Genomic DNA, 144,179 nt, shown 5'->3' with positions numbered 1-144,179 from the left:
AAGTCAATGGCCTTCTTATACACCAATAATGATAGAGAAGAAATGGACATTAAACAAACAATCCCATTCACATTAGTGCCCCATAAATTCAAATATATTGAAATATATTGGGTCAACTTAACTGACGTGAAGGACCTATACAAAGAAAACTACAAAATTCTGCTTCAAGAAATAAGAGAGGACACATAAGGAAATGGGGACACAGACCCTTCTCATGGATTGGCTGGATTAATAATCATTAGAATGGCAATACTCCCGAAAGCATTGTACAGATTTAATGCAATCTCTCTAAAGATACCCATGGCATTTTTTTTAAAAAGTGGATCAAACACTCCTGAAATTCATTTGGAACAATAAACACCCATGAATAGCTAAAGCAATATTTGGGAAAAATAATATGGGAAGCATTACTTTTTCTGATTTTCAACTGTATTACAAAGCAATATTACCAAAACAACATGGTATTGGAATAAAGACAGATCCTCAGATCAGTGGAATAAACTTGAGTATTCAGAGTATGTTCCCCAGACATACAATCAACTAATCTTTGATAAAAGAGCAAGAAATCCATATTGGAGGAAGGAAAGCCTCTTCAACAAGTGGTGTTGGCACAACTGGTTAGCCACTTTCAAAAAAAGTGAACTAAGAACCCCATCTAACACCATGCACAAAGATCAAATCCAAATGGATTAAAGACCTTGTTATCAGACCTGAAACCATAAGCTATATAGAACAACACGTAGGTAAAACATTTCATGACATTGAGACTAAAGGCATCTTCAAGGAGGAAACTGCACTCTTCAAACAAGTGGAAGCAGAGATAAACAGAAGGAGCTATATTAAGCTGAGAAGCTTCTGCACCTCAAAGGAAATAGTGCCTAAGACACAAAAGCCACACACAGAATGGGAGAAACTATTCACCCAGTACTCATCAGACAAGAGGCTAATCTCCAAAATATACAAGATGCTGACAGAACTTAATATAAAAAAAAGCATATAACCCTATCAAAAATGGGGAGAAGAAATGAACAGAAATTACCTCAAAGAAGAAATACAAATGGCCAAAAGTCACATGAAAAAATGCTCCACATCACTAAAACATCAGGGAGATACAAATCAAAACTACAATGAGGTACCATCTCACTCCACAGAGAATAGCACACATCACAAAGAACAAGAACAATCAGTATTGGCGGGGATGTAGAGAAAAAGAAACTCTTATTGACTGTTGGTGGGAATGCCATCTAGTTCAGCCTTTATGGAAAACAATATTGAGATTCCTCAAAAAACTGGAAATTGGGGCCAGAGAGATAGCATGGAGGTAAGGCATTTGCCTTGCATGCAGAAGGCCAGTGGTTTGAATCCCGGCATCTCATATGGTCCCCCAAGCCTGCCAGGAGCTATTTCTGAGTGTAGAGCCAGGAGTAGCCCCTGAGCACTGTAGGGTGTGACCCCCCCAAAAAAACTGGAAATTGAGCTCCCATTTGATCCAGCTATTCCATTCTTAGGGATATACCCTAAGAATACAAAAATACAATACCCAAATCCCTTCCTCACACCTATGTTCATTGCAGCGCTATTTACAATAGCCAGACTCTGGAAACAACCAAGATGCCCTTCAACAGACGAATGGCTAAAGAAACTGTGCTACATATACACAATGGAATACTATGCAGCCATCAGGAGAGATGAAGGCATGAAATTTTCCTATACATGTATGTACATGGAATCTATTATGCTGAGTGAAATAATGCTGCCGGCGGCTTCTGTCCTACAGCCATCAGTGGGATTTCAATGAATCCACTTCAGGGAGAGTGGGTTGCACAAAATATGAAATATGAAAATAATGAAACTCCATACAAGTATGTGGGGCCAACACATCTCTGGCAGGTGTATGGTAAGTTTCATTTTTTCCAAACAGGGGGCTTTATAGGGGTAAGCCAGTCACAGGTGCAGAGAAGGATATTTACAATCACAAAGCAAAGTTTGGGCAAGAGCTGTAATAATTCTGAGTTGCAAAAAAAAAGGTCACACTCAGGGCAGCTTTTAAAACCAATCTCAAATGCAAAACAAGGGAAACTAAGTAGAAAAAAAATCTAAGAACGTGGTCCCAACCAAGGTGAACACTATTGTTTCAGAGGTTAAGGAAGGAGCCAAATCCCCTAAGGTGAGTTCCCATTTTCTGAGACGGGTCAATAGTTCAGGATCTGCACTCTGGTTATGCCCTAGTTTACCATACACTGAGGCTGCAAGGACATAAGAGAAAAAATATTGTCTTTTAATTTTAGTGCTAAATATTATCCAGAAAAGGGGTTCTCAGTAAACTTTGGTGCTGGGATTTCTGAAAAGAATTTGATAGAGGCCATATTTTTGCCTGAGAATTTACAAAGAAGAGATAGCCAAATAATAACAGAAAATGAAATACCAATCATAGATTATTCTCTTCGAGAATTCTCAACTATCCATGCAAGGGGAAAAGGCATCCACGGTGGGCCTTTTGAGGAACCCCGTGGGCTTTATTTCAGCTCTCCACACACAGGAACTCTAGGGATACGTCTGGTGTGCCTCCTGAGTTACCCTTAAGTTTATGCATGCCGTAGCAAAATAAGTCAGAGGAAGAGAGATAGACACAGAATAGTATCACTCATCTATGGGTTTTAATAAAAATTAAAGACATTACTGTAATAAGACCCAGAGACAAGAGTTAAGGTCTGGGAGGGCCAGAAGGACCAGCTCACAATTTGAAGCTCACTACAAAGAGTGGTGAATGCTGTTAGGGAAATAACTACACTAACAACTAGTAATACAATGCTAAAGAATGAGAGAAGTGGGCCCGGAGAGATAGCACAGCGGTGTTTGCCTTGCAAGCAGACGATTCAGGACCAAAGGTGGTTGGTTCGAATCCCGGTGTCCATATGGTCCCGTGCCTGCCAGGAGCTATTTCTGAGCCGACAGCCAGGAGCAACCCCTGAGCACCGCCGGGTGTGGCCCAAAAACCAAAAACCAAAAAAAAAAAAAAAAAAAAAAAGAATGAGAGAAGTATAACGCGATACAGACAGGGGCAGGGGAGGAGGGGGGGCATTGGTGGTGGGAATGCTGCACTGGTGAAGGGAGGTATTCTGTTTATGACTGAAATCCAATTACGAATATGATTGTAATCATGGTGCTGGAAGGAAGGAAGGAAGGAAGGAAGGAAGGAAGGAAGGAAGGAAGGAAGGAAGGAAGGAAGGAAGGAAGGAAGGAAGGAAGGAAGGAAGGAAGGAAGGAAGGAAGGAAGGAAGGAAGGAAGGAAGGAAGGAAGGAAGGACAGAGATGTCGAGGGGGGTTGAATTCACAAGCAAAGAGACATAGAGACAAGCAATCAAAATACCTGTTCAAGGAAAAACAGGGTGGAGAGGACAGGTCTACAAATATTGTAATTAAAAAAAGAGAAAAACATAGGCAGAACTTTCCATAACATTGAAGCCAGAGGCATCTTTTGTTTGTTTGTTTGTTTTTTGTTTTTGTTTTTGGGTCACGCCTGGCAGGGGTTGTTTACTCCTGACTCTGCTCAGAAATCGCTCCTGGCAGGCTCAGGGGACCATATGGGAGGCCGGGATTCGAACCACCTTCCGTCTGCATGCAAGGCAAACACCCTACCACTGTGCTGTTTCTCCGGTCCCCCAGAGGCATCTTTTAAGATGAAATATCTCTGATCAAACAAATGAAAACAAAAAGAAACACATAGGACTACATTAAATTAAATTAAATTAAATTAAGAAGTTTCTGCATATCAAAGGAAATGATTACTAAAATACAAAGACACTCCACAGACTGGGAAAAATTACTTGCCTGATACTCATCTGATAAAGGGTTAATATACAAGATAGAGTACTAATAGAACACTACAAGAAAAATGTCTAACCCCATAAAAATTTGAAAGAAGAGATGAATAAAAACTTCCTCAAAGAATATATTCCAGTGTTCAAGAAGCATATGAAAAAATGCTCTTGGAGCCGAGTGGTGGTGAAAGCAGTAGGGTGTTGGCCTTGCACACACTAACAATCAACCAGCGTTAATGTGGAAGCAGGGGAAAAGGGACCCTCATTCACTGCTGATGGGAGTGTCTACTGGCCCAGCCTTTTTGGAAAACAATATAGACATTCCTCAAAAACCTAAGAACTGAGATTCCATATGACCCAGAAATTACATTTCTGGGAATATACCTTAAGAACCTAAAAACATAATTCAAAAAAAGACATCTGCACTCCTATGTTCTTTGCATCTGTATTCACAATAGCCCAAATCTGGAAATAACCCAAGAGCCCAAGAACAGACAACTGGATTAAGGAAGCTATTATACATGTGCACCATGGATTACTATGCTTCTATTAGAAAAATAAATGGAGCATGAAATTAACTACATAGATGGGTCTGGAGAGTATCATGCTAAGTGAAATAAGTCAGAGGAAGAGGGACAGACATATTGGTCAAGCTCATTTGCAGAATTCAAGGAAACATTGTAGGACAATAATGCCCAAATTCAACAGAAAAAAAAATAAAAAGGGGTAAGAGATCTGGTCCCTTAAAAGAAGTGTGTCACAGTGGGAGAGAGGGGTTAAGTAGACAAGGAAGGGAGCACTATAACAGTGATAGGAACAAGTGGTCGATTTGGATGAAAACTTGCATTAAAAGTGCTGAAAGGGGCGATGGAGGAAAAAAAAGAAAGTGCTGAAAAGTAAAGTGATATGCATGGTACACTTTTAGTAACAGTGTCTTAAAGCAAAGAAGAAAAAGATAAATGTCTGCCACAGAGGCTAGTTGGAGGTGGAAAGATGGCGTGTGTGTTAGTGGTGGGAGTCTGGAGGAAGGATGGTGGAAGGAAGGTGGAGGAAGGAGAAGTTGGTACTGGATCATTGTGTGACTATAACTTCAACTCAGTTATGAATGATTGTACCTTCACAGTGATTCAATAAATTTAAAAAATTTGAGTTTATCAATAAAAAAAATAATCATTCCAATCAAAGGTAATCTAACTATTTTTTAGATCTTACTTTTAATTATGCATTCTAAATTTAGACCTCTGCTCTATTTTGAGTTAATTCTTTTGTTTGCATTGGGGCCACAATCAGAAATATTCAAGGCTTACTCCTGGCTCTGTGTTCAGGGAAAACTCCTGATAGGGCTCCGGAAACCATCTGAGGTGCCACGGTTTGAATCCAGGTTTCCCACATGAAGGCAAGCACCTTATCTGCACTATATCTTGGCTCTGTATCAAGATAAATTTTATACAAAAATATTTTTATGTTTTTATAGATATAAAATAGATTTCTAGGTAGAGTCCTACTTTATAGCATTGTGGTTATAGGAAATAAGGTTTGGAAAATATCAACTTGCTTTTTAGCCATCTATGAGTGACATAGTTAAAAATCATCTTCTCAAGTTTTACCCAAATACCTTTTTTAATGGTTTTCACTAGAACTATCTGGCATATCTTAATAACTTGGTTGTCTTTTAAAAATGAATTTCAGGGCCAGAGAGATGGCACGGAGGTAAGGTGTTTGCCTTTCATGCAGAAGGTCATTGGTTCGAATCCCAGCATCCCATATGGTCCCTTGAGCCCGCCAGGAGCAATTTCTGAGCGTGGAACCAGGAGGAACCCCTGAGCAAAGCCGAGTGTGACCCCAAAACATAAATAAACAAACAAAATAAAAATGAATTTCAGCAATCAACAGTGAAGCTAGCAACTATGTAATAGATGGACATAATAATTACATCTACTAAATCATTAGTAATTTATAGCATATACTATTATTTTATGGCAGTTAAGAATTTAAGTATCCATATATATGTGGGTATATATATAAATATATATATATATATATATATATATATATATATATATATATAAGAACTAAAGAGCTACTCCAAGATATAACAGGGTTTGAAGGAAGTAGAATATATAAATCAGATATAAATTTATCATTACTGGGGGCCGGAGAGATAGCATTTAGGTAAGGCATTTGCCTTTCATGCAGGAGGTCATCGGTTCGAATCCCGGCGTCCCATATGGTCCTCCATGCCTGCCAGGAGCAATTTCTGAGCCTGGAGCCAGAAATAACCCCTGAGCACTGCCGGGTGTGACCCAAAAACCACACACATAAATTGTGTGTGTGGTATACATAAAATGTATACCAATTTGGAAAACTATCATGATACTATTTCTTCAGTGAAACAAAAATATAGAAAGATTCTATTACATAACAGTTTGTTGGCAATACTGAGTATCATGTGACTAAATAGTTTTTCTAAATAAAATAATGTTTCTTGACATGTTAAAATATTTTGTATTTTTCTCAAAACTTCTTATAAATATATTGAAGCTATAAGCAAAATATATTCAATTACAATTTCCCTAATCCCAATGCTTAGAATCCATAGTGATTAAATTAGTTGGAAAAAAAACGATTGGAAATATAGGGTCTAGAGAAGTGGTTCTCAAACTGTGGCCCATGGGCCACATATTGTATTTGTATCTGTTTTGTTTCTTCTTTGCAAAATAAGATATATACAGTGTGCATAAGAATTTGTTCATAAGTTTTGTTTTTACTATAGTCAGACCCTCCAATGGTCTGAGGGACAGTGAACTGACCCCCTGTTTAAAAAGTTTGAGGACCCCTGGTCTAGAGAGTCTAGGAAGGAAGCAAAGATACAGATTACATTACTATTTATTAATAAGCCTTTAGTAAAATCTTGTCACCAAATCCAAAGTGAAAATCCTCAACATGAAAAGATTAAAACTTGAAAGAAAAGCAGGTTTATTCATGTTTTACATTTCAAGAAAATGCTGGATTTGTCACTCCAAACCATTTTCATTTCAGAATGAAGTTCCAGATTATGAAGAACTGCTGGTGAAAGTAACAAAAGCAATATATATATATATATATATATATATATATATATATATATATATATATATATATATAGTGATCTGGTAGGGAGAACGGATCTAGTAAGGCAGTGTTCCATTGATGTTATTGGTTTAGTAAAGTCACTGTGGTACGTTTCCATTCTTGATAATGTCAGCCTTTGATAGTCCATGTGAAATCACTCGGAATAAATCCTGTGGTGGTGTTCGCTTTTTCCCTTTCATTCATGATTGGCTACCAGTCTATCTACATACACAATTTACAAAAATATTCTTTGCATTGCTGGAAAGTCAGAAACAAGAGGTAAAAGAAAGTTTCAAAAATTCTATGGAGAACAAGACTGAGATTCAAATTCTTGTTCACTTACAACCTCATATGTTTGCTCACGTATCAGACTCAGTTTTCAACTTCCTCTTTGCTTTTACCAAGAATTTACAAAATTTGTAAGATAAAACTTTCTCTGATTTGCAATGCTTTACTTCCAATCAGAACAAACACTTAGAAATCTCCTTCTGCTTTTGTCTTAAATTCATATTCAATGCAGCATCTTATGTACTGGTAATAAATTTCCGTTTTTATAAACTTAGAAAAGGCAGAAGGGACATGGCTTGAATTTGCAGACTTCAGATTGAGCTTGTAGCAAAGTTGAGAAAAGAAACTTTGTACTTTGCAGTAAATCTAACATGAAATCACCAAGGAAAAAAACTTGAAAGCTTATTAAACCTTTTCAGAGGAAGCTCAAAGGAAAAGCTGTAAAACTTTAAAGATGAAGATTTGCATTCCGATCACATACATCTGCCTCTCAATATATCCTACTCATCTGTCTAAAGAGCATACCTAAGCCCTTTGATACCATTTCTTATGTGTTTGACACAGCAACTCTTTCAGTATGTGAAAGGTGTCTGCAGCCATCTGGCTACTGCTGCCAGTACCAGTTTTCCAGGACTGTATGTCTTTCCCCATATGCCATTAGTACTATACACACTATGTCAGTGGCTTTGAGCATTTTGATTTTTTCCGAAACTGTGACTCTTAAAATTATTTTATTTTATTTTTCCTATTTTTATTGAAGTGCTGGGATTTGTATAGTGTTAATTATACTGTTTGTTTTATTTGTTTTGTTTTGGGGTCATACACAATTGTGCGCAGGGCTTATTCCTGGCTCTGAGCTCCGTGATCATTCCGGGTGGTACACGGGAGATCCCATGGGTGCAGTGGAACAAACTCAGGTTGGAAACATGCAAATCAAGTGTCCTGCTTGCTGGACTAGCTCTCTGTGAAATATGCTTTTTGTGTATACATAATTCTAACACCATATGTACCACCAAAAAGCCCTCTTTCTTCCAACTCCATCCCAAAGACCAAGGGCCCTTCTCAGCTATTCCTCCGTGTAAGCTCAGTTCTAAAGACAAAATCTCCAGTTCCAACCACTTTGGTCATTTTTTCCAGTCCTTCTAGCCCTCATCTCTGTTGTCTCTGGGCATTATTACATTAATGTCTTTTGTTTTTCTTAAAGCCCAGAAATGAATGAAATTATTCTGTGTCTATCTCTCTCCCTCTGATTTATTTCACTCAGCATGCTAGATTCCATGTACATCTATGTATAGGAAAATGTCATGACTTCATCTTCCTGATGGCTGCATAATATTCCATTGTGTGTATGTGTGTGTGTGTGTGTGTGTGTGTGTATCACAGTTTCTTTAGCCATTCGTCTGTTCAAGGGCATCTTGGTTGTTTTTAGAGTCTGGATATTGTAAATATCGCTGCAGTGAATATTGGTGTGAGGAAGGCATTTTTGTATTGTGTTTTTTGTGTTCCTAAGGTATAGTCCTAGGAGTGGTATAACTATATCATATGGGAGCTCAGTTTCCAATCTTTTGAAGAATCTCCATATTGTTTTCCACAAAGTCTGGATGAGATGGCATTCCCACCAGCAGTGAATGAGAGTTCTTTTCTCTCCACATCCCTGGCAGCACTTATTGTTCTTGTTCTTTGTGATGTGTTTCAATCTCTGTGGTGTGAGATGGTACCTAATTGTTGTTTTTATTTGCATCTCCCTGATGATTAGTGATGTGAAGCATTTTTTCATGTGCCTTTGGCCATTTGTATTTTTCTTTGAGGAAATATATGCCCATTTCTTCTCATTTTTTGATAGGGTTAGATTTTTTTCTTGTTATATATACTTTGTATATATATAATATATACAAAGATATACTTTGTATATCTTCAATATTAGTCTCTTATTTGATGGGTTTTGGGTGAATAGTCTCTCCCATTCTGTGAGTAGTTTTATAACCTGGGCACTATTTCCTTTGAGGTGCAGAAGCTTTGCAGCTTAATAAAGTCCCATCTGTTTATCTCTGCTTCAACTTGTTTGGAGAGTGCTGTTTCCTACTTGAAGAAGCTTTTCTTCTGTGTCCCTTTGTTGTTCACTTCTAATTTCAGTGCACAGAGATCAGAGAAGTTTGTCTTTATGATTTCTATCCTCTTTATTTTATGGATATATGTTTTATAGGCCAGCATGTGGTCTATCTTGCAGAATAACCCATGTACATTGGAGAAGAATGTGTGTCCAGTTTTCTGGGAATGGAGTGCCCTGTATATAACTTCTAGTCCACTTTCTTCAATTTTTCTTTTCAGAGCTAGAATATTCTGGTTGAGTTTTAGTCTGGTTATCCTTTCAAGGGGTGAGAGGACAGTGTTGAGGTCTCCCACTATTATTGTGTTGCCACTGATATTTTCTTTCAGATTTGTCAACAATTATATTAAATATTTTGCTGGTCCTTCATAGGGTGCATATATGTTTAGGAGTATGATTTCCTGTTGTACATATTCCTTGATTAGAAAAATGTCCATCTTTGAGTCTAAGCTTTATGTCATCAGATACCAATATGGCCATTCTGGCTTTTTTAAGGAAGTTGTTTCCTTAGATGATTTTCCTACAACATTTGATTTTGAGTCTATGTTTGTTCTGACTATTCAGATGTATTTCTGGTAGGGCAGAAGAATGTTGGATTCAGCTTTTTGATTCATTTTGCCACTCTGTCTCTCTTAACTGGTGTATTTAGTCCATTGACATTGAGAGAAATAGTTGTCATGGGATTCAGTGTAGAATTTTGGTGTGTCTGTTGGACTTTCTTGTAAGTTTCTGAGCTGTTGTTTATATGCAAAGCTATGTATTCTTTCTTCAAACCTGAAAGTGAGTCTGGCTGGGTGCAGTATTCTAGGCAAAGCATTCATTTCGTTGAGTTTTGTCACTATATCCCACTACTGCCCTCTGGCCTTGAGGGTTTCTTGTGATCGGGGACAGCCTACCTTGCTGGGATTAAGTTCGCTGGGGTCTTCCTCTGTAGCCTCAAGCAGGAAGCCAAGTATGGAGGAATGCAGAAGACCTTTATAAGCCCATGGCAGGAGTCTGGAACCTCCCAAATTCCACAAAATTTTAAATCAATGATAAATCACAAATTGTTTCAAGGCTTTTTATCTCAGAACAATGGCTTTGATACTAATATATTCGATTCACCAGAAAGAGTAATAGCAGTCAATCTAAAAGGAAGATGGTCACAGAAAATGAAGCAAAAGTAATTATGACAAACCTCATTTATACTGAGTGGTCATCAATATCACATTAGAAAAAAACATTAGTCTCAAGTTGAATAAAGAGCTCAGGGGTTAGGAGTTTATGCCTTGAATTCACAGGGAACAAAGGTCAATCCTTTTTACTACATAGCCCTTTTAGTACCACTAGATGTGACCTCATGTCTAATGCCCTAATGCAAATGCAAATGTCCTAATGACCTAATTCCCATGCAAAAAATGTTTAATATATTTTTTAAATATTTTTTATTTAAGTAACATGATCATAGTTGGATTACAGTCACAAACAGAATACCCCCCTTCACCAGTGTAACATTCCCCCCTCCCCCATTCCCATTCCCTGCCTGTATGACAGGCATTCAACTATAGTTATTTTTTTTAATTTTTTTTCTTGGTAACTTTTTTTTAAATTATCTTTATTTAAACACCGTGATTACAAATATAATTGTAGTTGTATGATTACAGTCATGTAAAGAACACCCCCCTTCACCAGTGCAGGATTCCTACCACCAATTTCCCAGATCTACCTACTCCCCCCACACACACACACCTGTACTCAAGACAGGCTTTCTTTTTCCCTCATTCATTCACATTGTTATGATAGTTTTCAGTGTAGTTATTTCTCTAACTACATTTATCACTCTATGTGGTGAGCTTCATGTCATTAGCTATACCTACATGGGAGGATTGGGGGAAGGAAGTAAGGGTTGGGACTGAGGCAGTAAAATATTAGAAATGAGCTTTGTAGGGCAGGATCAAGGTCTCAATACAAGATGGATATTATGGATATATAGAATATATGCACACAATACTATCAATATGAAAACAAAGAGAAAAAATTTCCACTGACTGTCCCAACATAAACCAGTGCTAGAACAGCCTGCCCTCCTCCCAGAGCACATTCCCATTAGTGTAGGGAGAGATAGGGGGAAAGCCTGTTGACCCCTATAGAGTCCACCTAGACCAGTGCCCAGGGAAAGACTGAAGTCCAGGGGAGAAAAACCCTATCCCTGGCAAGAGCTGGTCTCCAGAATCAAGGAGGAAATCAGAAGCCAAATGTCTGCCTGCCCTCCTCCCCATGCACCTCCCCTCTGGAGTACGGAGGGAGGGGGGAACCTGAGGACCACTAAGAGTCCACCTGAACCCACTTCTGGCCATCTGAGCTGGCACCCAGGGAAGGCCTGGAGTCAGGGGAAAAAGACAAGGAAGGCTGGGGGTCTGCCAAGCCTCCCAGCACTCCCTGGGCTAGGGAGAAAAGGAGAAAGGCTCTGGTATGGGGCCTCCCCAAACCCCATACCTGGCAAGAGCTGGTCTCCAGAATCAAAGAGGAAACTGGAAGCCAGATGTCTGCCCGCCCTCCTCCCCATGCACCTCCCCCCTGGAGTACGGAGGGAGGAGGGAATCTGAGGACCACTGAGAGTCCACCTGAACCCACTTCTGGCCATCTGAGCTGGCACCCAGGGAAGGCCTGAAGTCAGGGGAAAAAGACAAGGATGGCGGGGGGCCTGCCAAGCCTCCCAGCACTCCCCAGGCTAGGGAGAAAAGCTCTGGTATGGGGCCTCCCCAAACCCCATACCTGGCAAGAGCTGGTCTCCAGAATCAAAGAGGGAACCAGAAGCCAGATGTCTGCCCACCCTCCTCCCCATGCACTTCCCCCGTGGGGTACGGAGGGAGGGGGGAACCTGAGGACCAGTAAGAGTCCACCTGAACCCACTTCTGGCCATCTGAGCTGGCACCCAGGGAAGGCCTGGAGTCGGGAAAAAGACAAGGATGGCTAGGAATAAGGGCCCTGGTAAGCTCAGTTTTTCTGATCTGTCAGTTCAGTGTGAAAATTTCTAATTTTAGTTGACAAATCTTCTTGATACTTAATTTTGCTCCAGTCAAGTTTATCAATGCTTTTTTTTTTTTTGAGCTCCCTGAACATTTTCCATAATTTTACTCTAAACTTCTTATTTGAGAGGATACCTATTTGTTTCCTACTTTTTACATTATTAGAGGAGCCATCTTGATTTCTGTAAATATGGGGGTGTACTGCAAAATTACTCCATTGGCAAGGCTGTAGATTGCTTCTTAAAATGTGCAGAAATGGAATTCAGGGGTTACAAGATAATCGCAGCCGGGAAGCGGAGCAGCCGTGTTTTGGGTGTGGGTCCTGAAGAGGTTATTGTCCTTGGAGTGTAGGCAGGCTCAGCAGAGAAAAGGCAGAGAGCAAGGCCGCATGGTTTATAAGTCTCTGGGTACCCAATCACGGCAGGAATTGGCCCCACGTGCATTGGGTGGGGACATCTTACCGGGTGTGGGTCCTGAAGAGGTTATAGTCCTTGGAGTGTAGGCAGAGAAAAAGAGTTATTTGTTTTTAAGTTCAGTAAATTGTATTTTTTTCTTAAAGGATAAGAGTAAAAAAAATATAGTAAAGGTTTGATAGTGGCAATCGCCATTGTTTGCATACATCCAGAAAAATATGGGGAAAATGAAAAAACTCCTTGGCCTGATTACAAAAAGGCCTTATCCCAGAAGTTTATTGGCATAAGACCGACTCTGGGTTCCAGGCATACCAGCTGTCCAACCCAAGTCATTCTCCATGTTCCCAGTAAAACTTCTTCACACTTTAGCTATTGTTGGTATCAGGTTCTTTTTTTTTTTTTTTTTTTTTGTATTTTATTAAAACTCCTTGATTACAAACATGAATGTGGTTGGGTTTCAGTCATGTAAAGAACACCCCCCATCACCAGTGCAACATTCCCAATACCAGTGTCCCAAATATTTAAAGATTCTGGATTCTGTGAAAAAATGTTTAATATATTTTATTTGTGATTTTCTACTGAGAAAAAACAATACTGAGAATAAAATGGTCTATTTTTGATAGACAAACCTGGGTCATTAGATAATAACATACCAATTGACATAATTTTCCCTTGGAGATATGGACATATACTATTTTTATTTGATAATAAAAGGTAAGAATCTGGGGCCGGAGAGATAGCATGGAGGTAAGGCGTTTGCCTTTCATGCAGAAGGTCATCGGTTCGAATCCCGGTGTCCCATATGGTCCCCCGTGCCTGCCAGGAGCAATTTCTGAGCATGGAGCCAGGAATAACTCCTGAGCACTGCCGGGTCTGACCCAAAAACCACAAAAAAGGTAAGAATCTAAACAGAGATCCGCTCTACCAAGTTCGAATGAACAAATGGGGCCTCCTCTCCTCTCCAGCCTTCCCTCAGTCTGCTTCTGGGTTCTAGTGCCAGCACTGTTCATCTGCTCTTTGAGGATGAGACTTCCTGGCACATCGGATCTAGTGCTTCTTTCAACAGCTTGAGAAATTCAGCACTCAAAACCACTGAATGGAGAAGCTAAAGAAGACATCTACTGTAAGGGATATGGAGAGAAATCCTGGCAAATCCCCAAATCAATCCAAATGCCTGAACCTTATAGATGAGGACCTCGACACTTAATGGTTTAGCAGTGGAAATCAAGGAGTCACTAGCCTGTGAAATTAAAAAATCTATAGATGAACAAATCAACCAACTCGAAGAACTCATACAGAAGATGAGAAAATCTGTACAAATGGAACTGAAGAAACTAAAAAAGCATGTTAGCCAGCCATAGTAGAATTACACTAATAGACAAATTTGAAGACAAATTACAAGCCAACTGGGATAAAGAACTCAAAAAAAGAAAGGAGATAAAAACCTTTGGAAGAAAATGTAAGGTACTTAAGTAACAAAGACAGGAGAAATCATCTCCAAATTATAGAATTTCCAGAGGCAAAGAAAACAGGAAAGAGGAAGAACAAGTAATGAGAGAGATAACAGCAGAGAACTTTCCTATCCTTGGGAAAGAAGTTTCTCTACAAATCCAAGAGGCAAAAAGAGTGCCAAACAAAATAGACCAAAACAGAACAACACTAAGACATTTGGTAACCCAAATGCCAAAAATCAAAGAGCAAGATTGACTCTTTAAAGCAGAAAGGGAGAAAAAAACCTCAAGTATAAAGGAAACAAAACAAGAATCAAATCAGATCTTCCAATCCAGGCAAGAAAAGAGTGGAATGGCATATTCAAACTACTGAATGAAGGAAACTTTCAACCTATAGTCCACTAGTCCACTACCCAACCAAACTCTCATTTACATGGAAGGGAGGGTTAAAAACATTCTCAGACAAAAAAAAAAAAACTCACAATATTTGAACTAACCAAATTGACTCTAAATAAGCTACTCAAAGAGCAATTACACAAACCAAATCCTCAATTATAACAACAACAACCCTATACAATATAATGGCACAACAGCCCCTCTGTCAATAGTTTCCTTAAATGTCAATGGATGAAACTCTCCCATCAAGAACGAATACAGCTGTTTAGTTTGAGCAGGTGTCCAGTCAACTGATCTTTATAGAGATCTATAATAATATTTTAATATCTATAGTCTATAATAATATTCTAATGCTTTTATCCACAGAAACAGGTGCAGAATGCATTTGGAAGCCATGGACTTCCACTATAGTGCTTGCTATAAATGGTTAAATTTACTATGTTTATAATAACTCCTTGATCTTTTTGTCCACAGTAGTACTTGGAGATATAGGTTGGTAACCCCAGTTCCACATTGCAATGCTATTCTATATTAGACTCAGAAGACAGGGCTCATTATGAAAATGTCACAACAAAAATTCTAATCTAGGGGCCGGCGAGGTGGTGCTAGAGGTAAGGTGTCTGCCTTGCAAGTGCTAGCCAAGGAAGGACCGCAGTTTGATCCCCCGGCGTCCCATATGGTCCCCCCAAGCCAGGGGCAATTTCTGAGCTCTTAGCCAGGAGTAACCCCTGAGCATCAAATGGGTGTGGCCCAAAAATACCAAAAAAAATTCTATTCATTTTCTACTTGATTATGCCTACAACTATAATCTAATGTTTATGCTCACAGATAGCAATGGAATATTCAACTGCATGCCATGAACTCCTGTTACAGAGCTTATTCATTGTATATGCTATTGTAATCTGGTTTCAATTGTAGTTTACCATTATACCATAATGCTCAAAATTTTAGATTGCTTATAAGAAAGGAAACAGGATGCTCAAGACCCACTAGACAATATTTCATAGTATAATTCCTCTTACAGTGCTCATTACCATATAACTTAGTTTTCTAGACTTGAAAATTATGATTGTTTTTAAGAATGATCTATACACAATCTAACTCACGAAGCCTTTCTTCAGTAAAGTTTACCCTCACCAATCATGATTGGCCTAGAAAATGAAAAAACTTTACATCTGACTTTCTGGCTTTATATTTCTTTTAAGCGTTCTGTCCTAATTCACCTGGGTTGGCTTTTCAACTATAACCCATGGATCAATCCTCAGTGTCTGTCTTTGTATGCACATGAATGAATGTGTTGGCCATCTCAATATCTGTCTAATGTCCGTCTGTAATATATATAATGTCATGCTATATATTGTTCTTCCCTCTGTCATATATAACTCTTCTTCCTTCACCCCCTTTGCTTACCACCTTACAAATTCTTTTGTAGCCTTACACTCTCTCATCCCCCATCTTTTATTTCTCCCCATTTAACCCTTTCTACCCTCAGTTCTTAACTCCTCATGAAGCAGAATATTTCCCCCCATCCATCCAGCTGCCAACCAGCTCCCAAAGTGAAAAGTTAGAATCCTCAGACTGAGAAGAAGCTGATACTCTGCTGTTACTGATTTGCTCTCAGTGGTCCCTTTCCCTGACCTCTCTTCACAGAAGCAAGTTGCCTGCTACCAGATTCGGTTTCTGAGAAGCCCTCAGCTGAAGACATTTCCTATATGTGACTGCTGGGAGCCATTTTATAGACGCCACAAGAAAAAAATCACAGGTTGAAGCTGTGCTCCAGATTGTATTTTTGTTTTTTGTTATTGTTGGGGGGCACACCCGGTGATGCTCAGGGATTACTCCTGGCTATGTGCTCAGAAATCTCTCCTGGCTTGGGGATCATATGGGATGCTGGGGAATGGAACCGCAGTCTGTCCTAGGTTAGTGCATGCAAGGCAAACACTCTACTGCTTGCGCCAACGCTCTGGCCCCTGTGCTCCAGATTTTACCACCTACCCGACTATTTCAGAAGACTTAAAGGGGACATGTATATCTCCTTTCAGTACTTTTTAGATGTAATTCCTTAATAGGTATAATTCTTATTGAATATCATATGTAGTTGCAATTTCCTCCATTTGGGGGATCTGTTTGGTAGAGATTTCTAGTAGATAAATTTCTCTAGTGTTTAAAGTTCACGTTAGAACCAGGTTATGGAGATTATTGGGCTTGTTACTTCTGCTCCCATATGCACCAGTAATACCTTGTGGCATTTTTCTTTTTAGCATAGGCACATTAAAATGGGAAATCTTACATGTGCAAACAAGTTATTACCTAATAGATCTAGGAACACATAAATTTTATAGTTCAGTGAGGCCTTATACCCTGAACACTTGAATTAATAACTTGGTTTAGCCTTCAGAAGATCAGACATTGACCATTCACCTCTGAACTTTGGATACTACCTACAGAAATAACCATGGTTTTCTACACCATCACCAGGAATTGAACTTCTACTAGGGAAGGCCCTACTGCTGCCTTTCTTGACATACTTCAAAGAGGGTTCTTATGACACCCTGATGACTTGATAACAGCAACAACCAGAAGATGCTCAATGTCACCCTAACTTCTACATAGAATCTGTACAGAAAGCAGGATCTCTAACTACAGAAATCTGACAGCAACAACCATGATTGTAAAAAGCTTTTACTGAGACCACAGAGAAAGACTTTGGGTTTTAACAAAACCCAAAATTAACTTTATTTTATTTATTATTTTATTTTACTTTTTTAATCTCTTATCTTTAAAAAAGAAAAGAGCTTACTGAACCTTCTGCTATTGTATTAATGACTTTATTGGAGACACAATAATTTTCACAAATATACTTGCTATTGAACTTTTTCTTCTTTCTTTTTTCTCTTCTATTTTATTTATTTTAGTTTTTCTTTCTATTTTTAATAAATTTGCCTTCTTTCATCTTTAAACAAATTATTATGAGTTATGTTAACTATGTAATGCATTTTCTTTAAATAAATAAAACTTTTTAAAATTTATAGAAAATATATCACATAGTTGACACAATTGATCATAATACATTTGTTTCAGAAGAACAAAGGCAAAGTTATTTAAAAATAAAAAAAAACTAACGAGATGTAAGAGAAAGAAAAGTAGCAAGTCTATATATATATATATATATATACATATATATATATATTTAGCAAGTATATTTTTGGAAATCATTGAATCACCAATTAAATCATTAAAGGCCTAGCAGAAGGTTTAATATGCTTTTCTTCTTCTTTTTTTTTTTTTTTTTTTTTTTTTGGTTTTTGGGCCACACCCAGTGTTCTCAGAGGTTACTCCTGGCTGTCTGCTCAGAAATAGCTCCTGGCAGGCACAGGGGACCATCTGGGACACCGGGATTTGAACCAACCACCTTTGGTCCTGGATCGGCTGCTTGCAAGGCAAACGCCGCTATGCTATCTCTTCGGGCCCTTCTTCTTTTTTTTTTAAATATAAGAGTTAAAGAAGTATAGCAAAAACATTGTTAGAGTGGCAATTGTTGTTTGCTAAATAAAAAACTTTTAAATAAAAGAATCTAAACAGAGAAATTAGGAGATATTCTAGGTTCTTTGTTCTCTAAAATTAAACTGGCAAATTATCAAAGTTTTGTGAGTCTCATATTTTCTTTTGTAAAGTAAAAATTTAAATATTTAATATTATTGTTCTAAAAATCAAGTAAAAATAAGCAGAAAAGAGATTTGTAAAATATAAAGTACTACATTTAAATCATCGGTTTCCTGTTTCCCCAAAGAAATTACTTTTGTAACAGTTCTTCTATACTCCCTCAAACAATATTCCTCTCTGTGAAAAGTTTATATTTTATTATAAAAATTATTACCTGAATTAAATGCATAGTTAGAAAAAAGGACTATGCTCCTTCGCAAAGAACTAGATGTACAATCCTGGCCCTGCAAGACCATTCAAGGAAGTTAGTGGGTGACCACTAAAATCAACCGTTTTAAGAGAAACTAACTCACTCACTGTTTTTACGTGCAATTAATTGACTCCCATTTAATGCAATAATGTAAGCTCATTAGTTTTGATTAGATGAATGAACTCATATCAGCCAAGGTAAAAAGGTATTTCACAGGTGGGAGCGTTCAGAGGGCTAAGGTACAAAGTGGGTCACAAATTCCAAAATTACCTCGAGTGATTCAATATTATATTGCAAAACATTACAGAAATTTACTTCCAAGAATATACAGCACACTTGGCAAATAAAGTGTTGAAAATGCTACTGTAGGGGCCGGGCGGTGGCGCTAAAGGTAAGGTGCCTGCCTTGCCTGCGCTAGCATTGGACGGACCGCGGTTCGATCCCCCGGTGTCCCATATGGTCCCCCAAGCCAGGATCAACTTCTGAGCACATAGCCAGGAGTAACCCCTGAGCGTTACCGGGTGTGGCCCAAAAAACCAAAAAAAAAAAAAAAAGAAAAAGGAAAAAAGAAAATGCTACTGTAAATTTCAATACAAAGATTCTGCTCAATTGTAACCATTGAACAATTGCTAAAATAACTCCATTTCTATAACTGAAATTACATTTCTTCACACTCCCAACAGAATCTGTAAAAAAATGTTTACAGAATAACAACAATTACATCTATACACATTATTTATCCCATTCAAGGTGAACAAAAAAGAAATGATGCTGTTTGTTTTTTGTTTGTTTGTTTGTTTTTTGCAGTGCTTGGGGATTGAACTCATGGCCTCAGACATAAACAAGTATCTGAGCTACATCTCTATTCCCTCACTTATTTTTAATATTTCTGCCAGTCAAAACACAGAATAACCATGTTAAGAGAAATGAAGTTTGCCAACTCAGGCACATTATATAAAAAGAAACCAACTATACCTAGCATACATTGCAAGGATTTACTACTTTTCTCAAAGATGGGTAGAGGGTATTCCCCTAATATCAAGTTTATAAGGCCATTTCTGGACTTTCTTGTTTCTTGGACTCTGGAACCCAAATCCAAATAATAAAAAAGACCAGTAGACAACTGAGAAGCTGGAAAAAGTAAAGTTTCTCCTTTAAAATGTTTGGAATTGTCTCCTTTAAAAATCCCTGAGTCTGCAAGTAACTCATAACACCAGAGCTTCAGTATCTGGAATTTCCCAGGTGGCAAATGAAAGCCCTTGCAATATATTTATCACTTTGCTTTTTTTTCCCTATCAGTGTGCAGTTGTGTATATGGCGAACTATAAACCTTATTTCTACTCCAATAGTGAGAAGTCACATAACAGTGCCAAAGGCAACTTTTCTGCACAGGAGATGTTTAATGGGGTGCAATTAACATTTTCAAATGGTTCCATTTGTTCTTACTCAGCAAAATAATTGGTTCTAAAATGAAGAGGGGGGGGTCTGGGGTCTGAAATTCCATCGCTCAGGCATTAGCACTACTTTTTAAATTGATTGGTCTGAATAGTTGAAACCACAGCGTCAAAAGAGAAAGAAAGAGAAAGAGCAAGAGGGAGTGATCTAGCGAGAGAGAAGCACATTGCCTGCCTAAGAGACAAGGAGTGGTTGGGTGGTTGATGGAAGGGAGCACTGTGAAGGATGGTGTCCATTGAGTGACTGAAACCCAGCAATGAACGATTTTGTAACAAGGGTGCATAATAAAGCAATTAACAAAAACAATATAAATAAATTTATTGGTCTTGGAGTTGGACACCAAGAAGTGCTCAGGACTTATTTCTGGGCTCTGCATTCAGGGATTGCTCCTGGCAGTGCTTGGGGGAATCATACAGGGATTCCAGGAATTGAACCTGGGTACCAGTGCAAGGCAAATACTTTTCAACTTGGGTCAAGATATCTGGAGAAGGCAAAAGACTTCCAAATTTTATAGAGCTTTGCTGAAGGCGGCTTCTGTCCGACAGAGCCAGTTGTGGGATTTCAATGAATCCACTTCAGGGAGAGTGGGTTGCATGGGCAGTAAAATATGAAATATGATAAAAGAAATATTAGATATGGGCCCAGAGATATAGCACAGCGGCATTTGCCTTGCAAGCAGCCGATCCAGGACCAAAGGTGGTTGGTTCGAATTCCTGTGTCTCATATGGTCCCCCATGCCTGCCAGGAGCTATTTCTGAGCAGACAGCCAGGAGTAACCCCTGAGCACTGCCGGGTGTGGCCCAAAAACAAAAACGAAAACAAAAAAAAGAAATATTAAATAATAAAACCACACTAAATAAATTGTATGATACCACTTTAATCTCCAGGCTGGAGTATATAAAGGGTAAAAGGACTGTCATATCATGAAGGGAATGCCCACATTTCTTTCTTTTCAAAGTATAGAAACTATCAATGTACATTGTTTGATTTTAAAACAAATACACATGGCTGTAGATGGGTTGTAGTCTTAGAATAGAATAGAGTTCAGTTAGGAGCCAGAAGATAAAAGGAAGGCTAATTTCTTACATATCAAAGTAGTTCCTGGCCCTAGGTGTCATTACTGATTTAAATTAAGGGATTGTAAGAATCCTGGTTTCCTTCCTGAGAGCAAATATCCTTAACCTAAGGGGCTAAGATCAACTTCTATGGTCTGGTTATAGAAAAGAATAAAACTTATGAAAGGGGTACAGAATTGTATCTAGTAAATTCAATAGCCTAATTCTACACTGGCCAAACCTGTTTGTTAGCAGGTATTCAAAGTGACAGGGAAAGTCCCTGAGGCAAAGTCATCTGGCTATGGTGTTCAAAAACAAGGAGAGAAGGCATTGTCTAGAAGATGCTGTATTCTTGACTTGGCCTTTAGATGTAAATAGGCTGACAGAAAGGGAACAAGTCAGTCTTATTATTTGGTGCGAAAATTTCTCTGGGAAAAGGAATTTGATAAGAGGCCCTATTTCGGCCTGTAAGTTTACAAGGAAGAAAAAAATATTAAAGCCAAATAAATGAAGGGACATGTGAAGTCAGTACCAAGACATGAATTTCAGAAATATCTCTTCGGAAATTCCTCAACTATCCAAGTAGGACAAAATCTCTCAGTGGGCCTTTTGAGGAAACCCTTGGGGTGATTCTAGCCATCAGCTCTAGGAAAATTCAAGGATAGCATCTAGTGGGCCTGCAGAATTCCCCTTTAAGGAGGTATCTTTTGTCAAGGAGTGACAGAGCTACAGGCTCTTTTACACTTCCTTTGAGACCTCCTTGTGATAAAGTTCCCTTAACTAAAGTAGGAATAAAAATGCCCTTTTCCGGATAGACATTCTCTTCAGCAAGAACCATTTTGCATGTGAATACTAAGTGTTGCTGAGTCTTTTGCTAAGTTATAACTGACTGCCTGAGGATTTCCTGAGGCCAAGTGGTTGTTTGACAGGCTCTAGGCTCTGCAGCCTCTCATGAGTTCTTCCAAAATTAACTAAACGTTAGTTTTTTTCCATGAGAAAGAAGATAATACCCCTTGGTGGTGTCAAGAAGCCCCTAAACAGAACCAGGCTCCAGCTTCAGCCCAATACATGCCTTTTTTTCTCCCCTTATTTACTCTCTTATTTACTTATTAACTCAAGTTCCCCCTGGGAACTCTTTTTAAAAAAAAATGGAGTTAAATTTAACCCGTATTCGGTGAGTTGTATCTATCAATCAAAGAGATGCATTTGCAAAGCCCTCCTGGCCTCCAAGCATCTTAAGGACCACACTAGATAACAGACCTAGGAGGAAAGCCATCCCCTACAGAGAGGAAGCCCCGCCCCCTCGGCGGGCAGTCCCCGCCCACTTCGGGGTCCGCGTCTCATCCCGCCTCCTCCCCCGACGTGCAGCCAATCCGCGTTCCTAAAAGTCTCGCGAGACTCCTTTCTTCCGGCGTCACCAGCTTTGGTGCGCCTGCGCAAAGAGACTCCGGAAGCCGATGGGGCGGCGCCTAAAGGGGCGGGGCCCGACGTGCGCGTTCACGTGACTCCCACGTAGCGGCGCGCGCCTGGCCTTAGATGCCGAGTGAGGCGTGAGAACGGGCTGTCGCGCTCGGAGGCGTCGCGACCTCGGTCCGCTTAAAGTGCGCGTGCCCCCCGCGGAGGTAGGTGGCTGCTCGGGGAAGGCCGAGAGAGTGCCGAGGAGCCCGAGGACGCGAGCGGCGGGAGAAGAGAAGCCAGGCCTTGGAAGCCGAGAAGCTTCAGAAGCTTCAAGGTAGGCGCTCGAGGGGTGGGGGTCAGAGGTCAGAGGTCGGGGTCGCGGACGCATCACGCGGAGACGAAGCTCCCCCTGCAGAAAAAGAAGTGCGCGTCTGACATCCGGGAATGCCGAGAGGGACCTCCATCCCGGCTGCATCCAAAGCCTCCGCGTGGGCCTTGGGAGCGCCGGGGCCGAGGTGGGGCTGTGGGAAAGAGGGTCCGGGTCTGGGCCTGGGCCGCCTCGCCGATCAGATCCCTCCGCCGCGCTCTTCCGTGTTTTTGTCCGGCCAGGCCGGGACCCACCGGAAGCGCCGCTGCCCCGAGTGCCCCGACCCGAGCGGCCTGGGAGTGACCGAAGCCCACGGGGAGAGGGAGCTCCTGCGGCCAGGGTGAGCCCAGCCAGGCCTCGGGGTGCGTGGCGTCGACTCTCCGCGTGACCTGGTGGGTCCCCAGTCCCCGTCGGGTGTCGACTCGAGGTAGGTAGGGCCTTCTGCACCGACGCCGGCTGCTTTTCATTCATTCTTCCTTGTCTTTGAACCTAAGAGAGCTTTAGTGAATCCAAGGCAAGGATCTGTACATCATTGCCACTTTTGGGGGGGACGAGGATGCTCATTTTTTACTCCTCTTTCTGTGCTCATATAGCACTCCTGATGGGTCTAGGGATCCAGGGATGGATGCATGGATGGACGGAACCGGGATCTGTTGCTCCATGCAGGACCAGTAACTACAATTTCTGCTTTATTTTCCCACCCCGAATTACAACCCTTTGATTTTTAGTTAAATAGGAAAAAGTACGAAACTTGGGTGTTTGTCCCTCATTAGGATGAATCAATCTGGTTTTACCCATAATGATGAGTTGAGTGGTCGCGAGGCTGGAAGCTTTGTGGGGCCTAGTGGGTGAAGACCGTCTAGATTGGGTAAGTGAAGTACCCCAAGGATCAGTCAAGCAGTTGAAAATGAAATTATTTGCTTTAGAAAGTCTCTTTCTGGGGCCGAAGAGATAGCATGGAGGTGGCGCATTTGCCTTGCATGCAGAAAGACAGTGGTTCGAATCCCGGCATCCCATATGGTCCCCTGAGCCTGCCAGGAGCGATTATCTGAGCGTAGAGCCAGGAGGAACCCCTGAGAGCTGCTGGGTATGACCCCCCCAAAAAAAAAGAAAAGAAAGAAAGTCTCTTTCTCTTCCCTCCATTTCTCTCTTAGAAAGAATTGGGGGGCGGGATGGAATCACTGATTAAAAAGTTTCTTAGAAGGGCATATACTCCCAAGTCATTTAGAACTTTCATGGATTGAAAATAATCTCATCTTGCTGGAATTAATCCTTACCAAAAAAGGAAACAATTGTAGTAACTTGGGTCACTGGGAGCCTTTTTCGTCATCTGTTGGGCTACCTTTGGCAAACTCACCTTGGATCACAGTGTCAAGTCCATGCTCCTGTACCTGTACCTGTGATGAACCATATCTAATGAATTGTACTGAGCTCAGAATTGGTACTGGTTTGGTTTGTTGTTTTGGTATTTTTTTGCCTCATTCTGGCCAGAAATATAATAGAATTGCACATTACTACCAGCCTTTAGAGTGTGGCCAAGAGAGAACTGTCCAATAAGAAACAGTAGTCCAGTGCAGTCAGCTTCTCTATAGAAAGGATATTCACAGAGTTTAGAGATCTGTTTCACCTCTATTGTGTCATGTTTCCAGCTTGGCACTGACACTGGAGAGTATAGGGCTGAATGGGTTGTTTTATCAGCTCTCACTAATTTAGGGAAGGTTTGCAGGTAAGACTAGGACATTGGCAGGAAAATGAAGGGGCATTTGAAGCAAGAAGAGCCTTTTCACATTTAAAACCCTAGAATAGTAAAAAGTGTGGTCCTCAAAAATACACTTGAGAGATACAAAGAAAACGAGAGTAAGAAGTTGAATTGGTTCGTGATATATAGGATTTTACTAGTGCTTATTTATTAGCTGCCAGTTAAAGCTTTTGTGATAAGTAGCATCGACCAAGAATCTGGTTCAAAAAGCTACATTGAGTCCTTCAAAAAGCACGGGCCCGGGGGTGGCCCAAAAACAAAAAAAAAGCACAGGAACAACTGAATAGGACAAATAAAGGGGAGTCCTTATTGACAAGAAAACAAAGTTGAAAAATTAATCTGATCTACACAGGAAGTACAGCTACAGCAAACTTCTAAGAGAGGCAGCTGAGTTCTAGCTTTGTGCTAGTAGAGTTAGGGATTTAGTGCGTCACAATATTTTCTAGTTTTTTAGGAAGTCTGGTGCGTGTTTATACAGTAATGATTGGTATATTCAGTCGAGGGGCACGCAGTGCACATACACGTATTTGCATGTGTGTAAGTCTAATAACGAGAAATTTGCAGGTACAGGAGCGTTCTAATTGACTAATAGTGTCCAATAAAGAGCCTGATGTCCTTATCTTTACAAATGTGCCTGTTACTTTCTGTCCCAGCTAAAGCCAGACACATGTAACAAGGTGGCATCTACCATTTTTCCCAATCTGCCAGGCTAGTCTGTTTTTGCTTTCTTTAGCTTACAGTCCATCTAAGTTTGATGATTGCAGAGAGGAGGAAAGAAAGGGAACCAAGTACTGTTTGGATTTTTTATTACAGTCGACAATATAGTGTTACATTTGGCCAAGTGTTACCCCAAATGAGATGTTTGTGCTGTCAGGTTTGAGACAGTGATCTGTGATCTTCCTCTGCAACGTTGAAATTTGACTCACATAATGTAGTTTTAAAGAGTTTACCAGAATGATTGATGATGATAGCAAGTATTACTTCTTATATATTTCTATTATTGTCCTTTAGTTGATTCTCACCAGTTATACTGGCCTCCTGTTTTAGAAAAAACTGGCTGGTAACTTCTAGGGCAATATGCTCAATAAATGCTAAAGCTAGAGCTAGAATCTAGGCCTTCAAAGTCCACATTCTCACTTGTAAATGATGCTGCCTTGCAGGTATTGTAGTCTAATACCAGTTCCTTTGGAGGCTTCCTCTAACCTTTTGTTTTGGAGGCTTTTTAGAGTTAAAGATCCCTAGGGCAAGGGATATGACTCAGCAGTAAAATGAGTTTCTTGACTGCATAGAAAGCAAAATTTCAAAAAGGCTAATTACCAGACTCTTTATCATAAGCTATTGAATTTCCTAAAGTGCATATTTTTCCACCTCATGATTTTGGATCCATCAGTGTGACTTGTTTTGGTCCATGGAACCTTTGGGGTTGCAATAGCAAACCACTCTGGAAAGTGCTTACATAGTTGTATTACTTAGGTACTGTGAAATCTTCATACCAGGAATGAAATATAAGGAATATATATCGCCATAAGATCCCTGGGTTAGGAATCCTCAGTCACTGTTGATGGCATTGCTGACTGGTTCTTCTGTGGAAACAGGAAAGAGATTTCTCCAGACAATACGAATAGACTCCCATCTGACCTATTGCTTGCCATCTTCCCTCAAAAATGCAAATACAGTATTTCAGAAAGATGCCTACATCTGCTCATTGCAGTGTTTAGTACAATAGTGTTGGTACAGTAGCCACAATCTGGTAACAACCCAAATTCCAATGTAAGATGTGTAGGTAAAGAATGAAATACTATGCAGCCATAAAAAGGTCAAATCATATGGTTCCCTGTGACTTGAAATGAACTGGAGGGTATCATTTTAAATGAGGTCTAGGAGAGAATCACAAATTCCAGATGATTATACTCCTGGTTTACAGGAAAGAAAGGTGAATGGATTATAAACTCATAGCAACTGAATTTTAAAGCTGAGGATGGACTAGAACTAAAGTTATATCACTAGTAGGGAAGATTTTTGGCACTTTGTTGGTTTTGCGGTAAAGTAATTATATGTGTCAAAATTGTAAGTGCTATACTGTTGTAAGCTTGTAGCCCAAATCATGATTAAGTGCCTCCCCAGCTTGGTGGAGGGGGAGGGAACTTTATTTTTGTTAAAGGATGCGGACACTGGTGATGGGTGTGGACTTGGAAGATTGTACAAAACTAACATTGTAAATCACTATACCTAAATAAAAATTAGAAAGAAAAATAGAGACTCTTGGGTTACTTTACTGGCTTGAGGGAGAATTGCATTTAGAGCTATATTTCACAGAACTAAACTGTTCACAGAAAATTCGCCAACCAACCTTCTTTTAGTCTTCAGAACAATGAAAATAAATGTCTCAGGCATACAACTTTTGTATACTTGATTATACAACATGTTTGTGGTGGGAGATAACTCGAGGATAGTTTCTCTAAGTCTCAGCAAAGTGACCCAATTTCAGTAATCCAGCCTGTGCTTTGAAGAAAGACTAGACAGATAAATCCTTAGGTTGTTTGAGATTTCCTTTATTATATTTATGAAAACAAAAGTGAGCTAAAGTGTTTGAAAAGTTGTTAACAGTAGTGATAATTGGATTATATAGTTCAACATCTACACAGTCATAAATCACTTATGGCCCAACTGATAGATATTTTCCTCATTGACAGTAGTATTTGCCTTCTTCCAGGAGGCCTGGCAGCTGTGTACATGCCCATAAAAATCGTAGTATCAGTAACATTGCTTTGAATTTCTGGACAACTTCATTTGTTTAATGTTATAATCCCCATAGAAACACCAATTTAACAGAATGGATAGCTAATCTAAAGAGCTTACTAAATCTTCTGCCATTATTGTATTAATGACTTCATTGGAGATAAAATAATTTTCACAAATGTGCTTGCTGCTTTTTCCCTCTCTTCCATTTTATTTGTTTTTATTTCTATTTTTTCAGTAACTTTGTTTTCACTTATCTGGAAACAAATATATTTTATTCAGCTATATCAATTATGTGTTGCTTTTTTGTTTTTTGTTTGTTTGTTTGTCTTTGGGTTATGCCCAATGATGCTCAGGGGTTACTCCTGGCTATGTGCTCAGAAATTGCTCTTGGCTTGGGGGACTATACAGGATGTCGGGGATCGAACCACTGTCCATCCTAGGTTAGCACATGCAAGGCAAACACCCTACTCCTTGAGCCACTTCTCCGACCCCTGTTGCATTCTTTTTTCAATAAAAACTTAAAAGTAAGACAACACTATATGGTAATATTTTTACAATTCTTAATATTTTTACATTTTTAATATTTAAATTTGACTTAAATATTTAATATTTTTAAAAGGTTTTTGGTTTTGTTTTGCTATTGTATCCACACTCTTTTTTTTTTTTTTTTTTGGTTTTTTTTTTTCAGGCCACACCCGTTAGATGCTCAGGGGTTACTCCTGGCTATGTGCTCAGAAATCGCCCCTGGCTTGGGGGGACCATATGGGACGCCGGGGGATCGAACCGCGGTCCTTCCTTGGCTAGCGCTAGCAAGGCAGACACCTTACCTCCAGCGCCACCTACCCGGCCCCCACACTCTTATACAGTAGTCATTACTCATACTGCTACTGAACACTTAAAGTGTGGTCAGTGATGCTGAAATGGCTGAAGATTTATATCCACAGGTAGTTGATTGGGCTGCAACTGACAAGCCATTTGGGGGCAGGGGGTGGCTACTAAGAAAAGCATCTACTTTTAAATCACTAGGCCACTGTGTTCCTAACTAAATAAATGTTCTGCCAGTGGGAAGAGAGGTCACCATCCCTAATAATATTAGGTCATGTTCTTAATATTTTCAGAATTTTTAAGCATAATAATTTAGTGTTTTGATTTTTATGCAACATCAGATTGTGTTAGAAGATTCTCCCAGTTCAGTGCTTGACTGATGATAGCTCTTGGCAGTTCTCAGAAGATGGCTCAATGCTTAAAATGATGCTCCACAGCACAGGGGGTAGTGAGCTTTAATCACTGGACCTGAATTGATTGATCCTCACAGCCCCATTGTCTGAACCCTGATGTGGGGAGAAAATACTGTTTTAGGTATTGGATATTAAAGAGTTGTATACCATTTGTTTATTCACCAAGATGATACACATTTTATCATTTAGGTTTTTATTAACATTCATGTGGAGGTTCCTTTTTCAGCTTGGAAGCGTTCCCTCACACGTAAATACAGATAATTACTCAAATTTAAGGGACTACTTTGTATAGCTCCAGAGGCCTCTTCTCAGTTTACCCTCTCATATTTTGCCCCATGAATTCTAAATTCTGAATTCAAAAGACTTTACTAGATTGTTTGGGTTCTTTCCTTCCTGTGCTAGAAATTCCCTTGGTCATAAACAGAGACACAGATGACCAACCATTTTGGTTTGCTTGGGATTAAAGGCATTTCTTGCAATGTGGACCTTTCATCAAGGAAAAGTTGAAGTGTAAAAGGCCCAAGTAAGGGGCTGGAGAAGAAGTAGAGAAGGGGAGGCACTAGCATTACACACAACCACCCCAGGTTCAGTCCCCAGTATCCCATAAGGCCCCCTGAACTTACCAGGAATGATTTCCTGAGTGCAGAGCCAGAAATGAATCCTCAGCATAGTCTTGTAATCCCTAAATCAAGCAAAAATAATAAAAAGATGAGGTAATAAACTAGAGTTGCTTACCCTGAGACTATAATACAATTTTATTTTATTCTATCATTTCTTTGAAGATGTTTTTTTATTGTATTTTATTAGTGTTTTTTTGGGGGGATGGGGGAGAGAATCTTACTAAGGTATTCCAAAGCCACTTTTGGTGCTTCTGTGACCATGTCTAGCCAAAGACCAAAGTAGTACTTACTTACACCTGCCTAGCAGGTGCTCCACTCTGAGCTATCTCCCTGTACCAAACAACAAACATCTGACAATGGTCTGATGATGTTCTGAGTTACTGCTTTTTTTGTTTTGACAGTGCTAGGAATCAAACCTAGAGCCTCACATGCATAACTGAGCTTTAATCTTAGTCCCCTGTGTGTTATTTTTTAGAAATTTCTTTAAATTTAGTTCAAGATTTCAATCAGTTATTTTTCCTTAGTGCGGTGTGTGTCCTTGTATTCTTTTGAAAAGCATTTTTCATTTTCTAGATTTGAACAGAGTAGTTTAGGGATGGGACAGTAATGGTGGGAGTAGAAGTATATAGATTATTGCATGCTCACATTCCTCTTGAAGTGAAAATCGGGCTTATTTATACTGAATAGAGGCTTACAGCTTGACTTAAAATTTTTTATGTCTATCTGTACCAAACTGCAATGTTGGCTATACGTTGTAGGGCCTAACAAACTCCCTTGCTTGATTTAACTCAAAAATGGAACTTTTTTTGAAATTTTATTTTTACATTTGAAACCAAAGTTTGTTTATATCTTCCTTTGTTTCCATCTCTTTAGATTGAATAGGTAACAGTCATCAATATGACTATACTTTGTATAAATTCTTTATTTAACTGAAGAATTAGTTACTAATTTGGATACAAAATTGTTTAGGGCCTATGTCCCCTCAATGTAGGCTGAGTTTAGGCCAGTTGACTCGAGATGACAGACTTAGTTTTTCCCCTTTTCTTTATTTTTTTGTTATTGTTTGCCTCATATCCCTCAGTGGCGCAACTAATTTGTTCCTCCCCAGTTGTTTCTCTTACCTTTTTTTGATTAATCTTTTTTCTAATCACACATACGAATACATTACATATTTTCTTTCTCTTTTAGAATGAGATATACTCTTAGGTATTTTTACCCTATGAATGATTTGGTGAAATTTTGTTAAGACTTTATGATTGTAAAGCAAGGTTGAAATTCTGGAATGATGTTATGCGTTACTAAAATTTTTCAGTTAAGCTTTTTATAAATGTTTTAGAGGTTTGCCTTATTGTAATGTACCCACTAAGTGTATTTTTTATTTGTTTTGGGGGGAGGCCACGCATGGAGCCACTTCTGGATCGAACCCAGCTTAGCCAAGTGCAAGGCAAGTCCCCTACCTGCTGTACTATATAGTTCTGGCCTCTGAATGTATTTTTTGAATTTTTTTAATTTTATGCAGTTTATATTAAATTTATTCACTAGAGATGAATAAAACCAACAAAGACACCAAAAGTGTAATTAGTATGGGGGAAGCCAGGTTCGATCCCTAGCAAAGTATGGTTCAAGTCTCTCTAGTAACACCTTTGAGGGTAACCTCTGAGCATAGATTTTGGAATAGCCCCAACCACTGCCAGGCATGCATGAAGACCAAGGGGAAAATCAGTTGCCACTGTTTTGTTCTGAATGTAAAAAGTGCATGAGTTTATGACTAATGGATTCCCTAATTAAAGAAAAAACAAGCCTTGCTTTGGAACTAGATCTATAGTATATTGAGAAGAGTGGATTGCCTTGCACTCTGCTGACCCAGGTGTGATCCCCAGTGTCTCATATTTTCTCCCTAGTTCAGCCATGAATGAACCCTGAATGCAGAGTCAGGAGTAAGCTCTGAGCACCACCAACTGTGGACCACCCCAAAACACCCAAAATCAAAAACAAAAAGCTTATTTATTTAATAATTTCTCTGGAGAGTCAGGTGTTCTATATAGAGTATTATTTTTTGGGGGGGTATCACACCCAGCAGCGCTCAGGGGTTACTCCTGGCTCTACCCTCAGAAATCGCTCCTGCCAGGCTTGGGGGACCATATAGAATGCTGGGATTCAAACCACCAACCTTCTCAGTGCAAGGCAAACCCCCTACCTCCTCCATGCTATCTCTCCAGCCCTTGTATAGGTCATTATGTTATGCTTGATTTCTCACCTGCGGTTGTTTTAATACTAAAATCCCCTCCTGGAATGTTTACTATTGCACTTGTTTTCTAGATTTCTTATTTACCAACCCCCCAAAAATTTGAAGATGAGCAGCCGAAGGAAACGTGCTCCTCCTGTGAAGGTCGATGAATCAAAGCAGCAGCAGCTTCGTTGGAGTATGCACGAGCATAGAAGGAATGAATCTCCCACTCAAAGTCCACACTCAGATTTCTCTGACTCGGACTCCTCTGACATCCTCTGGGTTGACAGTTTAAAGGAAGAAGTGGCACACAGAGATAAGAGGAGGCGTTTGGAGGTGGCGAGTGGCTCAAGATCCCTCAGTAAAGAAGCGGCGCGGACCACTTTCCCCACAAAGCTAAATGTTGTGATTTCTCCCTACCCCTTTGATAATTCTTGGAAAGCATCTCTAGGAGAAGTAATTCTTCAGCTTCTTCCAGAACAGAATTTAGCTGAAAATTTTTTTCAAAGAAGTTTCACCTTGATGAGTTCAGGATCGAACGATCAGTTCCTGGTCTATGTTCATTCCGAATGTAAAGATGTAGCGAAGAAACAAAAGGGAGGTGAAGAGACTGTCAGTATTTGTGACCAGGGAATTGGCGTGAATTTGTCGGTTGATGGTGGAATGTTGGAAGATTTGGATTGGCTTCAAAAGAAGAAAAGAATTAAACTTTACCACAAACCAGATGGAAATCACACTATCAAGGTATTCAGTTTCTGTGGTGTCTTTCTGGGTTCTTTCCCAGTGGTGGTTTATTTTTAAGCTATATAAAGAGGCTTTTTGAAAATCAACCAAATAAATTGTTTCAAACACCCTTTATTTTGGAGCTGGAGAGATAGTATAGCAGGTAGGGTACTTGCCTTGTATATGGCCAACCTGGGTTTGATCCCTGGTGTCCCATATAATCCAAATACTGCTAATGGTGATCCCTGAGCACAGAGGAGCCAAGTGTTAAGTCCTTAGCACCACCAGGTATGGCCAAACTAAAAGAGCCTTTTCACTCCATTGCTTTTTTTATGTAATTATGAATGTCAAAATTATGCCTTAATAATAAGAATTCATGCTTTGTGTCTGTATTGTGTCCACATCCCCATAGTTCAAGTCTCAAAATATTTTATTGATTCTGCATTAAATTTAAGTTTTAACGCAATACTACTAGAATAGGATCAGGGAACACTAGGCAAAATAGAAATATGTTTCTCAATGCCCTCGCTTTCTCCCTCCCTCCCTGCTTTTTGCCTCACTCCTTCCCTCCCTTCTTCCCTACCTTCCTTCTTCTTTCCTTCCCTCCCTCCCACCTTTCTTCCTTTTTTCCTTTGCCCCTTTCACCCCTTCTTCTCTCCCTTCTTCCATTCCTCCATTTCTCCCTCCCTCCTTTTCTTCCACTTTCCCTTCTCCCTTCCCTCCCTCTTTTCCTTATCCACAACCAACATTTCTTGGGGCTTATTTGTTGCTCATCCTCAGGGATCCACTCCTAATAGGGCTCAGAGCACCATATGGAGTGTTGGGGATTGAGCCTAGGTTAGCCATGTGTGTTGCAAGAGCCTTTACCCACTGTACTCTCCAACCTCTGTTTTGTTTGTTTGTTTTTGGGTCACGGGATTACTCCTGGCTCTCCGCTGAGGAATCACTCCTGGCAGGCTTGGGGGACCATATGGGATGCCTGGATTCGAACCACCATCTCTGGGCCTTTTTGTTTTGTTTTGTTTTTTGTTTTTGGGTCACACCCAGTGGTGCTCAGGGGTTACTCCTGACTGTCTGCTCAGAAATAGCTCCTGGCAGGCACAGGGGACCATATGGGACACAGGATTCGAACCAACCACCTTTGATCCTGGGTCGGCTGCTTGCAAGGCAAACACCGCTGTGCTATCTCTTCGGGCCCCCATTTTTTTCTTAAGTGAAAAAAGATGTATACGAATCTCAGTGATTAGAGAATCAGATTTACGATACTAAAGGGATTGAATGTGGCTACATTTACTGAGCATCTGACATTAAAACGATTTGAAGTTATATTACATAAACTGTTGGAGATAATCATCTCAATTTTTCAATTGAGAAGATATGAGACAAATTATTTTAAGTTTTTGGCCATTTTTAAAATTAATTGCTTTATTTAAGCACTGTGGTTACAAAATTGTCCATTGTTGGGTTTCATTCATAGAATGTATACCACCCTTCACCAGTGTATTCCTCCTGTGACCAGTGTCCCATTTCTCATACACCCTCCACCCCCACCAGTCTTTAGGGCAGTTCTCATTCTCTCTCTCTCTCTCTCTCTCTCTCTCTCTCTCTCTCTCTCTCTCTCTCTCTCTCTCTCTCCCTCTCTCTCTCTCCTCTCTCTCTCTCTCTCTCTCCTCTCTCTCTCTCTCTCTCCTCTCTCTCACTCTCTCTCTCTCCCCCTCCTCCCCCTCTCTCCCCCCCCCTCCCCCTCTCCCCCCCTCTCTCTTTGACACTGGTTTGAACTATTAATGGAGGATGGATGCCTTGCATGTCACTTAATCCTCTTTCAGCACTGAGTTTTTGTCCAGTGATCAGTTCCAACTATCATTGTCTAGTGGTTCCTTCTGTGCTCTCTTTCTACACTCTACACTCTTTGTGGCGAGTTTCTTACCCTGATCTGGACCTCCTGACTCTGATCTCTATTGTCCATGGATATTATCACCATGCTCTCTCTTGTTTGTCCTTTATTGAACTCCTAAATACCAAGTTCAAATACTTGGATTGTAAAATTATATTGCTTTGCACAACCAGAATTGATTTCTACAATATTAATTAAGACTCCCTGTACTTCTTGGTTTTGGATCTAATAGTAAGGTTCTCAACCCATTAAGAATCCATGCATGTGCATAAGAACATTCTGTGACATTCTATCATTTAACCAGCTTCACTATTAATTCTGAGGCCATTAAACTTATAGATCTTGAGTTGGCAGAGAGAATTGGTATTCTCATCATGTTCAATTCTACTTAGGATACTACTAATAAATATCTTTTATTTCCTCATACAGATGGTATGGCATAATGATTAAATTTATGTTGATTTTTCCTTATAGGTTGGAATTTATCTCTTGGAAAGTGGCCTCACTAAAGTAGATTTTCTAAGTGAGGCAAGTTCAAGAATGAAAAAGTGCAATCAGCTCATGAAGCGAGTGATAGAAAAGTTACACAATTATATTCCAGGTAATTTTATTTATTTATTTATTTATTTATTTTGGTTTTTTGGGTCACACCCGGCAGTGCTCAGGGGTTATTCCTGGCTTCAGGCTCAGAAATTGCTCCTGGCAGGCACGGGGGACCATATGGGGCGCCAGGATTTGAACCGATGACCTCCTGCATGAAAGGCAAACGCCTTACCTCCATGCTATCTCTCCGGCCAGGTAATTTTAATTTAGTTTAATTATTTATTTTGGATTGGAGCCACACCCAGTGGTGCTCAGGGGTTTCTCCTAACTATGCACTCAGAAATCAATCCTAGCCAGGGAGGTAGGACATTTGCCTTGCATTCAGAAGGATGGTGGTTCGAATTCCGGCATCCCATATGGTCCCCTGAGCCTGCCAGGAGCGATTTCTGAGCATAGAAGAAATCACTCCTGGCAGGCTGGAGTCAAACCTGGGTTGGCAGCCTGCAAGGCATATGCCCTACCTGCTATGCTAAAGCTCTGGCCCCTCCAGGTAATTTTTAGAATATGCTTAAAAATTGTTATTCTTAGGAGTTGGAGTTTTCCTCCCAACTTTTATGCATGACCATCAGAAAGACAACTAATAAGCATTATAAAATTATAAAGTAACAACCATTATAAAAATTTATAAAATTCTTGGGGCCTTGCACGCAGACGGATAGTGGTTTGAATCCCGGCATCCTATATGGTCCCTTAAGCCTGCCAGGGGCGATTTCTGAGCACAGAGCCAGGAGTAACCCCTGAGCACTGTTGGGTGTGATACCCCTCAAAAAAATTTATAAGATTTATTATAAAAACTAAATCTTCATTATATTATTATGATTATATTATTCTCTGTTGTATTGCTCTGTGACAAAATTAAACTTCTTTGAAGTCCCTTTACTAATATAATTGGATTTATGCTTATCTTTTTAAAAAAACTTTATTGATTGATTGGTTGGTTTTTGGGCCACATCCAACAGTGCTCAGTGGTTACTCCTGGCTCTGTATTCAAAAATCACCCCTGGCAGGCTGGGGACCCATATGGGATGCCTAGAATCGAACCAGGTCCCTCCTGGATCAGCTGCATGCAAGACCCTATTGCTATGCTATCTCTCCAGCCCCTAATTATGGTTATCTTATAGTAGATACTCAGGAATTATTTGTTGAATCATTAGGCAGATACAGAGGGATCTCAGCTCATTAAAATTTTGACTTTATTCATAAGCTTTTATATTTATATGAGCAAAGATTGTTGAAGGGTTCTTAATCTATTTCTCCTGTGCAGTCTGGAAAATAATCTCTAGAGCATTCTTTCTCTAAAGGTCAGTTAACTTTGCTCTGATTCTTGGCAAGGTATCTATACTTCGTTAGGTCAGTGGTTCCCAAATGATAGTGTGGATAGTTTGGGGCACATCAAACTACTAGAGGGGCCAGAGAGATAGTTCAGCCTCAGGGCATTTGCATGCCTTGCATGCAGCCGATTCAGGACTGACAGAGGTTCGAATCCCATCATCCCATATAGTCCCCACTGCATGCCAGGAGCAATTTCTGAGCACAGCCAGGAGTAACCCCTGATCAGGCACAACCCAGAATGACCCAAAACCAAAAAATAAAAAATGAAAACAAAAAATACTACTAGAACAATTACTCTTTTTTTCCAGGATCCTGTTATGGTGAGTTAACTATATTTTAGATGCAAATTGTAGAACAGTTTAATAGTGGAATAGACGGAAAAGGGTTTGTAATCTTGAGTATTGATTTTACTTTTGTTTTGACTTTGGGGCCACATACATCTGTGCTCAGGACTTGCTTCTGGATTTATATTGAGAGACTATTCCTGGCAGTGCTTGGGGGGATATGTCAGGGATCATAGCTGGTTTGACCACATTTAAGGCAAATGCCTTACATATTAAATTTATTCTACCCTTTTATTCTTGATTATTGAATTGTTTCTGCAGTACAGTACATTCTTTGCAAGGTTTTGTGATTATTTTGCATGTTAAAGTATTAAAGGGAAGAGAATGCTCTCCTAGATTGGAAAGAATGCTTTTTAAATAAATAGATTTTTTAAATGATAAAAATTGTTTATCTGTTTTTTAAAAATAATCTAGCTTGAATTTTTCAAAGAGTTACATTTAGTTATCAGATCTAGATTTTATAACTATAATAACAGCCTGAAATAACCAAACATACTCTTTCGTGGCCTTTTTTTTTTAATATATAAAATCTTTATTTAAATACCATGATTACAAGCTTGATTGTAGTTGGGTTTCAGTCATAAATTCCCTTCACCAGTGCAACATTCCTACCACCAATACTGCCCCTCCTCCCCACTCTACCTGTATTCCAAACTGGCATTCTACTTCTATCATTCTTTAAAATTGTCATGCTAACAGCATTCACCATTCTTTGTGGTGAGCTTCAGATTGTGAGCCAGTCCTTCCTGCCCTTCCAGCCCTTAACTCTGTTGTCTCTTGCCCTTATTACAATAATGTCTTTTATTTTTCTTAAAACCCATAGATGAGTGAGACTATTCTGTGTCTATCTCTCTCCCTCTGACTTATTTCACTCAGCATAATAGATTTCCATGTACATCCACGTATAGGAAAATTTCATGACTTCATCTCTTCTGACGGCTGCATAATATTCCATTGTGTATATATTCCACAGTTTCTTTAGCTATTCATCTCTTGAAAGGCATCTTGGTTCTTAGAGTCTGGCGATTGTAAATAGTGCTGCAATGAATATAGGAGCGAGGAACGGATTTTTGTATTATATTTTTGTGTTCCTAGGGCATATCCCTAGGAATGGTATAACTAGATCGTACGGGAGTTCAATTTCCAGTTTTTTGAGGAATCTTCATATTGTTTTCCATAAAGGCTGGACTAGACGGCATTTCCACCATTAGTAGAGAGTTCCTTTCTCTCCACATCCCCGCGGGCACTGATTGTTCTTGTTCTTTTTGACGTGTGCCAGTCTCTGTGGTGTTGGATGGTACCTCATTGTTGTTTTGATTTGCATCTTTCTGATGATCAGTGATGTGGAGCTTTTTTTTTTTCATTTGTCTTTTGGTTATTTGTATTTCTTCTTTGAGGAAGTGTCTATTCATTCTCCCCATTTTTTTGATGGCCTATATGTTTTTTTCTTTTTAAGTTCTGTCAGTAACTTGTATATTTTTGATATTAGCCCCTAGTCTGATGGGTATTGGTTTCTCCTATTCTGTGGGTGGCTTTTGTATCTTAGGCACTATTTCCTTTGAGGTACAGAAGTTTCTCAGCTTAATATAGTCTCATCTGTTTATCTCTGCTTCCATTTGTTTGGAGAGTGCCGATTTCGCCTTGAAGATGCCTTTAGTCTCAATATCACGAAGTGTTTTACCTACGTGTTGTTCTATATACCTTATGGTTTCAGGCCTGTTTATCAAGGTTTTTAATCATTTGGATTTTACCTTTGTGCATGGTGTTAGGTCTGAGTTCGCTTTTTTGCAAGTAGCTAACCAGTTGTCTCAGCACCACTTGTTGAAGAGGCTTTCCTTGCTTCATTTTGGATTTCTTGCCCCTTTATCAAAGATTAGATGATTGTATGTCTGGGGAACATTCTCTGAATACTTCAGTCTATTCCACTGATCTGAGGATCTTTGTTCCAATACTACTTTGTTTTGATAACTATTGCTTTGAAATACTGTTTAAAATTTGGGAAGTAATGCTTCTCATATTCTTTTTCCAAAGGATTGCTTTAGCTATTCGTGGGTGTTTATTGTTCCAAATGAATTTCAGGATGTTTGATCCACTTTGAAGAATGTCATGTGTATCTTTAGAGGGATTGCATTAAATCTTTACAATGCTATGAGAAGTATTGACATTTTAATTATATTAATCTTGCCAGTCCATGAGCAGGGTATATGTCTCCATTTCCTTGTGTCCTCTTATTTCTTGAAGCAGGGTTTTGTAGTTTTTGTATAGGTCCTTCACTTCTTTAGTTAAGTTCACTCCAAGATATTTGAGTTTGTGGGGCACTAATGTGAATGGGATTGTTTTTTAATGTCTATTTCTTTATCATTATTGGTGTATAAGAAGGCCATTGACTTTTGGGTGTTAATTTTGTAGCCTGCCACTTTGCTAGATGAATCTGTTGTTTCTAGAAGATACTTAGCAAAGTCTTTAGGGTTTTCTCAATATAGTATCATGTCATCTGCAGAGCTTGACTTGTCATCTGCAGAGCTTGACTTCTTCCTTACATATCTGGATGCCCTTGATATCTTTTTCTTGCCTAATCACTATGGGAAGTACTTCAAGTACCATATTGAATAGGAGTGGTGAGAGAGGACATCCTTGTCTTGTACCAGATTTTAGTTGAACTCCTGTGATAATATTTGTAATTGGCTTGTGGTATATTGCGATGGCCTTGACTATATTGAAAAAAGTTCCTTTCATTCCCATATTTCTTTTTTGTTAATATGGTGTATTAATTTTAATAGATTTACTGATGTTAAATCATCCTTGCATTCCTGTGATGAAACCTTCTTGGTCATGGTGAATGACCTTTTTGATGAGGTATTGAATTCTATTTGCCAGAACTTTGTTGAAGATCTTTGCATCTGTGTTCATCAGGGATAATTGGTCTGTAATTTTCTTTTTTGGCAGCATCTGTCTGGTTTTAGTAAAAAGGTGATGTTAGCTTCATAGAAACTATTTGAAAGTATTCCTGTTTCTTCAATTTTATGATTTGTAGAAGTTCTCTTGCAAGGTTGAAAGAATTCATTAGTGAATCCTTCTGGGCCAGGGCTTTTGTTTTTGAGAAGACTTTTGATCACCATTTTAATTTTTTCAGTTGTGTTTAGATATATTACCTCATCTTTATTCAGCCATCAAGGTTATAAGAGTCCCAAGAATTTATCCATTTCCTCCAGGTTCTCATGTCTCAGAACATAGTTTCTCAAAGTAGTCTCTGATTACCCTTTGAATCTCTACAATATCTGTAGTGATCTCCCCCTTTGTTTTGTTTGGTGGGGGCACAACTGGTGGCGCTCCGGTTACTCCTGGTTACTCCTGGCAATGCGCTCAGAAATCACTCCTGGCTTGGGGGAACCATATGGGACGCTGGGGGATTGAACCTCGGTCTGTCCTAGGCTAGCGCAAGCAAGGCAGACACCTTACCTCTTGTGCCACTGTTCCGTTCCCTCCCTTTTCATTTTTAATCTGGTTTATCACATTTCTCTCTCTCCCTTTCTTTGTGAGTTTTGCTAGCGGTTTATCAATCTTGATATATTTTCAAAGAACCAACATTTGCTTTTGTTATTTTGGATTTCCACTTAATTGATTTCTGCTCTAAGCTTTGTTATTTCCTTCTGCCTATCTATTTTTGGTTCCATTTACTGATCATTTTCTAATTTTATATGCTGTGTCATTAAGCTATTCATGTAAGCCCCTTCTTTGCTGATATGTACTTGTAAAGCTATAAGTTTTCCTCTCGGTACCGCTTTTGCTGTGTCCCAAATTCTGATAATTTCTGTTCTTATTTTAATTTGTTTCCAGGAATGTTTTGATTTCCTCTTTGATTTCATCTGGACCCACTGGTTGTTCAGTAGTAAGCTGTTTAATTTCCAGGTGTTAAATTTTTTTTGTAGTTCATGTTTAATTTCATTGCCTTGTGATCAGCAAAGGAAGTTTGTAAGATTTCTATCCTTGATTTTATGGAAATATGTTTTATGGACTAGCAAATGATCTATCCTGGAGAATGACCCATGTGCATTGGAGAAAAATACCTATCTAGGTTTCTGGGGATGGAGTGCCCTATATATATCTTACTAGTCCACTTTCATTTTTTTTTTTTTTTCAGAGATAGGGGTTTTTGTGTGTGTGTGTGTGTGTGTGTGTGTGTGTGTGTTTGTGTGTGTTTGGGTCACACCTGGCAGTGCTCAGGGGTTTACTCCTCGGTGTATGCTCAGAAATCCCTCAGGGGACCATATGGGGTGCCGGGATTCGAACCACTGTCCTTCTGCATGCAAGGCAAATGCTCTATCTCCATGCTATTTCTCAGGCCCCCAGAGCTAGTATATTTTTGTTGGGTTTCAGTCTGGTTGTCTTATCAAGGGCTGACAGGGCATTGTTAAAGTGACCCACAATTATTCCACATCACTAATCATTAGGGAGATGCAAATCAAAACTACAATGAGGTACCATCTCACACCACAGAAGCTGGCACACATCACAAAGAACAAGATGGGGAGATGGGACATTGGTAATGAAAAGGTTGCATGGGTGAAGGGGGTGTTTTTTTAATGACTGAAACTCAAGTACAATTATGTTTGTAATAACGGTATTTAATATAGAAATTTTAAAAAAAGAAGGGTTTGAAAGAATTTGTAAGTGAATCGATCTTGGCCTGGCTTTTGTTTTTGAGAAGACCTTTGATTACCATTTTCGTCAATAGTGATGGATTTGTTAGATATACTAGATCATCCAAATTCAACCGTGGAAGATTATGAGTCCAAGAATTTATCCATTTCTTCCAGATTCTCATGTTTTGTGGCATAGAGTTTTCTAAAGTAGCCTCTGATTATAGCCTTTGAATGTTTGTTATCTTTAGTGATCTCCCTTTTCATTTCTCATCCGATTTATTATCTCTCCATTTCTTGGTGAGTTTTGCCTAGTGGTTTATAAGTTTTGTTTATTTTTCAAAGAACTAACTTTTGCTTTTGTTGATCTTTCAGATATTATTTTTGTATTTCCACTCCATTGATTTCTGTTCTAAGCTTTATTATTTCCTTCTGCCTACCTATTTTTGGCTGTTTGTTAATCATTTTCTAATTTTATAAGCTGTGTCATTAAGATATTTAATGACACTTAAAGCTTTTTAAACACTATAAATTTTCCTCTTGGTACTGCTTTTACTTGTTCATAAATTCTGATAATTTGTGTCTTCAGGGTCAATTGTTTCCAGGAAGTTTTTATTTCATCTCTGACCCACTGATTGTTCAGTAGTGAGCTGTTTAAAAAGTTTTTCTTCTGTGTTCCTTTTTAGTTCACTTCTAATTTCAGTGCATTGTGATCTGAGAAAGTAGTCTGTACAATTTCTATCCTTTTGATTTTATGGAGGTATGTTTTATGGGATAACATGTGGTCTACTAGGCCAATTTCTTCCAGTTCTCCCTTTAGAGCTAGTATTTTTTGTTAGGTTTCACTCTGGATGACCTATCAAGGGTTGATAGGTACTTTGAGGGCTCTCACAACTGATGTGTTGCTATCGATGTCTTTTTTTAGAATTGTCAATAATTGTATTAAATATTTTACTGGTCCCTCATTGGGTGCAATTGTGCGAGAGTGATTTCTTCCTGTTGTATATGTCCTTTGATTAGTACAGAATATCCATCTTTGTCCCAGTACAGAATGTCCATCATTGTCCCTTATAACTTTTCTAAATCTAAAGTTTTTGTCATCTGATATTTATATGTCCACTCCAGCTTTTTGTTTTTTGTTTTTGGTCAGGAGTATTTTGGTATTTTAGCCAGGAGTAAGCAGGAGTAACCCCTGTGTGTCACTGGATGTGGCCAAAAAAGAAAAAAAGATACAGATATAATAAGCTTGAAATATTTATTAAATCTATTCAGTGGTTGGGCTAATGGAGCATTATAGTTCTATGGGTATGGAATGGATACACAATAATGATTGTACTACTAGATTGCAGTGTATTACTAAATTCAACATTCAATATATTCAATTCAATTTATTGCATCAACATTATGACATAAATTCTTAGTAGTAAGAATGAATGAAATATGCTATAAATAGAATAGGAATTTAACTTTCAAAGAATAGATCAGTAAATTTTTCATTGGTGAATAATTGAGTACTCGGTCTTCCAAATGCCAAGCATACTGGGCAAATTTCCAGGGAGGAGAGAGAATATGTTGTAATTCTAAAATAAGAATTTCATATGACTTCAAGAGGAGAATCAGGTAATTTCGAGTACTTTTGTTTTTAATGTGCAGATGTACTGGGAGAGGATGAAGATGATTCAGAGAGTGAGCCAGAGGGACAAGACATCGATGAACTTTATCACTTTGTGAGGCAAACACATCATCAAGAAACACAGTCCATCCAAGTGGATGTCCAGCATCCTGCATTGATTCCTATACTGAGACCCTACCAAAGAGACGCTGTCAACTGGATGCTACAACAAGAGCATTTCAGGAGCACTCCTGCTAGTGGCAAGTAGAAGCAGCTTACAAGAAAGGCAGTGACAATTTTTGCGGGAGGTGGAGAGGATGATCATATTTATTGAAAATTTAGAATGTGTGGGTTTTGTTTGCTTGTTTTGGTTGTTTGGTTTTTGGGCCACCCCTGGTGAATTCGAAATCGCTCCTGGCTTCGGGACTATATGGGACACAGTATCGAACCGAGGTCCGTCCTGGGTCAGCTGCATGCAAGGCAAATTCCCTATCACTGCACTATTGCTCTGGTCCCTCCAGCTTTTTTTTTTTTTAAATATGGAACGCTTCACGAATTTGCATGTCATCCCTGCACAGGGTCCATGCTAATCTTCTATCTTTCCAATTTTAGTATATGTGCTGCCGAAGCGAGCACCCCTCCAGCTTTTTAAGGGAATTATTTGCTTGCATGATTTTCCTTCAGCCATTGATATTTTTTTTTAACCTTTGATTTTTGAGTCTGTTCTGTCTATTCAGATTTGTTTCTTGTAGGCAACAAAACATTTAATTTAGCTGTTTAATCCATTTTGCCACGCTTTGTCTCTTAATAGCTACATTTAGTTCATTGACTAAATTATAATTTAGTCAATCGAGAGATAATACATTGAAAGAGATAATTGTCATGGGATTTAGTGTCATCTTTGTGTAGCAGTTTGGTGTGTCTGTTGGTCTGTCTTGTCTTAAAGTAGACCTTTCAGTTTTTCTTTTAAGGCTGAAAACAAGAAAATGACTTCCCAAATGAATTGCTTTCAAAATCTCCTGTGAGGGTGATCTTGCTGTTTTTCTTAAATATCAAAATTTGATAATAAATATCGGTGACAGAAAACAAATTTACATGAAGAATCAATTTTCCTGGCTTTGTGCTTATTCTGTAAAATAATAAGATAGCATCTGCTGAGTTTTGATTTTTGTTTGTTGGTTTGGGTTTTTGTTTTGGTTTTTTTTGGGGGGGGGCCACATCCGGTGACACTCGGGTTAATCCTGGCGTAGCGCTCATAAATCACTCCTGATTTGGGGGACCATATGGGACACTGTTTGTCCTAGGCTAGTGAAGGCAAGGCAGATGCTTTACCGCTCAGCACCACTGCTCTGGCCCCTCATCTGCTGAGTTTTAATGAGTAGAATATGGGGTTCATTCCTGCCACTTCTTATCACTCTTTATTTTATTTTTTAAAACTTTTACAGTGTCAGCAATCAAGCACACAGCATCACATATTTTAGGCTTGTGCTCCACCGCTGCCACATGACTGACCTTTTATCTTTTTCTGTAAGAGATTGAAGCAAGATGAGATTTTTTTTTTGGGGGGGGGGCACACCCGGCAATGCTCAGGGGTTACTCCTGGCTGTCTGCTCAGAAATAGCTCCTGGCAGGCACGGGAGACCACATGGGACACCGGGATTCGAACCAACCACCTTTGGTCCTGGATCGGCTGCTTGCAAGGCAAACATCGCTGTGCTATCTTTCTGGGCCCAAGATGAGATTTTTTTTATTGCTTTTTTTTTTTTTTGGTCCCAAAAAATGACAATGAGTTTTCTGTATTATTGGAATAGATCTGAGTGATAAAGTTTAGTAAATCTTGACAAATATATTTACCTGTATAATTAGCAGCCTAATTAGGACTTAGAATTCTAATTTCTCTAAAAGTAACCACTGGTAGCACTTTTCTCTTGCGGCTTAAAATGGGGCTGTCCAAGTTGAATTGTGCTATAATTTTAAATATACAAGAGATTTGAAATAGTATCCCCAGAATTAAGGTATCTCAATAGAAATTTATGCATTTGAAATAATATTTTACTTCTATTGAGCTAAAAGAACTTTTAACTCGATTTGTGTCTGTTTCTAATATTTTTATTTGAAAATACACGTGAAATATTTTAAAAGTCCCAGGCATTTCCTTCAAAACCTAGTTCATTTTCTTCTTTTGAACTCAGTGACCATCACTATAAATTAGTGTTTCCTCTTTTTAAAACAAATTTGAACAAAATATGTACACTTGTCAGGATTGGGGAGCATAATTGGCTTCTTTTTTTTTTGGTTTTTGGGCCACACCCGTTTGAAGCTCAGGGGTTACTCCTGGCTATGCGCTCAGAAATCGCCCCTGGCTTGGTCCGTCCTACGCTAGTGCTTGCAAAGCAGACACCTTATTTCTAACGCCACCTTCCCGGACCCAGTTGGCTTCTTTTAAGATTTATCTACCCTGTTTATCTGTTATTCACCCCTTATATTTTACACAATAATGTTTTTGGTTTGTTTTAGGGCCATACCTGATGGCAATCAGGGTTTAGTCCTGACAGGCTCAGGGGACCATATGGGATGCTGGGGATCAAACCTTGGTTGGCTGCATGCAAAGCAAACGCCCTACCTGCTCTGATATCTATATCTGATATCTATTGCTCCAGTTCTGCTTAAATCTGCTTAAATCCCCTGCTATCACTTTGGCTTACTTACATACTTGAAACTTTTTAGTTTATTTTCTTTCATTGCCACTTCCTCCAGTGCTCATAACTTTCTCCTGGCTCTGTGCCTAGGACTCACTCCTGGTGGGGTCACTGTGGTCCTACTAGGGATTCAGCCTGTGGATTGATTGGATGTAATCCAAGTACCTGTACAGTCTGGCACTAAAACATTTTATCTCTTAATGTTTTTTTTTAATCTCTTAATGTTTTTAACTTTATAAACTCTACATGTCTAAATTCTTACTTCACCAATCAGTGATGAAGGAAACTATTACTATAGACAAACTCCCTATATGGCAGTTGGTTTAAACAATATTACAAAAAGGATCATAGAAAATGCTAGTTGAAGCAAGCTCACACCTTCACTGATATGGTTTTAAGAGATTTTTTTTCCTTAGTTAAGACTTAGAGCCACCTGAAAGTGTAGGTCTGCTGAGAGTAAATGTTATTAGGCTCACTGTCTTTTGTCTGTTGAGATATTTATAAGATAAAAATTAATGCAGTGAGTATGACTCTGCCCTCCATATAAGTTTTTCTTCTAATCCTTTGTGATTTGCTATACTGGGTTTTTCTATCTTAACACTTGTCTGTGTGAGAAATAATTATTCCAAAGAAAAGGAAGCTAAGGAATATTATCAAGAAAAAATGAGAGAAGCATATTCCTCATGTGTATTCAGTTGTCAGAATATCCTGCTGATTTCTTTTTAATTTGATTATTCAACAAAAAGGAAACAACAAATCTTTCATTGGTTTTATTTCTCTTTAGAAAATGCGCTGCACTGCTTATGGCGAGAAATTGTTACATCTGAGAATTTGAAACTCTACTATAATCCATACACAGGCTGGTAAGGCAAAACTTTTATGTGTCTGAAATATGAAAACCTGTATGAGATTGCTAACATACCTTTGTCCTTGTTACTACCTCAAAAAGAAATTCTAAAGTTAGTCATATTGGACATTTTTATGGTTGCATAGACATAAAATATTAAAGAAAGTGTATGGATTGTAAGAGAAATGTAAGATTCTAGACCAGAAACATAGTATATTAGGTAACTTGTTATCTTTTCATGCAGCTAATCCTAGTTTGATCTCTAGCACTACATAGTACAGAGGTAGGAATAAGCCCTAGGTACCACCCCACCAGTTATTACTCCACAACCCCACCTATCTCCCTCTCCCCCCCAAAAAAAGATGCTTAATTATTGCTACTTAAAGAGAGAAATTTTAAATCGCATTTTAGTATGCATATTTATATTTTTTATTAACATTGGCCAATTTCTATTATAAGAGTCTTAGGAGTCTTCAATTTGATAGTGAGTCAGTAGTCATTACCCTTTTAACTTTTCTTCACAAATTAATTAAGGTCACAAAAGTAAGGCAAGCATGCTTTTTTTGATTCTTAGAAGACTAAAGATACTTTTCAGTACCCATCCCATTTTTGTACACATTGTTGTCGTTCAGCCAGTTTTTTTATTAGCATAAATATTATTATTATTTAGAAGACTTACATGCATTTCTTTCAGTTCTATATAGAAACTGTCTAATTCTTATTTTTTGGTTCTTCCTTTAGCATTATCCGTGAGTACCCAAATGCTGGTCCACAGTTGTTTGGTGGAATCTTAGCAGATGAAATGGGTCTTGGAAAGACAGTGGAGGTTTTAGCTCTGATTCTTACACACACTCGACAAGATGTCAAACAAGATGCTCTCACTCTTCCTGAGGTAGGGCTTGGAACAAGAGGGGGTCACATATCCTCAAAAATGTTGAAGTTACTTACTGCTTAAGTTATTTAACACTTGCAGTCCACTGTGCAGATAATGATTTATATTAGTTGTTAGTCAACTTCATTGGTTACAAGAAAATGGGATGTTTAGAACTGGTAGGATTCTTTTTAAATGATGTTATACTTGGAAGTGGATCCGTTGTCTCTTAACTTCGCTTCCTTCTAGGACGGTTAAACTCTCTTCAGAGGGAAGTATATTGTCTTTTAAACATCTTGTCACTTTTAAAAGACTCTGTTTTGCCTCTGCTATCAACTATGTCCCCAGCAAGAGGTCACAAGAGTTTTTTCTACATATCTCTTGTCAGTTTGTTGCTTTTTGATGCATAGTCATTCTAAAGCTATCAGGATCTCTCATTGTGGTTTGATTCATTTTCTCCCTGAAGATTAATGGTGTTGATCATTTTTTTATGTACCTTTTGGCCTTTTATGTATCTTTCATAATTTGTTTATATCTCTGAAAGAGATGGAGAATGTATTTTAATAAGCAACTCAAGAATTAGGGAGATAATGTTGGGTCAGGGTTGCATGAGTTGCGTATATAAGGATCTGCATTTGATTATCACTTGGGCAGCAGTTGTCACTCCTGCCCTTGGCACTGCCAGGTGTAGCCCTGGGGAACCCTGAACACTGTCACCAGGTGTGACCCTGGTGACTGCTGAGCACCATAGTGCTGTTGGTGTTCAGTATCTCACAGCTGAAGTAGGAGCACGTCACCTGGCCCTCGCATTAAGTGTTCACCTTTATTAGCCAACCATCTTTAGAAAGGCTCCCAAGCACTGCTCAGAACCCATCAAACCCCATAAAATAAATGTGCAACTCGAATACTGAAAGCAAAACACTTTGTGACTACTGAATGTTGTTTATATCAGGGCAAAGTGGTGAATTACTTCATTCCATCACTTTCTGGAGGAAAAGTAAAAAACAAAGAAACTCAGAATATGGAATATGAACCAAAAGAAAAAGTTCAGTTCCCCCGTAAGTAAAAAATCTTTTTAAGAGAAAGTTTTTTTATATTGATGTTTATTTTTCTTCTTTAAACCAATACCTTGTTACTCTCATTTTTATAACTTTTTTCATAAATGGGTTCCATCTCAAGTCAGTAAAGATTTATTCTTTCACTTTTTTCAGTTCTCAAACTGCCTATTGTGTATAAATTTCTTTAAATTATAGTTTAAATCAGGCCTGTTGATTCACAGACTTAGTTACTTGAGATTCTCCAAGCAAATAGTTGTGGAAGTTTTTTTAACAAAGAATGGTAGATGAAGTTGCTTTGTGAGATTAATATTTTAATGAGTAATTCTTCCTTTAATTTCCATTTCATTTATTGATTAATGAGTTGAGGTAAAATAAAATACATCATTCAAAAAAATAAGTATGCTGCAATTAAGATGAGCTGAGTTGGGGCTGGAGAGATAGCATGGAGGTGAGGCGTTTGCTTTTCATTCAGAAGGACGGTGGTTCAAATCCCGGCATCCATATGGTTCCCTGTGCCTGCCAGGAGCGATTTCTGAGCATGGAGCCAAGAGTAACCCCTGAGTGATGCCGTGTGTGACCCAAAATAAGCCATAAAAAGAAAAAAAAAGATGAGCTGAGTTGTATTTTTTTTGACTGAGTTGACATATCCTTTTACATTTAGCTACACGTGTAATGATCTTGACAGCTTTGAAGGAAATGAATGGGAAGAAAGGAGTTTCCATCCTCTCTATCTATAAGTATGTCAGTTCTATATATAAATACGACGTTGAGCGAAATAGGAATCTTCTGAAACGGATGCTGAAAAGTTTAATTTTTGAAGGTCTGGTGAAACAGATCAAAGGCAATGGTTTTTCTGGGACCTTTACATTGGGGAAGAACTACAAGAAAGAGGAAATATATGGCAAAACGCAAAAGCAGGTAACAGCATTTTTTAAATAACTGTAAGTGATGCCTTACAGAATGATTTGGCAATCATATTGAAGTTCTTATTCTGAAGATTTTTTTAAAAAGGAAAACTAATTAGCTATGGTTGTGACTTAGTTTTCTGTTTCCTGAGTCTTAAGTTCCATCACAGAAAATCTTTTTTTGGTTAACATTAAGCTCAGAAATGTGCTTGGTACATAAATTATAAAATTTGACTTTAAAAAAACCTCTATCTTATATTTGCAGATATTTTAAATACATTTTGAATCCTTTATATAAAATTGACTGTTTTCTCAGGTATCATCACTATAAAATGTTCATTTTCTTGTTATAAACATGTTTTTTGTACTTGTAATTTCAGTTTGCTTTAAAGAAAACTCACAAATTTGCACAGTGAGCTTCATTTTAGCTACTGTGAAACAGCAAAGTAAAATGTCGTTGATCTTTTCCTAAAGTGCCCTTGATCGTTTTACCCCAGTCATAGAAGACTAATTTTTGTGCCTTTAGTAATTAATCCCCACCAAATTAGAAGATTTCCTTCAACTAGTGCTATTTAATTTGTGTTAAGTGCTTCAAGCCTCCTTCTGTTCAACCTTAGTTCTTTGCTCTCTATTGTGTCCACTTCTTATGCATTCCTAGTATTGTATCCCCTTTTTTTTCTCTTTTCCAATAGGTCCTCTTGAGATACCATTTGTTGGGCTTTATCCCCAGCATTCAGCCTGATGCCTGACATAGAACTAATATTCAATAAAAAAGGAAGTAGAAAGTAAAAGAAAGAAGTCATTTATTTGCCTATTTTAGTAATTAGTAGATTGTGTACTTTAAATGCAGTTTTAATACTTGGCATGTGTGTAATTGCTCTAGATTGTATGTTCTATACTATATAACTTACAGCTTTTATTGCTTTAGGCAGAGTATAAATTGATGATGTGGAAAGTTAATATCAGATTATAAGTATCTTTTATTTTCTACGTAATTGAGGTCATGTACTGCTGTAGAGCCTTTGTCTTTGAAACTGTAGACTATAGGGTGTATTATTATAGAAGGCAGTTTGAGAAATTGATTAGGAGTGATTGTTCTTAGGGAAAGGTGTTGCTAAGTAAGACAAGATAAAAAAATGGAAATTTAATTGCAAAATATAGAACTTTGTTGGAACTTTTTTCCCCTTTAGGCAATAGGAAGTCAACGAAAAATTCAGAAAGAATCTAGAAAACCAGAGATGAAAGATACAGACTCTGAATCTGAATACTTGCCATCAAATACCTCTGATGATGATGATCATCCTTACTGTTATTTTTATAAGCCCAGAAGAAATCGAAGTAAATTTAGAAAAAAGCCTGTTCCATCCACCAAAAAGGAGGGAGAAAGTCAGCCTAACATCAGTCACAGTTTACAAGATCATTGTCCCACAACTAGTGATTCTGGAATTACTGATGTTACATTATCTGAAAATGTATACATTGTTGATGTCAGCCAAGAAAATGCAGAAGAGGACCAAACTGAATCCAAAAAGCCTACAGATGGTGCTGTTCCAAATGCTGATGAGATCAGTCCCTTCTCTTCCTCTGATTATCGCTTTGAATGCATATGTGGTGAACTCGGCCAAATGGACCAAAAAGCTCGTGTCCAATGCCTAAACTGCCACCTCTGGCAGCATGCCAAGTGTGTAAATTATGAAGAGAAGAATGTGAAGATCAAACCTTTTTACTGTCCCCACTGCCTTGTTGCAATGGAGCCTGTGTCAACTAGAGCTACTCTGATCATCTCACCCAGCTCTATTTGTCATCAGTGGGTGGATGAAATTAATAGGCATGTGAGCTCCTCATCTCTTCGTGTCTTGGTAATGCATTTTGATCTCCTAAAGATGTAAATGGTAAATTTTTGTATCTTCGTGACAGTATTTTATAATTTCTGCCTCTTCAAAAAGTTAATAGATAATATAATATGAAATTGAGAATGAGAAATAGAACTTTAGACTCTCTTTATCCCAACACCAGGAATTATGAAGCTGCAACATTTTGGAGAAATAAGAATTTTGAAAAAATTCTTGATCATAGAAATTAAAATTTGTATAAACATTTATATACTGAGAAATATAATCTCAAGACAGCATATGTAATAGTAGCTACTTTTCTAATCTGCCATCTCTTAGATCCATAAATGTTATCTGAAGCATCAATTCCCTCACCTATTAAAGTTTAAAAATTTACTCATTTATGGGGTCATGACTAGCACAGAGAGTAGGGCATTTGTCTTGAACATGACTAGCCCATTTGGTCTTCTAAGCACTGTAGATAGAATGTGTTCAAAAAATTTGCTCATTCCACATGTTTATTGAATACCAATTAGTGCCAGAAATTGTGCTATTCTGAAAATAATGCCATTCAAAGACATGGTGACTAAACTAATAAAATTCTGCCGCATAATTAATAGTTGTTTAGTATTATTTACAAATATTGGATTTTTTCACTTTATTATTTGTATATAAATATTGAAGATTTTATATAGCTTAACACTATCATAGCATGAAGTACAGAGTAATAAGTGAAATACATCTTTGCCATTGAGGAGTAGATTCTGTGAGATTAATAAATCTTGGTTTGAATTTTGATTCCATTACTTTAGAATAAGTCGTTTTATGTTTATGGGATAGGAATAACAACTTTTAAAAGGATAGTTGAAAATAGGAATTAAAGGAGATGGTGTCTGAAACTTAAAGGTAGTTAATAACTAGTCATTCTTAATTGTCCTTTTTCATACCTTTATGCTTTCTATGCATGCTGTTGATTCTATCTGCTTAAAATCCTTTTCCTCTAGTGACACTTAGAAATGTTCTTTAAAGAGCCACCTAAAACTTTATCTCTAAATTTACCTTCTCAGTCTTAGAATTGATATTTCCACTGTGGTGCTGTCGAATTTATTTTCATGATAATTTCTCATTGCTTAAGTTGTTACTCTTCCCATACTAAATTTTAACTGTCCTAGAGAAGTAAGGAATGTATCTCATTGCCTACATTGTCCTAAACATGTAGATAGAGCTCACTTAATATGGGGATATAAATCATTGTAGTTATCTCTGATAAACCTTTCTGCAGTAATGGTCTTTGCTGATCATTTCCTAGGTATATCAGGGTGTAAAGAAAGATGGATTCTTACAGCCCCATTTTTTGGCGGAACAGGATATAGTTATCATTACCTATGATGTTCTTCGTTCAGAACTCAACTATGTAGATATCCCACACAGCAATAGTGAAGACGGGCGGCACATTGTCCTAAACATGTAGATAGAGCTCACTTAATATGGGGATATAAATCATTGTAGTTATCTCTGATAAACCTTTCTGCAGTAATGGTCTTTGCTGATTATTTCCTAGGTATATCAGGGTGTAAAGAAAGATGGATTCTTACAGCCCCATTTTTTGGCGGAACAGGATATAGTTATCATTACCTATGATGTTCTTCGTTCAGAACTCAACTATGTAGATATCCCACACAGCAATAGTGAAGACGGGCGTCGCTTACGGAATCAAAAGCGCTATATGGCCATTCCCAGCCCCCTAGTGGCTGTAGAGTGGTGGAGAATCTGCCTTGATGAAGCTCAGATGGTTGAATGTCCTACTGTAAAAGTAAGAAATTCTTCATAGTCTTTTGAGGACTGGAGAAAAAATGTGGGGGGAGACTTTCCATTTAAATGGAATAGTTTTGGGGAGCCGTAGTCTAGTACAGAGGTAGGACTTTTGCCTTGCACATGGCCAACCTGGGGTCAAGCCACAGCACTCTAGAATGCCAAGAGCCCACCAAGAGTATAATTCCTAAATGCAGAGCCTGGGTATCACCAGGTGTGCCCATAAAACAAAAATTAGCAATAACTTATAAATAAATGCAATAGCTCTTGTTAAAGAATTGATATGGCTAAAAGATTCCACTTTAACTCTAGATTTGCTTTGCTCTTGGGCTACCATCTGTCTTATTTTGTCTTCATATTATTATATATAGTCAACATACATATGTGTGTATCTACATATCACCAAAGTGGTCGCATGTCTGATATAAATAAGACACTGTTTTTGCAGAACTTTAGCATATCTGTTTAGTGAAAATCTCATAAGCTCTTACAGTACTGAACTAATGTTAATTGTGGCTTTTTTTTAAACCTATTGGTAATAGAAAATGCTTTTTCAGAGAATGGAATTTTTTTACTTTTTTATTTAAATACTGATTACAAGGTTGTTCATGACACAGTTTATTTCCTTTTATTTTTCATGATTATAGTTGGGTTTCAGTCATAAAAAGAGCACCCCCTTCACCAGCACAACATTCCCATCACCAATGTCCCCAATCTCCCCCCACCCCCACGTGTTTATATTTTGAGATAGGCATTTAACTTCTCTCACTCATTAATATTGTCACCAAAGTTGTCAGTGTAGTTAATTCTCTAACTGCACTCACCACTCTTTGTAGTGAGCTTCATGTTGTGAGCTGATTCTTCTAGCCCTCATCTTTATTGTCTCTAGGCATTACAATAATGTCTTTTATTTTTCTTAAAATTCATAGATGAGTGAGACTATTCTGTGTCTCTCTCCTTCTGACTTATGTCACTCAGCATAATAGTTTCCATGTCCATCCATGTATAGGAAAATTTAATGACTTCATCTTCTGATAGCTGCATATTACTCCATTGTGTATATGTACCACGATTTCTTTAGCCCTCTTCTGCTTTCATTCCAAAGTCTGACTATTGTAAATAGTGCTACAGTGCATATAGGTGTGCTAAAAGCATTTTTATATTGTGTTTTTGTGTCCTAGGGTATATCCCTAGGAGTGGTATAGTTGGTTCATATGGGAGTTCAATTTCCAGTTTTTTGAGGAATCTCTATTTTTTTTCCATAAAGGCTTGACCAGGTGGCATTACCACCAGCAGGGAATGAGAGGTCCTTTGTCTCCACAACCCCACCAGCACGGATTGTTCTTGTTCTTTATGATGTATGCTAGTCTCTTTGTTATGTTATTATGGTATCTCATTTTTTGTTTTGCATCTCCCTGATGATTAATGATGTTGAACATTTTTTCACGTGCCTTTTGGCCATTTTTATTTCTTTGCGAATGTGTCTGTTCCTTTCTTCTCATTTTTTGATGGGGTTAGATGTTTTTTTCTTGTAAGGTTCTGTCAGTACCTTGTATATTTTCAATATTAACCCCTTATCTGATGGGTATTGGGTGAATAGTTCCTCCCATTTTGTGGGTAGCTTTTGTATAGTCCCATCTGTTTATCTCTGCTTAGAGTGCTGTTTTCTCCTTGAAGATGCCTTTAGTCTGCCTCAATGTCATAGAGTGTTTTCACAGATACAGTTTATTTCACAGATAAAATTTTTCATGACTTAAACTCATACAGTACACAACCATCTTCACCAGTGTGCATTTCCCTCTTACCCTCCTTGTTAAGTTCTGCCAGTACCTTAGATATTAACTCATTAACAGATGAGTATATAGTGAATAGTTTCGGCCATTCTGTGGTTGCTTTTGTATCTTAGTTGCTTTTTCCTTTGAAGTACAGAAGCTTCTCAGTTTATTATCTACATTTGTTTATCTTTCTTCCACTTGCTTGAAAAATAGTGTTTGATCTTTGAAGATGCCCTTAGTCACAATGTCATGGAGTGTTTTGCCTATGTTTTTTTCTATGTACCTCATGGTTTCAGATCTAATACCAAGGTCATATTCATTTTGACTTGACCTTTGTGTGTGGTATTAAAGAGAGGTCTGTGTTCAATTTTTTTCCATGTAGTTGACCAATTTTCCAAATACCACTTATTGTAGAGACTTTCCTTACTCCACTTATTATTTCTTGCCCCTTTATCAAAGATTAATTGGTTGTACACCTGTGGGTCAGTCTCAGAATACTCAAGTCTGTTCTGATTTTGTAAGAATTTGTATTTGTCTTTGTTTTCTATCATTATTTGTACAAGAAGGCCATGTATTTTTGCATGTTAATTTTGTAGACCACCACTTTGATTTCTCTTATTTATAGAAGCCTTTATCTGATAGTCTTTAGGATTTTTTAAATATAGTATCATGTCATTTACAGATAGTGCTTGACTTCTTCCTTTCCTATCTGAATATCTGATATCTTTTTCTTGCCTGATTGTTAATGCCAGAACTTCAGTACTATGTTTAAGTGGTGTGAAGGGGCAGCTTTGTCTTGTGCCACACTTTAGAGGAAAGGCTTATATATTTCCCCCATTGAGTATAATATTTGGCATGGACTTGTGGTAAATGGCCATGACTTTATTGAGAAAAGTTGCTTCCATTCCCATCTTGTTGAGAATTTCTATCATGAATGGATGTTAGACTTTGTCAAATCTTATCTCTCCATTGACTGATATCTTACTATTTTTATTTTTTATTTTGGTAATATATTGTGTTATGTTGATTGACTTGCATATGTTAAACTGTCCTTGCATTCCTGGAGTGAAACCTACTTGGTTATGGTGTATGCCCTTCTTGCAGAGCCATTGGATGCTATTTGCTAGAATTTTGTTGAGGATCTTTGCATCTGTTCTTTAAGAATATTGGCCTGTAGTTAGTTCTCTTTTTTGTGACGACTTTATCTGATTTTGGCATCAGGGTGATATTAGCTTCATAGAAACTATTTGGTGGTGTGTCTGTTTATATAATTTCCTGGAAGAGCCTAAAAAGGCTAGGCAGTAGGTCCTCTTTAAAGGTTTGAAAGAATTCACCAGTGAATCCTTCTTGGCCTGGGTTCTTTGGGGGTGAGGGGAATGATACTTTTGAGTATCCATTTCTTCCAGGTTCTCTTGTTTTGTGGCATAGTTTCTCAGAGTAAATTCTGATTACCCTCTGAATTTCTGTAGTGTCTGTTGTAATCTTTTCATTTATAATTTGGTTTATTAAGTTTCTCTGTCTTTGTGAGTCTTGTTGATGGTTTACCGATGTTGTTTACTTGTTCCAGAAACCAGCTCTTTCTTTGATTTTTGAATTCTTATTTTAGGTTTCTAATTCATAGTTTCTTTTCTTTTCTTTTTTTTTTTTTTTTTTGGTTTTTGGTTTTTGGTCTCTTCCTTTTCTTCCTTCAGAGCTAATATATCCTTGTTCAGTTTTATTTATTTTTTGTTTTGTTTTGAGGCCATACCCATTGACTTTTAGGGGTTACTCCTGGCTGTGCACTCAGAAATCATTCCTGGTTTAGGGGACCATATGGGATGCTGGGGGGTCGAACCGCTGTCTGTCCTAGCTAGCTAGCACTTGCAAGGCTATTGTAAGGATGCAATGCCTTACAGCTTGCGCCACCGCTCCCGCCCCCTTGTTCAGTTTTAGTCTGGTTGACCTATCAATGGGTGACATGGAAATGTCAAAGTTTCCACTATTATTGTGTTATTGTTGATGTCTTCAAGTCTATTAGCAAAGGTTTTGAAATATTTTGCTGGCCCCTCATTGGGTACAGATATGTTTAGGAGTGTGATTTCTTTCTGTTGTACATATCCCTTGATTATTAAGTAATATCCAGGGGCCAGAGCTATAGCATACTGAAGTATGTTTGCCTTGCACAATACTGACCCATGTTTGATAACAACCATTCCATATGGTCCCCTGTGCATGCCAGGGGTGATTTCTGAGCACAGAGTTATCAGGAGTTCTGCTGGTTATGACCAAAAGTAAGAAAAAACAATAAAATGTCCATTTTTATCTCTTACAACCTTTTTAAGCCTAAAGTATGTGTTGTCTAATATTAGAATGACCACCCCAGCCTTTTTAAGGGAGTTGTTTGCTTGATAGATTGTCCTCCAGCCTTTGACTCTTTGAGTCTATGTTGCTCTGACTGTTCAGATGTGTTTCTTGTAGACAGCAAAATGTTGGATTCAACATTTTGATCCATTTTGCTATTCTGTGTCTCTTAACTGGTGCATTTTACCCATTGGCATTGACAGATGATTGTCATGGGATTAATTGTCATCTTTTTTGTAGAAGTTTGGTGTGTTTATGGACCTTGTTTAAACCTTGCCTTAAAGTAGACTCCTTCATTTCTTTAAAAAAGTGGTTGGTTTTAAACTTGGAGGGATATACAAACCTGTCTTGGTAAACTTATCTTTGGTGAAGTTTTTATTTCATTGAGTTTTGTCACTATTTCCCATCATTGCCTTTGGGCCTTGAGTTGCTTGTGATAAATCTGTTGTAAATGTTAAAGGATGCTTCTTGTATGTTATTTCCCTTTTTGATTTTTCTGCCTTCCATATTCTATCTATGGTTTTCATTATTATGACTTGTATTGTGTTTTGGGGTACTTTTCTTTGGAATTCCTTTAGCTGGTACTCTTTGGGCATCCAGTTTGCATGCACTCTTCAGTTCTGGTAATTTTTCAGCAATGTTGTCCTTGATTGTTGATGGGGCTTTCTTCCTAGGTGTCTGGGACCCCAATGACTCCTTTGTTGTTTCTGTTGGTTTATGGCAGAGTTCTTTTGTTGTTTAAGTGTTTGCTTTGTTTGAGGGTTTTTTTTTCTCCCAGTCTCTTACGTTGTATGGAGATGTTATGCAGCTCATTTTCTATATCACTGATTCTGACCTCAGCAGCTCTTACTCTGCTGGTGAAAGCTAGCTTTCCAGTAATGTTTTCATATCACTTACCAAATTTTTTAGCTCTAATATTTGTTTCAGGTTTTCTCATTTCTACTCAATATCTTCTTGAGTTTTATGGGATATCTGTTCTATGCTTTCTTTAAGTTCTTTGAGCATCCTTAACATTTCCTCTCTAAAGTCCTGATCAGAGAGATTATGTAGGTGGTTAGTGTTAGTTGTGTCTCCAGAATTAGCATCTTCAGTTACAAGTTCGGTGGTGGTCTGTGTATCTGTAGTTTTCCCATTGTGACCTTTGTTCTGTGGTATTGTTTTATGTGTTCTATAGCTTCTTTACTAGAAGAAATGTATAGTCACAGAGTGACGTGGAACGGCTGTACTATTGCTGGTCTCACACACCTCAGCTTGATTCAAACTAGGGCTTTTTTCCCCCAAGCTTCACCCACAACTGACAGGCATCTGTGGTTAGGTTCATGTACCTAAACAGGTTCAGTTTGATTCAGACTGGCGCTTTTTAAGTCCAAACTCTGGCCACCTCAGCTTGCATCAAACTGGGGCTAACCACCACCACCACCACCCCCGTAATAGAATTTTGTTTAGCTTGTATGTACCCAAAGCATAGGGTAGAATTTTTTTTTTAAATACTTACCCTTCTACACCTGCTTGAACATTTCTACTTCAGAAATATGCAGGGCAACTTTCTGCTAATGAGAACCTTGTTTTAAACGATGGCCTATTGAGTGCAGTAATTGTTAAGCTTATATGTTAAAACAGGTGGCATATGGTTTTTTGAAATATGTTTTCTTGCACAAATATATTCCTACCTAATTAGTTTTTCTTGTCTTTTTTTCTTCTTCTCATTTTTATTCATGTTTTTCTTTCATTAGGCTGCAGAAATGGCTCAACGCTTGAGTGGGATAAATCGCTGGTGTATTAGTGGCACTCCAGTGCAGAGAGGACTGGAGGGTAATGTATGGTTTTAAAAGCTTAATTTTTTAATAGGGCCCATCCACACCAGCCAATTCTTTCTTTTTCTTCTTTTTTTTCTGATGGTACTGGAATTATGAAACTAGGATCTCATAAAGGCAAGTGCTTTACTATTGGGTTATATACCCAGCCCTGAACCATGTTTTTTTTTTCTTAAATGACTCAGGATTATTTGCACCCATGTGAATATGCTAAATGCAGATAGGTATAAAGAACGAGTCTTAGTAATACTTTTATTTTAAAATTATTCATAGATATATGGCTAACTCCTTAGAGTACTATTGCTAAGTGGGCCAGAAAGCAACTGAAGGACTTGAAAATAGTGTCAGGTTTAGGGCACATGCCTGACCCAATTACCTAGTATCACGTGACCTCCCAAGCATTTTAGCATATAGATCTAGATACCTTTGATGCTACGGTGGTGGCACTGGCGGTTCCCAGAACGCAAGGACGAGGAGCACTGCATCCCTGGTGGTTTCTATCACTGAACCGTGGCCCACTTGGAGATTAGACTGGTATCAGCTCACTTGAACACTTGGGATGCCCCCCCCAAAAAAGAGAAAAGATACAAAGTTCAGTGTACTGAGAAAGAACACATAAGAATTATAATACTCTACATTTCACTGGGGCTACTGAGTCATGAAACCTGAAGGACGATAACATTTTATTGTTTCTGTAAGCATCACTGAGAGTAATATTGTTTTTCACTATAGTACTTTATTGTCTAACATTTGTATTCTAGAATAATAATTACAATAAAGGTGAGAAATATTAGGTCATTGATTTCCTGCATGTCGCCTATATGATTAAAACTTTTTCACCCCAACCTAGCATGTCTGGCATTCTTTGTTTTCATTGCATCATATCTAATACATACCTTGATAAAGCAGAATTACAGTTTTTATTAATTTCTAATGGAAGTTTCAGATTTTTAATTAGAAGCTTTGTGATAGATTCATTAACTTCTAGCACAAAAACTAGTACAAAGTAAATACTAAAAAATAACATCTGTGAAAGAGTTATTCAGAGTAATAATTTAAAATCTGTGAGTTATTCTCACTAGCTTTCTTTTCTTCTATCATTTCAGATCTCTTTGGCTTAGTGGTCTTTCTTGGTATTGAACCTTACTGTGTCAGACACTGGTGGGTTCGACTTCTCTATCGCCCTTACTGCAAGAAGAAACCTCAATACCTATACAGCTTTATAGCCAAGATACTTTGGAGGTCTGCAAAAAAGGATGTGATTGACCAGGTCAGTATAAGTTTTATTCTTTTTAATGAAAGATAAAGTGAAAAAAGAAAAAGCAGTATGGGAGTGAAAATTTCCATTTCCAGGTAAAATCCTTTTTCCCCTTCATTCTCCAGATTCAGATCCCCCCTCAGACAGAAGAAATCCACTGGCTCCACTTTTCTCCCGTGGAAAGACATTTCTATCACCGTCAGCACGAGGTGTGCTGCCAGGATGCAGTAGTAAAGCTCAGAAAGATTTCTGACTGGGCCCTGAAGCTCAGCAGCCTGGACAGAAGAACTGTTACCTCCATCTTATACCCACTGTTGCGACTCAGGCAGGCTTGTTGTCATCCACAGGCTGTTCGTGGGGAGTTCTTGCCACTACAAAAAAGGTTTATTTCCTAATTTTTTATAGTGCACTTTTTACTTTTTATTTTAGTTATGGACAGTACTTGAGTGATATGTTTTTTAGCCCACAGTGTACTCAGGGTCTTGTTAACTACAGCAGTGCAGTATTTCTTTTTTAGTATAGCATCATATTTATTAAAGTCAGTTAAAATTCTTTTTAAACAGAAGACAGTTAGTTATAAGGTGCTGTGAGCCAAATTTTGTTTGCAGTCTTCAGCACCTGCAAACAAGTCCTTCGTGGAGTTCGGGAAAAATTCCACGGGGAAAAGGTGGGCACGCGGAATGGCGAATGACGGAAATATATTGTAAAAATGAATGAAACCACACAGATTGCATGGGGACTCGCATTTTCAAGGAACGAAACGGAGACGAATTTATTTTTTGAGCTGGCTGACTTTTAAAGGTTAGAGGCTTGGAAGGCAGATGCAAATTCTAGGCATCAAAGAGACTGGGGAAAGAAAGAAGGACTTTGGCTTAAATTAGCATTTAAAAGAGCTGATACTGAAGGTGAAAAGGCAGCTTGTTTTTGGGTTCACTTTGTTTTGGGTAAAACAGAAGGAAAAGATAATTATCAGGGGAAGTTGGAATGTGAGGAATGTTTCAGAGTTTGGGGGGGGGACTGAAAATTACTTTGTTTTGAGCTAAGTAATATGGAAACCCTGAACTTGGCGCCAAGGTAGCAAAAATTACAGGGAGCAGTTAAGTGGGAGACTTTTGGCTGGATTGATTGCTGTCCTTTGTTGTAGGAAGAAATTACTAAGGCCTGATTTCTAATATTGGTTAAAAATAAAGAGAGAGATAGTTACAGCCACATATTAGAATTATTGCCAAACCATCCACGCAAAGGGTCAAGTGATTTTGACTGCTCTAAGCGGGCCTTTTTGGTAAATAATTCCTTTTCAGGAGAACACTACACTTATTGGTGTGTGTCCTTCCTGAGTGAGATGTGGCAATAAGGGCTTCGATTTGTGTGTGTTGGTTATTCTCCAGATGTGAAAAGTTTTTATTTTTCAGACAGCAGGATATTAGATTCATTAGAAGCTTTTTGTTTGTTTTTGTTGTTTTTGTTTTTGGGGGTGCCACATTTGATGGCACTTTGGTATTACAACTGGCTCTGTGCTCATAAATCGCTCGTGGCAGGCTCGGGGACTATATGGGATGCTGGATATTGAACTCAGGTCAGCCATGCACAATGTAAATGACCTACCTGTTGTGCTGTCACTCCAGCCCTATTGTGTTTTTTTGTTTTTGTTTTTCATAATTCTGCTAAGTGTATCTGTGTTATTCTTTTCTAAGCACTACAGTATATTCACAATACTACCCTATCCTACATAGGCTTTTGATGAAAGTAGCATTTGCTTTCATCCTGGATGAATTCTTTTTTTTTTTTTTATTAAGTTATAATGCTGGGATTTAGACCATTTTATATATTCTAACACCCAAATGTTTTAATTTTATCATGTTAACAGTTTGTACTTGAATTCATTCTCCATTTACTAAAATGAAAGACATTAATGAATGGGGAGATGAAATAAAACTATTTTCTAGAATACTAAATTAAATTGTTTAAATGATAATGGTAAAAATGGAGGTGAAGAGAAAGGTTCTAAAGATTATAGATTAACAATATTGATACTATTGAGCATATAAAATTATAAAATTACATCTAGTATTTTTTTCTCTGTTTCAAACTATCTGCTTTTTGTTCATTAGCACCATGACAATGGAAGAGTTGTTGATATCTCTGCAGAAGAAATGTAGAACTGAATGTGAAGAAGCACATCGGCAACTAGTTTGTGCTCTCAATGGCTTAGCAGGCATCCACATAATTAAAGGTAGAAGGTGATTGCTTCATTAACTCTGGTTCTGTTCAATACTTCATCTTATTTATAATAGGAATCAAGACATTTCCTAAGAAACAATATTCTCATATCTGAGAATAGGCTCAACCTAAGACCATTTGTGGAATACTCCTAAACATTCAGAGTTTATGTGTTGGAGCAATAAGACAGAAGGCAGGACTGTATGCAGTTGACTCAGGTTCAGTCCCCAACACTTCATATGGTCCCCTGAGTCAGCCAGAAGTGAGTCCTGAGCGCCACTGGGTGCGACCAATAAATACATACATAAATAAAGCACAGTTTACATTTGCTTTTATCAAACTTCTGCTTTTATTAGTTTCTTAAGAAGAAATGATTGTGTGAGAAAAAATTTATGTTTTCAGCCACTATGGAATTAAATTTATTACCAAACAAGATAATTATCCTCTTTAAGGATTGATTCCCTGTATATTTGGAAATTAACAGTTCCAAATAATCTTAGGATAGGGTGTTTGCCTTGCATTTTGCCAGTTCAGGTTTGATCCCAGCAAAGCAGTAAGTACAAAGTAGATAAGCACCACATATAAAGTGTGACCCAAAAACGTCTAAGAGGAAACTTGATAATATTTTGAAGTAAATTAAAATTATATTACAGTATATCCAATTTTTGGAATTAGGAATTAAAGGGAGAATTTTAAGACTATAAATACCCTAGATTAGAAAACTAAAAGAACCTGTAACTAGCTTATATAAGAAAATAAAAGCACCTTAAAAAAATAAAGCAATAGATAGCAAATTAAGATCAATTCATTAGTCTGTTGAAAGGAAAACAATGAATTGGGGAAAGCTATAGTAAAGTCTAAAGCTTGTTCTTTGGACTGATAATAAAATCTATAAAATTAAATGTCTAGTCTAAAAATCTAGTGAAAGATATTACAAACTAAAGAGTACAAGGGGTGCTGGAGCAATAGCACAGCAGTAAGTCATTTGCCTTGCACGTGGCCAACGGCAGGACACCCTGGTTCGAATCCCGGCATCCCATGAGCCTGCCAGGAGCCATCTCTGAGTGCCAAGCCAGGAGTAACTGAGCACAGCCGGGTATGACCCAAGAAATAAAAATAAAGACTACAAGGCACAGATACAGTTACAAGGATATTCATGATTGCATTTCAGTCATACAGTGCATACAACCAGTGCACGTTTCCCACCACTGGTGTCTCCAGTTTTCCTCCAGCCCCCCCCCCCCCCCCCGCGCCTCTGACATTTTTCTTGTACCTCTCTCCCTTGAGTTTCTACATATGAAAATCTATTACACAGTAAGATAACTGAATGTGCAGTTATTGATTAGGGCAGGAAAGACAAATGTGCTGGGGACAAATTGTTATGGATGCTGTCGTTAACCATAAGACATGGTGCACACAGTATTATCTGCGGTCCGCAAATTCACGTTCTTTTGGCTGTCTCTCTACACAAGACCTAGACAGGAAGTTTGCCCAGAGACCACCAGATTCCCAGATGAGAAAGAAAAATAGCAGGGTGCACTATTACGGCCACAGAAAATAAACTTATTTTCACTAGAACTTCTGGCACTAATTTAGGCGATTATGGGGCCAAGTCAAATAATAGTGCCCTTTCTTTCCCCCATCCCTTGAAGCCCCATCTCATCTACTTATAGACTTGAGTTGAATTGGAGGAGAGAAGACTGAGAATTACTGGAGGACTGGCAACCCAAACTCCAGAACTGAAGCATTAGGTTCAGGATGAGACCGTGGGAACTTTATATACAAGGAACCAGTAGAGATTCACGCTGCAAAAAAGACACCTCAGCTGGGCACAACAAAAACAACAATAAGTTCTTGGTGGAGTTGGTAAAATCATACTTTAGATTGCTATCCATAAAATGAAGACATGTAGGAGCCCACCAAAATTAATGAAGATAATAGTCTAGGATCTCTCCTCTCAGATGATTTCTTCAGAGCAGCTTAGATAAGGCCGTTTAATAACCTGAAAAAATTATAGCTGGAACAATAGTAGAGAAGGAGGGCTGGAGATATATCACAGCAGGTAGAAAGCTTGCCTTGCATGCAGTCATACGCAGATTTGATCCCCAGCATCCTATGTCCCCCACAGTGCCAGGAGTACTTTCTGAGCACAGAGCCACAAGTAACCTAGTGCTCGTCAGTGTGGCCCAAACCCACTGCCCCCCCCCCAAAAAAAAAAACAGTATAGAGGGTAGAGTATTTGCTGTCATGTGGCCAACCCCAGCAACACTATTTACAGATGATGATGTATTATACTTAGAAAATCTGGGCCGGAGCAATAGCTCAGCGGTAGGGTGTTTGCCTTGCACATAGCTGACACAGGCCAGACCCAGATTTCATCCCTGGAATTCCATATGGTCCCCTGAGCCTGCCAGGAGCTGCCCTGAGCATCCTCAGCACCACTGGATATAGCTCAAAAAACGAACAAGTAAGTAAAAAAAAAAAAAAAAAAAAAAAAAAGCAAAACCTTAAAATTGCTTATCAAGAAAAAAAATAAACCTCGACATCAAATAAACTACAGAATTGGTATAGAGACTTAGAAAATTTAGACTTCAATCTCAGTGGGTCCGCTGAGTGGCATCGATTCCCCCCAACTGTATTTATTAAAAATAGCTGCATTCCTATGTTCATTGCCATGCTATTTAGCCAAGATTTGAAAACCACTGTGTGCCCAAGGGAAAAAATACGTGGATGAGAGATAAAAATAAAAATTTTAAATTAAAATTCCACAATGGAGTACTGTGCTGTAAGAAAAGAGTAAATTATGCAATTCTCTATTATGCTGATGGAGCTGGCAAGTAGGAGGATGGGTGAGGGAATAAGAGGACTTGAAACATTTGTGTTGGATCATTGATGCCTGAAACTTAGAATCATAGTGTCTGAATAACAGTTGGAGAAAATATAAAAAGTTAAATCAGCAATATATAAAAGGAGTAACATTGACTAACTGTAGTTGGAAAACAAGAAAACAAGATTATAAAGGTAGGAGAATTTGAAATCAGCTTTCTGTATCAAAGTCAAATTGTGAAATCATATCATGATTCTCAAAGTAGTGTAGTAACTGATTAAAATCTCTATAGACTACTTGACTTTCAGATTTAAAAAAGTGTTTGACACCATTTAGTTTGTTAGCATGATATCTTTTGTATTAGGCATAACATTCATATGTTTTAATCTTTTAATTGTGTAGTTATTGAAGAATTAGCATTTCCGTTTATTTTAAGAAAATTAGCATTCAGAAAACTTGCCCTTTTTCAGTATTTAATTATTAAGTGACAGAATTTGCCTTAGGTGTTTATTTCAAATTGGATATATATATATATATATATATATATATATATATATATATATTGGTTTTTCGAGCTACACCTGTTTGATGCTCAGGGTACTCCTGGCTAAGCTCTCAGAAATTGCCCCTGGCTTGGGGGATCATATGGGACGCCAGGGGATCAAACTGTGGTCCTTCCTTGGCTAGCGCTTGCAAGGCAGACACCTTACCTCTAGTGCCACCTTGTCGGCTCCTCAAATTGGATATTTTTATTTTGTACTACATCTCTTCATCAAATAGCTAGTTGGGGGCTTTTTTGTGTTGTTTTTTTTTTTGTTTGTTTTGTTTTGGTTTGGTTTGGTTTTTGGGTCACACCTGGCAGTGCTCAGGGCTTACTCTTGGCTCAGAAATAGCTCCTAACAGGCTCGGGGGACTATATGGGATGCCTGTATTGGAACCACCACCCTGCATGCAAGGCAGACACCCTACCTGTACCATACTATCTCTCCAGCCCTCAAATAGATAGTTTTAACTATTTTTGTATTGTCTGTTGTAGGATGAGACTTAATCATTGGAATTTCTAAAATGAAATAAATTATAGATTTCCACAATAATAAAAATGAATTTTAGATTTCAAAACTGCATTCATCTTTCTCTGCTTGTCATGATTCAGAAGCTTTAACTGTGCATGAATTTCCTCACTTGATTTTTTTCTTTGTAATCTTTTTATCCATGTAAATAGTTACTCAGAGATGGGAAGGAAGGAGAGGTTATTGATTAGATCACTTTCAGTCTTGTTAGTGAATCACATTAGTGAAGGAGTTGGCTCCTTCACTAAAAAATGTCAGGTGATTTTTACTAAATATCCTTCATAGTTTTTTGAGAATAAAAATGACTGACTTTAATTACATACATAAATATATAATTTAAACGATCAAAAATGAGTGATAATCTGACTTCTAAAAGAGAAGTAAAATAAATTTCAAAACAAGAACTGCTTCGTTATATGTACTTATGATGTATGTTGCTTATGCTAAGGTTTTTTGATTATGATATTTAAGATACATTATTTCAATTTGAACATTGTCTTTTCTCATATTTTTAGAATTTAGCTTGGCAATATCAAATCCAATGCTTTTTATTTACTTTTTAGTGCCATCAAGTGGCAAAGAAAGGGTATTTCTAAATCTAATTTAGATTTTAAAACTTGTTAAATATGTGTATTTCGTATCTTCAATAGAAGTAGTGTTCATACCCTAAAAATAGGTATTGTGAATAAACTCAACTACTTGTGTTACTTTTTGTTTTTATTTTTTGGTGATTGTGTTCAAGGGTTATTCCTGGCTGTACCCTCAGGAATCACTCTTAGCATATACAGGGAATCTTTTTTTTTTTTTTGGTTTTTTGGGCCACACCTATGTGATGCTCAGGGGTTACTCCTGGCTAAGCGCTCAGAAATTGCCCCTGGCTTGGGGGGACCGCGGTTCTTCCTTGGATAGCGCTTGCAAGGAAGACACCTTACCTGTAGTGCCACCTCGCTAGCCCCATGTTCAGGGAATCTTATGAGATGCCAGGGATTGAGCCTGGGTCAGCAACATGCAAGGCAAGTGCCATACCTACTATTCTATCTCTGGTCCCTGTATTACATTTTAATCATTGTACTTCCTTTAAAAATTAGTATAGTTATGAAATGAGAATTATTAATAAATCAGTTATCATCTGGTATAAATAATAATTTGTGTCTTTTAAAAACTTTTAATAATCTCTATCCTAGGGGCCAGGGAGATAGTATGGAGGTAAGGCGTTTAACTTTCATGCAGAAGGTCGGTGGTTCGAATCCCAGCATCCTATATGGTCCCCTGAGCCTACCAGGAGCGATTTCTGAACATAGAGCCAGGAGTAACCCCTGAGCATCACCAGGTGTGATCCCCCCCAAAAAAAGTCTCTACCCTAAAAACACTTAGTTCATTGTGATGACTTTATTATGAAAATATTCTCCATTATAAAAATGAATAAAATGACTAGAATGTAAAGTACTCATAAAAGTTTAGTTTTTGAGATCCAGAGAGAATTGGTAAGGCTCTTGCCTTGCATGCGGCCAATCTGGGTTCAGTCCAGCATCGCATATTGTCCTCCCAAGAACCACAGGAGTGATTCCTACATGCAGAGCCAGATGAATAACCCCTGAGCACTGCTGGGTGTTCCTTCCCCCAGAAATGGATAGATGGTGGATGTAAGTGTAAACATACTTAATGCTGCTGAATTTAAAGATAGTTGAATAGCAGATTTTATTATACACATTTTAACACATGGATGTAATGTCAGTTCTAAAGCCAGAGATAGATACAGGGGTTAGGACACTGGCTTTCCATTTAGCCAGAACCTGCTTGAACAGTCCCCTCAAGCACTGCCGAGAGTGGTCCCTGAGTAGAGCTAGTAATAAACTCTGACTCTCTTTTGCCCCCCAAAATAGTGCTGACAAATTGCCCTACTGAACAAAAAAATTTGCAAAGTTAAAAAGGAAAATTCAGGGACCAGAGAGATAGCACAGTGGTAGGGCATTTGCCTTGCAAGCAGCCAACTCAAGACCAATGGTGTTTTGAATCCGGGCATCTTATATATGCCTGCCAGGAGTGATTTCTGAGCGTAGAGCCAGGAGTAACCCCTGAGCACCGCTGGGTGTGACTCAAAAACCTAAAATAAGCTATGAATAAAGCCCAAAATGTAGTATAACGACTAATTAGAAGCTTTAAAATGCAAATATAGATAATAAAATTAGTTGTCTGAAACGCAAAAAAATTTGGCAAGTGGGAAGGGGAGGATAGCACAGTTAGGGCCTCACTCTGCCATGTTCAAAAATTATTCCTCGCTCTTTGCTTAGGGTCATATGTACTGGGGATCATATGTGATGTGAGGAATTTGAACTAGGTCTTGCCAGCCAAGTGCAAGATGCTTGTTCTAGCTCTGGCTCAGACGTTTTCATATTGGTTTAGTACTTAATGATTTTCCCACCAAGCGATTTTACTTTTAATTGAATTTATAAGTTTACCTATTATAGGTATTTCTCAGGCAGCAAGTAAGTCGTCTTATTTAGACTGTAAAAAAAAAAAAATTGTTTCTCAGGCTCAGTTGATAGCTCAGTGGGCAGAGCTTTGCATTCAGGAAGCCCAGATAAAATTCCTAGCACCGGGCCAGAGAGATAGCATCCAGGACCAAAGATGGTTGGTTCGAATCCCGGTGTCCCATATGGCCCCCCCGTGCCTGCCAGGAGCTATTTCTGAGCAGACAGCCAGGAGTAACCCCTGAGCACTGCTGGGTGTGGCCCAAAAAAAAACCAAAAAAAAATTCCTAGCACCTCATGCTTCCCTGAGCACTGTTGTGTGAACATCTCTTTTCAATTAAGTCGTCATACTTTTTTCTAAGAAATCAAATCATAAATATGCTAAACTTTGTGAGCTAAAGATCTGTTATAACTGCTCAGCTCTGATTTCAATGCATAAATGAGTATAGATGAGCTCTAGTAAAGCTTTTATTTAAGATCTTGAAGTTCATTTTCACAACACAAACTATTGTCTAGAATTTTTAAAATTATTTCCAATAGTAAAACAAGTTCTTTATGTAAAAAACAGAGAATCAGATATTATCTGTAGTCATAGTTTGCCCATCTATGTCATAATTTTTATTTCTTAAATTCTTTGAGCAACTAGGATAGCATAAATCCCAGCTGGTTTATAAAATGAATCCAAAAGATTTTGAAAAGATTGTTATTACACATTTTTTGCTTAATACCAAAAACAATACCTTATAAGAAAAGTATATTTTAAGTCCACATTTTTTTTTCAGTGTAATCTTAGCTTGTTATAAATGTATTCATTGTATTCTATTTTGTGGAATTAATAAAAAGGAACACTTAGTTTTATTTTAACTGGGACTATCATTTCAAATCCAACTTCTATATAGAGTAGTTTTACTATTGGGGCCAGAGAGATAATAGAGTGGCTAGAAAGCTTGCCTTGCATTAACAAAGTCAATGTTGGGTGATATCCAGCACCACATATGGGGTCCTCAGCCCTTCAGGAAAAGATGTCTGTGTACAGAACCTATGGTAAGCTCTAAGCACAGCTAGATGTGACCCAAAAGCCAAAACAAGAAACAAAAATAGTTTCCTTGTTTTCTATTTTTGAGTAGAAATTCTTAGATTATAGATATTGATAGTTTATTGGTATCTATAGTTATAAACATAGGTTATAGATATAATATTATACATATTAGATTATAGATATAATTGTAAGATTATAGAATTGAGAATTTATTCAAATTTGTTCTAATTTTTAGATGAGTTTGTCTTGGCTGCAGAACTGTACCGAGAAGTACTGCGTTCATCTGAGGAACACAAAGAAAAACTCAAAACTGATTCACTTCAAGTAAGAACTCTAAAGAGTTTAAGTACATGTTCTGTTTGCTATTTTATTCTATCCTTCTTGGTTTTGTTGGTTGTGTGTAGGCGGTCTGGAAATGTTCAATACTTAAGTCTTGGCTCAGTGCTCACAGATTATTCCTTGTGTCCGGCAGTGTTTCTTGCCTTTTTCTGCCAGATTAGCCACTCTGTTCTCTTGGGATAAAATGGTAAATTGAGGGATTATTATTCTTGAGTCTCTTGGAGAGTGGTGTTTCCTCCTTAAAGATGCCTTTATTTTTAGTGTCATGAAGTGTTTTGCCTATGTTGGCCATGTTCAAGGTAAATGCCTTGACAGCTGTGCTCTCTTTCTCTGGCCCTGAGTAAAGTATTCTTGATGAGGCGTTCATTTCACTGAGTTTTTTCACTATATCCCACCATATTTATGTATGCAGATAGTTTCCTTTGGTGGATTTATTTTAAGTCTTTTTTTTTAATTGTTAAGTTATCTTTATTTAAACACCGTGGTTACAAATATGATTCTAGTTGTATGATTACAGTCATGTAAAGAACACCCCCCTTCAGCAATGCAAGATTCTCACCACCAATTTTCCAGATCTCCCTCCTCCCCACCCCACCCACACCTGTACTCGAGATAGGCTTTCTACTTCCCTCATTCATTCACATTGTTAATGATAGTTTTCAGTGTAGTTATTTCTCTAACTGCACTCATCACTATGGTGAGCTTCATGTCATCAGCTGCACCTACGAGCCCTCATCTCTCTTGTCTCTGAGATACTGCTAAAAATGTCTTTCATTTTTCTTAAAACCCATAGATGAGTGAAACTATTCTGTGTCTTTCTCCCTCTGACTTATTTCACTCAGCATAATAGATACCATGTACATCCATGTATAGGAAAATTTCATGACTTCATCTCTCCTGAAGGCTGCATAGTATTCCATTTTGTATATGTACCACAGTTTCTTTAGCCACTCATCTGTTGAAGGGCATCTTGGTTGTTTCCAGCGTCTGGCTAGTGTAAATAGCGCTGCAGTGAATATAGGTATGAGGAAGGGATTTTTGTATTGTATTTTTGTGTTCCTCAGGTATATTCCTGGAATGGTATAGCTGGATCGTATGGGAGCTCAATTTCCAGTTTGTGGAGAGGAATCTCCAGATCGCTTTTCATAAAGGTTGGACTAGACAGCATTCCTACCAGCAGTGAAAAAGAGTTCCTTTCTCTCCACATCCCCACCAGCACTGCTTGTTTTCCTTCTTTGTGATGTGTACTAATCTCAATGGTTTGATTTGCATCTCCCTGATGATTAGTGATGTGGAGCTTTTTTTCATGTGCCTTTTGGCCATTTGCATTTCTTCTTTTACAAAGTGTCTGTTCATTTCTTCTCCCCATTTTTTGATGAGTTTAGATGTTTTTTCTTGTATAGTTCTGTCAATACCTTGTGGTATTTTGGATATTAGTCCTTAATCTGATGGGTATTGGGTGAATAATTCCTCCCACTCAGTGGGTGGCTTTTGTATTCTGGGCACTATCTCCTTTGAGGTGCAGAAGCTTCTCAGCTTAATAAGTCTCATCTGTTTATCTCTGCTTCCACTTGTTTGGAGAGTGCTGTTTCCTCCTTAAAGATGCCTTTAGTCTTAATGTCATGGAGTGTTTTACCTACATGTTGTTTTATATACCTTATAGTTTCAGATCTGATATCAAGGTCTTTAATCCATTTGGATTTTACCTTCGTACATGGTGTTAACTGGGGGTCTGAGTTCGCTTTTTTGCAAGTGGCTAACCAGTTGTGCCGACACCACTTGTTGAAGAGGCTTTCCTTGCTCCATTTTGGATTTCTTGCTCCTTTACCAAAAACTAGGTGGTTATATGTCTTGGGAACCCTCTCTGAGTACTCAAGCCTATTCCACTGATCTGAGGGTCTGTCTTTATTCCAATACCATGCTGTTTTCATAACTATTGCTTTGTAATACAGCTTAAAATTGGGGAAAGTAATGCCTCCCATATTCTTTTTCCCAAGGAGTGCTTTAGCTATTCGAGGGTGTTTATTGTTCCAAATGAATTTTAGATGTGTTTGATCCACTTCTTTGAAGATTGGGTATCTTTAGAGGAAATGCGTTAAATCTGTACAATGCTTTTGGAAGTATTGCCATTTTTATGTTGATCCTGCCAATCCATGAGCAGGGTATGTGTTTCCATTTCCGCGTATCCTCTCTTATTTCTTGGAGCAGCAGAAGGTTGGATTCAGTTTTTTGATCTATTTCGCCACTCTGTGCCTCTTAACGTGTGCATTTAGTCCATTGACTTTGAGAGAGATAATTGTCATGGGATTTATTGCCATCTTTGTGTAGAAGTTTGGTGTGTTTGTTGGTCTGTCTTGTCTTTAAAGTAGATCTTTCAGTTTTTCTTTTTAAGGCTGGTTTTGAGTCTGAAAAGTTTTTGAGCTGTTTATCTGTGAAGCCATCTATACTTCATTCAATCCTGAAAGTGAGTTTTGCTGGTTGCAGTGTTCTAGTCGAAGCATTTATTTCATTGAGTTTTGTCATTATATCCCACCACTGCCTTTTGGCCTTGAATGTTTCTGGTGATAGGTCTGCTGTAAATCTCAAGGATGCTCCCTTGAATGTAATTTTTCTTTTTGATCTTGCTGCTTTCAGTATTCTATCTGTGAGATTCATCATTGTGACTAGGATGTGTCTTGGGGTGTTTTTCCTGGGGTCTCTTTTAGCTGGTACTCTTCGGGCATGCAGGATTTGGTCACATGTATTCTTTAGCTCTGGTAGTTTCTCTGTGATGATGTTCTTGACCATTGATTCTTCCTGGAGATTTTCTTGGGTCTCTGGGACTCCAATGTTTCTTAAGTTGTTTCTGTTGAGCTTATCAAAGACTTCTATTTTTATCTGTTCATATTCTTTGAGTATTTTTTCCATTGCCTGATCATTTGCTTTAAGGCTTCTTTCCAATCTCTTCTGCTGTATGGAGTTGTTATGCATCTCATCTTCCAGTGCACTAATTCTATCCTCAGCTGCTGTTAACCTGTGGGAAAGCTCATCCATTTTGTTCTTCAATTCGTCTACTGAGTTTTTCAGACCTGTTATTTGACCTGATATTTCAGTTTGGAATTTTCTGATTTCTATCTTCATATTCTCTTGATTCTTATTATTGTTCTGTTCTCTACTTTCTTTGAGTTCTGTTAACATCCTCTATATTTCTTCTCTAAACTCCATATCTGAAAGATATGGTGGTTGGCCATTGTTAGGTCATCAGTTGCCATCTTCATTCTCTATGCCTGATGTTAGTCTGTTTAGTTTCCCTATTGTCACACTTGTGTTGTGGGTTTTTCTATGTGTTGTGGTGGTATTCATTGGCATGGGGGAGTGCTAGGCTGCAAAGGGAAGCTGAGAGCTCTTCTGCTTTGACCCCTTAAGAGGTGGGCTTAAAGGGCCAGTAGAGTCAGCTTTATCTGCAACTCTGGCAGGAAAGACACACCTCAGCTGAGGCAAGCCTCAGGGAATTGAATGCCAGAGAAGATCAAAGTTCCCAAGTTGAAGCAAGCCAGGGAAAGCCTCAAAATGTCTGTGATGCTTAAGGGGCCCAGCAGAGTCAGCTTTATCCACAACTCCGGCCTGGAAAGACCTATTTTAAGTCTTAAGGATGCTCCTTTGTATGTCCTTTCCTTCTTACTGTATGATCTTACTGCTTTCAGTATTCGATCTTTGTGATTTTCAACATTCTGACTAGGATGTCTTAGGTTCTTGAGTACTTTTATTTGGGTCTCTTTTTTCTGCTACTCTTTGGACTCCAATATATGGGTGCATGTGCTATTCAACTCTGAGAACTGGGAAACTCAAGCCATTATATCTTTGACTGTTGCTTCTTCATAGAGGTTGTCTTCCTGGGTCTCTGAGACCCCAATGATTCTTCTGTTATTTCTCTTGAATTTGTCTCAAAGTTCTCTTGTCATCTGTTTGTTTATTTTGAGACATTTTAAAATTTACTTTTTGTTGTCAGGAGTTTACCTGCACTTCATCTTTGTGGTCACTGATTCTTTCCCCATAGCTGTTACTCTGCTGTAGTGATCTTCCAGTGAGTTTTTCATTTCACCTACTACCAATATTTTTTACTTCTGCTATTTCTGTTTTTATTGTTCTTTTTTCTCTCATATCATCTTGTATTTTATTGGCAGTCTGTTCCATTGTTTATTTGAGCTCCTTGAACAACCGAGGCATTTTCACTGAAGTTCGCTTCAGAGATCATATAGGGACTTAGTACTGATTGGCCTTCAGGTTTGTCCTTGGTGGGGGTTCTACACTGCTTTACCATGGCCCCTTTTGTAGTCTGGAGATGTGCCTTTGCTATGTCACTGACAGCATGTTCTCTAAGGAAGCTCTGTGGAGGTAGGAAAATAGTATCTTTTGATATCTGGTTGGGGAAGCCACACCCATCTCCACCCAGTTCAACATAGCACTGAACCCAAGCCCAAATACTCAACTTTCAGGCTATTTGTCACCACAAGGAGTTGTTCCCAATCCCCTTTAACATTGCGTTGGAGCTCAAAATGAAAAATTTTTGAAAATTTCTTTTGAGTCTGAGATACAGATACAGTACTTGGTTTGCATATATCTGATCTGGGTGTATTCTCCTGCACTACATATATTCCCCTGAGCACTGCCAGAAGTGATTTTTGAGCACAAAACCAGATAAATCCTAAGCATAGCATGTAGTGCTTGCTCAAAGACAAAAGAATTACTTCTAAAATATTTCTTACTATAGTTTTTAAGAGTTCCAAAGAAAGAGCCTTCCTTCTTTAGGCACATTACAGTGAGAAGTTTTTACTTTTTTTGTTTGCTGTCTTTTCCACCTCCTCCACTTTTTAGGCTTTCAGTTAAAATAAATTCAGGTTTTAGGTTTTTTTAAATGTATTTATCCTTAGGGTCTACATTGAGCAATATTCAGGGACCCAGGACTATTCCCGGTAGCTCCACCTGAGAAACAGAACTTGCCTTGCAGACACTAGGCATGCACTCTGCCACTTTATATATCTCCCAGCTTCTCATTCTTTTTCAGATCAGAATATACTTACTAGATGCATTCATATTCAGTTTCTAGGGAAAAATTTTAGTCAGCCTTTTTATTTTTCTAGATTTAATTGGCATAAAGCATTTTAGACTCCCTACATAGGAGTATTCATGTTAATGTAAAGATGTATTACAGATTATTTCAGTAGATGAAATTCTATGATATTTTAACAAACTTTATAAACTGTTCTTTATACATGCTTCATAATACTCTAGTTTTAGTTGAAGAAAATTCATAGCATTTGAGTTAAGATGTAGGAAACTAACTTTGCTTTTCTCCAGAAATTGTTGACAATCAAATTGTTATAAAGGAATATGATCTTAATGTGTTGTTAGTAGCTATAGGTTATATTAGAGGCCCACCTTTTGAGTCTTGATTAAGATAATTGTTCTTTTTTCTTTAAATTTAAACAACTTTATTACATACATGATTGTGTTTGGGTTTCAGTCATGTAAAGAACACCATCCATCACCAGTGCAACTCCCATCACCAATTTCCCAAATCTCCCTCCTCCCCACCCAACCCCCGCCTGTACTCTAGACAGGCTTTCTATTTCCCTCGTACATTCTCATTATTAGGATAGTTCAAAATGTAGTTATTTCTCTAACTAAACTCCTCCCTGTTTGTGGTAAGCTTCATGTAGTGAGCTATAACTTCCAGCTCTTTTCTCTTTTGTGTCTGAAAGTTATTATTGCAAGAATGTCTTTCATTTTTCTTAAAACACATAGATGGGTGAGACCATTCTGCATCTTTCTCTCTCTAGATAATTATTCTTAATTATTTTTTGTTTTGTAGAAACTTCACGCTACCCATAATTTGATGGAATTGTTGGCAGCCAAGCACCCAGGGATACCTCCTACATTGAGAGATAGCAAACTTGAAGAAGAGGTAATTACCTTTTTTTAATATATACTGTAAAATTTCTTTCATACTTTATGCTTCAGTGAATTGCTATTATATACTAAGGCATATAAGCTTTAAATAAATCTAACCATATTTTCCTCCCCTGTTTGACATTTTAAACTCTGCTGTAGGGATATTTGGTAGTAGAATAATGATAATACTTCACTTATCAGTCTGCTTTTCTAGTGAACTGTTTGTGTGTGCTTAATTTATTATAGACAAAGCATGTGTAAGCCAATAGCATACAGTGTAATAAACAAATTTTAAAAAAAGACCTTGATCTCATGCAGCTATGAGAAAGTTGCATTTTAATCAGTAAAGGGTATAATAAATTACTGGATTTTATGGGGCCTGAGGGAGCTCAGCCGTAGGGCATTCAACTGGAGGGTCCCAGTTTGATTCCTGGCATCCCATATTATCCCATCCCTGCCCCTGCCAGAGGCAATTTCTGAGTGCAAAGCCAGATAGGAGTAGCCCCTTTGGGCCTCAAAGTGTGGCCCCAAAATGAATCAATCAATAAAATAATAAATAAGTTTAAAAATAAATAAATAAATTACTGGATTTTAGAAGTTATTTTTTATTTCATTCTTATTGAAAGCATCTAATCTTATGGCTAAAGATTACTTCTTGTTTAAATTTGTCTTGTGACAAAGTCATCTCTGAGATACAATGGATAGTTGTAATTACCAAATAATCATATCTAAGAAATTTTAATAGAAATAATTAAGATATTGGGCCTGGAGGGATAGCACAGCGGTGCTTGCCTTGCAAGCAGCCGAATCAGGGCCTAAGGTGGTTGGTTCGAATCCCGGTGTCCCATATGGTCCCCCGTGCCTGCCAGGAGCTATTTCTTTCTTTCTTTCTTTTTTTTTTTTTTTTTGGATTTTGGGCCACACCCGGCAGTGCTCAGGGGTTATTCCTGGCTGTCTGCTCAGAAATAGCTCCTGGCAGGCACGGGGGACCATATGGGACACCGGGATTCAAACCAACCACCTTTGTTCCTGGATCGGCTGCTTGCAAGGCAAACACCGCTGTGCTATCTCTCCGGGCCCGCCAGGAGTAACCCCTGAGCACTGCCGGGTGTGGCCCAAAAACCAAAAAAAAATAAAAAAGAGGGAGAGAGAAATAATTAAAATACTGCAACAGGAAAAGGAGAAATACATCATGACTAGAAGAATTCATAAATCATCTACTTTAGTACCTCTTTACATATCAAATAATGAAATCCCAGGGAAGACATATGGGTAGTCCAAAAAGATGTATTTGTTCACCTGAATTTTATGACATTGTTATTTGTTCCATTACTTAAAAGGAAGCATTTGAATTATTAATCAGTAGTTGTTCCAGTTTTCCTTCCACTGTCCCATATAGCTGATACTCCCTTTATTAAAATACTCTCTAGAATCAGTTATGTATTGCAGTGAGAGATGGTACTTCATTTCAACAGCAAAGAATTACGTAATGAGTTTCTACAGAATCCAGTTCATATTTCTTTGCTTTTTCTTACATGTTTGAGACTCCCTTCACTGTGTTCAGACCTGACTTATGGCTCTGCACTCAGGGTTCACTCCTGGCAGGACTTTGGGACCTCTATGGGATGCTGTGGATCAAACCCTTGTTGGCCAAGTGCAAGGCAAACACCTAACTGACCCATCATTTCAGCCTCATGTATTTCATTTTGAATGAGAAAAATAAAATGAAGTTTTTATAGTGGGTATTTATAATAATAAAATTTCCTAATATTTTGTTGCTCATAAGTAATTTGCTGCTACTTGTTTTAAAAGCTAGGAGGATATATGAATATCCCAATCAGCCAGCAACAAGCTCTGTAAGCATGAAATCCAAACTACAACAGCCAAACTTAGAAACATGCCTGTCAAGGAGGCTGACTCGGGTGGGAGGGAGGGAGGTCACCACTGGTGGTAGGGTTAGTGCTGGAACATTATCAGCCTAAACCTCAACTAAGTAAGTTTGTAAATCATGGTCACTTTTAAAATTTCAGGATTTTCTTATAAGCTGGGGCAAGGGTTATAGTGACAAAATTCCACACATTTAAATGCCTTAAAGCAGGGAGGTTGGGGCAGCCTGAAATCAGGTCTTCAGGATTGGCTATTCCTAAAGGCTCTTTTAGTTTATAAGTAGGGGCTGCTGCTTCTGTGTCCTCACGTAGCATTCTCTGTGTGTTTGCATCTGGTGTCCCTTCATCTTACAAGTCTGTTAGCACTGCCAGGCATTTGCTCATTTAAAGACCTATACAAATATAAAGATTGGGGCTTTACCCTATGGGTTTTCAAGGGACAGTCCTTAACACATACATTACTGAATATTCTCAGTTATGTTGTTGGGGTGGAAAATAGTTCTGAGTCATATCCAGCAGTGTTCAAAAGCTCTTACTCTCAAGTAAATCTCCAGATTTGTTTCCAATGATGAGATTTTATGATACCAGGGCTCCAACCATTGGAGCCATTTCATGTGTTGTTGTTTAAGTTGAAGAATTCCAAGAAACCTAATAACTGAATCATATTTGAAATATTGAAAGGTACTCTTGTTTTCTCCTCTTAATGTTAAATGTGACTATCACTTTTTATTTTCTGTATTGTTTTTCTTTTTTTTTTAATTAAAAAGATAAAATTTGGAGTGCAAACACATGGGGTTTCTTTAATGTGACAAATTACAGGTAAATTTTATTTTCTTTAAAATGCCTTACAAGGGGCCAGAGAGATAGTGTGGAGGTAGGGCGATGCCTTGCATGCAGAAGGACAGTGGTTCAAATCCCGGCACCCCATATGGTTACCCTAGCCTGCCAGGAGCAATATCTGAGCATAGAGCCAGGAGTAACCCCTGAGTGCTGCCAGGTGTAAAAACCAAAAAGTAATACAAAATACCTTAAAAGGGGCCCGAGAGATAGCACAGTGATAGGGTGTTTGCCTTGTAAGCGGCCAACCTGGGACCATCCCTGGTTCGATTCCCGGCATCCCAGATGTTCCCCTGAGCCTGCCAGGAATGATTTCTGAGCACTGTCGGGTATGACCCGAACACCAAAATAAAATATCTTACAAACTCATTGCATGCTAGTGATGTTTACAAGTAGCATTGCTCAACTTTTTTCCAGCCATGGCCTTCCTATTCCCACCCACCTTCTTTATTTTCTTTTCTCTCTTTTTTGTTTGTTTGTTTGTTTGTTTGTTTGTTTGTTTGTGGGTCATACCAGGCAGCATTCAGGTGTTCCTCCTGGCTTTGCACTCAGAAATCACTCTTGGCAAGCTCAGGGAACCATCTCGGATACTGGGGAATTGAACCTGGGTCCATCTGAGTTGGCCGCTGTGCTATCTCTGCAGCCCCTCCCACCCACCTTACCAGTTGATCCCCCAAAGTTTTATGGCCCTCCCATTTACTGGACCCCTATGGAATATTTAGAGGTCACTTTATGGGCTATATAGCTCCTGAAAAAAAAGCTGCTCCACATATAGTATGTGCTTAAATTAAGTTGTATTATTGTCTAAGCAAAGAAATTAACCATCTTGTTTTTGAATTGCTTTCTAGACTAAGAATGAAGGTTTTTTTTTATATTTGTTTCTTATCTTACACAGGCCAAAAACCTACGAGAGCATTATATGAGCAAGTGTAATACTGAAGTTTCTGAAGCTCAGCACGCTTTGCAACCGGTACAACAGACCCTACGTGAGCTCCAAAGAAAGGTTTGTCTCCACATAGAGTTTTGGATTTAGATTTGCGAAAAAGCTTTCTAATTCATCATGAAATTCTTAATATAGTACCTGGCTTACGCTTTTCACATTATTGACTTCATGAACAAGTGCGTAGATAATCAACTATCTGCTTTTTATTAAGCTATAATGTGATTTCTCTTACTTGAAAATATAAGTTTTTTGGGTTTGTTTTTTTGTTTGTTTGTTTGTTTGTTTGGGGGCCACACCCCACACCCGGTGGCACTCGAGTTACTCCTGCCTCTGTGCTCAGAAATCACCTGTGGCAAGCACTGGGGACCATATAGGATGCCAGGATTCAAACCATTGTCAGTCTTGGGCTGGCCGATTTTGAGGCAAGCGCTCTACTGCTGTGCTATCTCTCCAGCCCCTGGAATATAACTAAGTTTTTGTTAACTGTTTAGTAATTAAAATTTTGTAGCCTCAGTTTTGAATTAGGTATTTTAATTTTAGATGCTTATTTTCCAAATCATTGTCTTTGTTTTATGGGTATATCCAGTATGCATGGCTTACTTCTGGCTCAATCTTCAGGAATTACTTCTGGTTAGTTTGGGGACCACATGGGATGCCTGGGATCAAACTCCAGTTAGACACATACAAGACAAACAAACCTATTTGCTGTATTATCTCTCCGGTCCTCAAAATAGTCTCTTCTAAGGTGTCAAAGCATTAAAGGTGCTGGATACATAGTGCAGCAGATAGGACACTTGCCCAACATATGGCTAACCCAGATTCAATTCCTGGCTTCCCATGTGTACCGCCAGAAGTAATTTTTGAGTGCAGAGCCAGGGGTACCCAGGCATTGTCGGGTGTGATCCAAAAGCAAAACCAAACCCAAAGGAAAGCTGTCAAAACATTAGAATCAGAGGTATTTGTTTTAAGAAGTACATAACATTTGTCATTTCTAAAATTCTCTTATGATGCCATTCAGTATCGAAGTTTAAGGAGGAATCCTGATTTGTCTTTTATGTTTCTCTCTTAACCATTTCCACATTGTATTTAGTTTTCAGTATTCAAGCATATGATTTAGTTTGTTTAGGTCGGTTATTCAATAGTCTCTAGTTTAGTTAGTAAATTATTAAAATGTTTTCATACAAAGGATAAAGACTTTGTCTTTTAAATATATAGAGCGAGTACTGAATTTTCATTTTGGTTGGGTTCTTTTTTTTTTTTTACAATGTTACTACAATATCATCAATGTTCATAATAAATTCTCATTCATCCAGAGTAGTCAGGCACAGGTGTTCACTTCAGTTATATATACAAAAATATTACCTACCTATTGTATGTAGTTTTTGTCTCCCTTTTTTTAATTTTTATTTTACCATTGTTATTTACAAAGTTAATATATATAATATATATATTGTAGTCATTTATATATACATAATATAGTCGTTTCAGGCATTAAATGTTCAAATGCCTGTCCTATTACCAGTGTAACCTTCCCTTCACCGTTGAGTTTCCTACTCACCACCGTACCTGCCTCCTTGCAGTCAAGCAAATTTACTTCATCTTGTTTATTACAACACAAAGGCAAATGAAATTATCTAAACTTAAGTCAACATTGGTCAATTTGAAATACTTGTTATATCTGTCCATGGTTTTCCTAAAGTCAGTGTCTAAGGATTTACTGGGCTGTTGTCGGTGCTTGTTGAGCCTTCTAGGATACTGTTTAGGCTCATTGAATACATTACTATGTAACCTTCCCATCAGATTTCCTATGGACTGCTGGATTGACATTATTATAAAATATTGCCATGTCTTGGCTGCATGGTTCAGGTCTTATATATCTGAAACAAATGTGATGGCTTGGCAGTTTGATAAAGTTAAGTCATGGGATTGGCTGTTTCGGGTGGAGGGTGGAGGTTGTAGTGCTGGGCTGCTATGGTTCATGCAGAAAGGGAATCTGCCCCAGTCATACTGAGAACTCCACAGAGGTATCAGCCCTGACCAGACTACCTGGGACGAATCATCAACCAATATTCTTTTCTTAGAGCATGGAGGACGAGCCGGGCCTTTTTCTGCAAGGAAGATGGTTGCTGTGGGTGAATGCTGATGCCCCTTCCCCACTATTTTAAAAGGCACTTATTTCATCCTTTGAATTTTTCACAGTACCCTTCCCAAGGAAGAAGCAAAGTGAATGCAAGAAAATGGGAGTTGATTAGCTGTTGTTTTGTTTTGTTTCGTTTTCAGTTTCATTCGAGTTCACCTTGGTGGCTCAATGTGCTCCAGAGAGCTATAGAATTTTCTCTTGAAGAAGAACTTCTTCAGCGAGTGAGAAATGAAATAAATAGCAACTACAAGCAACAAAGTGACAAGCTTTCTATGTCAGAAAAGTAAGAAAATAGTACAAAATAGTTTAACTGTAGATGTATTTATCCCAAATAGCTAAATCATTTATAGTCAAGAACAAATGGTGGGGCCAGGAGTGATAGCACAGTGGTAAGGTGTTTGCCTTGCACGCGGACCAACACAGGACCGAACCTGGTTCGAATCCTGGCATCCCATATTGGTCCCCTGAGCCTGGCAGGTCTGACTTCTGAGCACTGAGCCAGGAGTAAACCCTAAGCATTGCAGAGTGTGACCCAAAAACCAAAAAAAAAAAAAAAAAAAAAAGAAAGAAAGAAAGAAAGAAGAAACAAATGGTGGTTATAAATCATATGCTTTAGTGTATTTGTAAAGAAAATGTATACATCAAACAAAATTTTAAACACAACTAAGAATTTTTTTAAATATATTTAGTCCCTTTTATTGTCTTTCAAAAATAATTGTCTTTGTCTTTCTGTGGCTGCACAGCTGCAGAGATCCTGGTTGGCTTTCAGTCTACCCCTGAAAGGCCCAATAAAATGCTTTGATCTTAAATAAATTATTTTTATAGTGCCACCTTCACACTCAGACTTTTATTTTGTAATATTCTAATATACTTTCTTTGTGTCTTTGTTGGACATACTCAGAACCAATTTTAAGCAGAATAAAATCTGTTCTCGACTACTTTGTCCTGGGAGTAAAGCATTCATCTTTCCTCTGAATTCCCTACATCATATTACCAGAAAGGCTCAAGTTATATATTGGAAAAGTACTCCTTTTCTGTGTGTCCTTTTTGTGTGGGTGGTTGGTTTTTGGGTCACACCCGACAGGGCTCGGGTTATTCCTGGCTCCAGGCTCAGAAATTGCTCCTTGCAGGCACGGGGGACCATGTGGAATGCCGGGATTCGAACTGATGACCTCCTGCATGAAAAGCAAACACCTTACCTCCATGTTATCTCTCCAGCCCCTGTGTGTCCTTTTTTATCAGTACTCACCTTTCCTCAGAATCTTCCAAGTCTGGGTAGATTAGATTATGATATGCATAAAATACTGAATTAATTGTCCTACTAACAAAGTTGTTTTTTATAAAAAGTTTCCTCTGGGGCTGGAGCAATAGGGAAGGCATTGTTTTGCAGTGGGCTGACCCAGGTTCTATCCCTGGCATCTTATATTGTTCCCCAAGCACCACCAAGAGAGATTTCTGAGCACAGAGCCAGGAGTAAATCCTAAATGCTACTGTGTGGCCTAAAAATAACAATCAAAATGTGGGAATTATGGATATAATGTGGGAAATTTGCTATTCTAAATAGAGGACAAGGAATATCTTCTACTGTTCCCAACATCACATCAGCATTGGGAGAAGTTAGATCAGCCTCAGAATAAATATTAGTTTCTATTGAAAAAATTTGGCATAACAATATTTATAAACATTTTTATTAAGTGTTTGTATTTATTTTTTCAAAATTTTTCCCAAGGTTTTCTAAAGCATAGCAATATGATACATTTTGTTGTATCACTGATTGCCTTGTATATACGTCAGAAATATGACAGGCTTGTTTCTTGTGAGTTTGCAGTACTTTGTTTATTTGAATTTGCTCTTTTTTAACCTGATAAGCCTAAGGATCACTATCCCACAATTTCACATTTAAGTAATGACTTATTTTGTGTGTCATCCTTGCGCAGGGGCCGTGCTAATCTTCTCTGTATCGGTCCAATTTTAGTATGTGCTGCCGAAGCGAGCACTAAGTAATGACTTACTTTATCCAGTTTTTATTTTGTTGGGGTGTTTTTGGTTCTGGGGCCAGCATTTATAGTATATAGTATAAAGTATATAGTTTGTTATGCAAGCAAATCTTTAAAAACAACATTACATATACGTAAAGTAACCCGACATTTAAAAACATATATAACAAACCTATAGCTAAGTGTTACTTTATACGAGATATGTAATCAGAAATCATTTTAATGCTATTACTATAATCTTTAACAAGATGTCTAAAAACCAAATTAGTCATGTATTCTTGAGTGACTCTTGGTAAAGGAAAGGTTATGTGTCTTGGTTTATTAAAGTGCACGTAGGTTCACAAATCAGGCTGCTTGGGTTTGTATGCCTGTGTTTATGTAGCACTGCTTAGTTCTGTGGCCTTCAGAACAGTGTTTGCATCTGTCAAAATGATGTTTTTGTGAGAACTGGGAGGAAAGGACCTGTGCACCTAGATTAATAATTAACATTTGAGTTGTGTTTTGAAATTAACTTCTGTTAACTAGGGACTGAAGAGATAGCATGGAGTTAGGAAGTTTGCCTTGCATGCAGAAGGGCATGGTTCGAATCCTGGCATCTCATATGGTCCCCCTAGCCTGTCAGGCGCGATTTCTGAGCATAGATCCAGGAGTAACCCCTGAGCGATGCTGGGTGTGACACCACCACCCCCCCCCCCAAATATACTATTACTAGATTTTCTTCTATTTTTAAAGGCCCTGCAAGAGAGAATGTTGAGTATTATTTATTAAATACTATTTGTGGTCTTTTTCTGCCAATATCACATTGCTCAGATAAAAGTTACCAGAATCTTTCTAAAGCCAGTCTCTTTGATTTAGGAGCTGAAGCAATAGTGCAGTGGAGAGCACTTGCCTTATGCATGGCCTACCCAAGTTCTAATTCTAGACACTACTCCCAGCACCCCCAAACCTGTGACTGTGATCACTGCGAGTACTTAAAACCTAAGTACAACTAAGTGTGGCCCCATAAAAACAGCAAAAATACAAAGTTGGTTGTTTTTGTTGCTGTTGCTGTTTATTTTTGGGTGGTTTTTTTGTTTGTTTGTTTGGTTTTTGGTTTTTGATCTTTGAGTCACACCCGGCATCACTCCTGACTCTGCACTCAGAAATCGCTCCTGGCAGGGACCATATGAGATGCCGGGGATCGAACCCAAACTTGTCCTGAGTAGGCAGCGTGCAAGGCAAGTGCCCTCCCGCTCTATCACTTCGGCCAGCCCCCAAAAGTTTAAATTTTAAAGAAAAATTTAGATTCTAAATTAGAAATAAAAACTTATAGATAGGACTAACTCCTGAGCATCGCCAGGTGTGGCCCAAAGGCAAAAAACAAGCACAAAAAATGAAATAAAAGCTTCTCTTTGTGTAAATAATACTGATAATGAACTTCTGCATATTAGAAATTATGGAGTAGGTATTTTGTGTGAATTATATGTGGCTTGTCAAAAGAATTATAGCTTGAACTGTTCCTCTCAGAGTTAGGCAAATGAGAAAACAAGTCTCCTAAACTATTGAGATACAATTATGCTTAAAAAATGAATATAATATGGGGCCAGAGCAGTGGTGCAAGCAGTAGGGCATTGCCTTGCAAGCGCTAACCTAGGAAAGACCACAGTTCGATCCCCCAGTGTCCCATATCGTCCTCCAAGTTCGGAGCAATTTCTGAGCACCTAGCCAGGAGTAACCCCTTGGTGTCACCAGGTGTGTTCCCCCCCCCCCAAAAAAAAGACTATAATAAAGCACCAAAATGAATGATATTGCCAGAAACACAGGTTAGTTAAAGCAGTGATATATGCTGGGTAGCCCTTCAGGAAACAAGTTTTTTTTTAAACAATTTGAAGAGTGAGTTACATTAGGACAGAAAAAGAACATATTGTAAGTTAAAATAAAAACAACTTCTACTTGTCTAATTTTTGTTTTCTAATTTCTTACATTTTTTTTCTTTGCCCGTTTCATTGAGATTATCAAAATAGTTAAGAACATTGTGTTTATGCCTTAACTTTTATTGAATTACCTATATACTTGAGTATAAGCCAATGCTCCCCCCCCCAATTTTACCCTAAAAACTGGGAAAAATTAGTGACTCGAGTATAAGCCGAGGTGGAAAATTCAGCAACCACTGGTAAATTTCAAAAATAAAAATATATACCCAAAACAATTAAAATAATTGTGGAATCAGTAGGTTAAATGGTTTTCAATATTAATTGCTAAAGAAAAACTGTACCATAGCTTAATGGGTAATCAAGCTAAATCACAAAGGTTAAAATCCTTCAAAACTGGATTTCTCCTTATTTGTATGGCCAAACAAATATTCAGCTGTATCTGGTGTGAGGGGATCAACATAGACATTGTCACTGCTCTCGGTCTCATACAAAGCGCAGAATATTGTGGCATTCAGTTCAGTTCAGCAGTCTTTCTCTTTGGCTCAGTAGTGACTTGTGGACTGATCTAAAGCACCACCACTTCCAGCAAAAGGCAGAAGATGACTGTAGACTGTATGACCTGAGTATAAGCCATCTTCGGAATTTTTGGCACAAATTTTTTTTGCCAGAAAAACTCAGCTTATACTCCGAGAATATATGGTACTTTGTGTATATATGTGTAGAGAGATAGATAAATTCTTCAAGGAATATAATTTAGCTATTTTTGATTTGCCAGTTTTGCCTTTATTTTTCATTCAGCAGTCACCTCTTCACATAAAACAAAGATATATTCAGGGCTGACACCTATAGTTAACATTAAAAAAAAGAATATGGCAATTCTGATCTTTTAGAGTCATATGATGTAGTGGGATAGATTTGGGGGTATTTTTTTTTTCAGTTCTTTTTTTGCTTTGTTTTGTTTTTTGGGTCACACCCAGTGGCGCTCAGGGGTTACTCCTGGCTCTATGCTCAGAAATCACTCTTGGCAGGCTCGATGCAGCTATAGACCATATGGGATGCCAGGATTCGAACCACCGTCCTTCTGCATGCAAGGCAAATGCCGTATCTCCATGCTATCTCTCCAGCCCCTTTTTCAGTTCTTAAAGTCTTGAACCATGAGATTTCAGTATTTTTATAGTAGATAACCAAATGTTTTATACCTGTCAAATATTACCAGTTAAATGTATCCTAAGGTAAACTTCCTCAAGTGTGGTAGATAAAGTGTTGGGCAGTTTGATCTCTAATGACAACTTTTCTCTTGAGTTTGAAGAAATTGACTCACTGTTCTTTATATTGTGTTCTGGTGATGGGAATCAGGTTCCATGACTGCAGAGGTCTTCAGTTCCTACTTACAACACAAATGGAAGAGCTAAATAAATGCCAGAAGCTAGTTAGAGAAGCTGTGAAAAATCTAGAGGGACCTCCATCTCCTACTGTTATTGAGTCTGCAACCATCTGCCACCTTCGACCAGCCAGACTGCCTCTCAACTGGTAGGTAATAGGAAACATCATATAATGAAACGGCATCATTACATTAAGCTAAATTTTTTTGAGAGAAGAAACAAAGACTCATGATAAAAATATTTAACTGAAAAACATTCATTGAAATCAACAATAGAAAAGTATTCATCTAACTTTTAACTCACAAGAATTCCGTTTTTCTTTTTTTCTAAAATGACATATTATTAAGAAAAAGTGAAATATGAAACAGTAAACCTGTTACTGATTGTGTTGTGAGTATCTCTCTGATGATCTCTTCTTTTCCAGCTGTGTCTTTTGTAAGGCTGATGAATTGTTCACAGAATATGAATCAAAGCTGTTTTCTCACACGTAAGTTTCCTGATCGATTATTTCTCATCAGGAAAACATTTTCTGACTTAATGTCTTATGTAGTAGACTATTTTCCTCACAATATCCTTTTCCTTTTTTCCTTATAAATCAATTACACTTTGGTATTTTATCATTTAATTGCTCAGTTTTCTTTATACAGAAGTTAATTCTTATATTCTCATCTTATAGTGTAATATGTAATTAAACAATTTAGGGTAGTGAGACATTCTTGAAACTACTGATTACCCACAGTATTGTAGGCTAATTACTTCAGTATCCTCATTCATGAATGAAGATAAGATCACATTTGTAAATGAAAATATTTTTACATTGATGAACATGGTAAGTGTTCGAAATATTAGCTTTCATTATTAAAATTCTGATCACCTAAAACTGAGCCATTAATTGGCATGGTATTTTAAGGTCAACTTGTGGTTATAATCTGTGGCTAGTTTTACTTTAATTCTCAAAGCAAGATTTTAATATGGAATTTATATAAAATTTTTATTATTATGTCAGGTTGTTTTCAAGGCACACAGGACAAATTTCTGATGCCTCAGGCATCAGAGTACTTAATGTTTGAGTGTCTGGAAAGATAGTACTTGAAAAGCAAGATAGCCCTTGCTTGGATATGGCCCAGTCCCAGTTAGATCCCTGAATTTAGCAGAAGTTTTGGCTTCTGACCATAGAACCAGGAGTAAGTCCTGAGCACTGCTGGATGTTGCATGGCCACAGTACATGATCTTGGACACAGCATCAAAAGTTATTGGCGAGATTTGTTACATTGCTGTCCTTTATTGGTTATGCCAGTATGATTTTGCAGTTCTTATTGCCCACTTACTGTAGTTAACTATTTTCTCCCCCTCTTGGTTTTCAGAGTTAAAGGCCAGACTGCAATATTTGAGGAGATGATAGAAGATGAAGAAGGCCTGGTGGATGACCGAATACCTACGACCAGTCGAGGTCTGTGGGCAATAAGTGAGACAGAGCGATCTATGAAAGCTGTGCTGTCATTTGCAAAGTCACATCGATTTGATGTTGAATTCATTGATCAAGGAAGTATTTCAATGGATCTCTTCGAAGCTTGGAAAAAAGAATATAAGGTATTGTATTCGTACACTCCTATACAGGAGTACTAGGGTGATTAGATCAAGTCATTAGTGATTTCTAAACCATAATAGTTTTATTAAAGACAAATAAAGTTTTACCTAGTACTAAAAAAGTGGGAAGTTTTTCTATGAATTTTTTTATGGAGTGCATAATTTGCCTGCATTCAATCCCCAACACCACAGGGTCCTCTGAGAAAAGCCAAGTATGACCCAATTTTTTAAATTCCTAATTTTAAGTGTTCTTTACTTTTTCCTCTTAGTTTGTGTTTTTTTTTTTGTTTGTTTTGTTTTGTTTTGTTTTTTAAATAGGAAGCACACCTGGTGGCAGTTTGAGGCACAAAGGGGGCTCTTGAGCAACAATAGACTCTAAAGGCCTGGCATTGCAATGCTCAGGCCCCACCAGGACTAGAACCAAAGGTGCTCAGAAAGTCAGATGGTGCCAGAAAACCAGGCTTAAGTTTAACAACAGTAGATTTGCTTGTGGTGGTGGGGATCAAACCCTTGTTCACAAATGTAAAGCACACTTTTACTGAGCAACAACCCCTATGCCTAATCTTCAGTGTTTAAAAATCTTCCGTGGACATTTAAGATGTCATGATTTATGACTTTACTTAAAAAAATAAATACGGGCTTTCAGTTAAATATTTTTATCACAAGTCTTCATTTCTTCTCTCAAAGAAATTTAGCTTAATGTAATGATGCCGCTTTATTATATGATGGAGTGTTTCATGAAATATTTGTTGTTTTTGAATCATACCCAGAGGTAATTGGACTTCTTGCTAGGCTTCTTGCAAGGCTGGGGGAACTGTACAGGGTACCAGGGATCAAACCAGGGCAGCTGCATGTAAGGCAAGTGCTCTATCTACCATATCACTGTACTTCTTCCCTTTTCAGAAAATTTTTATTAACTCTTAAATTGGGGGGAGGTAGTTAACTTTCTTTAGCTTTTTCTCTGAATAGTAAACATTACCTACCTCCAAAACTAGAGAATACATTAAGTCTTCCACGATGCTAGAATTATGTTCTAATTAATAATGCACAAAGTGGGGCCATAGGATGGCTCAGCAGCAGAAGTGCCCCTCTTTTAAGCATGAGACCGTTGAGGTTGCAAGTTCATTCTCTGGCTCTGTGCTGAGTGTGATACCAACAGCTCAACTGCTTGGGATCCCTGCACACTGCAATCAAGTATACACAGGCCCTGGTCACTCAAGAAACAGTAATGAGAAAGAAAAAGAATAAATAAAAAGAAAAGCTATCCTTCATAATTAGACTTTAATCATTTCATCACATTATTACTGTCTTAGCGATGAAATTTTAGAACTCATTTTGAATTACTATATTTGGGTTTGTTCTGTTTTGGTTTTTAAAAGGTGTAAAATGGGTAAGATTGAAAGAAGTTGTATTATGTTATAATTCATTTGATATGTATGCTTTTTTGTTTTTTGTTTTCTTGTGTTACTTTTGGGTAACACTCGGAAGTGCTCAGGGATTACTCCTAGCCCTGTGCTCAGAAATCACTCCTGGGTGGCTTGAAGGACCATATGGGATGCTGCGGACCAGACCTGGGTTGGCCACATTCCCTCCCCACTGTAAAATCATTCTAGCCCCTCTATAATTTTGTTTGTTTGCTTGGTTTTGGGTCACACCCAGCAGTGCTCAGGGGTTACTCCTGACTCTGGGCTCAGAAATCTCTCCTGGCACATCGGGGGAACCACATAGGATGATTCCCTTACAGGAACACCTTCTGTTGTGGATCGGCTGTGTGCAAGTCAAATGCCCTCCCACTATGCTATCTCTCCGGACCCCCATATAATTTTTAAATCTAATATTTCTTTTTTTTAATCAGGATTAAATAACCACTTTCATGTATTTGATAAACTAGGGAATTATAGTTTATCAAGTTAACATCATTGTTTTATTAAAAATGTTTCTCTTCACATTATTTAAATATAAAAAGTTTCAGCAAACTGTGGGAGACGATAGTACTATATACACTGTCCACTTGCCCCAAAATTCTTCCTTTCGACTCAGGATGGCTATATGTGCTGTGTCAAAGGAATATTAATTGTGCAGTTCTTCCAAAGCTTCGTTAATTCTTTTTTTGATTAGAACTCAGACTCTTTGTGGTAGTGCCATTGGATGAGTTAGTATTACTTACACCAATCTGGATCTGTTTCCATGCTTAATGTTTATTGAAGAAATCATACCAGAATGTGATAAGAAATATAAAAGCTTCTGTAAATTTTAGAAACATAACCAAATTATTAAGGATACTAAGATTAATATGACTGTTGCAAATCAGCCCCTGATGAGGTTGATTGATGGAGGGATGAAGGATAAGGCCTTTCTCCTCCAGCTCGGACCACGCGTCTGTTACCCTGTTTACCCGGCGGTTCTGAGATGAATGCAACGGGAAGAAAGCCAACAGGGAGTCAGGCTTCCGAAGAAAACAGCTCTTTATTCCGTGAAGAGGCCGAAGCCAAAAGGCCTAAGAATAGGCCCCAGGAAAAAAGCCCCTCACCTTCCACAGACCCTTGGTTTTAAGCCCCAGAATCAGGTACCACCCAGTGGTGGGAGCAGAATGCCAGGTCTCACCCTAGGGTAGTGCACAATCACCGATCAGGGTAGGGTCAGTAACATAATAATCCCATAAAAATGTTTACATACACAACATGACTCCAGTGAAAAATATAGAATAAGATATCCAACTTAGAATAGTTTTCCCATTGTTGGGAATTGAAGGAAGACATAGTAAGTGAACCAGTAAAGAAGAAACTCAGGGGTTTTCCAAAGAATTGGTATTTTCTTAAATTGGATGACAGTTATTTTTTTATATATTAAGATAGTCAATATACATATTAATTATATAGTGATTTAAAAATTCTCTAAAAAATAAAGCAAAGATTCCACCAGTCTGTCATTATCTATGAAGATCTTTGTCCTGCCAAGAAATATCTGGGTATTCTGTTCTTACTCTGGGGACATTAATTAGTTACCCTTCCTCATTTGAAAAATGGCTCAAGAATTGTTTGTACCTTAGACCCCTGGTTCTTAAACTAAGGGTCAGATAAATAAAAGTGAGTCACGAAAATTTGGTAATGATAGAATGCTTTTCAATTCACAGTGACCAAGATGTGTAGTGAATATGAACAAATAAATAATTCAAGAATAAAGAGCATTTCTGGCAACACCAGTAGTGTATTTCTGGGGCAGGAAGGGATCACCAGTGGAGAAAGTTTAAGGAGCCCTATCTTTTAAAAATTGATGGAGAAGAATGTTACCAGTCCTAAGATTTCACAAAACAATCTAAAATTATTTTCACCAATTTTGATTAAGAAAAATTTGACCAAGGTACATCTTGATTGAAAAAACTCTTTGTATTACCTGTTTTTCCAGTTGCTTCACGAATATTGGATGGCTCTGAGGAATCGTGTATCTGCTGTTGATGAGCTTGCAATGGCTACAGAGCGACTAAGAGTCCGTCATCCTAACGAGCCAAAACCTAATCCTCCTGTTCTTCACATCATTGAACCACATGAGGTAGTTTACAAGTAAATTAAAGAAAAGAATGCAGCAAATCAATATTGTAAAAGCCCAAGTTCCAAAGAAGAGAGACAGGGCAGATAAGAATTTAATCTCAGACAAGCAATTTCATACTCTTAACATGCATGTTTAGTATACACTATTTTAGTGGGGTTTTTTACTTTGTTCTTTCCAGACTACATATGCCCTTTTTGGGGGGTTGGGGTGGGGTTTGGGCCACACTCAGTGATGCTCAGGGATTACTTCTAGCTATGCGCTCAGAAATCAATCCTTAGGGGACCATATGGGACATGGGGAATCGAACTCAGTCCATCCAGGGTCAGTCGTGTGCAAGGCAAATGCCCTACCATTGTGCTATTGCTCCAGTTTAAATATGCCATCTAGTGCTGGAGCAGTGGTGCAAGCAGTAAGGTGTCCATTGCACACGCTAGCCTAGGAAAGACCGTGGTTCAAAATTAGTAACTCCTGAGCCTCTCCAGGTGTGGTTGGAGAAAAAAATGCCATCTATTTTTTGGTACCTTCTCTATCAAATTTTTGGTCTTTTTTTTTTTTTTCTTTCGGTTTTTCAGGCCATACCTGTTTGATGCTCAGGGGTTACTCCTGGCTAAGCGCAGAAATTGCCCCTGGCTTGGGGGGACCATATGGGACGCCGGGGGATCAAACTGCGATCGCGATCTTTCCTTGGCTAGCGCTTGCAAGGCAGACACCTTACCTGTAGCGCCACCTCACCGGCCCCATGTCATTTTTTAAATGTATATTCTATTACCTTGGCGTTTTCAAGAAAGAAAAATCTTCCTTCAGACCAAAATATTTTCTTTTGCATTTTTTTCTGATGAACAGATACTGACTATACATCTTTTTGATGTTATAAAGCTCTTAACATTTGTGTGTGTGTGTGTGTGTGTGTGTGTCTGTGTGCGTGCGTGCGTGCGTACATGTGTGTGTGGTTTTTGAGTCACACCCAGCAGTGCTCAGGGGTTATTCCTGGCTCCAGGCTCAGAAATTGCTCCTGGCAGGCACATGGTACCATATGGGGCGCCGGGATTCGAACTGATTACCTCCTGCATGAAAGGCAAACGCCTTACCTCCATGCTATCTCTCCAACTCCAAAGCTCTACCATTCTAACTTAGAAATATTCTTTGTAATCTCAACTTGTTAAAATTTGAATCCTTGGCCTGGGTGTGTGGTACAGGGATTAATATACATGTCTTATAGTAGATTGACCCTGTGTGCCCCTGGGCACCAAAGGATGATGCAGGAACTTCCCACCCACCCCCCCCAACTCCCCTCCACCACCACCACCACCCCCCCCAGCAGTGGCACTACATAACCTGAGCAATGTCACAACCTTGGGTCCTCAACATCAGTTTGCCGTCCAGTTAAGAAGCTAGTGAGTGACCCTAAGCATGCTTGGGGTCCGATCAGTGTCTAATATTACTGAAAATGATTCAGAAATAGCATTTGAGTTGATATTTCTCTAACTTCTAGTATATAAGCTTCTGGTTTAAAAAAAATTCTGCAGGATCTAGAGTGATAGTTCAGTGTATTCAGCACTTCCCGTGAATGCTGCTGACCCAGGTTTAGTTCCCCACATCCTGTCTGGTCCCCTGAGTACTACCAAGAGTATTCCCTGAACGCTGTTGGGTATGGGGACCCTCCTGACCAAAAAAAAAAAAAAAAAAAGTCTGCACTAGCATTATTTTTATAAACCAAAAATCTTCTTTAATATGTTATTTACTACTCATTTTACATATTTGAGTTTCATGTGTGAATCAATTTTCTTAAAATAGGACACATTGAATAATTATGTAGTTTAAAGTAATTGTATTGTCTTTCTAGAACACTAAATCAGTTGTGTTTTGTTGTTTCTTTATTAAGGTGGAACAAAATCGGATCAAACTTCTGAATGATAAAGCTTTTGCTACATCACAGCTTCAGAAAAAACTCGGACAGCTGTTTTACCTAACTAATTTGGAGAAGGTGTTTGTTTATCACTACTTTTTCTATATTATTAAAAAATCACTTTCTACTCCTGTTGAATCTGTTATCCAACATAAGTAATGTAAAAGATTTTTTTAAGCCTCTCATTTGTTGTTAGTAATATTAGAGCACTAGTTATATCAGTAATAGCCTCACAGAACACAAACGAAAATGCTATTACCAAGAAAATGGCTCAAGATTGGAGCTCATGCTTTGTGTGAGGAAGCCTTGGATTCAGTCTTGAGCACCACCATGGGAGACCCCCAGAGCACTGCCAGATATGGCACCAAAGTAAAAAAAGACCATCTGTAAAATACAAAAAGTACAGTGTACTATATAGTTTGCTGTTAATATTACCATATTACTACCATCCAACCTCAACCAAATGAGCCCATCTCCAGATTACTCAAGTGACATTTAAAATTATGAGAAAAAAATACCTTTGGTACTAAATTAAGTGATTATAGTATGTTATCTAAAATAAATCATGGGGATAGGGAATTTCCATTTGTTTTTGTTTGAGGGCCATGGAAGGGTTTACTCCTGGCTCTGCACTCAGAAATCACTCCTGTCACAGTCGGGGGAATTCTATGGTGTGTTGGGGATTAAAACTGCATTAGATGCACGCAAGGTAAATACCCTACTCACTGTATATTGCTCCAGCCAAGGAATTTTCTTTTTTTTAAATGTTTTTATGAAGTCAAAGGTTGTAAAGCTGGTAAGCGCTTGCCTGTACACACTGACCCAAGTTTGAGATGTGTGTGTGTGTGTGTGTGTGTGTATCATATAAATATTCCCCTGAGAGAAAGAGAGAGAGTGTATCATGTAAATATTCCTCTGAGAGAGAGTGTTTGTGTGCGTGCATGCGTGCGTGCGTGCGTGTGTGTGTGTGTGTGTGTGTGTGTGTGTGTGTGATAAATATTCCCCTGAGCATCACCAGGAGTGATTCCTGAGTGCAGAGCCAGTAGGAATCACTGAACTTCGCTGTGTATGGGCCCATAAACAAAAAATTACTTTTGTACTTAAAATTTTTTTAGCAAACAAAAGTTTTGCTAATAGAATTGTTTTGAACCCATAGAATTGCTTGATCGTGTTTATTAGTCTTTCATTCTATTTTTTTGTTTGGGGACTAGACCCGCTGCTCTCAGGACTTCTCTGACTGTACTCAGAGATCACACTGGCAGGTTTAGAGAACTTAATGGGATGTCAGGGATTGAGTTTAATCCACTATACTATCTGAACCCCCCTTTTTATTTAATAATTTTTGAAACTTTTTCAAATAATAGTTTTAATCAAAAAGATTTTGTGAAGTCCTATTACCATGATAGGTTTTTAGGCTTATATAAACCTCAAATCAATAACATTTCTGCTTTTCATTTATTTGCTCTTATGTTAAAGGGTTATAGGGGAAACCAGTAATGAAAAGTTGTGTGAATATTATCTGATACCATACCTTACCAAGTGACCATGCAGTATTCTTACTTTATTACAACTAAACCTAGCATGAAAATAAAATTTTGACAGTTGCATATTCTGCTTTAATTTTACTTTAAATATTTCATATTCACTAACATGCTAAATTTAGAAGCCGTTAAAAATTCTTTTCATTGGTCATTTCTTGAATTACTGTTAGTTGTAAATCCTAAGATTGTGTTGTTTGATAACTTATAAATTGTTAAATTATCTGTTATTAGATTTTTATATTACATTTGTTAACATTTACTTCTATAAATGAATTGTACATTATGTGTCAGGTTTGTTAATATAATAGTTAATTTTACATTTTAATAATAAAGTTTTTATTCTATTTTGGGTAGTCTCAAGACAAAACATCAGGAGGCATTAACCCAGAACCTTGTCCAATCTGTGCTCGGCAACTGGGGAAACAGGTGAAATTATTTTAAACATAAGTGTCATGATACATATTTGTGAAATACTTTATAGTTTTGACTGGCCTCTACACAGTCTATTTCTCATCACAACTCTTGGCTTTTCCCATAATTCCTAAACTATTAACGGTGTTCACACTTGGTCATACCACTAGAGGTGTCAGCATTTGTCAGTGCCCTTTCTTCATTCTGGGTCACCTTCCTGTCCTCATGCTGTAATGCCAGATGTCTCTGGTTTCTCCGTTGCAGATATAGGTGGATTTGTCTTTTATTCACCTTGTACATCCTATGCTTTCTTAGTTCCTAAGAGTTCTTTCAGGTAGAATGCTTCTCAACCTCGGCACTCAAGATATACATGGAACAAAACTAGTGCTGCTTCGTGTCTAGAAAAACACAAGTAGAGTAGCTTTTTACATTTTTTACATTTAGCACATCCTCCACATTTTTAGGAATCTGGCACAAGTCCTTGAGAATAAAAGCTACCATTCAAAATTCATCAACTATCAAATCACAGGGAATAAAAATCCTTCCCAACACTTATTCAAAAACTACACTTATATATCCCATTTCCCCCTTCTCTCGATGTGATTTCTTTAGCAAAGGACTTCTTAGTCCATTCTGCAAAGGAGCACCCAGCTAACACTTTGTTTCCATACAAGTCCAAGTCCTAGAAAAAAAATATGTAGGCTTAGAGTTTAGAAACTGTGGCACTCATGGCACCACTTAGATTTGCTAGTTGAACAAGATTAAATTAAATTTGAATGGCATAAATACAGTAGCTTTTAGAATTACCTAGACTAAATCTAATGCTTTTTTTTTTTTTTTTGGTTTTTGGGTCACACCCGGCGTTGCTCAGGGGTTACTCCTGGCTGTCTGCTCAGAAATAGCTCCTGGCAGGCACGGGGGGGGGGGGGGAGACCATATGGGACACTGGGATTCGAACCAACCACCTTTGGTCCTGGATCGGCTGCTTGCAAGCCAAACGCCACTGTGCTATCTCTCTGGGCCCGATCTAATGCTTTTCTATATCCTCCATTGGCAAAGAGGAGAGTAATCTTCATGACCACATCAGAGATTCAGATTATATTCCTTTTCCTGAAGGACAAGGCAGCTGTCATTTATATCTTCTCATTGTGAGAGGGAGAATGGTTTTTGCCTGTATATCTAGATTTCTAAAGTATGTCTGAGACTCTGATCTCTTCGTTTATAAAATATATACATTAATGTGAATGACTAAATAGGTTTAGTATGTTGTCTAGAAAATATTGAGTAGAATTATCTTTGTCAATGATGCTAAGTACCTCTATAATTTAGTGCTGTGTTAAAATACTGTGTTTTTTTTTCTTTTATTTCTTTTTTTAAACACTGTAATTACAAACATGATTGTAGTTTGGTTTCAGTCACACAAAGAACACCTCCCCCTTCACCAGTGCAATAGTCCCACCACCAATGCTCCCTATTGCCCTTCTCCCCAACCCCCTGCTTGTATTCGAGACAGGCATTTTACTTCTCCTACTCATTAACATATTCATGGTAGTTGTTAGTGTAGTTATTTTTCTAACTGCACTCACCACTCTTTGTGGTAAGCTTCATAGCATGATCTGGTCCTTCCAGCCCTCATCTCTGGCGATTATAACAGTAATGTCCTTTATTTTTCTTAAAATCCATAGATCAGTGAGATTATTCTGTTTCTCCTTCTGACTTATTTCACTCATAAGGGTTTCCGTGTACATCCATGTATAGGAAAATTTCATGATTTCATCTCTTGACAGCTGCATAATATTCCATTGTGTGTATGTACCACAGTTTCTTTAGCCATTCATCTGTTGAAGGGCATCTCGGTTGTTTCCAGTCTGGCTATTGTAAATAGCGCTTCAATGAGTATAGGTGTGAGGAAGGAATTATTGTGTTGTGCTTTTGTGTTCCTAGGGTATATCCCTAGGAGTCATAGCTGGATCGTATAGGAGCTCAATTTCCAGTTTTTTGAGGTATCTCCGTATTTTTTTCCATAAAGGCTGGTCTAGAGGGCATTCCCACCAGCAATGAATTAGAGTTCATTTCTCCGAGAGCAACAAATTCTTGAAAAATAAATGTTATATTCAGTGTTGGGTGAATGTAATGAAAGATGAAAGTTTACTCTGATATAACAAAGAGTAACTCATTTAAAAGTAAAACATATGCTTTCTAAATTATGGAGTGTTAATGATGAGGCAGTTAGGAAATGAAATTAACTTTAATATTCTTGGGAACACATTGTTGATAGTATCCAATATAACTAACATATATTCTGTTTTTTGTTTTTAGTGGGCAGTGCTGACCTGTGGGCACTGTTTTTGTAACGAATGCACTTCAATTATAATTGAACAATACAGCGTGGGTTCTCATAGAAGTTCCATTAAATGCGCCATCTGCCGCCAGACCACATCTCACAAAGAAATCTCTTATGTATTCACTTCAGAAAAAGCCTGCCAGGAAGAGGACATTCCTGTGAAGGTAAAGTTGACTAAGAACATATAGAAACATAATCAAAGCAATGTAATTGAATTGAATATCTGGCACTGAGCACATTCAAGTCAGAACAAGGCTGGCACCATTATGTATTAGAAACCCTCTTATCTTTGTAGATTAGCCTCAGGAAAGTCTCAACTTTACTGTCTACCTTCTTGTGGGCAATGAAAACTTGAAACCAAAAGACTGTATTGAAGTGCCTTCCTTTGGGTGTTGGGAAGGAAGTTTGACCATACCCAGTGGTGCTTGGGCCTCTGCACTCACAGATCTCTCCTGGCTGTGCTCAAGGGACCATATCGGATGCCATGGATCAAGTCTAGGTCAGCTGCATGCCAATTGCATATTATAGAAAAGAAGTTCCATGATCAGATTTGGATTTCATAATCCAAATGTCACTTCTTGGGCAATGAAGAAATTAAATTAGCAGAAATGGAAAAGAATAGGAAAATTTTGTAGAGACAAAATTTGGAGACGGTAGTGGGTGTAGTTAAGAGATTTATGAATAAAACTGAGTGGGAAGATAGAACATTGGAGAGATTTATGAAGAAAGCTTATCAATGAACTTGGTTGACTTTTTGTTTCTGGGATGGTTACAACTGAAGGTATTTGGGAGAGGGTTAAGTATGTTTAAAGTATTTAAACATCCATTTTAAACTATCTAGAAAATAATGATCCATAGAGCTAGAAAATTTAAAGTTACTGCTTTAAATGATTTTTATGCTGTGACAGTAAGGAAAGAAATAGAAGTTAGCTTTATTCAGATCAGGTTCTTTAGAGACCAACAGGGAGCAACTAAACACACAAGCAGTCCAGGAGAGTTTCTATCAGTAGGGACCAAGTCCACTTCTCTGAGTGAAGTCAGTGTACCGGAGGTAGCTCAATTATGGAAAGAAACATTTGGCTAAGAAAAGTCAGCAGTGACTTCAGAAAGGGCCTTCCCATTGGAATAAAGAGTCAAAGAGTAGATATGGAAAAAATAAGAAGTGAACAAAAAAATAAAGAAAATGTTCCATCAGGGGGCCGTAGAGATAGTAAAGTGGTAGGGCGTTTTCCTTGCACACAGCCAACACAGGATGGACTCCAGTTCGATTTCCGGCATCCCATATGGTCCCCTGACCCAGCCAGGAGCAATTTCTGAGTGCAGAGCCAGGAGTAACCCCTGAGCGCCGCCGGGTGTGACTCAAAAACCAAAAATAAAAAGAGAATGCTCCATCATTTCATAAATTTGGAGTAGAAAAGAAAGTTTTAGGTAATCGTAAGTTGATATAATGTGTAAGACTTAGTGTTGTTTGTTTTTCGTTATTTTACTGAATAGAACTTTGAGCCTATCTAATCACTAGCAAAGAGGAGTAGGTAAAGGAAAGAGAAGTAATCTGTACTGTGCATTTCTTAGTGACCATATGGATGTACAGGCAGTAGCTCATAGGAACCAAGTGGCAGGTAGAAGCACTAGTTGATGAGAAACCACTGGAGTTCAGGAGTGAAAGAGAAGAATGGGGGCTGGAGAAACAGCATAGTGGTAGGGCATTTGCCTTGCATACAGCTGATCCAGGACAGTTGCTGGTTCAGATCCCAGCATCCCATATGGTCCCTGAGCCTGCCAGGGGTGATTTCTGAACACTGCCAGATGTAACTCAAAAAAAAAACCAAACAAAAATAAAAAACTGGGAAAGAGAAGAATGGTAGGGCAGGTGAATGAGGAGGAATTGCTGAGCAGTGTCAGGACTATAGATATGCAAGGTTAGTGAAAAGAGGATCTTGATTTAGGAGCCATTTGGCCCTCTCTGAATCCCTGGATAAATGTTTATCTTTAAATCAAATGCCAAAAGTTGCTGATTGAAGAAGATGTGTGTGATATTGTGTATGTTCCCGCTGTTGAGCCCTGAGACATTTCTCCATTGCCATAAGTCTTACTCCATTCTGTTGACTCCTCTATCTCTTCTGACTTATGGTCTTCCAAGAACCATATCTTGGAAAGGCTGCTCACCTTGAAAAAAGACAGGGGAAAACCATAAGGAAGAATTGCTGTGTCAGGCTCCTTGCAGTGAGTTTAGGACATTAACTACCAGTAAACAAACAGCCTAGCCTCTCTGAGAGTGAGTCACTGAGCCCATCGAATACAAACACCTGTTCATTTCATGGCAGTTTTCCTGGATACCTGGGGGGGGAGCTGGGACAGTCACTATCATTTGGTGCTAGTTGGGACAGAGATCTGAGTGTTTAGTAACCTTTTAATTTTTTTTTGTCTTTCATGGGTACTGATATATTAAGTAAAGCATTTGGTTAAAAAATGGTAAAATGTCAAATATCAGTTAATTTATCTTTTGTCAAAGATTCTTATATGCTTGTTTTCCCTTTAAAGCTTATGAATGAATAGTATATCTGTTGTTATGTAAGCAAGTTTCGCTTCTCTATATTCTTACCTTTCTTTTTGCCACATTTACTTTTGCATCTTGCAACCTTTTCTGTCACCATTTATATCTGTCACTTCTGTCATCTGCTGCCTCCTTCCCCTTTCCTGACTTCTGTCACTTTTTGTGCCCTGCTGTCTGCCACCTTCTTCTTAAGCATCTGCTTATTTTCTCAGACATTCATGACACACTTCTTTCTGAAACTGTCCACTAAATGACTGTTTTGGAGGAAGAAGGTTATAGTCAATATTTTAAAGATTTTTTTTCTTTTTTTCTTTGGGGTGTTTTTGTTCTATAGTGTTTTAATAGTGCAGATTCTCTCAAGCGAGAGCCTCTCCCTTAGTTTAGGTGAGTATTTTTATTTTATTTTGTGAAGGGAAAAAATTTTTAATTTAGAGGAAACTTAGGAAGCATGAAGAAAGAAAAGAGGAAGTATGTGTTCAGAAGAGAACATGAGCACCTCTTGAACACAGCAGAGACTCAAAGACAAACAAGCAAGATAAATGTTCAAGGACGAACTTGGGCTTAAAGAGCAAACCTGGGCAGGAATTTTTTAAGGAGTGAGTTCCTAAGGGGAAGGAATGTGCACAGGTTTGTGTGAGCAGTATGATCTAGGTATTGCTAAAGTTGTTACGGCATTATTAAAATTGTGTAAATACCAGTACAGTCTCTTTCTTAAGCCGAGAGGTTTGGTTTGGTTTGGTTTTTAATTGTTGCATATTAAAACACCAAGCCTTATTAAATTATTCTGGAAATAATTTCTTTGTTTGGAATCACACCCATGGCTCCTGAGCATTGCTACAGTGATGCTCAGGAAGCATAATGGTGTACTTTGGCCCCTTGAGCTTATCTTCAATTTGAGCAATATTTTTTTTTAAGTTCACCAATTTTTGCGTTATCTGGGATGTTTATTTTACTCTGTTGAACAATATTTTTTTAAGTTCAGCAAATTTTGCAAAAAAGGGTCTGGGTCATTGCAGGCAGTATTATATGCATGTAGCACTTATGTTCATCTTGGATAAATTTGGAAATATAAAAGTAGTATTAAATAGTAAAAATGGATTTTTACCATTAGGTTTGGAAATAAGAGGTAACACAATATAAGGAATTTTACTTGATTGACTAAAAAATAAAGTGAATATTGAAGTCAGGAGTATTCTTTTAATTGGATACAATTAACTATTGTATATGCTTTAAAAACAGTGTGGACTGTATTCCTAAATGACCCTTGGATCTTAGTGGGCATTTCACAGAGTACACAGAATTCCCCTTGCAAGTTCTGACAACTGCCAGGCATTTTGGATGGTGAAGTAGGCCTCCTGGCAGAACATATGCCCCACGTGGCAAGTTCCCTTTGCTCTGAGTTTGACTAGCTTTTGTATAAAGCATCTTCACCAGTGAAAACGTTGTCTTAAGTTTCTAGCCCCGAGATAATAGATTGACCTCATGGATATAACCATAACAAAGTAGTGTTCTCACCCCATGTCCACATATCTTCTAAAACTTGTGTTTCTAATATTGCCTTCCTCTTTTTCTGTGAATAGAAGCAAATGGTTGGAATAGGGTCTCATAATTGAAAAGCATTTGTTATACCCCTAAATCTCATCCCCCATTACAACTGACTTTGGCAGTGGAGAAATTTCATAGCCTCATTATAAGGAAAATAACAACATAGTATGTTTCTACATTCAGATTACCCGAGAAACCGAGCAATATGTGTCCAATTCTACTTGTAGAATGTGTAGAATCCTGGTTCTTTGCTTTTTTTCTCTCAGAGTTTTTGTTCAGTTAATATGTTGGCTTGTGGAATTTGCCTGTTACTTAAATGTAAATAACCATTTTGGTAGGTGTAGAAACTGCAAAGTTTTGTCCATTTTAATGTATGCATAAAAATTGATAATTATAATTCTAAATATTTAAACAAATAACGCTTATAGACATTAACCAGTAATTGAGAAAACAACTATATTTTTGTTTAAAGACTACCAATTACAGTGCAGAGAGATAGCATGGAGGTAGGGCATTTGCCTTGCATGCAGAAGGACGGTGGCTCGAATCCCACCATCCCATACAGTTCCCCGAGCCTACCTGGAGTGATTTCTGAGCATAGAGCCAGGAGTAACCCCCCTGAGCAAAGCCTGGTGTGACCCAAAACCAAAAAACAAACTACCAATTACTATTTAATGACCAAGTTAAGTAACTTTTTTTTGGGGGGGGGGGGGGGTTTCGGTTTTTGGGTCACACCCGGCAGTGCTCAGGGGTTACTCCTGGTTCCATGCTCAGAAATCGCTCCTGGCAGGCTCGGGGGACCATATGGGATGCTGGGATTCAAACCATCGTCCAACATACAACAGACATTTCTAAGACATAACTAAAAATAAATTTATGAAATTGCCTTTATGAAAAACAGACACAGAGAAATGAAACTCCACTACATTGTGGAGAAAACATTGTATCCCTGACACATCAGATAGTGCCTGGCATATAAGAACTTAGTAGGAAGTGGATGGGTAGATGGTTAAATGTATTGGTGGGTGGGAGGATAGTTAGATAAAGAGATGAAAGTTGAATAGTATTAACAAGTAATCTACCTATAGGCTCTAGTTCTAAATAAACTGGATTTTATTTGTTTTTGGGTTTTTTTGCATGCAAGGCCTTACCTCCATGCTATCTCTCCGGCCCCAAATTGGATTTTTTGGTTTGCTTGTTCGTTTGTTTGTTTTTGCAGTTAATCTATTTCAGATCAATATGTTTGAAAGAATAGGTAATTTTGTTTCCATTAATCTTTATTCAAGTAATACGAATACTTGAAGAACCCAGATCTTGTCCTGGACATGTGCTTGAAAATGTTTCTGCTTTTGAAGACCAATTATACATGCTGCATAACTGCATTAAATTTTATCTCTCACCACTAAGTATGGGTTTTAGCATGTTGAACAGGTGCAGACAGAAATAAATAATGTTAACTGATCTTACTCAGCTGAAACTTGGGACAGCAAAAACACATTTCTTTTTCAAAAAAGGAAACTCCACAATGAAAGTAATGCAAGTAAGAAAACAGAAGACAACAAATTAGTTTCTTTGTAATGAACAATAAGAAATACTCACATTATTTTTATGTTACAGAAGCCAAAGAAAAAGCTATCAACTATCACCAACCCCAATTGGTCATGTTATATAATTAGTATTAGAGAATATAGTTCTCTAAATTGGGAGTACAAAGAGCTGCATTGTGTAAATTGTCTAATTTTATCTTTTTCAAAGTGCGTCTTTATTTCTTTATGATTTTGAAAGATTGCTAAAGTCAATTTAAACAATAACAGGAATAATCCAGTGTCCACATCACACTTGATCATCATAGTTTATGTTAAACTGATAATATTAAAAGAACCCTAAGGGGGACCCGGGCAGTGGTGCTAGAGGTAAGGTGCACACTTGTATTGTGGGGTTTTCTACGTGTTGTGGTGGTATTCATTAGCTAAATGATGTGTGTGGCCACATTCCTATGGCTCCACCCTTTATGGGTAGGTCTACTCGCCTCCAAGGAAGGGGAGTCATCCGCCACACACAGGATCAAATCTTAGGCCTGAGCACACAGCAAAGACAGTCCGGAGTGATATGCTGGGCTTCAGAGATCCAGCACAGTTCCTAGTGTGATTTTTTTCTGCGTGTTGCAATGGGGTTCTTTCATTATAAAGAGCGCACGGCCGCGAAGCGGAGTGGCCATGCTCTTACGGAGTCTCTAGGAGAGCGATTTGCTGGGACCTTTTCAGCTCACTCACGAGAGGTTCAGGAGACAGGACAGTAGAAAAACACACAGGCAACACACAGTTTCTCGCAATTGGGAATCACTGGCAGGTGCAGATTTTCCCAGCCTGATGTCACAGACAGGTGACCTGCCTTTCTGCAATTTGCTGCTGATAGTTGGTTTTCACTTTTGGACGCAGTCTTCCTTGGCATTCCGGCCCACCCTGAATGCCTCTAGGAGAGCAATTTTGCTGGGCCTTTTTCAGCCCACTCACGAGAGATTCAGGAGACAGGACAGTAGAAAGACATGCACAGGCATGTCCTAGAGTACAGGTGGGGCCGGGGTGGGGAGGAGGGATATTTATTTGGGACATTGTTGGTGGGAATGTTGCACTGGTAATTGGGGATGTCCTCTTATGTGACTGAAACACACCACAATCATGTTTGTAACCAAGGTGTTTAAATAAAAAATATTATTTGGGAAAAAAAAGAAAAATAATTCACACAAAGGAAAAATTTAATCCAGAGTAAAGTAGAAGAGCGCGCAATAAAAAATAATGTGTTCCGGTTGAAGGAAGAGGATGTAGCATATCTAAACACCCCCATCACCATTGATGAAATTAAAATGGTAATCAAATGTCTGCCCAAAAACAAAAGCCCAGGCCCAGATGGATTTACTAATGAATTCTTTCAAACTTTCCAAGAGGAACTACTACCAATCCTGGCAAGACTCTTTCATGAAATTGAACAAACGGAAACACTTCGAAATAGCTTTTATGAAGCCAACATCACCTTGATACCTAAACCAGACAGAGATGCTACGAAAAAAGAAAATTAGACCAATATCGCTGATGAATGCAGATGCAAAGATCCTCAACAAAATCCTGGCAAATAGGATTCAATGCCTCAGTAAGAAGATCATCCACTATGATCAAGTAGGTTTCATCCCAGGAATGCAAGGCTGGTTTAACATCCGTAAATCTATCAACATCATACACAACATCAACAACAAGAAAAATAAAAACCACATGATCATATCAATAGATGCAGAGAAAGCATTTGATAAGGTCCAACACCCATTCTTGATCAAAACTCTCAGCAAGATGGGAATGGATGGAACCTTTCGCAATATAGTTAAGGCCATCTACCACAAGCCAGTGGCAAATATTATCCTCAATGGAGAAAACTAAAAGCCTTCCCTCTAAATTCTGGCACAAGACAAGGCTGTCCTCTCTCCCCACTCCTATTCAACATAGCACTGGAAGTACTCACTATAGCGATTAGGCAAGAAAAAGATATCAAGGAAATCCAGATAGGAAAGGAAGAAGTCAAGCTCTCACTGTTTGCAGATGACATGATATTCTACTTAGAAAACCCTAAAGACTCTACCAAAAAGCTTCTAGAAACAATAGACTCATATAGCAAGGTGTAAGACTACAAAATTAACACACAAAAATCAATGGCCTTTCTGTACACCAATAGTAATAAGGAAGAAATGGACATTAAGAAAACAACCCCATTCACAATAGTGCCACACAAACTCAAATATCTTGGAATCAACTTGACTAAAAATGTGAAGGACCTATACAAAGAAAACTATAAAACTCTGCTCCAAGAAATAAGAGAGGACACACAGAAATGGAAACACATACCCTGCTCATGGATTGGCAGGATTAACATCATCAAAACGGCAATACTCCCCAAGGCATTATACAGATTTAATGCTATCCCTCTAAAGATACCCATGACATTCTTCAAAGAAGTGGATCAGACACTTTTGAAATTCATTTGGAACAATAAACACCCTTGAATAGCTAAAGCAATCATTGGGAAAAAGAATATGGGAGGAATTTTACTTTTCCCAACTTTCAACTGTACTACAAAGCAATAGTTATCAAAACAGCATGTTATTGGAATAAAGACAGGCCCTCAGATCAGTGGAATAGGCTTGAATACTCAGAAAATGTTCCCCAGACATACAATCACCTAATTTTTGATAAAGGAGCAGGAAATCCTAAATGGAGCAGGGAAAGCCTCTTTAACAAGTGGTGTTGGCACAACTGGCTAGCCACTTGCAAAAAATTGAGCTTAGACCCCCAGCTAACATCATGTACAAAGGTAAAATCCAAATGGATTAAAGACCTCGATATCAGACCCGAAATCATAAGATATATAGAACAACACATAGGCAAAACACTCCAGGACATTGAGACTATAGGCATCTTCAAGGAGGAAACTGCACTCTCCAAGCAAGTGAAAGCAGAGATTAACAGATGGAAATATATTAAGCTGAAAAGCTTCTGCACCTCAAAGGAAATAGTGCCCAGGATACAAGAGCCACCCACTGAGTGGGAGAAACTATTCAATACCCATCAGATAAGAGGCTAATCTCCAAAATATACAAGGCACTGACAGAACTTTACAAGAAAAAAAAAAAAAAAACATCTAATCCCATCAAAAAATGTGGAGAAGAACACTTTGTGACAAAGAAGAAATACAAATGGCCAAAAGACTCATGAAAAAATGCTCCCATACGATCCAGCTATACCACTCCTAGGAATATACCTTAGGAACACAAAAATACAATACAAAAACCCTTCCTTACACCTATATTCATTGCAGCATTATTTACCATAGCAAGACTGGAAACAACCAAGATGCCCTTCAACAGACGAATGGTTAAAGAATCTGTGGTACATATACACAATGGAATATTATGCAGCTGTCAGGAGAGATTAAGTCATGACATTTTTCTATACATGGATGTACACGGAATCTTTTATGCTGAGTGAAATAAATCAGAGAGAGAGAGAAAAAATGCAGAATGGTCTCACTCATCTATGGGTTTTAAGAAAAATGAAAGACATTCTTGGAATAATAATTTTCAGACACAAAAGAGAAAAGAGCTGGAGTTTCAGCTCACCTCAGGAAGCTCACCACAAAGAGTGATGAGTTTAGTTAGAGAAATAAGTACATTTTGAACTGTCCTAATAATGAGAATGTATGAGGGAAATGGAAAGCCTGCCTAGAGTACAGGCGGGGGTCGGGTGAGCAAGAGGGAGATTTGGGACATTGGTGATGGGAATGTTGCACTGGGGATGGGTGGTGTTCTTTACATGACTGAAACCCAAACACAATCATGTAATGTAATCAAGGTGTTTAAATAATATATAAAAAAAAGTAAAAATCAATAAAAAAAAATAACATGTTCCTCCATTCTTTTTCTGCCTTCCCACTATGAACTATTTAGGGGGTTAGTTATAGTTATCACCTATTTGACTTTCAATAATATACACATAAATTTTGTTTCTTGAAATCATAGTTTTGACAGTATAAAACTGTTTACTTTAAAACCAAATTAGATCATGAAGTTGTGCAGAAAGGAATCTAACCTTAATTTATATCTTTTTATTTGTTTTTGCTTTTGGGCCATACCCAGAGGTTCTCAGGGGTTACTCTTGGCTCTTTGTTCAAAAGTTACACCTGGAGACCAGAGAGATAGCACAGCAGTAGGCATTTGCCTTGCATGCAGCAGATCCAGGACAAATGGTGGTTCAAATTCCAACATCCATGTGGTCCCTGAGAGCTGCCAGGAGTCGATTTCTGAGCACAGAGCCAGAAGTAATCCCCGAGCACCACCGGATATGACCCAAAATCAAAAAAAAAAAAGTTACACCTGGCAGATATGGGGATCATATGAGATGCTGGGGATTGAACCTGTGTCATTCACATAAAAAGGAAAAACACAGGGCCGGGCGGTGGCGCTGAGGTAAGGTGCCTGCCTTGCCTGCGCTAGCCTAGGATGGACCGTGGTTCGATCCCCCGGTGTCCCATATGGTCCCCCAAGAAGCCAGGAGCAACTTCTGAGCGCATAGCCAGAAGTAACCCCTGAGCGTCACAGGGTGTGGCCCAAAAACCAAAAAAAAAAAAGGAAAAACACCCCAACCACTGTGTTATCACTCTGGCCTATTGAATATTCTTATTGAAAAAATTGTTTTCATTTTTTTTTTATTGTTGTTTTTAGGGCCTCACTCGGTGAGGCTCGGGTTACTCCTGGCTATGTGCTCAAAAATCATTCCTGGCTGGGGTACCATATGGGACACCAGGGAATCAAACCATTGTTCGTTCTAGGTCAGCGCGTGCAAGGCGAACATCTTACCGATTGCACCACTGCTCTGGCCCCTGAAAGAAACGTGGAATTGGGGGGGATTCGGGTCACACCCTGTGGTGCTGAAGGTCACTCCTGGCTCTGCATTCAGAAACCACTCCTGGTAGGCAGGGACCATATGGGATGCCAGGATTTGAACAACTGTCCATCCTGGATGGGCTGCTTGCAAGGCAAACACCCTACCGCTGTGCTATTTTCTACGCATCTCCATTTTATAGAAATTCTTTTAAAATTCTATAGAAGTTTTTTCTTTTAGCTTCCTTTATGTGTCAGCTTCTTGTGGCACCATTCTCCATGTAGTCTTTACTACAGGATTCTTTCTACACAATGCTACTATATACAATATGACTTTAGAATTATGATTATGGAGTGGCATTTTTTAGAGTATTTTATATTTCTGAAATGAATATTCTACTTTCACTTCAATGTGCTGAGGGACTGATAAAACCCTTAATGTATGATATTAGTTGAGATGTTCCAGATATATTTGTGATATGTGTGGAATATATAGCATATCTATATGTATAAACATCTAAATATGGCCTCATTTACAAACATGAATAGTATCTTAATGTTTGGTTTTAAGAAAGTGTGTGCATTCATCATCTCATTACTCTTTCTAATGTTCTTCAGGACCCAGAGCCACTCTACCTTTAATTCTACCTATGAAGCTAGTCATGACCATGAAAATCCATAGATATTTCAAAGGAAAAAAAGGAGTGGAAGACAAATGTGGACAGATTAGGTAAATGGATGGGATTAGAGGCAGGAGGAATAGGCTGCTAAAAGGGAGCAATTGGACAAAAGCTTTTGAGTCGTGTCATAGATTTCCAAGCCCTGCTACAAACTCCCCATTTTCAATTTTATTGTAGAATTCATTATAGAAAACATAAATTCAACAATGACTTCATAGTCAGAGAGCTCTGTACTTTTCTTAAATTTGTAAATAGAACTACAGGTAACCTGGGGAGATAGCTCAAGTGATGGAGACTCCATGTCTAGCATCTGCAAGGCCTTGAGTTCAGTCCTTAGCACATCATTACACACATTTTCTCTCTCTTTTTCTCTCTCTCTCTCTCTCTCTCTCTCTCTCTCTCTCTCTCTCTCTCTCTCTCTCTCTCGTCTCTGTCTCTCTCTCACTCTCACTTTCACTCTCATTCTCACTCTCTCCTTCCCTCAGTCTCTCCCTCCCCCCCTCCTCTCCTCTCAGTCTCTCCCCTCTGTATAATTTCTGGGTACTGCTAAGTATGACCCTGGGTGACCTAAAGCATGCCCAGACCATTGGTTAGGTATGGACTAGTGCCCTCCACACACCATTGACCCACACTGAGCTAAACTCTGTCAAGAGTAGACCCAGTTGGGGCCGGGCGGTGGCGCTAGAGGTAAGGTGCCTGCCTTGCCAGCGCTAGCCTTGGACGGACCGCGGTTCGATTCCCCCGGTGTCCCATATGGTCCCCCAAGCCAGGAGCGACTTCTGAGCGCATAGCCAGGAGTAACCCCTGAGCATCACTGGGTGTGGCCCAAAAACCAAAAAAAAAAAAAAAAAGAGTAGACCCAGTTAAAAATCAAGTGTTCTTATTGATTGATTGATTGATTGATTGATTGCTGTTCTTGGGGGTTCTAGCTTTCTTTTCCTTCCTCCCTGAATAAGGAATCTTAGCAGATAAGAAATGAATCAACAGGGAATAAAGATAACTTGATACTCAAGGATTTCCTCTAAAAATTAATCCCTTTTCCCAGAAACAAGATTCAGGGAATAAAAAGCTGCATCTCACTAAGATTGTATTGGTAAAAATTATTTAGTCCCGGGGCTGAGCAATGGCGCAGGACATAAGGCTGCCTTGCCTGCGCTAGCCTAGGATGGACCACAGTTCGATCCCATGGCATCACATATGGTCCCCCAAGCCAAGGGCAATTTCTTAGCCAGGAGTAACCCCTGAGTGTCACCAGATGTGGCCCAAAAACAAACAAAAAAATGTAGTCCCACTTATTTTAGAGAGAAGGGCATGATCAAAATCTAATTGAGATTGATTTCTTTTACAATTCTATCTTTATTTTGCATATTTAGTGTCCAGTTAGTTTACCATCTTTTGAACCCATTAAACAGCCAATTTATTCAAAGTTTAGGATCTCAAAATTTTACAGCAGGAGTCTGAGACCTTATGACGTTCCAGAATATGATAGGAGAAAACTTCTTTACTTTTGGTAGTAAAGGAGCCCTACTTTCTCCCCATTGCCTTGTCTTCCCACACAAACATCTGTAGCTTTATTTTCCAAAAAGTGAGGACCCGTGTGTGTGTGTGTGTGTGTCTTTGTTGGTTAAATTACATGAAGGCGAGCAGAGCAAAGGTATTCATAAAGAACATTTCTAAAATGATTTTGGTTTGTGGGTTTTTTTTCTTTTTTTAAGAAATTTTTATCTTTGTTCTCCATATGCTCTTAGCTGTTTGCTTCATAAGTAGAAAGCCAGAGAGGTACTGAATTGATCTCAGTGATATCACCTCAGATGTCTTTCATCCTTCTGTGTTTTGCTGACCTTAGAGAACTCATGCATGGAAGACACTAATCACAAAGGAACTGCTAGGGAAGACAAGAGCTGATCATGTTTCTTCCATGCTTGGCCTTGAGTTATTAGGCTTTAGAACTGTGAGTAAAAACTAAGCATCGGGGCCGGAGAGATAGCATGGAGGTAAGGTGTTTGCCTTGCCTGCAGAAGGTCAGTGGTTCGAATCCTAGCATCCCATATGGTCCCCCGAGCCTGCCAGAAGCGATTTCTGAGCATATAGCGGGGAGTAACCCCTGAGCGCCGCCGGGTGTGACCCAAAAACCAAAAAAATGTATTTCATTGGGTGGGATTTTTATTTTTATTTTAGTTTTTTTATTTTTTCGGCCACACCCGTTTGATGCTCAGGGGTTACTCCTGGCTAAGCGCTCAGAAATTGCCCCTGGCTTGGGGGGACCATATGGGATGCCGGGGGATCGAACCACGGTCCTTTGGTCCTTCCTTGGATAGCGCTTGCAAGGCAGACACCTTACCTCTAGCGCCACCTCGCCGGCCCCTTATTTTAGTTTTTTCAGTGTATTTTAAACCTTTCTTATTGTTTTATTTAAATAGACTATTTGGAGTTGAGAAGCCTAAATTTTTAATTTAAATTTTAAAATATGTTAATTTTAATTTAATTTTTAATTTTAAAAATTAAAATATGTTAACTTGATTAAACTGACTAATATTTATAAATGATCATGTTAGGTTTGAAGTTGTATGAAAGTAAAATAATTTGGTTCCATTTTTCAGAAAACATCAACTGATGAGTGACCAAGTATATTGTATGAGATGTGATATTAATGATATATGAAATTATACCGCATAGCACCTATATTGGGGTAAAGAAAAAAAGCCATTTCCCCAAATAAAACCCTTCATGCTTTCCTTATGTAACACTACTTTAATGTTAAATACAGAAATATCTAGTAATATTTTTATCCAAATGACATTTCATCAAATGTTTGAGTTACTGTTGTTTATATATCATTATTTTGCATAAATTATTATATTTAACACAATTAAAAACAGTATAAAAAGTTTTGTAGGAAGGAGAGGCTAACGAGATAGCTGAAGTGTGGAGAGTATAAGCCTTGCCTGTTGTGAGACCCTGATGAGTTTGAGCCTCCAGTATCCTCATTACCATTCACCATGAGCTCACTGGCATCCTGAGAATCACCTCTGTAAAAATAATGATCCCTTCCCAAGAAGTAGAAAAAATGATTAAAGCATAAAGTAACAAGTATATTGTAGATTGTACAAATCAGTAAGGGAAAGTTGGACTTTTTTTTTGGCTTTTTTGTGGTTCACAAAGGATGTTTCATAGAAAGGAATTCCATTAGGCAGCAAATGATAATCAGACTCATTCCCAGAAAAAAAAGATGTTAGTCAGAGCAATCGCACAGCAGCAGGGCATTTGCTCGCACACAGCCAACCCGGTTTGGACCCATGTTCAATCCTGGGCATAGCACAGTGGGTAAGGCATTGTCCTTTAATGCGGCTAGCCCAGGTTCAATCCTGAGCACCACCAGGAGTGATTACTAAGCTCATAGCCAAGGGTAACCGAAGCACCACTAGGGATGACCCAAAAAAACAAAATGAAACAAAGTAAACAAGAAAGAAGTCTACCAATCTTAAGTGAGTCTAAAAAGCAACAAAGCAACACAGAAGGCTCAACTAGCATTAACCACAGTCTAGTAAATCCTTAGATACTGATTTTAGTAACATCATGGAGAGGTAGAACAGTCATTTCAAATTGACCCTTGTTTTTGTTTGTTTGTTTTTGGTTTTTGGGTCACACCCAGCAGCACTCGGGCTACTCCTGCCAGGCTCTGGGAACCATATGGGATGCCGGGATTCGCACCCCGTCCTTCTGCATGCAAGGCAAACGCCTTACCGCTGTGATATCCCTCTGACCCCAGATTGACACTTGTTGATCCATGTTTTTTTATAATTCCATTTGCCTTTGTGTTGTAACAGACAGTATGAGGTAGATTTGTGCCTGTAAGGAGGCAGGCTATAGTAGTGGGTGGAAAATGAGAGACACTTAGGAAGAGAAGGTCACACTGTTGGTGTGATTGATGTTTGAACAATCAATGCCTGAAACAACTGTATTATGAACAACTTGATAAATTGTGGTGTTATAATAAAAATTGGGGAGGAATTTATGCTTTAATTCCTTATTGGAATGTACTCCAGAAGAAAAATTTTCTATGACAACTACATTTGCTGGTTTTGTTTCTTTTTTGTACTTTGGGTGGGGGGTGGTTTGGGGGCCATACCTGGCAACGCTCCAGGGTTGATATTAGCTCTGTGTTGAGAAGTTAGTTCCTGACAGGCTCAAGGAACTGTATAGGATGCCAGGAACTGAACCTTCATTGGCCACATTCAAGGCAAACCCCCAACCTGCTATACTGTCTCTGCTGCCCCAGTTATTTTGTACTCTTATATTGGGACTTAAGGAAAAATAAAATGAAAATTGCAAGTATTTTTCAGGACAAGGCTGTAGAACAGTAGTTATGGTGCTCATGTCTTGCATACTGAAAATCCTTCTGTCCTCGGCATCACATGGACCCTGAACAATGCCAAGTGTCCTGGCATGGCAAGGCCCAAGCAGTACCAAAATATATACTAGTGTAATTCTAACAACAGGCCAGAAGTGATACTAGAAATGTCATATGTTCTGTATCCTGTCCATTTGTCCCCTGCCACCCTCTTGTACCTCCATGTGCTCCTTCCTAGTAACATCAATCTCCCCAGGTGCTGGCATTGAAATAGTTGGATGGCCTATGTGGCTGAATACTGCCAAGAGTAGCCCCTAGACCCCTTGAAACTGTTCAGGGGAAGAAAGAAAGCTATCTTAACTAAAAAAAGAAAAAAGAAAACCTTTAGCATCATATAACTATCACTATGCTGTTAATCAATTTTATCTAGGTTTAAATTCCCTGATTTGTACAATTTATGGTGAATGAAAATTTCTAGTAAACACAAATATGATAATCACATGGATACCTGATAGCTTTTCATGTGCACATAGTTTGATATTAAGATATTTTATATTCTGGGCCTGGAGAGATAGCACAGCGGCATTTGCCTTGCAAGCAGCCGATCCAGAACCAATGGTGGCTGGTTCGAATTCCCGTGTCCCATACAGTTCCCCGTGCCTGCCAGGAGCTATTTCTGAGCAGACAGCCAGGAGTAACCCCTGAGCAATGGCGGGTGTGGCCCAAAAACAAAAAAACAACAACAAAAAGAGATATTTTATATTCTTTCCTTTTCTTTGTTAAAGATTGACTTTAGTAGTAATATGTTTTCTACTTTGTATTAAAAGGGCAGTCACTCTACGAAAGTGGAAGCTGTGATCAGAACTCTGATGAGAATCCAGCGTCGAGACCCAGGGGCTAAAGCTCTTGTCTTTTCAACGGTATAGTGTACATTTTCATTCTCTTCTCTCATTGGCTCATTGGCTCTTACCAGCTTATGACTAGAAACATTTTAATGTATAGCTTAATATAATTAAAATGTAGAATTCCATGTTGAATTATTTTTTTCTATGTCTATAATAGAATGTTTGGGGGTCACATTCAGGACCTACACAGATGTCTGGCTCTGTGCTCAGAGATCATTCTGGATGGTGCTCAGGAGACTATGAGAGTAGTGCCAAAGTTTGAATTGGGTCAACTGCGTAGCCCAACACCTGCCCACTGTACTGTCTATTCAGCCCCAGTGAAATTATTTTTAAAAGACATTCATACTGTTTAAAAAAAAACAGTACTTTTAGATATAGCTCACATTTCTAAACAAATTTTATCTAGAGTTTTTCTTATATTAACATTATTAAAATAGGACATTCTAATTTTATCATTTTATTTCAGAAAGTTTTAAAAGATGGAAAATCCATCTGATAGAGTAATGAGTAAAATAAGACTCATTTTAAACCATCACTGTATAATGATATGAATTCTATTTGTTATTTGTGTTTATTTTAATTTACTATGAAAGACTGTTTTTCAGCCTGTGTTTATTCAGCATTTGATTGGGGAAAAAAAATACAACTACCAGGACTGGAGTGCTAATAAAACAGGTTAAGGTGCTTGTCTGTTAGTAGCTGACCCAGGTTCAATCGCTGACACCATGAACAGTCCCCCAAGCTCTTCTAAGAATGATCTATGAGCACACAGCTAGAAGAAAGCCTTGAGCACAGCTGTGTGTGACCCAAAAACCAAGATATATAAATAAAGCTAACATTTCAAGATAAAAATAACATTGAAGATTACTTCTATAAGTTTTATATACAAAAGTTTATGTTGATTTAGTTCTTCTACAAATTTTATGTAAGGCTATAAATAAAATTTTTATTTTATGTGTTTTCAGTGGCAAGATGTATTAGATATTATTTCAAAAGCTCTCAATGACAACAACATGGAATTTGCACAAATCACTCATGTTAGGACATTTCAGGTATGTTGCAAATATTATACTTGGTGTTTTAGGGGAGTAGATTTAGTTGTATAATAAAACTGTTGTTAACCAGTGTTTTATACTTATCATCTATTGTTTTATAAATCATCGGGTTTGAGTTCTTGATTAATTGTAAATTCACATAAAGTATAAAAACTTTTTTTTTTTGGTATTTTCTATCTAGTCACATATACCCATAGCATGATCATTTTATTCATATGATTAATGTAGGAAAAGATGCTTTGTGCCTTAAATTCTCAGGTTATTGCATCAAGCAAAACTGCATATGAATAGTGCATCCTTACATAAGAGACAACATATATACACACACAACATAAGCACAGCACATATACACAAACACAACTAAAAGCTTGGTTTTTGGTTTTGTTTGGGAGCCAAACCCTAAAGTGCTCAGGGGTTACACTCAGCAGTGCTTAGCTGCTATATGGGATGTAGGGAATCTAGCCCAGGTTGGCCATGTGCAAGGCAAGTGCCCTACCTGCTGTACTATTGCTCCACCCGAGAATCATATTTCTAATCTCATATTCTAATGCATTCTTTATCCTGTAAGTTTAAGTTTTGATTTTTATATTATCACTTATATGTGTCTTATGTGTCTTCTATAGAAAAATAAGATAGCATATACAACATTTCATCAATCAAAAAGCAACAAGTTTGCTTTTTCTAAAAAATTGGTACTTTTCCATTGTGATTTTTGGTTTTCACCTTTACATTAACCCTATAGCAGTAGGCATCTTTAAGTGAGCTTAGAAAAGTGAGCTTTTATATTTAGCTGATCCAACTAAAACTTAAGTGTACCTTTATTTTTCAGGAGAACCTTTCAGCATTTAAATATGATCCCGAGATCAATATTTTGCTGCTGCCCCTGCACACAGGATCAAATGGATTAACCATCATTGAAGCAACCCATGTTCTCCTGGTGGAGCCTATATTGAACCCTGCCCATGAGCTGCAAGCTATAGGGAGGGTGCACCGAATTGGACAAACAAAGTAAGGGCAAAAATTAACATCAGTCATATTTGCTTCAGATTCTAATGTACAAATTGCTGTGTTGATATATTGTGTTCATCATGTCCTGTATTTTATTGCTTTAATATTAAATTTTTGAGTAATATATGTCTAAAATACATAGTGAGATTTCCAACCCTCTCTTCTCCAACCCAAATTTTCCAGATTCTGTCTTTACTCCTTTAAAAGTGATCCTGAATAACTCATCAAAGTAATTTCTTAAAAGGTCTAAGATAATTTAGAGTTGAAGATATCCATAGCGACTTTAATTGACTTTGATTGTATAAAGTAGGCTGTGTTTTGAAAATCTGTCTCATGTAAACAGGTAGCTCCTTTGAAAGTTTTTCATAGGAAAAGATAAGTCTCTCGGGTCCACTCAGAGTATGCAAACAAACCTACCTAATGAGGAATATTATTTGGTATGTTCTAATTTTGTTCAGATGTCAGGGATGATAATTATCTTTTATAAGTACTCTCAGATTTATTGCCTACTAGATGTTAGGTGCTATAAATGCTTTTTTTTAAGATGCATGCACCCAAAATAAGCACTCAGTAAAATTTGAATGCCTACATTGGTCAAGTACTATGCTAGATTCTGAGGATTCAAATTAAGTAAGATATAATTTGTCACTGAGTCATACAGGAAATAATGAACTTATTGCAATAAATTGTAGAAAAATAGAACATTGCAACAAAAGATGGAGTGCCCTAGAAAATCAGGAAAAAGGGGGGCGGGCGGAAAAAAAAAAGAAAATCAGGAAAAAGCTTCTTTACGAAGAACCTTGGAGAAATAATTATTTTCAAGTTGTGCTAGAATATGCATAAGAGATAAATAATATAATTATTATTAATCAAGGAACAGTATTCATCAAATACTTAGCAAAATGGGTCAAATCGGTAGTAAAATAATAAATATAATTTCTAAAGTACTATCAAGTCATTCTAAGCAGAGCTTCCTAAACTTTATCTGCTTAGGTCTTCATTGTGATCAAGAAATACAGCACATGCAAGCACTGCCAAAACATCTCAGATTCATTACATGATTGATTTTTAGTCATTGTACATTCAGAAATCATTTTTCATAACCCCACCCATATTCAGCTATAGTTCACAGCCCTCGTTTAATAGGTATGAGATGTCAGGATTTTAAATGCAGTTGGGAATTATCTTAACATTTCTGAATATTCACTTTTTGTGTTGCCAACATTTCTAAAGCATTTCAAGTATAAGCCTATGGTCTAAAAGACCATTCAACCGTCCCTCAGAAATCCTAGACTCCCCTAATAAATAGATTTATTTACTTTCTGTGGAGACTCTCCTGAGACTTCTACATCTTCGCATTGATACAGATCTCTCCTCATACAAGAAAGCAGATAGAGACAAGTTATAAATCTCGCATCTTGCCATCACTATCTTGAGCAGTCTATTTGCATCAGTACCTGCATCCTTCATTCAGTTTTTTTTTTTTTCTGTTTTTCTTTTGCAGAGGTGGGTGGGTTTTGGGTCACACTGGCGGCACTCGGGTTACTTCTGGCTCTTTGCTAAAAAATCGCTCCTGACAGGCCCTGGGAACTATATGAAATTCCAGGAATCAAACCCAGGTCCATCCATCTGCAAGGCAGAGGCCCTGCCCACGGTGCTATCACTCTAGCCCATTCTCTTGAATTCTATGTGCTAAAAAAACACACAAACTTAAAGTTATTTAAGATGGAGTTTAGTTTCTAGTATTACTATAATTTGGAGATTTATTTATTTATTTTGGTGTTTGGGTCACACCCGGAAGCGCTCAGGGGTTACTCCTGGCTCTACGCTCAGAAATCGCTTCTGACAGGCTCAGGAGACCATATGGGATGCCCGGATTCGAACCACCGTCTTTCTGCATGCAAGGCAAACACCCTACCTCCATGCTATCTCTACAGCCCCTGGAGATTATTATTTTAATCTTTGTTCATTAAGTACCTTATATTTTCATCTGTTTTGTCTCTCCTTTTTTGACTTCTTTATCATGCTGGCTAGTAATTGGTATTGAAGTTTGTCTATGTGATTCTCCACCTGTGTAATTCTGCTATTCTGACTTGCCAACATGTGTTTTTTAGTTCCTTCAGTTACATTCTTATGGATGGAATGGATGACTTACTCTGTCATCTTTTGAAAGAGTTCTTTCTTTGAGTTGGTTGAATAGTTCATCTATAGATTGCTTAATTTTGCAGGCTAGTGACTCCTTAATTTTTGTTGCTAAAATATTAAGTGTTGATTAAAAGAAAAAGATGGAGTTTAGATTCCAGTAGTAAGAAGTTTCAACGGTAAGCAATGAACATAAAATGAAATCTATATACTGCTGGGGCTAGGAAAAAAAGAACTGTGTAAGGGGAGAAGTAAGAGTGTATGTGACAGGGCCCGGAGAGATAGCACAGCGGCGTTTGCCTTGCAAGCAGCCGATCCAGGACCAAAGGTGGTTGGTTCGAATCCCGGTGTCCCATATGGTCCCCCGTGCCTGCCAGGAGCTATTCCTGAGCAGACAGCCAGGAGTAACACCTGAGCATCGCTGGGTGTGGCCCCCAGAAAAACAACAACAAAAAAGAGTATATGTGACAGTGCAAAACGGCATAAAAGTTTTTGTGGAGATGATAAATCTAAACAGATTTCAAAGAAATTGGAAAGTCATGCACGAACTATGTTCCAATAGACAGTACAGTCAGGTGTCCTAAATCAGAAACATGCCTGCTGTGTCTCTGGAAAAGCACGAAGTCAAGATTTACAGAAGTGGATTATTCACTGAGGAAAGAGATGCAGGCTATGAAGTCGGTGAGCTGGGTGGAGACAGTAATCTAGTGTCTCCAAGGCCTTCAGATCTCGTGAGGTGATGCTTTGAGCATAGCAGTGAAAGGATTTAACTTGTGTTTAGAAATAGTTTGAATGTATAATGTTTGGTCATAGGGCGAAGGTGAGCAAAGAGAGTTAAAAGCAAAGAAAAAATCAATTAAAGCTCTGGGCCTCCGCCCAGATAGCATGGAGGTAAACGTTTGCCTTGCATGCAGAAGAATGGTGGTTCGAGTCCCTGCATCCCATATGGTCCCCAAGCCTGCTAGGAGTGGTTTCTGAGCGTAGAGCCAGGAGAAGCCCCTGAGCGCTGCCGGGTATGACCCAAAAACAAAACAAAAAAAGGCAAAGAAACTATTAGAAGAGTTTGTAGTAGTCCAGTGTTGATGCAGTGGGTGTTGATGCAGTGGTACAAGTGATGACCTCTAAAGTACTGAGGGCAATTCGAGTGACTTTGTCAAGATGACATGACTAGTAAAAGTGGAGGCAAGTTTTAGACACAACCACAATGGCTCTGCATTTGCTTTTTTTTTTTTTTTTTTTTTTTTTTTTTCCATTTGCTTTTTCAATCACACTGCTCTGGCAGGATTGAGGTTTCTAGGAGCTTTGCTTCAAAGAGGAACATAAAGGAAGAAAATAGGATCGAAAGGTTTATTTCCCTTTTTCAAATCGGAGAAATAATAAACAAAAAACTTAAAGAGAAAATTTAATGGAGCCAGGGAGTGGGGAGAATCTGGAACACTGGTTAGGAATAGGCAAGAGTCTAAGACTCAAGTGTGGGTATGTAGGACCCGCACTGCGTCGGGGTCCGAGAGACAGCACAGCAGTAGGGCATTTGCCTTCCATGCAGCCAATCCAGGACAGACAAGCAATGAACATAAAATGAAATCTATATACTGCTGGGGCTAAGAAAAGGGAACTGTATAAGGGAAGGAGTAAAAGTGTATGTGACAGTGCATCCCATTTGGTCCTCCATGCCTGCCAGGAACAGTTTTTCAGTGCAGAGCCAGGAGTAACCCCTGAGCACCTCCAGGTGTGAGCAAAAAACCAAAAACCAAAAGCACTGTCTAGCTTTGCTCATTATTTCAGTGGATGAACATTTCTTTTCAGATTCATCATCTGGTCCTATGCTCTGTGTTGTTGTATTTTTAAGCACTTTACTCTTGTAATATATTACTGCATAAATGTCTAAATTTAAAATACCCCTTATCTTTCAATTTTTTTGATTGGGTTTTTGCCCTCTGTACCACTGAAATGAGACTTATCAATGACCTAATCCCCACCTTATATCCAAAGGGTATTTTTTTTTCTTTCCCTCTCTCTAGATAAATGATTCCAGTGCTGGAAGTCTGCATACTGTTTATTATATTTTGCTGACTTACAGATATACACCCTTAAGCTCCTTTCTCAGATTTACTAATTTTTGTACATCTCACACTGCCTTTCTAATAGATGAGTTTCACATAGACCAGGGGTTTCAAACTCAATTTACCTGGGGGCCGCAGGAGGCAAAGTCGGGGTGAGGCAGGGCCGCATAAGGGATTTCGCTTACCGAATATTCGCAATAAAAAATCGCATTACTGGGGGGCCGGGAGGTGGCGCAAGAGGTAAGGTGCCTGCCTTGCCTGCGCTAGCCTTGGACGGACCGCGGTTCGATCCCCCGGTGTCCCATATGATCCCCCAAGCCAGGAGCGACTTCTGAGCGCATAGCCAGGAGTAACCCCTGAGCGTTACCGGGTGTGGCCCAAAAACCAAAAAAAAAAAAAAAAAATCGCATTAGTAAGAAAAAAATCGCATTAAACATTTGCATACCCCGAATGGAACGGCTCAGGGTATGTGAATGTTTATTGCGATTATTCGGTAAGCGGATAATCGCGAATACTGCAATATTTGAAGGCCAGCCACAGGCCACAAAATGTTGTATGGAGGGCCGCTAACGGCCCACGGGCCGCGAGTTTGAGACCCCTGACATAGACATAATTTTTCTCTTCTACCTCATTCCCACAAATCTCTATCCCTGGGCCCAGAACAGTAGTATAGTGGGTAAGGCACTTGCCTGGTACACTACCAACCCAGATTCAATCCCCAGCATCCCACATTCCCCCACCACTGCTAGGAGTAATTCCTGAGTGCAGAGTGATTTCATTCACTGTGGACACCCATCCATCCATCCCAATACTTATTGATTGCTTTCATCGTAGATACCTGCTAAATGATGAATGTAACATTTGACAGGTCAAATCTGCTAAGAATGTTTAAATTTACCATTGTTCCATGCCTTCTAGACCAACTATTGTGCACAGATTTTTAATTAAAGCAACAATTGAAGAGAGAATGCAGACAATGCTGAAAACTGCTGAGAGAAGGTAGGTAACAATTTTAAAGACAGTACTGTATATGTAGTTTGGAATTTACTTGGTTAAATGCAAGATAAAATTAAAATTAAAAGAAGAGGAGGAGGGAGAGAGAGAAAGAAAGAAAAAGATAGATAGATAGATAGATAGATAGATAGATAGATAGATAGATAGATAGATAGATAGATAGATAGATAGATGATTGATTGATTGATTACTGGGCTGACACTACTCTAAAATATTGAGCCTTGCTCAGCCACTTATGCAATTTAGGATATCTAGAGCTGGAACAAATTTGGTGGCTTGGAAATTTGATAAGATTAAGTTGCTGAGCTAGCTGGGCTGTCTCTACCAGATGGTATAGGGGGTGTTGTCTAGCACCAATTGTCAAGCAGAAAGGGGAATCTGCTTGAGAATATTCACCGAAGTATCAGCTCGGACCAGGCTAACTGGGAAGTATCAGTGGCCTTTATTTCATTTTGGAGCTTGTTGAAGAGGCAGGCCATTTTTTCTGCCAAGAAGATGTGGCTGTCCCTTTTTAATTTTTTAAGATAATATTTAATGAAACAACATAGCTTATTTTATAACACTAAGTAAAGTTCAGGTAAGCCATATTATAAGCGGGGCCAGAGAGATAGCACAGCAGGAAAGCGTTTGCCTTAGATACAGAAGGACGGTGGTTCAAATCCCAGCATCCCAGATGGTCCCCCAAGCCTGCCAGGAGTAACCTCTGAGTGCTGCCAGGTATGACCCAAATACCAAAAAAAAAAAAACCAATTTATAAGCAGTCTTGGTTTTTAAAACTTAGCTTTGGAACCATGAAACTTTCACATACATGCATAATTTATTTATTTTAAATCATTTTATAAATGTAAACCAGTTTTTAATCAATCCTTATAAGATGGATATGATTAGATAATACACACAAAAGAGATGCATAGATTATTTCTACAATAATATTGGCAGATAGAAACCATTTGAAGCAGAAATTTCCTTTCATTAAGTGGTTTGTGGCAAAGAGGCTACAATAAGAGGTTTTTTGGGGGGTTTGTTTGTTTGTTTGTTTTGGTCTTTTCAGGCCGAACCCTTTTGATGCTTAGGGGTTACTCCTGGCTAAGCGCTCAGAAATTGCCCCTGGCTTGGATGGACCATATAGGATCAACCACCATCCTTCCTTGGCTAGTGCTTGCAAGGCAGAGACACCTTACCTCTAGCGCCACCTCTCCGGACCCGTGCTAAGACATTTTATGACAAGGCCTGAAAGCAGTTTTGACAAGATAAAAATCATGATCCTATTTCCTGCTTAAAAGTTTTTTTTTTTTTTTTTTTTTTTTGTGGTTTTTGGGTCACACCCGGCAGTGCTCAGGGTTATTCCTGGCTCCAGGCTCAGAAATTGCTCCTGGCAGTCACGGGGGACCATATGGGACGCCGGGATTCGAACTGATGACCTCCTGCATGAAAGGCAAACGCCTTGCCTCCATGCTATCTCTCCGGCCCAAATTTTTGTTTGTTTGTTTGTTTGTTTTTGGGCCACACCCGGCATTGCTCAGGGGTTACTCCTGGCTGTCTGCTCAGAAATAGCTCCTGGCAGGCACAGGGGACCATATGGGACACCGGGATTCGAACCAACCACCTTTGGTCCTGGATCGGCTGCTTGCATGGCAAACACCGCTGTGCTATCTCTCCGGGCCCTGCTTAAAAGTTTTTTAATGACTTAATTATAATAATACGGAAGAAGTAGATTATTATAAGAACATAATGACCTTAGTTTAATTTATGGCAAACTAAGACAGATACAATCATTTCTTGCATAAGACAAATACAGTCATTTATTCCTTGGAATTTATTTCTGACTACTCTCTTGCTCTACAGTCACCCCAACTCCACAGTGAAGAATTCAGAAGCATCTGTGTTGACTGTGGCTGATCTGGCGGACCTGTTTACCAAAGAGACTGAAGATTTGGACTGAAGTATCTTGATTCAATCCACAGACTTCAGATTATTTTTCCAAATTTTATAGCTTGTAAAACAGAACTTTAATTCTAAAAATCTACTAGATGTCAGTAAGCTCTGATCTTCATTAAATTAATTTCTTTTGCATTTTAAAGTATCCTAATAGCTATTAAATCCTTTCCAGTGTCCTGTTTCTAAAAAATCTCTAAAGATATTTAGTTTCACACTTTCAAGAAAACATTTATTTTTGTCCCAAAGAAAATACCTGCTGAGATAAGGCAATTAAGAGGGATAATGTTGGAACCGGAGAGTTAGCATGGAGGTAAGGCATTTGCCTTGCATGCCAAAGGACGGTGGTTCGAATCCCAGCATCCCGTATGGTCCCCTGAGCACTGCCGGGTGTGATACAAACTAACCAACAACAACAACAACAACAAAAAAAGAGGGATAACGCTTACTTTAAAAAGATCACTCTAGAAAAGAATTGAAAAGAGAACTCAGTCCATTGTTTTATGTGACCTGATAGATTCAACTAACATAGGCCTTTATTTTTGGAAAGACCTTCAGTCTCTTTAACATATGGTTGCCAGTATCTTGTCTTAATATTGTAAGTAAATGGTGAATTATATTAACTCTAACTATTTGGGTAATTTAGGCTAGAACTACATACTTGTTCATTTTGCAGTAATATTATTATTAAGAATTTACTATTAGGTAATTATTTTCTGTCCTGCTTCTAAAAAAGCAAAATAATATTAAACATTTTATATTTCTGTCATTTGTTAAGTATCAGATAAGCAGTTACTCTTTTTTTTTTTTTTTTTTTTTTTTTTTTTTTTTTTTTTTTGGTTTTTGGGTCACACCTGGCAGTGCTCAGGGGTTATTCCTGGCTCCAGGCTCAGAAATTGCTCCTGGCAGGCACAGGGGACCATATGGGGCGCCGGGATTCGAACCGATGACCTCCTGCATGAAAGGCAAACGCCTTACCTCCATGCTATCTCTCCGGCCCCAGCAGTTACTCTTAATGGCATTTTAAGTGTATTTGTAATTACCTTAAAGTCAAACTTTTCTCTTTTGGGGGGGGTTGGGCCACACCCGGTGACGCTCAGGGGTTACTTCTGGCTATGTGCTAGAATCACTCCTTGAATAGGGGACCAGATGGGGTGCCAGGGGACCGAACCACAGTCCATCCTAGATTAGCCGCTTGCAAGGCGAATGCCCTACTTCTGTGCCACCGCTCTACCCCACTCTAATTGTAACTTTTGTTTGTTTGTTTGTTTGTTTTGGTGTTTGGTTTTTGGGTCACACCTGATGGCACTCAGGGGTTACTCCTGGCTCTGCGCTCAGAAGTCACTCCTGGCAGGCTCGGGGGATCATCTGGGATGTCAGGATTCAAACCAGGTCCTGTGTTGGTCACGTGCAAGACAAACACCGTACATGTGCTACCGCTCCAACCCCTAATTTTAACTTTTATTATTGCTTTGATATATCTGTAAATAATCTGATTTTTATCATTTAAACTTACCATAACATGGAAATATGGCAGTTTTCTTCAACCATTGTTTTACTCATGTCTTCTGATCCCATGTCTGTGTAATTAAACATTTCTTGACTATTTTTTTTTTTTTTTTTTTGTGGTTTTTGGGTCACACCCGGCAGTGCTCAGGGATTATTCCTGGATCCAGGCTCAGAAATTGTTCCTGGCAGGCACGGGGGACCATATGGGACGCCGGGATTCGAACCGATGACCTCCTGCACGAAAGGCAAATGCCTTACCTCCATGCTATCTCTCCGGCCCCCATTTCTTGACTATTATCTAAATATTTCATATAGTTTATTATTTTATCCATTTCTGCTTCTCTCAAGAACTAGTTTTTGATCTTTGGAACCAAAGAAAGTCCTATTACGGTAAGCAAGGAGTTACAAGTGTGAATTCTTCTGTGAAGAATGAGTTGACTTTGAAGTTGCTAGTTAAGGAGTAGCTGAGCTGATTGTGTCCTTAGTTTCTTGTTTGTTTCTTTTGAGCCTTTGGTTTGAAGTGACCCTCAGGACTCATTAGCTCCTATTTGGCGGCCCAGAAAACTGTAATAGGAATGCATCCCCTGGATCACAACTGTCCATGACGCTTTGGTGCTTAGTTAGGGTGCATTTTCTTACCTAGGTTATAGGGTGATATCATTCAATTGAAGAAAACACATGTAGTTTTTGGTGCTTATTCTTCAGTTGAAAGGTGATATGTATTTATTCTTTTGTATAAAATTCAAGACGATTATTTTTGTAGCTCTTTGCATATTATAAAGAGCTTTCCTCTGCATTTTTGTGGCTCGTAAAGTTCACATAATGAATATCATTCATTCCTGGTTTTGAAGTTCAGAAATGCTGGCTCATGTCTTTGACACAACATATTCTCTCTATTCCAATCTTAGGTTTTCATTCACTAAATCACATCTTATTCTGAGCTTCAGAAGGCCAGTAGTTAATCGTTTTCTTCTTAAGCCAATTTTCAGAATAAAATTTGATATTTTTAATTTTTTAAGTGAGTAAAACGTATCTGTATGTATTGGAGAAAATTGGTCTTATTATGCCATCAATTATATATTTTAGGGGAAATTGAATTTGGAAATTGCATTTCTGAACCATAGAATTTACGGTATACTTTGGGGTTGGTGTTGGGTTTTGTTTGTTTGTTTTGGTTTTTACTTAGTCTTCAACAGTTAATGTCAAGTGTTTAAACCATTGTGATCGCAAAATCACTGGGTTACATAGTTTTCCTTTGTATACATCAGTAAGAAATTTTTACAGACTAGTACTGTTACGCTAGTACTGTTGTAGCTAAAAACCACTAGTTTAAACTCTAGACTCCGATATTTATTATTCCTTCAAAACAGTGCTGCAGTACATCCTAATAATTGTTCAGATAAATTCTGGTCCCATACCCATAGCTTCATGGTTGCAAAGGATCTTCATTTACTTTCTTCATTTATATTCCCTGAAATATTAATATGTTGTGCTAATGGAACAGTCAGGAAAAATGAAACAATCCCAATACTGAAAGAACTTTGGATCTGGAGAAGCTTTCTCTGTTAAATTAATCTAGATCTTCATAAGACTGAAAGATGTATTTATATGAACATAAAACACAGAAACCTAATTCCATAGTCTTTAGCTTCAAACCCAGTTAGATTTTTATGTTCAGTGCAATTTTCACCCAATCGTTTCTGTGTCAGAATGATCTGTGCATTTGATTTTAGGGATTGGTCCTATTTTCGTATCACGTTAAAAATGACAAAAGTTCTTTACATGATCATTCCACTTAAAAATTCTTTCTAGGGGCCGGGAAGGTGGCGCTACAGGTAAGGTGTCTGCCTTGCAAGCGCTGGCATAGGATGGACCGTGGTTCGATACCCCGGCGTCCCATATGTTCCCCCCAAGCCAGGAGCGACTTCTGAGCGCATAGCCAGGAGTAACCCCTGAGCATCAAACGGGTGTGGCCCAAAAAAACAAAAAAAAAAAAAAACAAAAAAGAAATTCTTTCTAATTATCAACCCAGTACTTACCACAGTGCTTAGAGATTGAGTTTAGCAATACAAGATTCATCTCAACTCAAGCTGTCAAACTATCCTTCCAAGGAGAAAGAGGAAAGGATTATATTTTTAATTTCCTATTTTCATTTGCTTGTTCGCCCAGGATTTAGTGTGCTTTGTATTTGTTTTTTTTTTTTTTTACTAAAGTAACCAATGAGAAATTCAGAAATCACCTGTGATAATGCCCTTGTGCGTGGATAAATTGAGTAAAACTACCCTCCAGGTTTTTTTTTTTTTTTTAGCATGAACAAAATACAATAATATGCTGTCATAATTTTTAAACATCTACTAATAAAAACTGAAATATTAAAGCAGCAGTGTAAGGAATGCATTTTAACCTGGTCTGTTCCAAGAGGGATTTTCATTTTCAGTATCATTTTTTGGGGGGTGGGGGGCCACACCCGGTGGTGTTCAGGAGTTACTCTTGGCTGTCTGCTCAGAAATAGCTCCTGGCAGGCACGGGGGACCATATGGGACACCGGGATTCGAACCAACCACCTTTGGTCCTGGATCGGCTGCTTGAAAGGCAAACGCCGCTGTGCTATCTCTCCGGGCCCAGTATCATATTTTTTAATGGCATTGTTTAATTATATTTTGTAAAAATTTTGTTTGGTTTGGTTTTTTTGGTTTGTTTGGGGGCCAAACCTGCGACTCTCGGGGGTTAGTTACTCCTGCTCTGCACTCAGAAATTCCTCCTGGCAGGCTCGGGGACCATACGGATTTCTGGAGATCAAACCCAGGTCAGTCCCAGGTGGGCCGTGTGCAAGGTGAACACCCTAGCTCTGTGTTCTATCACTCTGGCCGCTTTTACAAGAACATTTTTGTAAATGACATTTTGGTTTTTCTTTTTTTTGTGTTATTAAACCCTTATATTTTGAAACCCACAGAGAATGCTATCCCATACATTTCAAGCCTGAATAAGTCTTGCAAACTTTTTTTTAAAGGAAGGCTGGTTTCTAACTTTTCGTTACATAATTGTAGAAAGTTTCTTCATTATTTTTTTTTTTAAATATGGAACGCTTCACGAATTTGCGTGTCATCCTTGTACAGGGGCCATGCTAATCTTCTCTATCGTTCCAATTTTAGTATATGTGCTGCCGAAGCGAGCACTTCATTATTTTTAAGTAATGCTGGCATAGTTATTCTCTAAAAGCTTCACATAATAGTCACTTTCCACTGGGGGTAGAGAGTGGACATTGGCTTAAAATCTGCAATAGTGATGTGAGAATTTGGCAAGAATCAAAGTTGCTTTCTCTGGTTTCTCCTTGCCTTTAAATGGCCTTTTAGGGACATCTATACCTTCTCTTTGGAAGACCCCACACTATCTCAAGTTCTGCTCTAATATTTATTATCAGTGACTCACAGGCTGATTTTGCTTGTTGAATCTAATTCTGTTATATTGGACCAAATCCTTCATTCGGTAGTTTGGCTTTATTTTTTTCCTTGCATTAAGGAATTAAAATGTAGCTTCTGTAATCTGTATTTGATACTTGGTACAGGTGACAATTGTTATAAATTTGTTCAGTAGCATTTTTTTCTTACAGCCTATCAGACAAACCAACTTCTTTTTTAAAGGTCTTCCTCTCCAAAACACTGTTCTCTTTGTCTTCCAGTAAATCTGAATTTATGCTCTGCCCCTTCAAATTTATTTATTTATTTATTTATTTTTTTGGTTTTTGGGTCACACCCGGCAGTGCTCAGGGGTTACTCCTGGCTGTCTGCTCAGAAATAGCTCCTGGCAGGCACGGGAGACCATATGGGACACCGGGATTCGAACCAACCACCTTTGGTCCTGGATCGGCTGCTTGCAAGGCAAACACCGCTGTGCTATCTCTCCGGGCCCCCCTTCAAATTTATTAAGAGTAGCAGTTTTGCTCAAAGGGACATGTTTTCCTGTGGGATCTTTTTTTTTTCCCCCTTTTGTCCTGTATCCTAGCACAGTTCTGATCACTGACCCCTTCAGTGCCTTAAGGAACAAATATTTGTACCCAGATTTTATTAAAAATCTAGTTTCTATTCCCCCTATTAATAATTTATTTGGGTATATCTCCTGAGATTACCTGCATTTCTTTCCTTTCAAGATCATTTCATTTATTTTTACATCATTCCTTAATCTAAAACTAAAAAACTCAGAACTAAAAAAAGCAACTTACACCACTTCCATTTCCTCTAATTGAGTACCACATCAATTTTTTTTCTTCAAACTCCTCATAAAAATTTTCATTGAGCACTATTGCCTGTTGATCTTGTTGTGTATATTTTCCTTTGGCTGTTGCTGACTAACGTCTTCCTTGGTAAATGCAAACTTGTTATAAAAAGGAATGTATTTTAGCATATTAGTGCCTGATCTTGCTTTGTTGTTATCAGAATGTTTATAAATAATTAGCTATTAAACTGTTAAAGCATTATATAGAGTACTGTGTTTATTTTAAACTTCCTCAGTGCTTTTTACTCTTCAAAATTTATCAATGATAATGAAGTTATTAGTTATATCCTGTACCTAACCATTTCCACCCTTCAAAGTCAACATTTTACATCCCAGCATATGATATGCTTCACGTATAAATACTTGAGATAGGGCCAGAGAGATAGCACAGCGGTAGGACATTTGCCTTGCATGTAGCCAATTCAGGACAGATGGTGGTTCAAATCTTGGCATCCCATATGGTCAACCATATCTGCCAGGAGCAGTTTCTGAGCACAGAGCCGGGAGTAGCCCCTGAGCACCATCGGGTGTGGCCTAAAAACAAAAATAAAATACTTAAGATAGCACTGCCTTCCTATTAAGTTGATAATAATGACTCAGTTCTATCTAATTTATGCAATGATTTATATTTAGGGTTTTTTTTATTTTAGGCATATAGCAAAAGATAAACAAGTTTGCTTCTTAAATGGCTTGGTCTTTCGAGATTAAGGGAAAGATCCTCATTAAGTAAACCATATTTTATTAACTGTTTTCTTTTTTCATATCTGGGCTTTTCCTTCTTGGTTTGAAACTTCCTAGATATTTGTAAAGCAGCTTATCCAACATATAAAGGGATACTTACAATACTTTAACCCTTATACTTCTAAACTGAGTTCAGTGGGCTCCTGAATGGGGGGAAAAGGCTTAGCAGATGAGTGCCATGGGGTAAGTCCCCCAGATAGTAAACACTTTCCAGTTTTTTGAAGTCTTCACTCTGTAACAGCCAAGGCTATGGTTATGTCCACAGAGAAAACATGAGGCCTATCTATGATCCCAGCTTGCTCTTTGGCTGCATGGAATTTTGTGGGCACCAAGATCTGAATGTGAAGCATAGACACAGTTGTTAGACACAGAGTCTGAGAACCATGCAGAGATGTGTAGCCATTTTCTGGTATGTCTTTTATTGTCTAATGTGTCTACCCCAGAACTTGACAGAAGATAAAAATTTTCTATGGTTGCTTTTGTAGTAAGTCACTTTATACATATTTTTATTAGTCAAAGGTCTGTTACAAAAACTATCCCCACAGCAACAATATGATAGGGAAAACTGGTGGACTTCAATAGAATGAGTTGCATTTAACTTTCGATTTTAACACTTTGTTTAAACCTTTTTTGGGGGGAGTCATACTGGTGGTACTCAAATGTTAATCCTGGCTCTGCACTCAGAATTAATTCCTGGCAGTGCTCAGGACAATACAGGATTTGGGGGACCAAGCCCAAAAGTACAAGGCAAATGCCTTACCCACTGTACATCACTCTGTCCCTCTTAAAACCTTTTTAATGGCTGAGTTTGTATCTAGCAACTGACTTTTTAACATATTAATTGAGATTCCAAGATTATTTTTTTCATATATACATTGCTCCAACATCACGCCGCATCACCAGGGTTCCTGCTTCTTTCCACCAGGATCCTAAATGTCCTTCCCTCCAATGTAATCTCACTTCTGTAGATAAAACCTCCGGTTCCAGTGACTTGGGTCATATGGTGCTCCTTTCTATTTCTGTATGTCTCACATATGTTTGTGTGTGTATGTGAAGGTAATACAGGTAAAGCTAAAAAAGAATACCATGAAACAAATTATTAAGGTGATAGAAAGGAGACATACAAACTGCTGAACTGAGTCAGAGTGCATGCAGGCAGTGAGGTGCTTGCTTAGACATGGCTGACTGCTCCCTTCTCCGGTACTGCATATGATACCCTGAGCACTCAGCCAGGAGTAGCCCTGAGCAACACAGGGTGTAGTCAAGGGGTCAGGGAAACAAGAATTGCATGACCTAATTTGTCTGGAGGGGAAAGATTAGTCGCTGTTATATTGAAAGTGAAGGAGAGAATGCTAGCATCTAGCAAAGTTTGACTGTCCACATGAAAGTTCTGCAGTGCAAGGTGAATTCTCAAGGGAGATGGTGAAGTTGCATCTGAATGATTTTAAGAAAAGACAAAGATATTCTTAGGTGCGGGTATGAACCTCAAGGTTCTTTTTCAGTCTGTACTCAAATAACAGGAATAACTGGTTAAATAACAGATATCCTGGCTTTAATTATTTTTTTCTTTCCCTCTCCCCAAATGCATACTGTTAACTTCAGAATTTCTCTAGCAAACTAGATTACGAGTTAAAATAATTGAAGCTGCTACTTCATAGGAAGCACAGGGTAAAAAAATAGTTTAAGGTTAAACAGGCATATCTTGGGCCCCAAGCACCCTGAGCATAGATAGAGCCCAGAGAAACCCTCTGGTTATCAGAGGTTGCAGCCCAGCCCACCCACCTCCCAGAAAATACTAGCACTTACAAATAAGGGCTTAAAGAATAAGGGAAAACATCGTAATGCAATTTCTTCTGAGAAGCATTTCAGATTTATCAAGAATTTCAACGATGAGGCCGGAGCGATAGCACAGAGGTAAGGCACACAGCCAACACAGGACAGAACCTGATTAGAACCCCAGCATCCCATATGGTCCCCCAAGCCTGCCAGGAGTAACTTCTGAGCGCAGAGTCAGGAGTAAACTCTGAGTAATGCTGGGTATGGCCCAAAAACCAAAAAGAAAAAAAAAATAATTTCAACTAATTCAAGAGGCACATTTCATCACACACTTAGTAAATATTTGGTTGATTTATAAATATATACAGTTTACCTCATAATACTTAATATGGACTACTAAGATATATGCACAATTTCTGGCCACCGAGCCAGAGATAGTACAGGGTTTGGGCACCTGCCTTTTATGTAGCTAACCTAGTTCAGTCTCCAACGCAACCTCAACTCCAGCATCACCAGGTATAGCCCTGGAGATCCCCTAAATACCACTGGGTGGTGACCTGGGTAATCCCAGGCTCCACAGGGCTTAAAAGCATCTCCACAAGCCCTCATACTGGACCTAAGGCCAAGTTGATATCCTCACCCCCAAGTACCAGCTACTTGGGAGCCTGTGCACACGCGCACACATACACACTGAAAATCCTGTTTGCCAGAGGCCTAGCTAAAGCCATCAAACACCTCTGCTTGAACTGCCCTACCATTATAACTTCCATATTAAATGAGTACGGTGCTCTGTGATTCTTCTGATGTGGTATCAACATTATGCAAGACTGATTAATTAGATCTTGAAAAATTATTTACTGTTTCCTAAAGCGGTTGGAGTCCACAGTTCGAACTGCTGTGGATCAGCTAGCCAAGGAACTGGGAACCCACAAGGCCATTGGCTTTTGGAGGTCAGAGCAGAGATGATGAAAAAGAATGAGCCGCAAGAGGGTGCCAACAGACAGAATAATGCTGTGGACAAAATCATCGGCTGTTTTCCTTTTATGGTTTGAGGCAAGTTCAACTTTAAAATATCAGTATTAAAATAGGCCCCAAGAATAACTAACACCAGAAAGCAATTGAAAGCAGAAGTCCTTGGTAGGGAGTGAGCCACTTGAAGCTAGAGGGAGGAGGTGGTATGATAGGTCAGGAAAGGAGCCACTATGATGACAATGATAGAGGGAAGTGGGCACTCTGGACCAGGACTAGGTGCTGAAGGGGGAAAGGTCCTAATACACTATTAGTAGCAGTATGGCAGACCTTCAAGTGAAAAAATAAATAGTGACTGCTATGGAGGGAAGGAGGGGAGAGGGGCTGAGGACATTGGTAGGATTGGTGTGAGAACATATGTCTTAAACTCAAATCATGAATATCTTTTTAATTCATGGCAATTCAATAAAAAATTCTAAAGTAGACTACCCAGTGTTTTGCTTTTGTAGTTTTTGGTTTTTGTTTTTTTTTTTTTGGGGGGGGGGGTGGTTTTGTTTTCAAAAACTGACAGGAAATCTGAACTTTTCATAAAGTTACTTTTGGTTATTTCTCATTACCATAACAGTATAGCTCTAAATGTTTCTTCCCTCAGACATGTTGTAGTAGTAAATACAAAGAGTAAAAGTAGGAGCTATTTTAACCTTGAGGATTTCCCCAGCTTTGATGCTGTTTGAATATAATTATATAAATTTAAATTATACATGTAATGACTTCATGTGCATATGCTTTCTGAAATGACTATCAAAATTAATTTGCACGTATATCCCCTTTCAGTTCACCTTGTGTGTAATAAAACCATAAAGTCAAAAATACATTTGTAGTCAAATAATCTAGCATCTTGCAAGTTTGTTCATTTCTCACATCCTCAAAGTTGAGAATGACTCTCAGGTTAAGAAAGCAAAAGAAACTGGACAAGTACAAGTAGACTGGAGAGAATGAGTAGCAAAGGTTAAGGTGCATGCCTACTGTAATTTGATCCCTAGCACAATGTGGCTCATGATCTGTTCTAGAGATCCCTGAGCATACCAGAGTGGCCAGGTAATCCCCAGCACTGCAGGGCCAGAGCACCATCGATTTGCATTGACCCAGCAGCCCATTGGCCACATCAGTAAAGAGGTAATGAATCCTCAGGAGGCGACTTTCTTTTGGCTTTGATTGGACCTAAGCAACCTTACTACCTTACCTTTGTGCTAATGAGGCAGGCAGGTTGCTGCGTGAGGACCAGTCAGTGAGGTCTCAGAAAGTCATGAAACCAAGATGTGATTTTAAGAAGTTACTTTGTGTGGCTGATGCCAAATGGATACCTGAAACCATATATATATGGTCACCTGAGCACAGAACAAGGGATTCACCCTGAGCATTGTTGGGGTGGTCCCAATACCGGAGGGTGGGGGAATGCAGTTACTCTGTACCCTAACTTGGCCATAAAAGTATGAGGGCCAAACCCCTCTGGGCAAGAACTGAGGCTATCAAGATCATTAACTGGCCTCTGAAAAGGCTGGATTTCCCCAAAGAGAAGCTTCAGTGAGTACAAAAGATGGTTGAGAATGAAAAGGTGGGGCCTCAAGAGACAATAGAGCAGGTAGGACACTTGGACAAGGAGATCCAGATTCAATCCCTGTGTGTCCCTCAGGCACAACCAGGCGTGACCCCTGAGCACAGTCAGGAGTAAGCCCTGATCATAGCTGAGTGCCCCTCCCCAAAATTAAAATACGTGAAGGAAAACTGCCAAAAGTTCATTGCTCTTCCCTTGTAACGTTCTGCCAATACTGTAGATTGGCACAGTAATGGAGAGTTTGGTAGAAAACTGGCTTTCCAAGGCAAGTGGAGTTTTTTCAGTTTGGTTCATCTTAACTTTTATGGGCTAGCCTCTCCCATCTAAAAAAGGCCCTGATTCTTGAGCATGCTACTCGACCTCTCTCCCCAGAATCTTTAAATAAAATAGTTTTTGCTTCACACTGAATTCTTTTTTGTTGTGTTTTGTTTTATTCTGGGGTCACACTTGGCAGTGCTCAGGGCAGTCAAGAATCACTCCTGGTGGTGATTGGGGGACCATATGGGATGCCGGGCATCAAACCTATGTCCATGCGTTCAAGGCAAGCACCGTACATACCCACTGTACTATCTGTTTCTCTGAGCAACGTCCTTTGAATTTTTTTCTGCAAGGGTCCTCACCTTGGGAAGACTTGGGAAGCTGGGCAGAGGTCAGGATGGACTCATTGTCCTATAAAGAAAGTTCATTTGAGAGGAGTTCCTCACTGTGATGATCAAATGGATTTTAGGTACATCTCAATGATGTTCAGCTAGATGATCATCTACAAAGTGTATAGAAACTATTATCATGTCCTAACCCTCCCAAGTATTTCCACAGGTGACTGAGGGACATCCTGACTGAGATGGGATAGGAAGACGGTAGCATTCTTCCCCCTCTAGAAGCCACTACATACCCCATCCCCACTTCTCCCTCCTACACCACTAATAAGGATCACTCTGGCTGGGCAAAGTGATCAACAGACCACAGCAGGCCTCTGCAATCTACAGTCACCTTTTTCTTGGTAACCATATTGGAAAATCTACTGCTGGCTATGTTTCTCTGCCACTTATTATCCATGAGATGCAGAATTCTGTACATGCCTCCACTGTGCATGCAAAACTTTCCTATATATAAATGATTTTATAGATGGTTAGAAGATCCTCACTCCTTACTCCAAAGAGTGCTCCCAACACCCAGACGACTCAGCAACAGTCTGCATGCAGGGCAGATTGCTCCGCATTTAATGATATGCTGAAACTAGAGGATGCTCCACATCCGCCTGACATCAATGAAAGTAATGTACAGAATCCAGAGTCTTTAAATATAAGAACCTGATACCAACAACAGCTAAAAAAAGTGTGTGTGAAAAAGTTTCACCGGGACCTTGAGAATGACTCGAGTTGGACGGAATGGTTTGCCTGGAACCCAGAGTCTGTCTTATGCCAATAAACTGAGGTGAGGCCTTTTTAGTAATCAGGTGAAGGATTTTTTTCCATTTTCCCCATTTTTCTGGACCTATGCAAACAATGGTGATTGCTACTATCACACCTTTACTTTTTTTTTTTTAACATTTTTCCTTTAAGGAAAAAAAATACAACTTACTAAACTTAAAAACAATTGTAGTAGAATGTCTGTCTCGAATATAGGCAGGGGATGGGAATGGGGAAGGGGGTAATGTTACACTGGTGAAGGGGGTGTTCTAGTTATGACTGTAACCCAAATATGATCATGTTACTTAAAAAATATATTCAAAAAAAATGAATGAGGGGACTGGAAAACCTGTCTAGAGTACAGGTGGGGGGGTGGAATGGAGGGAGATTTGGGACATTGGTGGTGGGAATGTTGCACTGGAGATGGGAGGTGTTATTTATATGACTGAAACCTAATCATAATCATATTTGTAATCAAGATGTTTAAATAAATAAATAAAGATATAATAAAAAAAAAAAAAGAAGATCCTCACTCCACTCAACATAAAGCCAAACCCCTGATTGCTCTAATAGCCTGTGCTGCTAGACTGGATTCCCCATTTGTTATTTTCTTCCCAGAAAAGCACCTCTTTGCTGTCCAGCTATTCCAGTGATCTTTGGATGCCATGTTTAGCCACCTTGTAAAATTAAAATATAAAGTTTAATGAGTTGGTTGAAGCTGCCCCAGGCACCATGTTTCTACCCCCCTCAGGCAGACAGGATCTGATGAAACTGTTGGGACCTTAATTCTGAATAAGGAGGGATGCCATTTTGTAAAAGTTACATGGCAGGCTTCTTCTTGGGTTCTGAGCAGGGAGAAACACCATTTTGTAAGGACCACATGGTGTGGGCTACATGCTGGGGCTTCAGAAGCCTATTTCCATAGACCACGCCTCAGTCTACCTGGCTATACCAGGTAGCCTATCAGGGAAGGACAAAGGAGTAGTAGGAAGATACCCCTAGACAAGAGCCAATTATTTTAAGGATCATCAGAAAGTTGGAACCTCCCTATATCTCTTCCCTATATAATCCTCATCATGACCTTGGGCGGGGCTCATCTCCTACAGGGGATGGCCCCTGGCTGGCCAGGCTGGGGAATCTTGTTGGCAGACGGATTAAAATGTTAACTTTATTCCAGTTGTGTGGTCTGTCCTTCTACTCTGGAACCCTATAGAAACAGGTAGTAGTAACTGCAGAGAAATAATACACAGCTGTCAGAAAAGATATTCATGGGAAACAGCTTGCTTTATTCATTATGGCTTTTCTCTGCCATGAATCTCTCTGCCATTTGCTTTCTTTCCCATGTCTTTATCCCATGTCTTCTCTTCCTCACCCAAAGCCAGCACTTTTCTTTATTATCCAGAACCCCACCCTCCAAGGTGGGACAAGGCTCTGTAATCCAGGTGTGGTTTTACACACCAAAAGAAGAGTTTAGGGAAACAGGAAGTTGGGGCAAGGCCTCTGTTAGGCTTTTACCTATGTTCACATTATACCACCTAACCTACAGAGTACCAAAGCTTCACCTATCCTGTGCTAAGTAGAATACTGACATTAACCTAGAGTTGGGCAAGATCATCCATCACAAACCTTGTTTTATATGTTGACCATCAGAGCTGGATATTTCAGAACAACCAGGAGATGCAAAAATAAATGTTACTAGCAGTAGCATATACTGGAGACTTGTCTATCCTCTATCATGAAAGACTGCAAGTTGAACAATTGTGAACCAAAATCCAACAGTACATTAGCCAACATGATCAGATCCTAGGCACTTCCTCATCTTAAAACTGAAATTTTGTACCCTTGACCCACATCTCTCTGAAATGAACACACATTTTAGAAAAGTTGACCAATAAACACAAGAAAAGATCATCAATATCATTAGTCAATAGGAAAATAAACAAAACCAAAATAAGAGGGCTTAGGGGAAGACGAATAAATAGCACAGAGGGAGCTTGGGCCATGTGTGACTGGAGCAATACCACAGTGGGTAGTGTAAGTTATCTTGCATGTGTCCTCTGCAGGCTTAATGTCAGCACACCAAATGGCCCTTCCCTGAATCTGGTCAGGAGTGATCCCTGAGTGCAAGAGTTAAGTACAAGAGTAAACCCTAAGCATAACAGAGTGTATCCTCCAAACAAAACAAAACAGAAAAATAAGATTGGACTGTGAAACTACTATATATGCTATTACAGTGGATATTAATGATATTATAAAACCCTTCTTGTATGTTATCAAGTGTGAGCCCTAAAGTAACCTATGTTCTCTAGGCAATCACTATGCACATATAGGCTCACTTATTGTAATAAATAACATGATCACTCTAGTGGGGATATGATGGAGGTTGGTGGGGGTATGCACAGGAGGTATATTTCAATCTATAAATCTTTTGCCCAGTTTTACTGTCTCCTTAAAACTGCTAAAATCTTTCCCAATTTCACAGCCTCTAATGTGACTCTAATCAAAAGACAATGGCAAGTTTATGTACAGCAAAAATTAGTACTCTTTTACATAACTGATAGGAATGTTAAATAATACAGTCACTTTACTAGGAAGCCAGTCTGCCCACTTTTTAGAGCACACCTATTTTTAGTAAACACACATTCCTGTGTATTTACTTAAAAGGCAGCATCCAGACAAAGACCCTATATGTGATGAGTAGGGCAGTTTTTCAAACGTTAAGCATAATTTCTTAACGATTCATAATGACTCAATGATGTCACTTTTAAGCAAATAACTGTTACCTGCTAAGACTGCTATAAGAAAATATCGAAGACTTAAACGTATTTTTTAGATACTGGAAGACCATTTTCTTGGCAAATGTAGTTTCTCCCAAGGTCTTTCTCTACTGCTAGTACAGACAACAAACTTCATCCTGTCTAGAAACAGTTTCTCCTTAGAGCATGCATCCCACTTCTCAGAGTCAGAGACATAGTCATGTTGGATTCAGGTATAAACTAAAACTTGTTCTTAGAATTATTTCAATGAACAAGAGAAAAACCACCCAGATGTCCATTGAAAACCAATGAGTGATCGAAATGTGATATATTATTAGAAAAAATAGTATTTGAACACAAAAAGGACTGACATAGGATAAAGTATGGATAAGTCTTAAGAGAAACCACTAGCAAGTTATATACATGGGGAAGTGTAACACAGCAGGTAAGACACTCTTGTTGCATGCTGCCAACCCAGGTTGGATCTCCCAGCATTGATGGTCCTTGGAGCACCACTAGGAGTGATCACTGAGTGCAGAATTGGGCGTAAGCTCTGAACACCAAAAGGGTATAGCCCAAAAATAAGCAAGCAAATAAAGTTCTTTATATATGAACAGTCTAGAAGAGTCAAAAATACATTATTAGTTCCCTAAGTCTTGGGAGGAACTTGGGTTTGAGAATGACTGCTAAAGGGCATGAATTTTCTATCTATGGACTGACGAAAATATTCCAGTTTTAAGAATTTAGTTCTGCTTGCATAACCATCAGAGTAGTATAAAAATTGTTGAATCAGACATCTAAAATGGTTGGATTTCATGGCATTTGAATTCTATCTCAATAAAAATATTTTAAAACAACACAAAGTTTTTATTTTTAAATCACTTGGCATAATTTAGCTTTGGCAGTGTCTGTTCTGGATTAAAATGTGTCAGATGGCCTTCAAACTATGAGTATCTCAATGCCAAGTGAAATTTGTCCTAGGTCCTGTTCATCTTACTGCTAAAGGATTGTGGCGTCTGGACTTGTTGGCTGCAGTTGACACTCAACCAGATATTCATGGAACAGAAATAACAAGACACAGAAATATCTTCCCAAAACTCATTAACCTGTATAGTATTCTTATAAAGCTTCAGTGCAATACACTTGCCAGTTGCTGATAAAGAATCAAATGATGGGGCCGGAAAGATAGCATGGAGGTAAGGCGTTTGCCTTGCATGCAGAAGGTTGGTGGTTCAAATCCCAGCATCCCATATAATCCCCTGAGCCTGCCAGGAGTGATTTCTGTTTTTTGTTTGTTTGTTTGTTTGTTTGTTTTTTGGTTGGAGGGTCACACTCGGCAGTGCTCAGGAGTTACTCCTGGCTCTATGCTCAGAAATCGCTCCTGGCAGGCTCGGGGGATCATATGGGATGCCGGGATTTGAACCATCGACCTTCTGCACGCAAGGCAAACGCCTTTCCTCCATGCTATTTCTCTGGCCCCCAGGAGCGATTTCTGAGCACAGAGCCAGGAGTAACCCCTGAGTGCTGCCAGGTGTGACCCAAAAACCAAAAAAAAAAAAAAAAAAATCAAATGGTCTTCCAACTAAGATAATGACTAACTATCCAACATGTAGCTTGGAAAACTAGTATTCTTCCCACCCTAAAAATACATTTTAGAGCCAATCTATCTTGATAATTAGATAAAATTCTTAGAACTATAACAATTAAAAATGTTTTCAAATATTACCAAGTATCTCATGGAATCATAGAAAAATTGATAATCACTAACAAAAAAGAATTGATTATTTGTTATGGCAATAACCCCCCCAAATGGAGATAGGACAGTAGTTAAGGTACTTGCCTAATAGGCAGCTGACTTTGGTTCAATCTTCTGCATATATGGTCCCCTTGGAATCATTCTAGTAATGATGATTCCTGAGCACAAAGCCAGGAGTAAACCCTGAAAACAGCTGTGTATTGTGCAAAATCAAAAACAAAACTAATCCCTATATATTCATTTATACAAGCTGTTGATTTGAACTATTCAGAATACTGAGTAAAATTAGAAATTAGAAAATTGATCTTAGTACATACACAACTATGCTTTCTTTTTTTTTGTTTTTGTTTTTTGTTTTCTCATGTGTTTTGCTTTTGGATCCATACATATGCTCAGGGTAGTACTCCAAAGACACACTCTCTCTCTTTTCTCTCTCTCTCTCACTCTCTCCCAAGTTTATTTAGAAGACGTTCATATTTTGCTAGAAAATTTAACCAATGTAACCCAATGTTGAAGTGCCATCTTGGAGGCCCAAATAAAATCAGTTGTTTGTATTTAAGAGAAAACAAATAGATGGTGCCAGAGCAATAGTACAGTGGGTGAGGTAGGTGGGGTACTTGCTTTTCTTTGCTTTGCAGTGGTTGACCCTGGTTCAATTGCAAGCACCCCATATGGTCCCCTGAACCCTCCAGGAATGATCCCTTAATGCAGAGCCAAAGCCAGGAAAAAAGCCCTGAACATTGCTGGATGTGGCCCTCCCTCCCCTCATCAAAACAAAACAAAACAAGACAAACAAATATTGTCAGTTTTGCCACTTAGTACATTTCTTTTCTAGAAAGATATTGCATGTGTACTAAGTCTTCATCACTAAGCGTACTAGCTCTGGCTATCAAGTCCTCAGTTCCTTAAGTACAATGGCAAAGCAGGGTAGGTGGAGGTAGTAGAACAGATCATTCGCCTGAGAAACAGTTCTTCCATCACTGGATCACAGACGGGGTACTGGTCTATGGAGTAGAAAAGTTGAAGAACACACTTTTTAGAAGAAGGGAGTTAAAAGTTCCTATATTTGGGGGCTGGAGCAGTAGCACAGTGGGTAGGGCATCTGCCTTGCATGCAGCCAACCCGGGTTCGATCTGCACATGCCATATGGCCCCTGGAGACTTCCAGAAGTGGTTCCTGAGTGCAAAGCCAAGAGTAACCCCTGAGCACCACTGGGTGTGGCCCCAAAATAAAACAAAACCAAAATAATAGTAATAATAATAAAGTTCCTATATTTATTTCTCCATCATTGTCCCTCCATCCCTCCATCCTCTCCATCCTGTAACAAGCATCATTGAGATACTAAAGTACTTCCACACCTTCATCCTTTGGAATAATATTTAGAAAGAATTACATACATGTTAGTCTTTTTCATGTCATACTGGGAGGTTTTACCAAGAATCGTTCATAGTTTATGTGCTTGATATTAGCTGGGTATATCAATCAAATCCAATCTGCAAATCCTACTGGGCTACACCACTTTTCCTTGTCATCTAGCTATAATCTAGACACTATAATGAGGTTCTTTTGACAGCTTCTTAAAGCTCTTCCCAATACAGCTTTCTTAATGAACCTCTGCAAAAATTCTTCCATAGATACTCACCTTTCTCAGGGAAAAACTTAAATCCTCATGAAAACTTCTGGAAGGCCAGGCTTGACCTGGTCCTTTGTGGCTTCGCTATGTTTGACCCACACCCTTTTATCCTTGTAATTCATCCTTAGAGTGCTTCTAATACCTACATATATCAAACTTGCTTCCCCAGGGCTTTTAAAATGCCTATACCTGAAGTTGGGGAAATAGCTCTAAAGTCAAGGACACATGCCTTACATGATTAAAGACTGGGTTTGATCCTTAAAGACCTCATCCAGGTAGGTCAAGCCCAGAAGGCCCCACAGCACAATTGGAGTGATCATAGTAGCACTATTATCACTGAGCCCTACTTATAAACATCTCCTCACTCCTATTCCCCAAAGCAATAAGATAAAATAAAATAATTGTAATTGTTACCTCTGCCTATTATTTTCTTGCCTCAGATCACTACTTAACCTACTGTATCTCTTCTCTTGGGTCTCTGCTCCAATGTCTGCTCATCTACTCAAGCATCCTACACAAAATTGCTCTTTCCCCCACCTCTTGTTCTTATTCTCTCCCTTTGCTTCATTCCAATTTAATCCCAAGGGACTGGGAGACACAGGTGTGAAAGCAAATGCCAACACAGGTAATAATCCACACAGATTTGAAGGAAATAACACAGGTTTAGAAAAGTTCCAGCAGAGGGGCCGGCGAGGTGGCTCTAGAGGTAAGGTGCCTGCCTTGCAAGCGCTAGCCAAGAAAGGACCGAGGTTTGATCCCCCGGCGTCCCATATGGTCCCCCCAAGCCAGGGGCAATTTCTGAGCCCTTAGCCAGGAGTAACCCCTGAGCATCAAACGGGTGTGGCCCGAAAAACCAAAAAAAAAAAAAGTTCCAGCAGATAGCTCTTTTGTGGAAAACTCAAACCATAAGCAGTTTCTCCCTGAAACTCAGGTCTTTATTGGAAGTGAAAGACCACACCCTGGGGTAGAGAACAGGTAGGGGAAAGCACAAATCCAAAAGGTGTTTCAATTCAAAGGTACTTCCATCCAATGAGTAACAAGCAGCAGTAAAGAATAATTATCCTGAATAGAATGAAAACCAGTTAATCCAACAATTCCACAAGCTTTTGTTACCATCTGATACATATTCATTTTCTTTTTGCATGTTCTTGTCTTTTAAAAATTGTTACTGCTCTGTTAATATAATTTTTTAATTTCAATAAAGTATGATATTTAATTATCATATAATATCTTAAATCTATTATTTTTACTTATTTGGGCTAGTTGCAATAAATTAAGGCCTTATATGCTTTAACTAGAAATGGCATTTATAAATGATCCTCTAGTTTTCATTTCTGCTCCTTAATTTTCCTTGCCCAAATCCTTATTTCCATCTCTTCTGTGGTATTTACCCAAATGCATTCAAATACGATGCCCACACAAAATCTTGCAGATGCATGTTTATAGTTGTTTTATTCTCTTTTTTTGTTGTTGTTTGTTTTTTTGTTTTTGGTTTTTGGCAATGCTCAGGGGTTATTCCAGATACATGCAAGCTCAGCAATCACCCTGTCAGGCTCGGGGGACCATATGGGATGCCGGGATTCGAACCAGCAACCTTCCACATGCAAAGCAAATGCCTTACCGCTGTGCTATCTGTCCGGCCCCTGTTTTATTCTTAATTGCCAAAAATGGAAAGAAATCAAAGATGTCCTTCAGTAGGTGAATAAATAGATAAAATGGTCATGATATATCCAGACAATAAAAGTATTCTGGAATTTCTTTTAAAGTTAGCAGGCCAAGAATTACACATAAAGTCTGTCTCTAGATGCTACATACTCTATGATTTCAATTATTGGACATTTTGGAAAAATTATAGAAGCAATAAAAAAATGAAGACATAGTTACAAATTTGTTTAAGCATATAAAATACAACACTAAGAGTGAACCTCAATGTAAAAATCCAAGTGATAATGATGGAGCCTCAGCAATTGTAGCAAATGTACACTCTGTAATAAATGTTGCTGATGAGG

General features: G+C 38.5%; 1 protein-coding gene, 2 non-coding genes and 1 pseudogene across 3 annotated transcripts; 1 reads left to right on the top strand and 3 right to left on the bottom strand.

Annotated features, from left to right (window-relative positions):
* Positions 1–22,672: 22,672 nt before the first annotated feature.
* On the top strand, positions 22,673–123,858 carry SHPRH (SNF2 histone linker PHD RING helicase). Its single transcript, XM_049789312.1, has 30 exons — positions 22,673–22,734; positions 31,443–32,113; positions 34,461–34,587; positions 42,559–42,777; positions 46,001–46,079; positions 46,805–46,955; positions 47,887–47,992; positions 48,654–48,910; positions 50,088–50,756; positions 52,291–52,542; positions 58,390–58,468; positions 59,577–59,740; positions 59,854–60,110; positions 61,840–61,961; positions 69,591–69,679; positions 75,546–75,638; positions 79,244–79,351; positions 81,572–81,714; positions 86,698–86,871; positions 87,148–87,210; positions 88,088–88,313; positions 91,716–91,859; positions 93,742–93,843; positions 95,661–95,732; positions 98,037–98,225; positions 114,440–114,532; positions 115,483–115,569; positions 116,402–116,580; positions 121,704–121,784; positions 123,645–123,858. Exons 2-30 carry the CDS (start codon positions 31,496–31,498, stop codon positions 123,739–123,741), a joined length of 5,040 nt encoding a protein of 1,679 aa, XP_049645269.1. The 5' UTR covers positions 22,673–22,734; positions 31,443–31,495; the 3' UTR covers positions 123,742–123,858.
* LOC126031801 (U6 spliceosomal RNA) lies at positions 43,051–43,153 on the bottom strand. The gene has a single exon (XR_007503628.1). It is a non-coding gene; the product is annotated as a U6 spliceosomal RNA (small nuclear RNA).
* Positions 83,327–83,426, bottom strand: LOC126031782 (uncharacterized; annotated as a pseudogene).
* A 4,456-nt stretch (positions 123,859–128,314) lies between the features above and the next one.
* LOC126031674 (U6 spliceosomal RNA) lies at positions 128,315–128,419 on the bottom strand. Its single transcript, XR_007503506.1, has one exon. It is a non-coding gene; the product is annotated as a U6 spliceosomal RNA (small nuclear RNA).
* Between the last annotated feature and the right edge of the window lie 15,760 nt (positions 128,420–144,179).

This window comes from Suncus etruscus, chromosome 15, assembly GCF_024139225.1.
Source record: "Suncus etruscus isolate mSunEtr1 chromosome 15, mSunEtr1.pri.cur, whole genome shotgun sequence".
Lineage (NCBI taxonomy): Eukaryota > Metazoa > Chordata > Mammalia > Eulipotyphla > Soricidae > Suncus > Suncus etruscus.
The sequence above is the reverse complement of the archived record's forward strand: the minus strand, read 5'-3'. Positions and strand labels throughout refer to the sequence as shown.

Bases quoted from the DNA above. Each gene is read 5' to 3' on its own strand.
- SHPRH (XM_049789312.1), top strand. From the start codon at position 31,496: ATGAGCAGCCGAAGGAAACGTGCTCCTCCTGTGAAGGTCGATGAATCA. The intron at 50,757-52,290 runs GTAATGCATTTT...ATTATTTCCTAG, and splicing joins CCTCATCTCTTCGTGTCTTG to GTATATCAGGGTGTAAAGAA. The intron at 75,639-79,243 runs GTAATTACCTTT...TATCTTACACAG, and splicing joins ATAGCAAACTTGAAGAAGAG to GCCAAAAACCTACGAGAGCA.